This window comes from Bos grunniens, chromosome 6 (genome assembly GCF_055505025.1).
Source record: "Bos grunniens cultivar Pamir isolate PY7600 chromosome 6, Bosgru_T2T1.0, whole genome shotgun sequence".
Classification (NCBI taxonomy): Eukaryota; Metazoa; Chordata; class Mammalia; order Artiodactyla; family Bovidae; genus Bos; species Bos grunniens.
The window spans coordinates 34,269,000-34,413,178 of NC_141170.1; the positions used below are offsets into that span (position 1 = coordinate 34,269,000).

Below are 144,179 nucleotides of genomic sequence, written 5' to 3' on the forward strand. Positions count from 1 at the left end.
TCAGCAGTGGCCACAGGACTGGAAAAAGTCAGTTTTCATCCCAATCCCAAAGAAAGACAATGCCAAAGAACGCTCAAACTACTGCACAATTGCACTCATCTCACACACTAGCAAAGTAGTGCTCAAAATTCCCCAAGCCAGGCTTCAACAGTACGTGAACCATGAACTTCCAGTTGTTCAAGCTAGATTAGAAAAGGCAGAAGAACCAGAGATCAAATTTCCAACATCCATTTGATCATCAAAAAAGCAAGAGAGTTCCAGAATAACATTTACTTCTGCTTTATTGACTATGCCAAAGCCTTTGACTGTGTGGATCATAGCAAACTGGAAAATTCTGACAGAGATGGCAATACTAGACCACCTGACCTGCCTCCTGAGAAATCTGTATGCAAGTCAAGAAGCAACAGTAGAACTGGACATGGAACAACAGACTGGTTCCAAATCAGGAAAGGAGTACGTCAAGGCTGTATATTGTCACCCTGCTTATTTAACTTGTATACAGAGTACATCATGTGAAATGCCAGGCTGGATGAAGCACAAGCTGAAATCAAGATTGATGGGAGAAATATCAATAACCTCAGATATGCAGATGACACCACCCTTATGGCAGAAAGTGAGCAGGAACTAAAGAGCCTCTTGATGAAAATGAAAGAGAAGAGTGAAAAAGTTGGCTTAAAACTCAACATTCAGAAAACTAAGATTACGGCATCCAGTCCCATCACTTCATAGCAAATAGATGGGGAAATAATGGAAACAGTGACAGACTTTCTTTTCTTGGGCTCCAAAATCACTGCAGATGGTGACTGCAGCCATGAAATTAAAAGACGCTTGCTCCTTGGAATAAAAGCTATGACCAACCTAGACAGCATATCAAAAAGCAGAGACATTACTTTGCCAACAAAGGTCTGTCTAGTCAAAGCTATGTTTTTTCCAGTAGTCATGTATAGAGTGAGAACTGGACTATCAAGAAAGCTAAGCACTGATGTATTGATGCTTTTGAACTGTGGTGTTGAAGATGACTCTTGAGAGTCCCCTGGACTGCAAGGAGATCCACCCAGTCCATCCTAAAGCAAATCAGTCCTGAATATTCATTGGAAGGACTGATGCTGAAGCTGAAACTCCAATACTTTAGCCACCTGATGCGAAGAAATAACTCGTTGGAAAAAACCCTGATGCTGGGAAAAACTGAAGGCAGGAGAAGAAGGGGATGATAGAGGATGAGATGGTTGGATGGTATCACCAACTCGACGGACATGAGTTTGAGTAGGCTCTGGCAGCTGGTGATCGACAGGGAAGCCTGGCATGCTACAGTCCATGGGGTCACAAAAAGTCAGACACAGCTGAGCAACTGAACTGAACTGAACTGAATTTGGGTCACTCTGAAGCAGGATTTTTCAACTTTAGCACTCCTGACATTCTGGACTAGATAATTCTTTGTTTTGAGAGGCTACCCTGTGCATTGTAAAATTTTAGCAGCATCCCTGACCTCTGCCTTCTAGACATCTGAAACACACTTCTCTCCATCCAGTCCAAATTATGTTAACTGAAAATATCACCAGATGTTGGCAAATGTCTCATAAGGGGTGAACTTCTTCCTTGTTGAGAACTACTAATAATCAAAGGCATTTGATTATTTTCAAAAATTCCAGAGATAATCTGAAAATTTTCACAGAGTATTCAAAAACTATAGTCTGCTGGTCAAACTGTGTGTTCACTATAATGTTCCTAAAAGAAATGGCAGAGGAAGTGACAGATACTTTAGTCAGTGAGTATTTCAGATACAGAGTGATTGCCTCACACACAATGTGACTGAAGAGTTTCTCTTACTCCTGCTTACAGCAAATTCATAGAGCACTATCAGCTATTGCTATGAAGACAGGCTTTCTATGAATACACCCTCTAGTAAGAATTTCTCTACACTGACCACAATTCACAGTAAGAAATGTCTCATATCACAGCTCCATAAATATGTAACAAAATACATATATAGATTAAGAATTGAAACAGAAGATTCATAAAACAATGCCTCTCTTACTAAATACAATAAAATTTATTATTTCTATTCTATTCTGCTTTTAAAAAAATGCTTGACCCACAAATTAAACTGATTTCACAATCTATTAATCACAGGTTGTAACCTGTGTTTCCTATAACACATTCTGGGATAATAATTCACCATTATTAATGCCATAGTATTATTATCTCACCTGTTCCCACTACATTCCCTACCTTCAAACTATATTTTTAGCAAACTGTAGCTAGATTATGGGGCTTCCCAGGTGGTACTAGCGGTAAAGAACTGCTTGCCAATGCAGGAGACGAGACTCAGGTTCAGTCCTTGGGTTGGGTAGATGTCGTGTAGGAAGGCATGGCAACTCACTCCAGTATAATTGCCTGGAGAAGCCCATGGACAGAGGAGCCTGGCGGGCTAAGGTCCATAGGGTCACAGAGAGTTGGACATGATTGAAGCAACTTAGCACAGCACAGCACAGCTAGATTATGACACTGTTCAATACTGCTAGTCCCATGCACTCAAATCTTCACTGATTTCCCCTTTGCCTGATAAACAGAGTATAAATCCACATCACCATAGCTTGTAAGGCCCTTTACAATCTGCCAACAACCAAGTAAAATTTTGTTTCACTCGTTCTCAGTGTTCTTGTAACACTGAATGTTACTCTTTATTTCCTAACACATAGATAGTAGGTTATGCAAGATTCTCTTCACTCTACAAGATCTAGCTCAAATATCACCTCTATCAATAATACCTTTACTATCCAATAAAAATTACTCTTCATCCAAAGTTTTTTGAATGCTTTTTTTTTTCCCTAGAGCTTTTCTCATACTTTACTTTGTATGATAACTTTTATGTACATTTATTATCTCTAAAAACATACTAAGTTCCATTAGGCTAAAGACTGCTTTATTCATTTTTGTATTCCCCACAGCTTTTAGGAAAATAATCTGTATATATTATGGTTCATGAAAGAATAAATTAACAGGCTAATCATGATTTCTAGGAAGGAAAGACACCTCAGTTCTCAGTTACTAACTGCTTCCCTCAGCTCACTTTCTTTTACACTGCTTTCCAATCTGTGCTGGCCCCATCTAGCATATTCTTGAATGTTTCTAAGGAGGTCCAGCTCTCTGTCTACATTAGAAGCAATCAAAACACAGTAAGACAAGTCACTAACCTTTCAGGAGCCCCTCTAAATCAAAAACTTTGTCCCGTATTCCCTTAACTGAGCACATTCCAAACCTATAGGGATATTTGGAGATAAGATCAAAAAGCACATCTCCCATCTTCTTTTTTGTGTTTTTATTTGATCTACGAGGACTGTCCTTTCATCTTTTTTCTTTCATGGACCTCACAAATATGGGTACTTCCAAAAGGTCATCTTAGATCTCCATGATTGTATTTTTGCAGTTTAGGCTCTTCTTTGTTGAATTTGCCCAATGAGAGATAATAGAGATAAAACTAAAATTCATATACAATATCCACTTTTGAATACTCACAGAAATAAAAGGTTGGAATTTCAGGAAAAAAAAAAAAGATGACATTTGGTTCACCAACTTTAATTATCCATATGCCTGTCCTTTCTTTTCCATTAGTAATCAAGATTTAAATGATAAACTAACATTTTTAAACTGATTTTATTCTTTTCTAAGTTCAGGAGACTCCTCTCACACCAGAAGTCAATTAAAAAAAAATGAAAAGAAATCCCAAATGTCACTTAGAAAGTGAGGGAAAATCAAAGATAAAAATGTAGGCTTCAGGAGTCAGAAAAAGAACTGAAGAGCAGTTCTTTAGATCACCCTACACTGTGTTTAGCCTTGAAACAGGTGTTACGGGTTAAAGCATATAGATGACTCCCTGGGGAAGCTTAAATTTTTTCACTCAACCTTGATGATTCCCACATATTAAACTGTTGTCAGTCATCTTGCTGGGATCATGGGTGGGTAGAGACAGCATTCAGGATTCCTATCAGTGCTTTCTTGAAACTGTATTATGCTGCTGCTGCTGCTGCTAAGTTGCTTCAGTCATGTCCAACTCTATGCAACCCCATAGACGGCAGCCCACCAGGCTCCCCTGTCCCTGGGATTCTCCAGGCAAGAACACTGGAGTGGGTAACTGTACTATAAACAGTAACATAATCTGGCTCACGATACACTGCACAGTGGGGGTCAGCACAAGCCTTTAGCTGGGCCTCTAACACCCGAAGCTCCTCTTCCTTTCCCTGGAGGGACAACTGGGAAGTAGGATGGAGACCATTCTAGGTCAAAAGTCATGCCACGGCCGACCACTGTTCTGTTTCCTCTCTCTCCCTCTCGTGCAATGAACACTATTCCTGGTACAAAGGCACAATCTTTTCTGGCTTTTCATGAAAACCACTCCAAAAACAGCCTAGCCCTCACATTGCCTTTCATGGGGTCATTTTAAGAACCTAACCATCAAATAGGAGATGCTTACACCATCTCCTAATTCAGCTGCATTCCTTATTTCCTTCTCGTTTAGATGCCTCTGGAAAAAATCAGATCAACAGATTCTAGCACAAGACAAATAAACAAATTAAAAAAAAAAAAAAAAGACTAAATTCCAAGGTGATCTGGTAACTTTTCCCTGTTCCATGACTACAGACTATTCCTAATCCTCAAAATGATCATAGTATTAAATGTGCTTGTTCAAAAGCCTTGGAAAACAAATAAGGATGAATCAGTAGAAAATCACCAGTATTACTGATAAAAAAAAAAAAAAAAACAACTCAAGTACAAGCTATTTAAACAGTAAGTGAGAACTGTTATCTTTGTGTCAAAAGGATGTTACGACGCACTTTCATGGTTCCAAATGACCTCAAACTCTGTTTAAGTACCTCTCTACTATCACGTATTTCACACGCTGCTGAAAGAGTGCATTACTAATACAAAGCTAGTACACTGATGTTAATTTAAATCAACTGGATTATTAAATATAGGTTTAAATAATCTTGAACAAACAAAAGGCTATGTGGCAGTCTAACATAACATTATGCTATGTTAATGTTACATATATGTATATATTATATAGACATATATAATGTTTTATATATGCATGTGGAGGGGGAGCTGGGGGAGGAATTTGTACACGTATACGTATGGCTGGATCCAATGCTGTGCACCTGACACTATGACGACGCTGTTAATCAGCTATACTTCAGTACAAAATAAAAAGTCTTAAAATATTAAAAACTTTTAAAAACAAAATCCTGTCTAGACTTTAAAAGGAAACCAGAATTGAAAGAGACACGTGTACCCCAATGTTCATCGCAGCACTGTTTATAATAGCCAGGACATGGAAGCAACCGAGATGCCTATCAGCAGACGAATGGATAAGAAAGCTGTGGTACATATACACAATGGAGTATTACTCAGCCATTAAAAAGAATACATTTGAATCAGTTCTAATGAGGTGGATGAAACTGGAGCCGATTATACAGAGTGAAGTAAGCCAGAGAGAAAAATATCAATACAGTATACTAACGCATATATATGGAATTTAGAAAAATGGTAACGACAACCCTGTATGCGAGACAGCAAAAGAGACACAGATGTATAGAACAGTCTTTTGGACTCTGTGGGAGGTGGGGGGCATGATTTGGGAGAATGGCATTAAAACATGTATAATATCATATAAGAAACAAATTGCCAGTCCAGGTTCGATGCAGGATACAAGATGCTTGGGGCTGGTGCACTGGGATGACCCAGAGGGATGGTATAGGGAGGGAGGTGGGAGGGGGGTTCAGTATGGGGAACATGTGTACACCCGTGGCAGATGCATGTTGATGTATGGCAAAACCAATACAATATTGTAAACTAAAAAATAATAATAATAATAAAATGAAACACAAACCAAAAAAATAAAACCATCAGAGAACCTTTACTTTTTACTACATTTGTTGAAACTACTCATGTATACTGGCATAATTTTTACATTTGGTATAATGCCATCACCTTTCTATCATTTATCTCATATTTTTTAGCTAATTTCTTCATAATCTTTATTTTATTCCACAAACACGCACCCACTCTCAGCAATAAAGACCTTAATAAATATTTCTAGGTACTTTTTTCCCTTGGTAGGAGATTTTATATATCTTAATCATAATAGGCTAATCATTCTGTTTTAGACATGTATATACTATTTCTTTTAAAGCATCTAAAAACAAAAAATGAAAAAAAAAGTTTTTAGCTAATACTTAATGTAATTTTATCTCACAAAACACTCCTACTTGCCTCACCTCTCCAGAGAAATTTCCCCTACTGTGACTTAATCTTGGTAACCGGCCTGGCAGCCAGGAGAGGAGATGTCTGCTGTTCCTGGAGAGAATGGCTATCAGCTTATGAAGAAGAGGCCTGTGACAAGTCCCTGCACAACGTGAATGCATGCTAAGTTGCTTCAGTTGTGTCTGACTCTTTGTGACCCCATGGACTGTAGCCCACCAGGCTCCTCTGTCCATGGGATTCTTCAGGCAACAACACTGGAGTGGGTTGACATGCCCTCCTGCAGGGGATCTTTCCAGTCCAGTGATCGAACTTGTGTCTCTTACACCTCCTGCACTGGCAAGCGGATTCTTTACCACTAGCACCACCTGGGAAGCCCATCCCTGGACAATGCTAGCTCTCAAAGGAGAGAAAACTCACTTCTGCAGACTCAGAAGGCTCAAACAACAACAACAAAAAGTCTACAGAGTCAAAAACTTCAGGTTTTCTTGCCCAGTAGCCACATCCCATGTTCAGGTCCCAAGTTTTACCAACTAGGTCTCTGACTGGATCAACAGATCTGTCTATGTTGAGCATCCAACTATCACTGGAGTTCAGACACTCTATCCAATCCTGCGCTTTATATTCAGCTTTACCTGCTCACCCACTGCATTAGATGAGAGCTTCTCAGTCCACTGAGGATAATCCCTGGATCTCATACTCAGCTTTCAGTTATGTTAATTTCCCTCAACTTTTCATTATCCACCTCTTGCACACACATGCAAACTAGTAGCAACCATGCAATTCCACTGTCTTTATGTGTATCATCCTCACCCTCATTCCTTTCAGTGCATAAATTGGCACTGGTCCATGCACTCACCTCTACTGTCATGCTGGCCTGGCACCAGGGCTGAGAGTTGTAACAATCATACAATCATACCACCACCTTGTGCTGGAAGCTATTGGCATGCCACCTAGTATCCAGTTCTCACTACCAGCTGAGTGGCGATTGATCCAGTTCCCAAATCACATCTTAACTTCTGTTTCCTTGGAGCTCTTTCAGTACTACCTACTACAAATGGGCCTTTCTGGGTAGCAGAAACTTCGACAAAGTAAAAGAAAAAAGGTTTATTGAGAACTAAAACCTGTGAAAGGAAAAGAAAAGAAGAAGGATCTGCCAGGGAAAGTTATCAGATGGCAATACCAACCTGACAAAAATGTCTTTCAGATCATCTGGGAAACTCTGAAGTAAATATTCAGTTCAGTTCAGTCACTCATTCATGTCTAACTCTTTGCAACCCCATGGACTACAGCACGCCAGGTTTCCCTGTCCATCACCAACTCCCAGAATTTGTTCAAACTCATGCCCATCGAGTCAGTGATACCATCCAACCATCTCATCCTCTGTCTTCCCCTTCTCCTCCTGTGTTCAATATTTGCCAGCATCGGGGTCTTTTCTAATGAGTCAGTTATATGCAACAGATGGCCACAGTATCGGAGCTTCAGCTTCAGCATCAGTCCTTCCTATGAGTAAATATTACCTGTTGAGAAATGCACACTAGGTGGAAATGACAAGACCTTTATGCCACTACCTTGCTCAATCATTGGCTGAGTGCTACCCAGAAAAAAAAAAAAAATGCTTTGAAAACTGAGGCAAACCCTGACAAAGTTAACAGCTAGAATCAGGTTATTTTAAGCATATCTTCTTATTCTGATACTTCAATATGTGAGGGCTTGCCGACCCTTGGAGGGACTTCCTCTTCCAGGGCTAGCTAATTCCCAGAGACAGCAAATAACTACACAGTGAGTATGTACTCCAAATGCAAACCGACCGATCCAGAGCCTATCCCCCTCCTTTTTTGAGTTCTTACACTCTGGGCCATTATTCCTCTGCCAGGGAACAGTATTCACATAATTACAGTGTACCCATGCCAGAGTCAGATATGAGACAACTGGCCACAGCCCTTGTGTCACAGAGCCCACTGAAACTATTCAAACTAGCCAGTCTTAAGCCTGCTCCCCTGACTTGCCTGTTCTTTCGACGGAAATCACAATGAAGGCTCTCGTACACAGTTGTTCCTTTTTCCCTCTGTCTCTGAGTGACCCTGTGCTTCCCCATGTGACCCTGTGTGATGTGCATGTCCCCTTCTCGGGAGCAATACATAACAAACTATCTTTTCTATCAATGCAATCATCTACTGATCTGCTAGCCTCACTTTACTAAATAAAAATGGAATCTGTGCTGTAAAACACTCATACTCATACTCTTTGCAGCTGAGTAGGTTGTCTCGAAGGATGATCTGAAGGCTACTTCCATGTGTCTTACAGGAGTGATTTTTTAAGCGCATCAAAAATAGCTATAATACTTCAGAGAGAAGTAAATTTTTATTCATCATTTCATTCAATAATTTTTTTAATTAACCTAGTTACACATGTTAGTTACAGATGATTGACTCTCAAAGCATAGCATTCTTTTCCCCGTAGGCCATTATGGTCTACTATAGAATAATTTCAAAAATGTGCTGACAATGAAGGAAACTATAAGCAAGATGAAAAGACATCTCTCACAATGGGAGAAAATAATGGCAAATGAAACAACTGACAGAGGACTGATCTCCAAAATATACAAGCAAATCATGCAGTTCAATGCCAAATAAACAACCCATCAAAAAATGGGCAGAAGATCTAAACAGACATTTCTCCAAAGAAGACATACAGATGGCTAATAAACACATGAAAATTCTCAACATTGCACATTATTAGACAAATGCAAAGCAAAACTACAATGAGCTATCATCTCACACTGGTCAGACTTGTTGTTCAGTCGCTAAGTCATATCCACCCCTTGGCAACCCCATGGACTATTGCAAGCCAGGCTTCCCTCTCCTTCATTATCTCCCTGAATTTGCTCAAACTCATGTCCATTGAGTCAGTGATGCCATCCAATCATCTCATCCTCTGTTGCCCCTTCTTCCCTCAAGCTTTTCCAGCATCAGGGCCTTTTCAATGAGTTAGCTCTCTGCATCAGGTGGCCAAAGTATTGGAGCTTTAGCTTCAGCATCAGTCCTTCCCAAGAATATTCAGGGCAGATTTCCTTAAGGATTGACTGGTTTGGTCTCTTTGCTGTCCAAGGGACTCCCAAGCATCTTCTAGACTCCTGCTTCAAATCAAAATTTGAGAGCATCAGTTATTTGGCACTCATCCTTTATGATCCAACTGTTACATCCGTACATGACCACTGGAAAAACCACAGCTTTGACTATATGGATCTTTATCAGCAAAGGGATGTCTCTGCTTTTTAATACACTGTCTAGGTTTGTCATAGCTTTTCTTCCAAAGAGCAAGTGTCTTTTAATTTCATGGCTGCAGTCACCATCTGAGGTGATTTTGGAGCCCAAGAAAATAAAATCTGTCACTGTAGAATCTGTCACATTCTGTCACCAGTCAGAATGACCATCATCAAAATTTGTACAAGCAATAAATGCTGGAGAGCATATGGAAAAAATGGAACTCTCTTGTACTGTTTGTGGGAATGTAAATTGATAGCCATTATGGAGAACAGTAGGAATATTCCTTAAAAAGCTAGGAATAAAACCACCATATGACACAACAATCCCACTACTGGGCATATACCCTGAGAAAAATCATAACTGAAAAAGACACATGTACCCCAATGTTCATTGCAGCACTATTTACAATAGCAACCAAGATGTCCATTGGCAGTTGAATGGATAAAGAAGTTGTGGTACATATATACAATGGATTATTACTCAACTATAAAAATGAATGTATTTGAGTCCATTCTAATGAGATGGATGAACCTAGAGCCTATTATAGAATGAAGTAAGTCAAAAAGAGAAAGACAAATATCATATATTAACACATATTACAAAATCTAGAGTGATAGTACTGATGATTCTACTTGCAGGGCAGCAAAGGAGACACAAAAAAAATAGACTTTCAACACAGTAGGGGAAGGAGAGGGTAGGATAATTTGAGAGAAGAGCATTGAAACATATACATTACCATACATAAAATAGATAGCTAATGGGAATTTGCTGTATGATGTAGGGAACCCAAAGTTAGTGCTCTGTGACAACCTAGAGAAGTGGGATGGGGAGTTGGGGTGGGAGGCTGGTTCATGAGGGAGGGGACATATGTATACCTGTGGCTAATTCATGTTGATATATGGCAGAAATCATCACAATATTGTAAAATCAGTTCAGTTCAGTTCAGTTCATTCCAGTCACTCAATGTTGTAAAATAATTATCCTCTAACTAAAAATAAAAATAAAAGTGTGCTGTAATGAGCATGAGAGGAGAAGCAAACAAATATGGGATCACATTAGAGAGAAGCCAACATATCCTAGGGACTTCCCCAGTGGTCCAGTGGCTAAGACTCCACGCTCCCAATGTAGGGGGCCTGGGTTCAATCCCTAGCCAGGGAACTAGATCCCACATGCTGCAAACAAGACCCGGCACATCCAAGTAAATAAGTAAATAGTAAAACATTGGAAAAGACCCTGATGCTGGAAAAGATAGAAGGCAGGGGGAGAAGGGGATGACAGAAGATGAGATGACTGGCTGGCATCACTGACTCAATGGACATGAGTTTCAGCAAGCTCCAGGATACAGTAAGGACAGGGAAGCCTGGCGTGCTGCAGTCTGTGAGATCGCAAAGAGATGGACACGACTGAGTGACTGAACAACAAAAACAATAATAATAATAAATTATTTGTTGGGGCTTCCCAGTGGCGCTAGTGGTAAAGAACCTGTGTGCCAATGCAGGAGACGTTAAGAATTGCGGGTTCAATTCCTGGTTGGAAGACCCCCTGGAGAACGGAATGCCAATCCACTCCAATATTCTTGCCTGGAGAATCCCATAGACAGAGGAGCCTGGCATAGTCAGACATGACTGAAGTCCAAGCATGCAAGCTATCCTAAGGGTGAAGAAGCCCTCATAGAGGGAAAGCATACGAGCAGTCCTGACAGACTATTCAGAGTTGGAAACTAAGAAACGTATCAAAAGAGACATAAAACAATGGGGAGAGCTGAAGAAACAGAACTGAAGGAGACAGAGAGGGCAGTGTATTCAAGTAACAAAGGATATTCAGGGTATAGACTGTAGAGTTCAAGAAGCAGGGTGGGAAGGAGGGTGAGAAGGTAGGCAAGGTCCAGCTGCTTCAGGGCTCTGCCACCTGTGTTAAGGAGAATGAACTCTCTTACCTGCAAGGGAAGCTACTGAAGAGTTTTTAAGAGGGTAGCAACATAACTCAATCTGTAATAATCACTCTCATAGTGTCAAGAAGAGACTAGATTGGGAAAATATTATGGGCAGAAAAGCTAATCAGAAACTGTGGCAGTAATTCAGCTGAAAGATCAGAGTGGCTGGAGTCATGTACTGGCAGTGGATATAAGGACAAGGGGAAATGGGTTCAATAGCTATTTATGCACATAAGGCATTGAGAAATGAGATAGAGACAAGGATGACACCCAGATTTCTAGTTTGAGAAACTAGGTGAGTGGGAGGTGACTTACAGAGATTGAAAGTACTGGAGAAGCGGATTAGGAAGAAGGAGCACAAAGATGTGCATATTAAGAACAAGTGAAAAAAATGGCCTCCCAACAGAGGACAAAAACCTCTTCCACTATAAAAGGAAGGATACAGGCAGAGGCATAAAATTTACAGATTCAGTGACAAGTAGTTGAGGGAGTGTCCACCTAGAGGCTACCATCTTTTTCTCCAATGGTAGAACTGTTAAGTCATCCGTTGAAAGCAAAGGTAGAAACAAGAGATAGAAAATAAACACTTGGAGAAGAATAGATACAATATGAAATGGTTTTTGTGAACACTAAACCCTGAATATTCATTGGAAGGACCGATGCTGAAGCCAAAGCTCCAATACTTTGGCCACCTGATGTGAAGAGCCAAGTCATTGGAAAAGACCCTGATGCTGGGAAAGACTGAGGACAGGAATAGAAGGGGACAACAGAAGATGAGATGGTTGAATTGCATCACTGACTCGATGGACATGAGTTTGAGCAAGTTCTGGGAGCTAGTGAAGGACAGAGAAGCTTGGCATGCTGCAGCGCATGGGGTCACAAAGAGTCGGACACAACTTAGCAACTCAACAACAACAAAGCACTGATCAGGGAAACCTGGCTGTATTGCTGGGTAGTATTGAAAAGCCAACTAAGACTAAAAGTCATAAACTGATAATGGGATAAATTTTAAAATAGATACTTACAATGGTTATGTGTATTCATAGTGTTTCTGCTGCTGCTAATTCATTTTAGTCATGCCCAACTCTTTGAGACCATATGGACTGCAGCCTGCCAGGCTCCTCTGTCCATGGGATTTTCCAGGCAAGAATACTGGAGTGGGTTGCCATGTGCTCCCCCTGGGATCTTCCCAACCCAGCAATCGAACTCCAATCTCTTACATCGCCTACACTGGCAGGCAGGTTCTTTACCACTAGTGCCAACTGTTCCTATTATCAACAAAATAAAAGATCACTTAATTTGAGTTTACCAGCCAGGCCTTTGAATTGATGAGATGATTTACATTGTTTATTAATATGTATTATATTTATTTGCCTTGATTGTCTCTCTGAATGTGGGGGAAAAGGGAAAGAGTCAAATTTTCATATATATGTAGGATGATGGAAATTACTTTTTATAGGAGAAAACAAGTCTAGGCAGCCCAAGGGCAACTGATGTGGAGAACTTAGGCAAAGGGTAAAGAATACAAGTTTCTTGCTCTAACAAGATAAGGCTTATGACCAAGCTGCTTCTTTGACCGCTTACTATCAGAAACTGGCTTTAAAAAATTTACATGTGAAAAGCATAAGAAAATAGTTGGCTCTCAACATAAAAGCAATTACAGATTTTTAAAAAGCTTTGGATTTCTTAAACCATGTTTGAAGGAATGCTATAGAAATCAGATTATTTTGATGAATCACAGCCAAAAATGGGAAAGAGTGTATTTTAGAAACACTCAGGGCCATTTTCAAACTGTCTGTGCTTTCCACCTCTCAGTAATTGTGACTTCTACACATGTACAAAAATACTGTCTTGAGAATCAGTGCAGAAGGAATGACCACATAACTGTTGCATTGCCAGGTGGTTTATCTTGGTTAGTTCATTTGATTTGATTTCTTAGAATTCTCACTTCTCCATGAGAATGGTACTTTAACATCATTTTTAAATGTAAGAAACCTGAGGCAGACACAGATAAATAATTTTGCTGAACCCTGTTGGATGGTAAGTAGAAGAACCAAGATTTGATTCTGGGTATATTCTAACTCCAAAGAATGTACTCCATCTATCACATGCCTTTTGAATAGACAAAAGCCTTTGAAACATAATGCATGTGTGCAAGCTCAGTCCCTCAGTTGTGTCCAACTTGCAATGGACATGGGCTGTAGCCTGCTGGGCTCTGTAGCCCCCAGGCTCCTCTGTTCATGGATTTTCAAGACAAGAATGCTGAAGTGGGTTGCCATGTCCTTCTCCAGTTGAAACATAATAGAACACACTTATCTGCATATGTCCCCTTACCTCTCGCTGCCTACAGGTCATAATCCACAAAATTAAACTTGGCCACACTGAGAAAATCAAATTACTACCCAACTTTTAAATTTACACTTACAGTAAATATAAACATGCATATTTAAACAACATTTTACAATTTTTCAGCACATCCATTATCTTTTTTGTCTATCTATATAATAACTCTATGAAGGAGGTCATGACAAATTCATTACCAACTATAGCCATATGACTGTGCTGCCATGAACATGATGACTAAGAAAACTCCAAATTTAAAGAAAACACCCTGGCCCACACCTTCTTAGATCATCTGCCTTTTGGTTGCTTTCTTTGCTCTTATTACTATGACAGGTTCAATTGAATGACTCATACTTCTCTCAAAGCTAGAAGTTTTTTCAGACATTTGTGTACCTGAAGATACTGTCTTTACCATGGTCTCCCCTCTCAGCCTAGGCAGGCAAAAGAACCAACCTCAGCAGTGTGTACACTACATGATTTATCCTCCATCTAAATAAATGATATCATCTATTTCCTTGAAGCCTGTTCCTGTCAGTCCTAGGTCACACTATCTCAGTCTTATGAATGTACAGTTGTAAGAATAAAGTCAAGCCCATGGCAGACAAGAAGAGGATTCTGATATTTTTTGTACAATGTCATTCTATATACCTTATTCTTGCAATGGCCACCTTTTGTAGGATAGAAAAGGTCAAGCCCTATCCTGCCACTCCCTGAGGATCTGAAAATTAAGAGTCAACATCTTTTGAATTAGTCCCTGTTAAGAGCAATCCCTTTGCTTCACAAACCGTAATTTCATGCTCCACCTCCCCTTCCGTGTTGAGCTCATCACAGGAAAGCAGGAAGATGCTTTCAGACTGAATGCAGTTTTCCCCATGCCTTTCCCCTGACTCATTCCCAATTTCTGTGTGAATAGTGATGGGACACCAGAATCTGAATTAATTCATTTAGTTATTAGACAGTCAAACAATACGTACTGACTAAGCACCTTCTCATTAAAAAGGACTTTGCTGATTGTTCTAGGAAATACAGAGAAGGAAAAGAAAGAACACGTATAGTTGGAGGAAAGTGCTGTCAACAAAAACCAGAAGACAATATACTTCACATCCTTAAAAAAAGTACTGAAACAAAAGCAAATTTTAAAGGTCATTAAAATATTTAAATAATTTGCCCCAATAAACAATTTTTCTTTTCATTTATTTCAAGGAAATATTTAGCAATGGGGTTAAAAAAGCATGTTCATGAAGGTGGTCAAAATACTTCATATTAGGAGATGGTTTCAGTATTTTATGATGAATCTATTTGGTGTGATATGATTCTACATGGTTACATATGATTAAAATGCAGCCATTAAAATTCTTAACAATTGATGGATCTAGGTCCTATATTTGCAAGTTTTCTGTAAACTTGAAATTGTATTAAAATAAACTATAATACAGCTTCATATAATACATAGTATCATATATATAATTTAGTATAGTGTATAATGTTATATATCACTTATGTAATAAATCATAATACACCTGTACAGCTATTGGCTACATACGTAGCTACTAGAAATAATACAGAAGCCATTAGAAATAAAAATTAGTAACACAGAGATATACCTATGAAATAATATTGAGCATAAAAAGCACAATACAAAGTTATACACTATGATATAACTTGTGAAAAAGATCTGTACATTCAAGGTTAACATGTAAAATGAAAATGGCTTGTTTAGGTAACTTTGTTCAACTGTTTTGATATGTTGTTTTAGTCTTTTTACTAAAAAAAGAAAGGTCCAGATGTCAAGCGTGAGATATGAAAATGTATAAAGGAATGGTAGGGAGGAGCCCATGCATTCCTATTCCTGTTGTATGCAAAGCTTTGCACATTATATTTAAAAAATGCATAATTGAACACTTCTTGAGTTACAGTCCTGGAGGGAATTCATTAGCTATCCATGATTTACAAGATAATCATAGAAGACCATGTAATCAGCACCTAATTTTTTCAGCAAGTAAATGAGACTCATAAAGGCATAAGTAATTTTTTGCTTAAGCTTCACAATTAATTGGTGAAAAAGTTGAAATACAAATTCAAATTTCCTAATTCTGTTATACAATTCCAATAATTTAGTATTCATTATTTCTCACAAAGTAACTTCAGCATAACCTTCCAAACTTATCTCCTGTCCTTCCCAATACAATACACAGAAATAGCTTTTGTCACTTCCATGCTACTCTACATGGAATTCTCATTCTACACTCTGCTGCCCACTCATCTACTGCAATACTGAGTTAGAATATTTTTTAAAGACATACTCAGAGAAAGACTAAGTGAATTTTAGTATGAATTGTTCTTCTTGCTTATCTGACAAATTTGTGTACATACTCAATTACTTCTCTGAATATTTCAAATGCTGTGAGAAAAAGTGAATTTTATCAAAGAGAAGGGAGTATTACCAATTAATCTATGGAAAGCATTTTCTGATAGTCTTTGGCTTGCTGTGGCAAAAAATAAGGTGTGGTACAACATAATAACATGGGCAAGAGTGTCACATCCTTTTTAAATTAAAAACTATGATGCTTCAGCCTATGGAGTAGTTATAGCCTTTCACAAAATACATATCACCTGTTATATTTAATCATAAGTTACCAGTATAAATAAAATATTTACTGATTTGCAAGATTTCCTGTCCATTCCACAAGTCATATGATTGGTTTAAGTTGATTCCTTCAGACTTGTTTAACAAGTTAGGTTTTAATTGTGTGGAATTTCCTCCTTTGCTTGAGTTCTTTTATAGATCACATATAACATATGAGAGTCATTCATTTGAGTGGAAATCTCAGAGCAGTTGCATAGGCAGAAAAAAGGACTTCATTATTAAGGATTAAAATGTACAGGTAAGTTCTGTTTTTGTTTTGAAATTTTGACTTTATCATAAAGCATATGAAAAGTATACAGAAGCTTAAGAAATTTTGGTTGTTAGTTACTTCTAGTTACTATTCTCAAAACTTCATTGAAACTTACTAGTTAATGTTTTAGGTAATATGCTTGATATTGTTTAAATAAGGTGCTTCGCTGCTTGACTGAATTTTTAAACAAATTGAATAAACCTAAATAGATGACTTAGTATTATGAAAACATATATTTAAATCAGGAAGTGTTTTTGTTTTCTCATGTTTAACTTCTCAGAAAACTGATGTGTGGTTTTAAAATGTAATCAGTAAAAAATTCCTTTGCTGTTTTAAAGTTTTTAAGGGTTCTGTGTTTTTACTTCTGTCAAAATATCACTTTAGCTATTAAATATGAAGTGAATTCTGAAGCCCTTTTTAAGAAAGCAAAAACTGTATTTGTCTACCTTTTATATACTATGATATCATTACTTTCAAGCAAGTTTTTGTTGATTCTTAGTATTTGCCTAGTTTTCTTTTCAATAGTTGCTTATCTTCATATACTTCCACATTAAAAAGCAATAAATTATAGCACAATCTAGAGTCAGATGGTACAATCTCAAAATTATATAATTTGAGATGTTTGTGCTTGCATCTGTGAGTATATTGTTCATTTTGTTTTCCCATGAACACAAAAAAGTGTGATACAAATAAGTCATTTTAAAAGGGAAATAAATGAAATATGGATAGTTGGCCATGTCAAATGTAGTTGAGTTTATTTTAAATCTCTTGAACTTTAGGAAGGAAGAAATCCAATCAATATTCAAAAAAATTTTAGTAAAATATATGTACAATTATATGCATTTAAATATATATATATAACAATAAAAAATGGGTGGCAGGAACTTCCATGGTGATCCAGTGGTTAAGATTCCGTGCTCCCAATGGAGGAGTTACAGATTTGATCCCTAGTTGGGGAACTAAGATCCCACATGGTGCAGCCTTAAAAAAACAAACATGTGTAGCAGCCTAAGCTTTCCAAAATAAGTATTAATTAGTAAGTAATAATATAAGAAAATAATAAAAATAATTTCATATTCATACAAGGATAGTATAAAAACCTATTAAACTAGGATAAAATCTATGAAATAGCACATATTGTATGCTCTCATTTATGTGAAAATCAATCACAAAATTGTATTTACTCATTGACTTACCTCTGAAAAACTATACATATGAAAATGTCTAATGAGAAATATAAAATATTAATGTTTGTTGTGTTACAGTGGTGAGCTTATGAATTATGTTTTTCCCATTATTCCTAAACTTTTTATGACAATGTGGAATTGTTCTAATAATCACAATACAATCTGAAATGATTTTGCTAAAACATTTTTAATTTTGTGAAGAAATTCCTCTGATTAAAAAAAGTATCCTCATAAATAGCTAAACGTCTTTCAAAGAAAAATAAAAGGAAACTTGTAAACAATGTAAATAATGAAATTGTACAATTTCAGAAAGCCTTGAATCAATGTAATTTCTAAACTGATCCATCCTTACACTCAATAAGACCCAAACTTTACAGTTACAAAAATAAAAAACAACAAACAACAGCTCTTCTGTGGAACTTGGTTTCTATGCAGCATACTTTAAAATATTTTCTCTCTTAAAAATAAGCTGTATCTCCAAATAATCAGTTTTTCCTTTTTTATTAACCTAAAAGTACGTAACTAGAAATTAGTTTTGCTCATTGGTTGGTTGATTTTTATTGTAAGAAGATAATCAGAGTTACTACGCCAAATTGGTGAATTTTGAGAATAACAACCCTTGTTCATCAATTTGAGGACCCATGACTACGAAACAATGTCCCTGTCAACCTGAGTAAACAGAATTTTCAGTGGAAACAGGAAACCTGTTACTCAAATGGCATGGGTAATTTAAAAACAGCAAATTTTTATTTTGACAAGACATATGCCTGAGTTTAATGGTGGGAGGAATTAATTGAAATTTTCAGTTTCCTTTTACTGGAATATCCCCATCAGCATAAAGACACACCCTACTATCTTCAATTTAAAATAAATAAATAAATAACTCAAGCTTCACTATTTTCCAGTTCCTCCATATGCTCTGAGGGAGCAACTGGGTAGAGGAAGTGACATGAAAGTAATGTTTTTAGGTAATTCTAGGTCATTTTTAGGTAAAATAATCAGGTAATTTTGTGATACTTTTGGTTGACAATGGGATCTCTTAAATGGTTTGTGTGTGTGTGTGTTAGTTGCTTAGTTGTGTCTGACTCTCTGCAACCCCGTTGACTGTAGCCCACCAGGCCCCTCTGTCCACGGGATTCTCCAGGCAAGAACACTGGAATGGGTTGCCATTTCCTTCTCCAAAAGGAACTATAGAAAGAAAGAAAGTGAAGTCGTTCAGTCATGTCCGACTCTTGGCGACCCCACAGGCTGCAGCCTACCAGGCTCCTCCATCCATGGAATTTTCCAGGCAGGAGTACTGGAGTGGGTTGCCATTTCCTTCTCCTTAAATGGTTTGATTACTTGCATATAAACTCTAAGACCTCTTTTAGGTTGTCCTCTCCTAAAGTTTGCAAAGATGGTGTGTTTCTTTTTTTACCTACCTGTTCACCTCTCTCTGAAAAGGGAAATCCTATCAGGGGACCCAGGCAGTGGAGTTATTGTGACATAATTATTATTCTTTTCAAATCCTTAAGTACCCTAGATTTTCTCAGGTGCTCTAAGAGAGTGTGTTTTCCACTGGATTACATGAAAATTGTGAAATGAAGTTTGGAAAATAGGATGAAGATTCAAATTTGAAATTTAGCCTGTAGTTTAAGGAAAGATTAAGGTAAATGAGAATATCTCAGCTCAGGAACAGACATGTCTTAGAAGGACTCCTCGCACCATAACAAATCTTATTTCCATTTTCTTCCTTTTTGTTCACGCTCACGATATGATTAACTGACCACACAGATGTGTCAGTCAGTCAAAAGACATGGGGAAAAAAGCTATAACTGTCAGAAATACTTTCCAAATTCTGCCTGTTGATTCAATTCTGGTTTGTGAATTGCTATTTTAATTTTCAAAAACCATGCTTAAAATTGTAAACCATTGGCACCCCACTCCAGTACTCTTGCCTGGAAAATCCATGGATGGAGGAGCCTGGTAGGCTGCAGTCCATGAGGTCGCTAAGAGTCGGACATGACTGAGCGACTTCACTTTCACTTTTTACTTTCATGCATTGGAGAAGGAAACGGCAACCCACTCCAGTGTTCTTGCCTGGAGAATCCCAGGGACAGAGGAGCCTAATAGGCTGCTGTCTATGGGGTCGCACAGAGTCAGACACGACTGAAGCGACTTAGCAGCAGCAGCAGCAGCAGCAGCAGACAAAAGATATATTTCTCAATAGAAATTAGGCAAGTGAATACCAACTTATCTTTACAGTAACAGAGCCCAAAACGGTGCTTTTAGAGTACAAGTTACCATGCATAAGAACCAAGCCACAAGCTGAAAGAGCTACCCAATGGGCCAGCCCAGAATGTTTAAATAAAAAGGAATGGTCAAGGGTATGAAATGTTGCTAAAGGTCTATGAGACATGTGTACCCCAATGTTCATCACAGCACTGTTTACAACAACTAGGACATGGAAGCAACCTAGATGTCCATTGGCAGATGAATGGATAAGAAAGCTGTGGTAAATATACACAATGGAATATTACTCAGCAATTAAAAAGAATGCATTTGAATCAGTTCTAATGAGGTGGATGAAATTGGAGCCTATTATACAGAGTGAAGTAAGTCAGAAAGAAAAACACCAATACAGTATATTAATGCATGTATATGGAATTTAGAAAGATGGTAACGATGACCCTATATCAAGACAGGGAAAGAGACACAGATGTAAAGAACAGACTTTTGGACTCTGTGGGAGAAGGAAAGGGTGGGATGATTTGAGAGAATATCATTGAAACATGTATATTATCATATGTAAACTAGACAGCCAAACCAGGTTCAATGAATGAAACAGGGTGCTCAGGGCTGGTGCACTAGGATGACCATGAGGGATGGGGCAGGTAGGAGGGGGTTCAGGATGGGGAACACAGGTATACCCATGGCTGATTCATGTGAATGTATGGCAAAAACCATCACAGTAAAGTAATTAGCCTCCAATTAAAATAAATAAATAAACAAAAATCTAAAAAAAAAGTCTATACCTTATCTTCCCTTAGAAAGTCATGACTGCCTTAAAGCAAGGACAATTGGCCATTTTTTAAACGTCCCCACTGTCTTACAGAGTGACACAATAAGTACTCGATATCTATTGATTTTTTCCACTATGCATTCAATAAACATTCAATTTAATGTTTCCACCATTCATTCTGTGTAAGAGAGTGCCCACAATATCCTAGGTTGATTAATTAATTAATTTAAAAGAGCACAGACAAAAAAATTAAGAGACAACTCCATACCACCAATTAATCTCTCTTTAGATCAGTTTATTCATCTGGATAATGGATAAAGTGAAGTAGGAATTCCTGCAGTTCCCTTCTACTGCTAACATTCTGTGATACTGCAGAAGGTTATCACTCTTACAAGATGCCATTACAAAAAAAATAAATAAAATGTTACCTGCAGTTAAAGTTGGGTTTTACCTAAAAGAAGAATATAAAATTTGCCATTTATTGAAGGCAGGCCAGAGTTCTAGGTACCTTACAAACAGAAACACCTTTAATTTTCACAACCCTTTGAGGCATGTGATTGGCCCTATTCTATGAATGAGGAACTAAGGCTTGGAAAGATTTTTTTGTCACTAACCCATGGTCACATTGTGTCTGTCTGGATACAAAACTTGTAATTATCATTACTGTACTATATTATCTTTCTGTATTACTTGTAAAATAAAATAGAAAAAAAACTAAGTAAATAGATCCATTTATCCAGGAGACAGAGAGGGATCTCTTACGGCTCTTCACGCCCATGCTAGAAGCCTTAACAACGTTCACAGAGTAGACAGGACCTCACTTCCACCATCTAACCCACCTCTCACTGTACAGATACACTTAAACACAGACCATCAGAAACTTCAGGGGACACAGTGGAGAACTAACCACAATCAGTCCCTCCCTCGTGAATTTGATTGGCTGCACACTGACAAAGGGCCGAATGTCAGACAATAACTCTAGCTGTGTTAACACATTTTTAACTTCTTTATCCTCACAACAACCTGGAGGTACCATTATCTCCTCTATTTTGCAGATAAGGTAATAAGGAGAAGTAAGGCAACTTCCCAGGTTGGTGCAGCAAGTAGATAGCAGAAATAGAACTTGAACTCATGTAATCCAGCTTCAGAGTCTATGCTCTCAACTGTGGCTCCTCTCACAGAACTTAATCTACCAGGGAGGGGAGGGAGGTGATGTGGGAATGGGGAGATAAGAAAAATATAAGCAGACAGACATTCTTAAGGGAATAAAGTATTTGCAGAAATTTAATGTGTAGTAGATGTGAGAGAATCTACCAAATAGAATGGTCATGGAGTGAGAAGGAACCATCTATGTGAAGCAGGAGAAAGGAGAGAATACTGTGAAGGTGGTCAGGAACTCACTGATTTTTCATTCAATGACAAAGGAGAAAACTCAAGTTCATAGAAGTGATTTGCCTAATGTCAAGTAGCTTTGCTGATCTCTTCCAACAGTGTTTTCCTCCACACTATGTAAACTGCTTCCCAAGAAGAGAGATATATCTGCAGCATTTTTACTAAGTTCTGAGGAATATATTCTATTGTGTAGGTTTCAAAAAAGTTAGTACCAAGACCCTGGAACTCTGCTCATTTCATATGACACGGAATCCTCCTGGGAAAATGATACAGAGAATCTCAATTTTTTCCTCTGCCTCTTTAGAAATCCTGGGCAAGAAGCCACTAGGATTAAGTTCTGAAGGGTTGTTGTTTTAAAGATGTTGTTTTAAAAAATATACTGATGCAACTAAATATTACTCAAGAGCATTTGAAACAACTAATCTTGGGTTTGGTCCATGATTCATTAAAAGCTACTTCTTTTCCCTATGAGAACCATTATCATGTACTGGATATAGTTAAACAGAACTAACCATGAAGAATACATACAAGGTTCTGATTTCAGTCTCCATTCTTTCCAAGTTATGGGTAATAACACTTAACTAGTAGCTCTGAGAGAATAGTGCAGTCAATTTCCAGATTCTCTATTCTATCATGCCCACTAACTTATTCCATCAGCTTGTGCTGAAATGTCTTTCTTGCTTTAGAACCTACCCTAATACATTTTAACTTCCCTGGTGGCTCAGACGGTAAAGCGTCTGTCTACAATGCGGGAGACCCAGGTTCGATCCCTGGATTGGGAAGACCCCCTGGAGAAGGAAATAGCAATCCACTCCAGAACTATTGCCTGGAAAATCCCATAGACAGAGGAGCCTTGTAGGCTACAGTCCATGGGGTTGCAAAGAGTCAGACACAACTGAGCGACTTCACTATTCACTAATACATTTTTACTTAACTTGTACATTTCTTTATTCTTTCTTCCACCCCATCATTCACTGTACCTCTTCTGTCCCCCTACAAGTAAACAATGTTAAAAATCTAGTATATATGTTTCCACACAAATTAAACCAGATTGTCTCATTGGCAATTGTTAAAATTTTTAAAATTTGGGTTTATAAAGAATAATCAAATCAAACACTGTATGATAAACACATTTAGAGCACACACAAAAAAATGCTTCCTTGTGTTTCTCCAGAGTGTGATATACCAAATTTCTCACCTCACTGGGACATGCTTTTGAGAAACAATGAAACTGGAAATATCCTGATGCTCTCAATTTGGTATTACAAATCAGATCACGTTGAGTTAGGAGTAAGAGCCCCTAAATACTACACTCATTTATTTCCTATAGAAAACAAATACATATCTGGTTTTATATTAGGGTCAATATATTTGACAAAGCAGTAAGTTAAGGTTTTCAACATTTCATAATGATCTTATAGGAGGATTATCTCCATTGTACTTGGATTTCAGGAAACAGAGAAGAAACTAGGCTGCCTTTACTAAAGATCACTCTTCTCTGCCTTGGAGCTATTCTGATCTAACTGTATCCAAAAGCTTTGTTCCACAAAGTGTGGTCCTTGGACCAATAACATCAGCATCACCCTGGAACTTGTTAGAAATGCAGAATCTTGGGCCCAATCCCAAATTCACTATTTAAATTTGCATTTTAACAGGCAACTCATATACACATTGAAATATAAGTACTAAACAAACCAACTGAAACTAAACAGCTACAAGGTAGTTTCCCAAGTATTATTCAAAATGAAAGAGAGTTACAGCAAGGCGTTCTTCTGTGTATTTACATATGAATGAGCATGCCCTCTCAGCTGGGTGTGCAGTAGCTCTCCCATTCCTTTCCTGCAGAAACACTGAGTGATTTAAGCAAGTCAGAACTCACAGAGGAGCATTTTCTTAACTGAGCTCCAGGAACACTGTGCTCCTCAAAATGTTAGGTATTTCAGAAAGAAATGTTTGTGCACTCAAATAAGTCTGAGGGACACTGTTATTTAGTCAGTTCAGGCTGCATAAGAAAGGAAGAAATGGGAGAACTGGGGAATGTGTAGAAAATGAATGGGTTTTTTTGGTCATTTAGCAGCTGGAATTTCAATATAAGTTTTTCTCTAGGACTGCTTACCTTTTTTTTTTTTTCCTACCCTGACAAGTAACAGTAATATGTGTGACAGACTTCTGTAGATCTAACCAGGCTTATAAGCAATTCCCAATGCACTCCTTGTAACTCGACTCAAAAAATAAATAGATAAAAGGAAAACACAAATGAGTGAGAGCAATGTTATGGTGGAATTATGCTTTAAATTGTGTATAAATAATTTCAAAACTCTGATGCTTTAACTATGACTTGTAACAATTCGCTTGCTATTGTTGCTGTTGTCATTAACTGATAACACACCACTGCATTCTAACACCTAGCTGAGAACTGCTTTGGAGGAAACGGCACAGAAACTTGAATGGGTTATTGAGCCCTTTTTTGTCTCTGTGAGTTCAAGTCCACACTCACTGTCAATCATTCTTTGAAAGTTTGGTAATTTTGTTATTGCAGTAAGTTGAGAATCATAAGAGATAAACATTTTAACAGCTTTATTGAAATGTAACTACGTATAATAAAGTTCACCTAAAGTGTACAATTCAGTGGTTTCTAGTATACTTATAGGGTTGTACAAGCATCATCAAAATCAAATTTCAGAACATTTTCATCATCCTAATAGATTTAATTTTAAAAACTAATTTCAAACATACATTTTTAAAAGAGCATTTTGACAATAAAATATCACATCACATGCTTGACATATATACACTACTATGTGTAAAATAGCTAGCTAGTAGAAAGCTACTATATAACACAATTTGTTCAGCTCGGTGCTCTATGATGACCTAGAGAGGTAGGAAGGGGGAATGGGAGGGAGGTGCCAGAGGGAGGGAATATAAGTATACACATAGTTGAGTCACTTTGTTCTATAGCACAAATGAACACAATATTCTAAAGCAATTATACCCCAATAAAAAATAAAATAAAATATCACATGCATATAGTATCATGAATATTTCTTTGCAATTTGCAGAAAGATGGCAAAATAATGTTGGTGCCAATAAAGGTTAAATATTATCTTTAGGCTTCCTTTGTGGCTCAGCTGGTAAAGAATCTGCCTCCAATGCAGGAGACCTGGGTTCAATCTCTGGCTTCAGAAGATCCCCTGGAGAAGGGAAAGGCTACCCACTCCAGTATTCTGGCCCAGAGAATTCCATGGACTGTATAGTCCACCAGGTCACAAAGAGTCAGATGTGGCTGGGTGACTTTCACTTCAGTTTAAAAAAAAAAAAATTTAAAGGAAAGGAAATAAAAGGAAAGAAAAAATAAAAAAAAGTCTAGTCTTTAAAAACTAAACCTATATAGGAAAAATACTATTTGGAAGAATACAGACAAGCAAATCTTCAACTAAATAGTTATTTCTTGCTCTGAAACTACTCTGAGCTCAATGACTCAGTCAGTAGCTACCTATACTTTCTAGAGTTCAGATGGAGTACTAATACGGACAGCAGTGCCCTCTAGAGTACATGCTAATCTTTCTCTAACATTAATCAGGCAAGAAGACAGGGAACCTGTCTTCTTTCTCTGTTACAGTTGTCTGTACTGATACACCAGGTACATGTGTTTCAACAGTGGTAGAGTCAAGAGAGCATGACTCCATGACTGTGGGTTTGGTGATTTCTAGAGAAATATTCTTAAAATATCAGCATCTCAAGTTCCGGAAGTAGCTTACTGTTCCATTGTTTCAGATCACTGAGGCAGGCTCACTTTTGCTGACACTATCACTGTGTACCATAGCACCACTGTGCCTGTTTGCACACTGAAAAAGCTCCATCATCTCAATTATGAAAGCAGAACCTACCCTTTGGGCAGCTGTACAGTTTCAGCAAAGTTGACTTTCCTTATAGAAGCATATATATTAAGTTTAGCAGCACTGTGCTGAATCACTCAGTCATGTCCCTCTCTTTGTGACTCTACAGACTGTAGCCCACCAGGCTCCTTTGTCCATGGGATTCTCCAGGCAAGAATACTGGAGTGGGTTGTAATCCCTCCTCCAGGGTATCTTCTAGACCCAGGGATCGAACCCGCATCTCTTATGTCTCCTGCATTGGCAGATGGGTTCTTTACCACTAGTGCCACCTGGGAGGCCCGAGTTTAGCAGAGCAGTAACTTTTTAAAAAATGCCTTTAGGTCTTTACCAGACTCTGTCACTTAGGAGTCATCAAATACCTTCTGTTAATAATTATACAAGTCTAATTCTATTCCTGAATATGGAGATATATTCTGAGTAAGGAAAACCTGGCAAACTTTACTGATCTCAGTCCAGCAGCAGTCCTCAAACCCTCCTCAGCAGTCTACTCCATTCGATTAACCAGATTGTCTGCTTGAGAAAAATGAAGCATGAGTGGGACAATTCAGATAAACCATTTCCTTCCTTAGGCTAAAATAAGATAAATATCAAACAAAGATCAGAAACAAGCATCTAGAAATGCTTACTTTAAAATAGTGGGAGCAAGGCTGTATTAGAGTTCTGAGTTGAACAGGAAGAACTTTGATTTTCTTTGGATGAGTCTTCCACAGTCAAGAATTTATTTCCCTGAAAAAGTCTTTGAAACCAGCTTGACTTACGAACAAAGACTCTTGTTTTTGGTATATGTCACATTCTTTTATAGTCTTTTCAATATTAGAATCAGTTCCTGAGTCTAGTCAATGCCTTTCTTGAAAGATTTCTTGACTATGTTGAACACACAGAAACCAGAGTAATGGGGCCAGCCTTCTTAAAATAAAGACATTATTCAAGAGAAGGAAGGTAGAAGGAAAGGTGGGAAAGAAGGAAGGAAAAACCTAGGGAAGGAAGGAAGGAAAGAAGGGAAAATCCCCACCTTCATGAAGCTTCGAAACCAAAACAGCAAATAAGCAAATTTTCATAATAGCAAATAAGAACAAAGTCTCAGCCTATAGCTGTGAACTGGTTGGGAAAATCTATCTACAATGAAATTATTATGATCTTGGTCTCATTATATTATGCCATAAGTAATAAAATAATTAGCTACTGAAGGGCCACTCTTACTCCATTAAACCATCAATCAATTGTTTAAATCATCATACACCGAAGCACCCAGCATGAGTAGTCATTTATGTTGGTTCATTCATTTGACTATTAGTGCCTCTTTAAAGCATAGGCTAGTAAAAAAAAAGTACAGAAAACAATTTGTATTTCTTTTCTATTTGTCAGCCACAATAAAAGTTCATTTCTTCTGGGTCATGGTTCATTGCATTTTTAGCCTCATACATAAAAATTATTTCACTTAGGACAATGGTGTGATTACATGTATTTTGTTGTTGTTTTGTCACCAAGTCATGTCCAACTCTTTTGCAACGCCATGAACTATAGCCTGCCAGGCTCCTCTGTCCATGGGATTTCCCAGGCAAGAGCACTGAAGTAGGTTGCCATTTCCTTCCCAAGGAGATCTTCCTGACCAAGGAATGGAACCCATGTCTCCTACATTGGCAGGCAGATTCTTTACCACTTAGCCCGTTGGGTTACCCTTACAAGTGTTTAGTAAGTATTAATTGATGGCTGCCTAAATTATACATACACACTGATTTCATAATACCAGGTGCTCATACTTATTACTGGATACCTAAGGCTGTGATAACAGAAAGCTCTATATGACATCAAATTCATGTGTGTTTGCGTATCTTTCTGGACATTTACATTGTAGTTTTTTTTAATCCAAATTTAGTGAAATGAGTTGGTTTCACAGTCTATTTTTCAGAGCTTTAAATTGCTGTCTCTCAGAAAGTAGCTTCAAAAAGGATATCTCCAGTCCCAAGATCTTTTCCCAGGCTAGTTACCTTTCCTGCTAACTGCTGGGAATTATCATACAGATATTATTAGTTACTAAAATTAAATATTACTAAAATATCCAAAAAAAACCCTCAAATTGTCTGCTGATATAACTAGTATAACTAATTCCTAAGTTACTCAGGTTGAACTTTCAGTCTCATTTTGGGCTGCCACTCTTGCCTCTGGCACTGACTCCTCTATCAGGAAATGGCCCTAGTTTTCCATCTTCCATGTTTCCCTCAATCCCTCCTTTTCCATCCCACAGTCTCTACAGGGTCCAAGGCCCATCCTATCCCATTCATGGATTAATGGGTTAGTCTCCCCAGTAAGACCTCCTGCCTCCCAACTCCCTCCCATTCATCCCAATCAAACCACCAGATTGGCCTTTCTACAACATTGCTGTTTTGCTATAACTCAAGCCTGAGTGATGTCCTAAAGCAAAGACTCCAAATCTATTACACTTAGTCTCTTCCATAATCTCGACTGATCTCGTTTTTCTAGATTATTTTCCGTTTACTCCTCTATAAGTGCAATACATGCCAAGTACTCTTCCCCAAGCACACTTTGTACTTTCTATCTCTTTTGTCTTTGTTTATTTGTCTACTCAGATCTCCTGTCCATCCCATAAAGCAGAGCTCACATGCCACATGGTGTATGATGCGTGGAAACAATTCCTCCTTCCTCACCCAAAAGTTACTTCTCTGACCTCTCAATTTTCTATACCGTTTGGCATCCTTACATGCCACTATCACTCTCAAGTCATTTAAGGACTTTTTTTGCATGTCCAGAAAAATAATAGGTATGTAAAATCAACAAATATTTCTGAGTAAAGCAACTGATGACTATAGAAGAATAGAAAATTAATATTAAATTTCTTCTACTACAGAACTATGGACATGTCTATAGCTATGGACATATCCCTTTCCTTCAGTATAAAGTATATGTGTGATAACACCCAGGTGTCAGTTGGAAGATACTGGAGTTCATGAAAAGCATTATAACAGACATGTGGACACAGGAGGGAAGGGGAGGGTGGGATGAATTGAGAGATTGGAACTGACACATATATAGTGCTTGTGTGCATGCTAAGTCGCTTCAGTTGTGTCTGACTCTTTGCAACTCTATGGACTGTAGCCAGCCAGGCTCCTCTATCCATGGGGATTCTCCAGGCAAGAATACTGGAGTGGGTTGCCATGCCCTCCTCCAGGGAATCTTCCCAACCCAGGGATCAAACCCAGGGTTCCCATGGCTCCTACATGGCAGGCACATTCTTTGCCACTGAGCCAACTGGGGAAGCCCTGTGTAAATAGCTAGCTAGTGGAAACATGTTATAAAGCACAGGGAGCTCAGCTTGGTGCTCTGTAAGGAGCCTGAGTTCCAGGACACAGCCTGAGTCCTAGGAAAGGAAGAACTTGACTAGCCTATGAAGCGATTGAACCCACACTCTTGACTTCACGGGCAGTAGGTTCTCCTGAACCATCATCAAGCCCCCAGTTCAACTACTATATATGCGCCAACATACACACATGCTTACATACATACCTGTTAGCCATTTGTCTGTATCAATTTGCAAAGTTTATAAGAGAAAAATGAATCCTAGGTTGGCGTATCCCACAAGCAACAGATTCCAAAGTTTTGATACATCATTTCTGGTCTGTTGTATACAGCTATGCAGCTTGTCTAATGCACAAACATTCTGGTTCAGGGGGAGACTGGAAGCCAAGATTGTGCCTATGCTCCTTGCCAAGCTGTCTGGCTCAGACTAGAGCTGCACGTAGCCCAAGGAACACCTTATGTCTGTTGCCCAGAGAAGTTGCTTTTTTCCTAATTTTCACAAAAACATTGTACAGGCTTGCTCAGGTACCACTTGCCCAGTCTCTGTATACTCAACTGGTATTAGTTCAGTTGCTCAGTCTTGTCTGACTCTTTGAGACCCCATGGACTGCAGCATGCCAGGCCTCCCTGTCCATCATCAACTCCTAGAGCCTACTCAAACTCATGTCCATTGAGTCGGTGATGCCATCCAACCATCTCATCCTCTGTTGTCCCCTTCTCCTCCCACCTTCAATCTTTCCCAGCATCAGGGGCTTTTCCAATGAGTCAGTTCTTCACATCAGGTGGCCAAAGTATTGAAGTTTCAGCTTCAGCATCAGTCCTTCTAATAAATATTCAGGACTGATTTCCTTTAGGATGGACTGGTTGGATCTCCTTGCAGTCCAAGGGACTCTAAAGGGTCATCTCCAACACCACAGTTCAAAAGCATCAATTCTTCGGCGCTCAGCTTTCTTTATAGTCCAACTCTCACATCCACACATGACTACTGGAAAAACCGTAGCTTTGACTAGACAGACCTTTGATGGCAAAGTAATGTTTCTGCTTTTTAATATGCTGTCTAGGTTGGTCACAGCTTTTCTTCCAGGGAGCAAATGTCTTTTAATTTCATGGCTGCAGTCACCATCTGCAGTGATTTTGGAGCCCAAGAAAAGAAAGTCTGGCACTATTTCCATTGTTTTCCCATCTATTTTCCACAAAGTGATGGGACCAGATGCCATGATCTTAGTTTTCTGAATATTGAGTTTTAAGCCAACTTTTTCACTCTCTTCTTTCACTTTCATCAAGAAGCTCTTTAGTTCTTCTTCACTTTCTGCCATAAGTGTGGTGTCATCTGCATACATGAGGTTATTGATATTTCTCCTGGCAATCTTGATTCCATCTTGTGCTTCATCCAGCCTGGCATTTTGCATGATGTATTCTGCATATAAGTTAAATAAGCAGGGTAACAATATGTGATTTATATCCTCAATGAATATAAATGTATTTGTTACCCAAAATTAAGTTGGAAAATAAACCATTGAATTAAAAGAAAGTCACGCAGTACATTCCAAAGGTATATGCACATAAAGTCTCATGGATATGTGATTCAAGGATAGGAATCTTATCTTCCATATGAATCCAGTGTTTTAAGAATGCATCATGTTTTAATAAAACAAATATATCTAAGAAAACTTAAAACTAGAGCACCAACTCTACCATCATCCAGTTGTGCAATCTTAAATAATTCTGTGTCTCTCTTTTCTTTTGGAGCACACTAAAGCTAGCAAGAACAACAATAAAAAAAATTTTCTTAATAACACTTAAGAAATTAATAAAAGTGTTGGGCTAGATCAGTGATTTGTTAGAAATAGGAAAGGGCCTTTTTCCCACAACTCTAAATCAAACGGAGAAGCTATTCCATTTTCATCTGTTTTAATCATTAAGCTTTCAAATTTTTTAAGACCTTGTTTGAAAAAAGCATTCCTCAACTTAAAAAATTAAATCATTGAATTGGATAGTCTCTAACGCCTGCCTCATGACAACCATCAAGATTTAACGAAAGGGGCTAAAATAGAAAAAGTCCCTCTTCTTTGGAACTATTTCTCATATTCTGCATAACACCAACATATTAATACACACTGAAATAACTTTCTTTGCATATCCTGTAATATAAGGGCTATAGAAATATTTTGAACTTTCTGTTTCTTAGTACTAACAAGGTAGAAAATGTGATAGAAATTAATAACAACATAATAATTAACAGAAAATGTCTTCCCATCTGAAGTGGTCATTTTGTAGTTTGAGCTTGACAGATCTGGGTTTGCATTCCAGCCCTCTTACTAGCTGACTAATTAAGCTTCTATTTTATTATCTGTAAACTAGAGAACCTGGTGTGCTGCAGTGCATGGGGTTGCAAAGAGTCAGACATGGCTGAGCACCTGAACAAGGATTTTTAACAGGGATTAAATTAAATGATGTTGAAAAGATCAGCCAGTACATTGTAAGCACTCAATAGATATTATTGAGATTATTCTCTGATCTGTATTTTTTTAGTATTTAAAATAAGAATGCACAAACTACAGTGTTAAAGTCCTTCCAAACAATAGTAAAATTATTTTTTAAATCCCTCTTTGCAGTCATTCATCAATTTTTCTATTGCAATGCCCAATATGGACTCACTGTATAATAGGTATTGTATATAAATGAGGCATATCCTGGCAGACAAGATGCATCTCTACGATCTTCATGAGTTACGGCAAGGGTCACCAACCCCTAGGTCAAAGATTGATACTGGTATGTGGCCTGTTAGGAACTCGGCTGCACAGCAGAGGGTGAGCAGTGGGTGAGCAAGCGAGGCTTCATCTCTATTTACAGCCAGCCCCCATCACTCGCATTACTGCCTTAATTTTGCCACCAGTCAGATCAGTGGCAGCATTAGATCCTTATAAGAGTGTGAAAGAAAGTGAACCCTAACCCAGAAGTCAAGGCACAATATACTGAGATTGCCACAAAATAGAAATAAAGTACATAAAAACTGTGATGCACTTGAATCATCCCAAAACCTCCCCCCACCCCCTCCCCGTCATCTGTGGAGAAATTGCCTTTCAAAGAACTGTTTCCTGGGTAAAAGAAGCTTGGGCACTGCTGAGTTACAGCCTAGATGTGGATGCAGGCACATGAAGGGATAAGGATTGTAGTAGAGAAATTCATTGAGCATTATGAGATCAGATGAGGGGCAGCAAGAGGAGAAAAGAGTAACTACCTGGTGAGAAATGAAAATGCTTGAATTATTTTAGGATAAAATGAGAAGTATACAGATATGACATTCTCCAGGCAAAAGACATCACAAGCAGAACTGACTGTGACATTTGATCTGGATGAGGTCAGGTGGGCAGGTGAGGATGTGACAGAAGATAAAGTTGCAGAGGTTGGCCTTAAATGCCATGGACAGTTTGAATGCCATTTGAGGATTTTTGACGAACTGTAGATAAATTTAAAATGAGGTATTATTGGAAGGGAGGATATCGGACCCTAAGATTCACATTTTTCAAAGCACTTGAAGGATTTTAAAGGGTTGATTGGAGAGAGGAAAAAATCCTGAATTCAGTCTGGATTCCTCTTTTTCCCACATCTTGTAAGCAAATCCTCTAAGGCCTAAATTCAAAATATATATAGATTCTTACCACTTTTCATCATCTCCACTTCTACCACCCTTTTGTAAACTACCATCATCTCTCACTTTAGTTATTTAGTGACCTCCTGCAAGGAGATCCAACCAGTCCATTCTAAAGGAGACCAGTCCTGGGTGTTCTTTGGAAGGACTGATGCTAAAGCTGAAACTCTAGTACTTTGGCCACCTCATGCGAAGAGCTGACTCATCGGAAAAGACTCTGATGCTGGGAGGGATTGGGGGCAGGAGGAGAAGGGGTTGACAGAGGATGAGATGGCTGGACGGCATCACCGACTCGATGGACATGAGTCTGAGTGAACTCCGTGAGTTGGTGATGGACAGGGAAGCCTGGCGTGCTGCGATTCATAGGGTCGCAAAGAGTTGGACACAACTGAGCGACTGAACTGAACTGAACTGACTGAAGAGGTTTCCCTGGAGGAGGAAATGGCAACCCACTCCAGTATTCTTGCCTGGAGAATCCCATAGACAGAGGAGCCTGACAGGCTACAGTCCATAGAGTCACAAAGAGTCGGACACAATTGAAGCATCTTAGCATGCATGCAAGAGGTCTCCCTCTCCATCCCAGGCCAACTACTCCCCTTGAAGTACCCAGAGTGGGCACCTATTAAAGAAATAGATCTGATGTCATGCCTTTGCTCAAAACCCTCAAAGATCCTGTCTCAGAATAAACATCAAAGTCCTCAAGTGCAAAATCCTAAATGATTTTCCCCCAACCACTGACACCCTGCTCCTTATCTTTCTGACTTTATTTTCTTTCAATGTCCCCCACCCCTGTCTCACTCTATTCAGTTCAGGTGCCTCTCTTAATGGTCCTCAAATTTACTCTGTGAGTTCTTGGCTCACGGCCTTCAAACTGCTGGTCTTCCACCTAGATAATTCTCCCCCTGATATCTTCATGGCTTGCTCACTCACCTCCTTCTGGTCTTTACTCAAATGTCAACTCCTCAGCAAGGCCTTTCCTGGTCACCCTATTTAAATTTTCAGCATTCCATATATATTCCGTTTCTCATCTCTTTGCTTTTATTTTTCCTTTATTTTACTTACTTTTCTTACTCATTTCTCTCCTCTCACTATTAGGATTGCTATGATTGTTTCTTTTCATTGTATTTCCAGCAATTACATTTTGCCTAGACCACTGTAGGCACTCACCAAATGTCTCTTAATTAGGTAATGAAAGAAAGGAGACCAGTTAACAGGCATTTCACATAATACCAGATGATAACATCCAGAATTAAGAGAGAGAGGATGAACAGAAAGATTTAGGCTATAGGATAAACACCATTCACTGACCTCTAGAAAGTGGAAAATTATCAAAAGACAGCAGGTACAACTAAATCTTGGGTCTTTAATTTATGGTACCAGATAGATGGTAGGGACGTTCCCAATATTAGAAATAGCAGGGAGGAGAAAAAACCTGGAGAAAAAGATAGCAAATTCAGTTTTGAACTGAACTGTTATACTTAAGGAGGCTGTAAAACATTCATAAGATGTCCAATCCACAGCTGGAAATAATGGTGTGGAGCTCAGAGACTGAGATCTGAGGGGGAAGATCTATCTCAGAAAATATTACCTTATTAAATGCTACCTGAAACCAGGGTGTAGGATGGGATCAGCAAGGAAGAATACGTATCAGGAAAAAACAATCATGGACCAAATCTTTATATCATACCTGAAATCTTATTCAAAGAGACACAAAACTGTCTGAAAGTCCTCTTTAGACACACTGTGTATATCTAAATTTGTAATTATCTTTCCCTGTTTTCCTCTATTCTTACAAATAATGGAAAGCCATTGCCAAGACTCTATTAATCAACAACCATATATTGTTTCTAACTATGTATCGATGGACAAAATTAACTAGTATTCTTACATAAATCTGATATGTTAATCTAAGATGTATTCTCAAATTAAACCAACAATTATTTTATTGCACATATACTATGTGTAAGAACAAAATCCTAGCGCTCAATTTAATAAAAACTAAAAACTCAATAGATGTTGATTCTCTTTGCTTCATCCAAGAGATATCAGGAGAGATAAGAGTCCCAAAGCTTTTCTGTCTCTTGTAGTGTGAGGCAGGAAGTATACATCAGAGGAAGTCCATGTTCTTACATTCTAACCGCCCTTTCTATTTCCAGTTTCTGTTACTCCCGAGAAATTATGAGTTATTTATGTTTCTCTGAGCCTCAGTTTTCCTGTCTTCCAAACAGAGGTCATAATATCCACCTTATAAGACTTTTACGAAGATTGGCAATAAACATGTATAAAGTCTGCCGCTTAGGTTCTCATAAGAACATAGAATATGTTTTTCAACATTCTTGTAATTTTCCAAGTCAATGAGAGAAAGAAAGAGGCAGAAGCTCGTTAAACATGTCGCAACTATGTATTTGTTTTTCTGTTTAAACACAAGCACTAAAAACTTCACTGATTAAGATCCTGCTTTAAAAGCAAAGTATTTACTTGCAGATTTCCACTGCTTATGAGTCAAAATTCAGACAGTGTTAGCAAACTTATTTTCCCTAAGAATTTGCAAAGCAAACATTGGACACAATTTAGTGTGTGTTGTCATAAGCTTTATAATCAGCCACATACAGAGGTTCAATGACAAGTTGAACCTGTAACAACAGAGCAGATACCAACAAAAGAACAGATACTTTAGTTGTTTCTACAAAGTGGAACAACACATTGTTATGTAATTAAATACAGCTTGTGAGATTACACTAATTTGAGGTCCACACCCTTTGTTTATTGAGTCATGTCTCATGGTGTTTTTCAGCCACTGAGTTTTAAGATGTTTTCCATGAACTAAAGCAAAGTTGCCTCGAAAACCATTCCCATGAGAGGCTCATCCAAGCTAAAGCATATGCTGACTCTAGCCTTTGGTTTGGGGTTTTGTTTTTGGTTGGTTTTTTCGTTGTTGTTATTTTAGCTTTCAATTTAAGCCTAGTTCTTAGTAATTTCTTACTCTACACTAATAAATCTTGACACTTCTACTCATCTCTGGAAATACAGCTGGTTCCTGGTAGTTGAGGTGATACTTTGGGATGGCTTGCTTCCAGCTCTTCTTTTGGCTCTACCCTGCTGAGCACCCCCTGACATTCGCCGAACTTGCAAATGTCAAACAGTGTGCAACTGTGACCACGTATCACCAGCCACAGCAAGACCACAAAGAAACAGAAGAGTAAACCGAGGCTTAAAAAGTCAGCAAGTATCAATGTACCAATTTTATCCTACTTAGAAAATGACTACAGTTCAGTTCAGTTCAGCTGTTCAGTCGTGTCTGACTCTTTGTGACCCCACGGACTGCAGCACGCCAGGCCTCCCTGTCCATCACCAACTCCCAGAGTTTACTCAAACTCATGTCCATTGAGTCAGTGATGCCATCCAACCATCTCATCCTCTGTCGTCCCATTCTCCTCCCGCCTTCTATCTTTCCCAGCATACAGTTAGTTATTCCCAAATGTTGGACTCTGGACCAGTGTTAGTGAAAGTCAGTTTTCACTAGCATAGCAAAATTAATAAGAGCAATGTGGTAAAAAGACATCATTAAGCTAAGGCTAAATTATTCATCTTTTTTATTATTCTGAGATTATGTTATTCCTATTTTCATGAATTTAAATGCCCTTTTATTAAACAATAATATTTGAGCTGGTCAATTTTTATAATGTTTAATGTGTTTATTCAACAAAAAAGTCAGCAAGTCTATGCCCACCTCCAATAATCTTCTGAAATGATGTGCTTAGCCATTCAGTCATGTTCGACTTTTTGCAACTCCATGGACTGCAGCCTGCCAGGCTCCTCTGTCCATGGGGATTCTCCATGCAAGAATACTGGAGTGGGTTGCCCTGCCCTCCTCCAGGGGAATTTCCCAACCCAGGGATCGAACCCAGGTCTTTCACATTGTGGGTGGATTCTTTACCATCTGAGCCACCAGGGAAGCCCAGAATACTGGAATGGGTAGCCTATCCCTTCTCCAGAGGAACTTCCCAACCCAGAAATCAAACCAGGGTCTCCTGCATTGCAGGCAGATTCTTTACCAGCAGAGCTACCAAGGAATTCCTCTGAAATGATACTGGTCCCATATCCAAGGCCTTCAAAGTACAAGTGATACAAAGTAAAACACCAGGAGACGCCTTCATCAGTGTGAGCTGCATAAAGCCCAAACACCAGGCAACCCTGCTGTGAAACCTACACTCTGAGAGTCACTGAGTCTCAGATCATCCCCTTCCCATATACACTAGAATGTAAGCAAAACAAATAGAAAGAAATGGAAGTCTGACTGTGTTATGGCAAAATGTAACTGCTTCTCAGTTCTGTTAAGGCTTTTAAAACTGAAACACACCCAGGAGTTAACATATACAACAAATATTTATAAATATCATAAATCCTAGGTGGTCCTAGTAGTAAAGAACCTGCCTGCCAAAGCAGGTAGACATAAGAGATGTGGGTTTGCTTCCTGGTCACTCCCTGGGTCAGGAAGATCTCCTGGAGGAGAGCATGGCAACCCATTCCAGTATCCTTGCCTGGAGAATCCCATGGACAGAGAAACGAAAAGTTAGACATGACTGAAATGACTTAGCATGCTTTCATGCACCACCTATATATACCAAGTAGCCTACAAAGTGTTAGAAACATATGCATGAATACCAACTTTATTTTCAAAGTTCTCACAGCCTAGTGAATAACATATTTAGTAGAAATATCTACTCTATACACTTTACATAGCCTACATAACATAACCTCATTGATCTTCAAAACAGCCTTAAGAAGCAAGTATTAGTCCCATTTTTCAGATGAAGAAAATCTCAAATAAATGACAATATCATCTTCAAGCAAACAGGATAAAATAGGAATTCATACAGAGTACTTCTGGTGACCATCCCAGTGTGAGTGTTTGTGGTGGGAAAGGAGACAGTGAGGAAGTACTTGGATTATATGCCTAATATAATCCAAGGAATCAGATACTACAATCTAGAAACCAGATACTGTGTTAGTACAAATCTATTGGCTTACACAAGCTGGAATCAAGTTTGCTGGGAGAAATATCAATAACCTCGATATGCAGGTGACACTACTCTTATGGCAAAAGTGAAGAGGAACTCAAAAGCCTCTTGATGAAAGTGAAAGTGGAGAGTGAAAAAGTTGGCTTAAAGCTCAACATTCAGAAAACGAAGATCATGGCATCTAGTCCCATCACTTCATGGGAAATAGATGGGGAAACAGTGGAAACAGTGTCAGACTTTATTTTTCTGGGCTCCAAAATCACTACAGATGGTGACTGCAGCCATGAAATTAAAAGACGCTTACTCCTTGGAAGCAAAGTTATGACCAACCTAGATAGCATATTCAAAAGCAGAGACATTACTTTGTCAACAAAGGTCCATCTAGTCAAGGCTATGGTTTTTCCTGTGGTCATGTATGGATGTGAGAGTTGGACTGTGAAGAAAGCTGAGCGCCGAAGAATTGATGCTTTTGAACTGTGGTGTTGGACAAGACTCTTGAGAGTCCCTTGGACTGCAAGGAGATCCAACCAGTCCATTCTGAAGGAGATCAGCCCTGGGAGTTCTTTGGAAGGAATGATGCTGAAGCTGAAACTCCAGTACTTTGGCCAACTCATGCGAAGAGTGACTCATTGGAAAAGATTCTGATGCTGGGAGGGATTGGGGGCAAGAGGAGAAGGGGACGACAGAGGATGAGATGGCTGGATGGTATCACTGACTCAATGGACGTGAGTCTCAGTGAACTCTGGGAGTTAGTGATGGACAGGGAGGCCTGGCGTGCTGCGATTCATGGGGTCGCAAAGAGTCGGACACGACTGAGCGACAGGTCTGATCTGATCTGATCTGATTGGCTTACACTGCTATTGATAAATTCACGGGTGAACAAAATCACACAAATCCACTGCTGCTAGTGCAGTTCTAATTAATTATAAGTGCTTGTTACTCTCCTGGATCTCAGCTCTCAGCCTTTGCTGCTGCTGCTAAGTCGCTTCAGTCCTGTCCGATTCTGTGCGACCCCATAGATGGCAGCCCACCAGGCTCTCCCGTCCCTGGGATTCTCCAGGCAAGAACACTGGAGTGGGTTGCCATTTCCTTCTCCACAGCCTCTAGCCATATCCTCATTTTAATAATATAGAGGCTATTACTGTGAGAAATGCTACTATTCTGACTCCCTCTGCCCCTCTTCCCACAAAAAAAGATCTCTCTTCAGCACATCCCTGGGGATGGTGCCCATGTAAGGGAGCTTACTACAGTAATGTCCAACAAGGGTCTTAGAAGTTGTAGTAAAACAAAAAAGAGTTGTTATTCTTGAGAAACTTATCAACTGTCAGAAGAAGGAAAAGCAGTTGCAAACCATAAATCATATTTCCTTATTCTTCTATCAAGCTACCTAAATGTCAACATTTTAGTGCTTAATTAATGGTAAGAAATACCATTAAAGAGAGTGTTGTTCAGTTTGATTTCATTTCAGAGTCACATTCCTATTTGTATGGTGAAAGCCAACATGATATTGTAAAGCAATTATCCTCCAAATAAACAAATAAATTTTAAAAAAAGAACCAATCAATTTTCTATGATAGAGCCACATGCAACCTAAGAGACTTCAGAAGTGCTGAAATGATGGCTTCTCTGAGTGAAATATATGGGCTTTGATCTTTTCCCCTTGTTCTAAGGCCAGCACGAGTGACATCAGCCTCAAGATCCCTGAATCCATATCTAGTATTTTTTGTTGTCGTCGCAGTGGTGGTGATCCTGGCAGTGATCATAGGTCTACTTGTCTACTTTTTAGCTTTTGGTAAGTACCAAAATATTGGAAATACCACTTCTCAGATGAATTAACTGAATATACTTTCAAAGTTTGGCCTTCTTTCTTTTATTGCCACTTTTATTTTTTAATACAATATAATTATATATTTTATTTATATACCTCTAAATATATTCTCATGTTTATATTTTCTATAATTCAGTATTTTTTTTCTTCTGTTTTATTTATTTATTTTTGGTCCTTTTTAGTATACCAAACAACATTATTACCCAGGTAAGGATTATTCTAGCTGACAAAAAAGACAATATTTATCTGATGCTAAAGTTCACTTGTTTTGTTTTTCATTAATCCTATAATTTGCTTCTTTATTTAAAATATTGGGGAGGGAGGAGGGTAGAAGGTTCAGGATGGGGAACACGTGTATACCTGTGGCGGATTCATTTTGATGTATGGCAAAACCAATACAATAAAATTAGAAGAAAAAAAAAAAAAATATTGCAAAGCACCCTAAGTTTCAAAATCTAAAAGTTGGATGTACCTAAATATTCATTAATTCATGACCTGTGTCCTGAAAACAATCTTAGGAGCAGGACATATGATAGGAGATGAATTTTCAGTTAAAAAGTAGAAAGAGGTTAAAAACAAACTTTAAAAATGATTCTGTTCTTTTTTGTTTCTCTTATTTTCTTTAACTTTTTATTAAAAATAGGAAACAGAAAGAAACAACATTAAGAATGCATATACACTCTTCATTAACACACAACTTAATATCCCAGTGAATATTCTCTCAGAGGTTTTAATGTAGATAAAATGTGTCAAATTTCACTAGATAATATATGCTATAACCTGTTTTTTTTCATTTCAGCTATAATCCCATTGCATTATTTAAATAACTGGGGCTGGGGTAGGAGGAGAATGAAGGTGTATGGGTATACGTAAGGTTAGAGACTAAGTGAGAACAAATTTATTCCAGTAACGAGTAATAGTTTTTTCACTCAACTGAATTATAAAATTGTAGCTAAATTTTACTTGGGACTATATTTTGCTATCAAATCACCTAGAGACTATTACGTGCAAGATGAATTACAGAAGTAGGAAAAACCAACATCAAGTTTCAGATTTAATGGATTCCCTCCTAACAACACTGTATTGTCACACTTAAACACAAACACAGGAGCCTAAGTCCTCTTCAGAGTGTATTCAGTGACCATTCATGACCCTAGAAAGACTTGTCCTTCTGCCACAAAGGACCATACTACCCTGTTCCCGGGATCTCAAATGCTTTCCCTGATTGAGATATTTCTCTGTATAAATTATGTATATGCATGATCAGATGGAAGCAGGGATTTTCTTCCTGAGACAAATTAGGTTATGTCCATGTTCATAATGTTTCTAAGATATGTACAAGTGTGTTAGGAATTTTCATTTCCTTTATAAAACTTAACATATCCTTTGGAAGACCATTTTTGATAGAAAGAGTTTACAATGAACAACCAGATTAGCTATCTTGTCAGAATAGTTATTTTCTGGACTAGCTTAGTCCAGAAAACTGACAGGTCACTAATTCCTCTAAAAAGAATGATATTTGAAATAATTTTTAAAACTATTCAGAATCATTTTGGATTATTCCTTAATAATAAATGAATAACAGCATATTATAGACATCAATAATTCTTGAGTGAATATATCTGCAATCACAAATATCCCTAAAATATATAGTAGGAGTGAAAATTATGATACTACTGAACAATTTAATTTCTCAAATAATGCTGCTCTGATTTTCATGCATTTTTAATGTTTCAGCTTTGCCAATCTTTTTAAAGACTGAAGGAGAAAATAATTTTATTATAGTTACATTTTTACTGTTTAGAATTTTTTTATTTTAAAGGAATTAATTTTTTTAATTGTACAACATAGCCTAAATAATTCTGTATGAAATAAAAATTAAAGTACTTAGTAATGTGAGACTGATTCTGCCTTTTCCTTGTTTTTCAGATCAAAAATCTTACTTTTACCAAAGCAGCATTCAAATCTTGGGTAAACAATATAGTGATGAGTTAAGTTCACCAGCTACAGAGAAATATAGGACTTTGAGTGGAAGAATTGAATCTATGGTAAGTTAATATTTGTCTTTGTTCTTTATTTTATCATAAAACAAATATGATAATAAATCTAATATTTTGTGATATATTTACAACTGCTAGATGCATATTTTCCTTCCCTGAATGGTGAAGGATGTGTTTCATTGTACTTCTTCCAAGTCAATTTGCTTGTACATTGGTTCTTATTCACATTTTCTTACATCATGAGTGAAGAGCTTTAGGTCATGAGTAAGTATATTTTTTATGATTATGGCTTCAAAAACTGGAAGTCTATTGTTTGTGCAATTTGAGCATTTCTCTATCCTTGAGTTTGTTTTTTTTTTTAATCATTTTCATTTTGCCTTCTTTCCTTTTTTCTTATGCAACTAAACACACAGGTAGTAAGTGTTAAAATACACGTTAATGTAGTTTGGACAAATAATACTTTGCTTCAATGATGAACATAGAAAATAAACAAAGCAAGTCTGGTTTCTCAAATGAAGAGGTCCCGAGGCTGCCTGCCAAGAAATCTCACAAGCAGACACTTAGTTTATCATCATAGACCAGGGTTTGGCCTTCAGCCCTGCAGAGTCAGAGCTGACCAATCTCAGCTCACTTACATTACCTTTTCTGAAACTCTTAAGAATATAAATTAATCCAATGGTTCTAAAACTTCGGCATGTAACAAAATCACCTGGAAGGCTTATTAAAAAAACAGATCTCTGGGCCCCAATGTCAGAATTTCTGATTCAGTAGTTAGAACTTGCATTTCAGCAAGTTCCCAGGTTATGCTGATGCTAATTGTCCAGGGACCTCACTTTGGAATCATTGAGTTAAGTTATAATGAGGCTTATGATGGATGGGGCATTGAGTCATCTGCTTGTCTGACAACCTTTACCCTTAGAGACAAATTAGACTGGGAGCCAAGTTATGAGAAAAGTGCTTCATGAGCATAAAATTAGAGCAAAGGAAGTTAGGTATATTGTTTAAGTGTTTAATGAGATCAGAATGAACAACTGAACCAGAATAATTTGGGAACAGAATCTAGGCCAGGAGGCAGAGGTAGGGCTAATACTGGGGAACATCAGTTGGTTATGTCAGAAGTGGGAGCCTCCTGTTCCTTCAATAAACATTAAACATTAATCCTGCCAAATGCAGTGGACATACAGAAAGTGGAATAGATATTAGATATTGGATGTAAGTTTGTGCTAAGAGGATAAATTATATCCAATCATGGAGATGAGAGATGGTCTCTTATAAAAGAAGATTTTCAGGTTGACTTTTAGAACGAGTAAGGCATACCACAGCTAAAACATAAGCCAAGACATAGAGAAGAGAATGTCCTTAGCTAATAACAAATTGGGGTTTTATTTTGTAGACAAAAAGTCTTGAGCTACAGGCAGAATGATGCAAACAGGATCTGATAGATTCACATTCACAATGTAAAAATTAGATAATAAAGAGAAGAGCCCACACACAGTAAGACTAGTTAGAAGCTCATTACCCTGGTCCAGAAGAAAACCAAGAGGTTGAAAGCTTGAATTAGGGCATATTCCAGAAAATGTGGAAATGCATTTTAGGCTTACCTCCCGAACTTCACTTCATGGCAAGTAGATGGGGAAACAGTGGGAAAAGTGGCTGACTTTAATTTTCTGGGCTCCAAAATCACTGCGGTTGGTGATTGCAGCCATGAAATTAAAAGACGCTTGCTCCTTGGAAGGAAAGTTATGACCAACCTAAACAGCATATTAAAAAGCAGAGACATTACTTTGTCACCAAAGGTCCGTCTAGTCAAGGCTATGGTTTTTCCAGTGGTCATGCATGGATGTGAGAGTTGAACTATAAAGAAAGCTGAGTGCAGAAGAATTGATGCTTTTGAACTGTGGTGTTGGAGAAGACTCGTGAGAGTCCCTTGGACTGCAAGGAGATCCAACCAGTCCATCCTAAAGGAGATCAGTCCTGAATAGTCATTGGAAGGACTGATGCTGAAGCTGAAACTCCAAAACTTTGGCCACCTGATGCGGAGAGCTGACTCATTTGTAAAGACCCTGATGCTGGGAAAGATTGAGGGCAGGAGAAGAAGGGGATGACAGAGGATGAGAGGGTTGGATGGCATCACCGACAATGGACATGGGTTTGGGTGGACTTCAGGAGTTGGTGATGGACAGGGAGGCCTGGCGTGCTGTGGTTCATGGGGTTGCAAAGAGTTGGACACGGCTAAGCGACTGAACTGAACTGAACCTCAAATTCCTACTATCACTTCCCAACCTGTTGTTAAAAAATCATTAACAATATTTAGTCATATCATTTGCGTCATAAGAGCCCATTGTTTAGGCTTCAAACCAATGGCCATTCTTAAATTTCTTGAAGAAGCTGCTAGAGATAAACATCTCAGGAAGCCAGTCTGAAGACCATTATTAATAATGAAGCCCTCATACCCACACAAAAACATCTTGTAATGTTTCAGCTGTACACCTAGTTTAATAAAAGGGAGTAAACTGAAAGTGCGTATTTTGAAAATCCCAGCTTCATTCTAGGGAATTAGAACCCGGCTACCAGTCATTAGAGCAAGATGACAGAGATGTCCTCAGCCCTAAAGAAGTCGTTCAGTTTCTGTCAGAGAGACTAGATATGTTAGGTGAGTTCATCTTTCATACAGCACATGTAAAATTGCAAAACACTATTTTGGAGAGAAATGGCATAAGGCATAAAGCACAACATATAGCACATTCAGCAATGTGAAAACATAAACTAAATAAGTTTCTTTGAAAAGTACTACCAGCACCTTTGGAAGATATTCAGTAAGTCTTTAAAATACAACCTCCAATGCCAAAAAAATTGTACAATCTAACTTGTTATTTTTAATTTATTCCCAAAAATGGTCTAAAAGCAAATGATAATGTATGTACAAATTTTGTCATCAAAATGAAAATAATTTTAGTAATCTCTTTTGTTGTAAAGATAAAACACAAATGTAGAAAATTCAGGGCATTCAAGAAATATAAAAAAAAAACCAGAAACATGCACGGAATCTCAATACTCATATATCCACAATTAATATTTTTATATTCCAAGTATCTTTCATGTACACTTCATAATCATACATGCACAAACACATATAACTTTCTGTCAATGGAATAAGACTATACATGCTTGCTTTTTCCTACTTTTTTCTCAAAACTCTCATAGAAGTATTTAAATATCAATGAAGAAATCTACCATTTTAAATAACTAAACAGTATTATAGTGTAAAAAGATACAATATTTTATTTAACCACTCTTTTGTTGACAGATGTTTAAACTGTTTCCAGTTTTTCACTATTATATTCAATATCTGATGACCATTCTTGCTGATACTTGCACACCTGAATGATTATACTATTGGGACATATCCCAGAACTAGAATTATCAGAATATAGGTTTATGCATTTATTTCTCTCTAAAGATTTTCAAATTTTTCTTCAGCTTTAACAAGTATTTTATTTTGGAAGCATTTAAGATTTATAGAAAAGCTGCAAAGATAATATAGAATTCTCATACACATCACACCCAGTTTCCTCTGTATTTAACACCCTGTTGTTCAGTTGCTAAGTCATGTCCTACTCTTTGTGACCCCAAGGACTGCAGTATGCCAGGTTTCCCTGTCCTTCATCATCTCCCAGAGTTTGCTCAAATTTATGTCCCTTGAGTCAAAAATGCTATCTAACACCTTACACTAGTACATTTATTGCAATTAATGATTAAGTGTTAATAAGTTCAGTTCAGTCACTCAGTCATGTTTGACTCTCTGACACCCCATGGACTGCAGCTCACCAGGCTTCCCTGTCCATCACCAACTCCCACAGTCTACTCAAACTCATGTCCATCTAGTCGCTGATGGCATCCAACCATCTCATCCTCTGTCATTCCCTTATCCTCCTGCCTTCAACGCTTGCCAAAATCAGGGTCTTTTCCAATGAGTCAGTTCTTTGTATCAGGTGGCCAAAGTACTGAAGTTTCAGCTTCAGCATCAGTCCTTACAATGAATATTCAGGACTGATTTCCTTTAGGATGGACTGGTTGTATCTCCTTGCAGTCCAAGGGACTCTCAAGAGTCTTCCTCAACACCACAGTTCACAGCATCAATTCTTCAGCACTCAGCTTTTAGTTCAACTCTCACATCCATACATGACTACTGGAAAAACCATAGCCTTGACTAGATGGACTTTTGTTGGCAAAGTAATGTCTCTGCTTTTGAATATGCTATCTAGGTTGGTCATAGCTTTTCTTTCAAGGAGCAACTGTCTTTTAATTTCATGGCTACAGTCACCATCTGCAATGATTTTGGAGCCCAAAAAATAAAGTCTGTCACTGTTTCCATTGTTTCCCCATCTATTTGCCATGAAGTGATGGGACCAGATGCCAAGATCTTAGTTTTCTGAATGTTGAGTTTTTAGCCAACATTTTCACTCTCCTCTTTCACTTTCATCAAAAGGCTCTTTAGTTCTTGCTCACTTTCTTCCATAAGGGTGGTGTCATCTGCATATCTGAGGTTATTGATATTTCTCCAAACAATCTTCTGCTTCATCCAGCCTGCCATCTTGCATGATGTACTCTGCATATTAGTTAAATAAGCAGGGTGACAATATACAGCCTTGATGTACTCCTTTCCTGATTTTGAACCAGGCTGTTTTCCATGTGCAGTTCTAACTGTTGCTTCTTGACCTGCATACAGATTTCTCAGGAGGCAGGTCAGGAGGTCTAGTACTCCCATCTCTTGAAGAATTTTTCACTGTTGTGATCCACACAGTCAAAGGCTTGGCATAATAAACAAAGCAGACATAGATGTTTTTCTGGAATCCTCTTGCTTTTAATGTATTAACTCTAACATTAACACATTGTTATTAACAAAATTTCATATTTTATTCAGATTTCCTCTTCTTTTACTTAATGTTCTTTTCTGTTTCCTGATCCCATCCACGATAGCAAATTATATAATTGTCATGCCTTTTTAGGCTCTGAAAGTTCCTCAGATTTTCCTTGTTGGTGATAATCTTGACAGTTGAGGCATACTAGTCAGGTATTTTATAGAAATGTCCCACAACTAGGGGTTTTCTGATGTTTTTGCTTATGGCTAGACTGGGGTATGGGGATTTAGGGAGGAAGACTATAGAGGAAAAATTTCATTTTCTTTACATTGTATGAAGTGAGGGTACATAGTATCAATATGATTTATCACTGTTGATGATCACCTGGCTTAAGTAGTGTTTGTCAGATTTCTATTAATACACTAAAGTTCCTCCCTTTTCCATATTATACTCTTTGAAAGAAAGACACTATGTACAGGCCACACCTAAGAAGTGGAGTGAAAAGTCATGCTTTGAATATTTAAAGTATATTTAAAATTCTTCTATTTGTCTAGTCTCTCCACGTATTTGTGCACCCATTTGTTTAGATCAATCTAGTGGTCTAAGCATTTTTAACAATTATTTTAATTTCTAGATTGCACTCAAGTGCCCCACCTTACAGTCTTACCACCAGTATATGAGTATGCATTCACTTCAGTTCAGTTCAGTCACTCAGTCATGTACGACTCTTTATGATCCCATGGACTGCAGCACGCCAGGCCTCCCTGTCCATCACCAACTCCCGTAGTTTACTCAAACTCATGCCCATTGAGTCAGTGATGCCATCCAATCATCTCATTCTCTGTCATCCCCTTCTCACATGCTTTCAATCTTTCCCAGCATCAGGGTCTTTTCCAATGAGTCAATTCTTCACATCAGGTGGCCAGAATATAGAGTTTCAGCTTCAACATCAGTCCTTCCAATGAATTTTCAGGACTGATGTCCTTTAGGATGGACTGGTTGGATCTCCTTGCAGTCCAAGGGACTCTCAAGAGTCTTCTCCAACACCACAGTTCAAAGCATCAATTCTTCAGTGCTCAGCTTTCTTTATAGTTTAACTCTCACATCCATACATGACTACTGGAACCACTGCTTTGAGTAGTTGGACATTTGTTGGCAAAGTAATCTCTCTGCTTTTTAATATGCTGTCTTGGGTTGTCATAACTTTTCTTCCAAGAAGTAAGCGTCTTTTAATTTCATAGCTGCAATCACCATCTACAGTTATTTTGGAGCCTCCAAAAATAAAGTCAGCCACTGTTTCCCCATCTATCTGCCATGAAGTGATGGGACAGATGCCATGATCTTAGTTTTCTGAATGTTGAGCTTTAAACCAACTTCTTCACTCTCCTCTTTCACTTTCATCAAAAGGCTCTTTAGTTGTTCTTCACTTTCTGCCATAAGGGTGGTTTTCCAAATTTGCTGGTATATTGAGTGCAGCACTTTTACAGTGTCATCTTTTAGGATTTGAAATATCTCAACTGGAATTCCATCACCTCCACTAGTTTTGTTTATAGTGATGCTTTCTAAGGCCCACTTGACTTCACATTCCAGGATGTCTGGCTCTAGGTGAGTGATCACACCTAGTCATCTGCATATCTGAGGTTATTGATATTTCTCCCAGCAATCTTGATTCCAGCTTGTGCTTCATTCAGCCTGGCATTTTGTATGATGTACTCTGCATATAACTTATATAAGCAGGGTGACAATATACAGCCTTGATGTACTCCTTTTCCTATTTGGAACCAGTCTGTTGCTCCATGTCCAGTTCTAACTGTTGCTTTCTGACCTGCACACAGATTTCTCACGAGGCAGGTAAGGAGGTCTGGTATTCCCATCTCTTTCAGAATTTTCCACAGTTTATTGTGATCCACACAGTCAAGGGCTTTGGCATAGTCAATAAGGCAGAAATAGATGTTTTTCTGGAACTCTCTTGCTTTTTCTATGATCCAGCGGATGTTGGCAATTTGATCTCTGGTTCTGCTGCCTTTTTTAAAACCGGCTTGAACATCTGGAAGTTCATGGTTCACATATTGCTGAAGCTTGGCTTGGAGAATTTTGAGCATTTCTTTACTAGCGTGTGAGATGAGAGCAATTGTGCGGTAGTTTGAGCATTCTTTGGCATTGCCTTTCTTTGGGATTGGAATGAAAACCAACCTTTTCCAGTCCTGTGGCCACTGCTGAGTTTTCCAAATTTGCTGGTATACTGAGTGCAGCACTTTCACAGAGTCATCTTTTAGGATTTGAAATAGCTCAACTGGAATTCCATCACCTCCACTAGTTTTGTTTATAGTGATGCTTCCTAAGACCCACTTGACTTCACATTCCAGGATGTCTGGCTCTAGGTCAGTGATCACATCATTGTGATTATCTGGGTCATGAAGATCTTTTTTGTACAGTTCCTCTGTGTATTCTTGCGTCCTCTTTTTAATATCGTCTTCTTCTGTCTGGTCCATATCATTTCTGTCCTTTATTGAACCCATCTTTACATGAAATATTCCCTTGGTATCTCTAATTTTCTTGAGACATCTCTAGTCATTCCCATTCTGTTGCTTTCCTCTATTTCTTTGTACCGATCACTGAGGAAGGCTTTCTTATATCTCCTTGCTATTCTTTGGAACTCTGCATTCAGATGCTTATATCTTTCCTTTTCTCCTTTGCTTTTGGCTTCTCTTCTTTTTACAGCCATTTGTAAGGCCTCCTCAGACAACCATTTTGCTTTTTTGCACTTCTTTTTCTTGGGGATCGTCTTGATCACTGTCTCCCATACAATGTCACGAACCTCAGTCCACAGTTCATCAGGCACTCTGTCTATCAGATCTAGTCCCTTAAACCTATTTCTCCCTTCTACTGTATAATTGTAAGGGATTTGATTTAGGTAATATCTGAAACGTCTAGTGGTTTTCCCTACTTTCTTCAATTTAAGTCTGAATTTGGCAATATGGCATTCATGATATGAGCCATAGTCAGCTCCCAGTCTTGTTTCTGCTGACTGTATAGAGCTTCTCCATCTTTGGCTGCAAAGAATATAATCAATCTGATTTTGATGTTGACCATCTGGTGATGTCCATGTGTAGAGTCTTCTCTTGTGTTGTTGGAAGAGGGTGTTTGCTATGACCAGTGCATTCTCTTGGCAAAACTCTACGAGCCTTTGCCCTGCTTCATTCTGTACTCCAAGGCCAAATTTGCCTGTTACTCCAGGTGTTTCTTGACTTCATACTTTTGCATTCCAGTCCCCTATAATGAAAAGGACATCTTTTGGGGGTGTTACATTCAACTTCAGCTTCTTCAGCATTACTGGTCAGGGCATTGACTTGTATTACTGTAATACTGAATGGTTTGCCTTGGAAATGAACAGAGATCGTTCTGTCATTTTTGAGATTGCATCCAAGTACTACATTTCGGACTCTCTTGTTGACCATGATGGCTACTCCATTTCTTCTAAGGGATTCTCACTCACAGTAGTAGATATAATGGTCATCTGAGTTAAATTCACCCATTCCAGTCCATTTTAGTTAGCTGAATCCTAAAATGTTGACGTTGAATCTTGCCATCTCCTTTTTGACAACTTCCAATTTGCCTTGATATGGACCCAACATTCCAGGTTCCTATGCAATATTGCTCTTTACAGCATCAGACCTTGCTTCTATCACCAGTCACATCCACAACTGGGTGTTGTTTTTGCTTTGGATCCGTCTCTTCATTCTTTCTGGAGTTATTTCTCCACTGATCTCCAGCAGCATACTGGGCTCCTACTGACCTGAGTTCATCTTTCAGTGTCGTATCTTTTTGCCTTTTCATATTGTTCATGGGGTTCTCAAGGCAAGAATACTGAAGTGGTTTGCCATTCCCTTCTCCAGTAGACCACATTCTGTCAGAACTCTCCACCATGACCCATCTGTCTTGGGTGGCCCTACACAGCATGGCTCATAGTTTCATTGAGTTAGAGAGGACTGTGGTCCTTGTGATTAGACTGGTTAGTTTTCTGGGACTGTAATAGATATGCTTATTTTCCTACAGCATTAACACTATACATTGTAAATGTTATTCATTGCTGCTAATCAAACAGATAAGAAGTGATGTCTCACTATTATTTTGGTTTGCATCTCTTTGAGTACTAGTAAGATTTAATCTGTCTCCATATATTAATAGGTTATTTTTATAATTTCATTTGTGAATTTCCTGGTCATGACCTTCCCCACTTTCTTACTGGAGCATTTGTGTTTTCATGTAAATCTGGAAAAAGATTATTTCCTTATTAGAACATCAGAATTTGCCTGTTTTACATCTGCATATATTTCTCTAACTTGTTATTTGACTTTCAACCTCATGTATAATCTAGGATTTTTTAATGCCAAATAGATTTAATTTTTTATGAAGCCAAAATTATCAATCCATCTGTGATTTATTTGTAATAAGATACAAATTCAGCTTTTTCCCCAAAAAATAACTAGGTGGTGGTACCAAAGCAGTATATTAAACAGCATAATGGATTTATTTGTTGTACCACTTTTATCATACACTAAATTCTCCCTTTATTTTTCTGTATTCCCCTCTCTTTCACTGACTCATCTTTTCCTGTACCAGTACCAAACTATTTACTGTGGCTTTATAATTGAACATCTGGCAGAGAAAAATTCCCCTTGAAATTCTTTTGACATGTGATTTCCATAGTTAATCTCATTTATTCATACTTCTGTAGAAACACTTTGAATAATACTCTAATATAGTGCTTTATAGTTTATAAAGTACTTTTACATATATCATCTAACCTTCAGTTCATAATAGGTATATTATTTTTATAGATGGGTAAGTAAAGATAGTGAGCTTAAGAAACATGTCAAAGGCCATTCAACTAGAAAGTACTAGAAAAAAAATTCAAACCAAGGTCTCCTGATTTCAAATATAAGAATCATACCATTCACCAGTGGTAATATGAGTCACATCATTATTCTTGTTTCATAGTCAGTAGTGTTATACTTAATGAGCAGTGGAATAACCCCAGAACTTTCTATTATATTAAATAATTCACTTATCTTTCCTGGTTCTCAGTTTATTCATTAGTAAAATAAAATCATTTGACTAGATGATTCTTATAATATATTCTAACTCAAAAAGCCCATGATTATGTGATTTTTGCCCAAGATACCATGCTGCCCATTCACCTGTTTTTCTCATCCTGCTTCTCTGGCCATTACTCCTCTGTACCTTTTATAGTCTCATCCTCCTCTACACTGACATTAAATGTTAAAATTCCCCAACTCTTTGACCTATGCCCTCCTCTTCTCTCACTATTTTCTGTCTCTAGATGATCTCAACCCTGACCAACTTCTACCAACACTTACATACTAATGTCTCATTCTGTCTGCAGCCCAAACTTTTCTTCTGTACTTCAGACCTTTTCACCCAACTGCCAGCCTAATAGCTCTACTTGGCTCATGTAAAAACACCTCAAATATGTTTGTCCCCAAATCAAACTCATGATCACCCCGTGCCATACTAGCCTTCTTCCAATAATTCTATCCCCATTGATTAAAATGTTATTTATTGTTTTCCAAACCAAAACCCTAAAACTCATCTTTGATATACTGCTCTCATTCATTCCAAATATCCAGTCTATAGGTTTTAGCCCCTATTCTTCCCCTCAAATCCATTCATTTCCCTCCATATCTACTACCACCAGATCTATCCAAGCCATCACCTCTACAATGAAGTACCAAAATACCACCATAACTAATCTGTCTTATTTTGTACCTCGAATTGTTTATCCAGATGCAGCCAGAGAAATTGTTCTCAAATTGCAAATCTGATTTTATTACTCACTTGTTTAAAACACTTCCCATTATTTAAGATAAAGACTAAATGCTTCACAGACTATCAAGACTTTCATGATCTGGTCTTTCTATCACTCTAGCCTCCTTGCTTCCTATGCTACAATCGCCTTGCCCTTTCATTCCTTAAACACAGAGTGTTTGTTCCCAACCTAAGGGCTTTTTATGTACCATTCACTCTACCTGCGTAGCTGTTTCCTTCCTCTTCAACCAGCTAACTCTGCTTTTTCTTTAAGATCTCAATTAATACACATGCACAATAATGAACATGTAAATGAACAGTTAGTTAGGTAATAAAAACTGACACTCTTCTATTCCTGGCTATAGCCACACTGCCAGGTAAAGCAATGTCTTAAGTAAATCAATATACTTCTTAGAAGATTAAAAGAGAAAAGAAAACAAAAGCTTCATCAAATAAGAAGGTATTGAAAATAAGATAGTGATTTACCTTCTTGGAATAGCTAACAAGATCTTTTAGCCCTTAAGATGAAAAACATGTAACAGCTGTAGGTATAATATGTATAATGTTTTATCCTTCATATGACTTCATCTGTTAACAGGTTGATGATGGTACTTTGTAAGAATTTATCTCAATAATCCATATCTCACTTCAATTCTTATCAATTATGAATATGACTGAGGTTTAAGGATCCAAGGCTATTCTATATTTCAAAGGTAGTATTGTCAACCAGGAGAGAAACACAATCAGAATGGCTGCGATCCAAAAGTCTACAAGCAATAAATGCTGGAGAGGGTGTGGAGAAAAGGGAACCCTCTTACACTGTTGGTGGGAATGCAAACTAGTACAGCCACTATGGAGAACAGTGTGGAGATTCCTTAAAAAACTGGAAATAGAACTGCCTTATGATCCAGCAATCCCACTGCTGGGCATACACACTGAGGAAACCAGACTTGAAAGAGACACGTGTACCCCAATGTTCATCGCAGCACTGTTTACAATAGCCAGGACATGGAAGCAACCTAGATGTCCATCAGCAGATGAATGGATAAGAAAGCTGTGGTACATATACACAATGGAGTATTACTCAGCCATTAAAAAGAAAACATTTGAATCAGTTCTAATGAGGTGGATGAAACTGGAGCCTATTATACAGAGTGAAGTAAGCCAGAAAGAAAAACACCAATACAGTATACTAACACATATATATGGAATTTAGAAAGATGCTAACAATAACCCTGTGTACGAGACAGCAAAAGAGACACTGATGTATAGAAAAGTCTTATGGACTCTGTGGGAGAGGGAGAGGGTGGGATGATTTTGGAGAATGGCATTGAAACATGTATAATATCACATATGAAACGAGTTGCCAGTCCAGGTTCGATGCACGATACTGGATGCTTGGGGCTGGTGCACTGGGATGACCCAGAGGGATGGTATGGGGAGGGAGGAGGGATGAGGGTTTAGGATGGGGAACACATGTATACCTGTGGCGGATCCATTTCGATATTTGGCAAAACTAATACAATATTGTAAAGTTTAAAAATAAAATTTTAAAAAATACTTTTTTCATTGTTTACTTAATTTTTGCCCATTGTAATAAAAGGGTCAATAATACATGTTCCAAAATCAAAGAAGTGTGAAAACAAACTCACCTGACTCATTAAACAAATAATTTTGAAGGGAAGGGAAAAGGACAAAAGGTTGTATATAAACTTCACTGAAAGTAGATGCATAGCCTCTAGGAGTTGCAGCAGCCAATTGTGCACAGATCGATTTTTTAAACATACTTTGGACTGTTCTCCTCTTACAGATGAAGATAACGAGAGGAAGCAAGGTTACAAGATTCATTCACGTTCCCAGAGCAAGCTAACTTCTCTCCGTATACCCTGTGTATATACTTCCCACCTAGCCCATTTTCTTCCTATTCAAGCATCTGTTCACTGATTTTCTACCAAGAATTTGATAAGTTCTAATGGAAAATTCTGAAAGAGATGGGAATACCAGACCACCTGACCTGCCTCTTGAGAAACCTATATGCAGGTCAGGAAGCAACAGTTAGAACTGGACATGGACCAACAGACTGGTTCCAAATAGGGAAAGGAGTACGTCAAGGCTGTGTATTGTCACCCTGCTTATTTAACTTCTATGCAGAGTACATAATGAGAAACGCTGGGCTGGAAGAAGCACAAGCTGGAATCAAGATTGCCGGGAGAAATATCAATAACCTCAGATATGCAGATGACACCACCCTTATGGCAGAAAGTGAAGAAGAACTAAAGAGCCTCTTGGTGAAAGTGAAAGAGAGTGAAAAAGTTGGCTTAAAGCTCAACATTCAGAAAACTAAGATCATGGCATCTGATCCCATCACTTCATGGCAAATAGATGGGGAAACAGTGGAAACAGTGTCAGACTTAATTTTGGGGGGCTCCAAAATCACTGCAGATGGTGACTGCAGCCATGAAATTAAAAGACACTTACTCCTTGGAAGGAAAGTTATGACCAACCTAGATAGCATATTAAAAAGCAGAGACATTACTTTGTCAACAAAGGTCCATCTAGTCAAGGCTATGGTTTTTTCCAGTGGTCATGTGTGGATGTGAGAGTTGGACTGTGAAGAAAGCTGAGCACCAAAGAATTGATGCTTTTGAACTGCGGTGTTGGATAAGACTCTTGAGAGTCCCTTGGACTGCAAGGAGATCCAACCAGTCCATCCTAAAGGAAATCAGCCCTGGGTGTTCATTGGAAGGACTGATGCTAAAATTGAAACTCCAATATTTTGACACCTAATGCGAAGAGCTGACTCAGTGGAAAAGACTCTGATGCTGGGAGGGATTGGGGTCAGGAGGAGAAGGGGATGACAGAGGATGAGATGGCTGGATGGTATCACTGACTCAATGGACGTGAGTCTGAGTGAACTCCGGGAGTTGGTGATAGACAGGGAGGCCTGGCGTGCTGCGATTCATTGGGTCACCAAGAGTCGGACACAACTGAGTGGCTGAACTGAACTGAAATGAATGAAAGAGTCCACAAAATTTTCATGTTCTCTATGAAATACAGAATCTTAGCCATAGGCTTCTTCTTTTATCCTTGTATATGGATATCAGCCAATTAATCAACTTTCTTTATGTTGCTTATTATCTTCACCAAATTACCTCAATATTTTCTACATAGCAAAAATGTAATAATTAAATTTAACACTTTGGTCAAGTCTAGCCTGTGCTGGTACAATACTAAATCATGAAATATAATTACAAGAAACATTTAGTTAAATTTTAGCAATTCCTTCAGTTTTAGGTCAGATCTTTCTACTTCTGTTAAAGTCAAGTAATATTAAACTTACCTACTGCCTACAATATACCATATAAACAAACACATTAAAACCCATCCTTCTACAAAGTTAACTAGAATATGGCTGACCAAATGGTAGCATCCTATAATTCTAGATCATAGAATTTTGAGTGACTTTTTGCTTTCTTCTTAACACTTACTAGTACTTCTTGAATTTTTAAAAAAGGAAATTATTATTATAAAATCAAAAGCCTCATAATTCTTAAAAATATTTAAGACTTCTAGAAGGAAAAAAAGTTATCATATTTTCTAACAACTGGTTGGTTCAATATCAGCCAAAAAAATGGATAATGAAAAAGTAAGATATAATATGGTGTGACAGAGATTATGTAAACTTTACAGTCTCAAGAATTGACTTCAAATCCTGGCTTAATGTAAGATTCAGCATGCTACTTAATTTCCCCATTTGAACTTCTTCACGTTCACCTCAACCTTGGTCCAACCTCACAGTACTAGCCAACAGAATCCACTCCACAATATGATGGCTTAGTACATCTCACCCTGCATCTTGGTAGAACTATTCCAGTTACAGAATCACTACTAGTTCTCTGTGAAGCTAAACCTTATACCTCAAGAGAATCATCCTTGCGGCACTGAGCAATGATTCAGGGGGAAGATTAAAGTTAGGTCAGGAAATAACAACTGATGTTAAAAATAACTTAAGATGTTTAGGCATTAATCAGAAACAATAAGGAAAAGACTATTCTTTATTTCTCTTCCTCCTTCTTATCAGGCTCTCCATTGCTACTCATTTTAATCTGATTTTAACCTATTTAAAAACAGTTGCTGCAGGATCACAGTGTAAGTTGTATAGTGTTGGGCTGGCTCATGCCCCAACCTCTTCAGGAACAGCCACAAAATCAAATAACATGAACTCTCATTGAGCAAAATGTCTGCTGTGTTTAGAATGGCTTCTAGTGAAAATGCATCCTATCCATTATTATCTTTGTGTAATAGATGAAGAACAGACCCTGCTTCAGAAGGTTTTTAGCCTGTCTAAATCGATCCCAGGTGTTCTAAAGTGGAACTGAACTAAAAAAACTCCAGTCTATATTCCTCATTAGCATAGTCCCATGTTTCAGTGTTGGAAAGAGGAAGGAGAGAAAGAACTGTAATTACAGAAAGGTTTTTTTTTTTTTCCTTTCTACAGATTACTAAAACATTCAAAGAGTCAGATTTAAAAAATGAGTTCATCAAAGCTCATGTTGTCAAACTGAGGTAAGTGGAACTACAATATATATATAAGCCTAGATACAATTTGCTTCATTTGGCTTTGTTCATAGCATAGATAATGAAAGAGACATTCATACAAGGTGTTGCAATATCATGAAAATAGTATCATGGGCAGCTTAAAAAACAATGTCAAATTATCACATATGGTCTATATATCTAGTAACATGAATGACTGTTACTTCAATTCTTCATGGGAAAAGGAAGAGAGTTGGGTGATGGTACAGTAACAAGGCTATTTATAAATTCAGGGGATACTATTCACAATGCATTCTGTGCAAACAATGCCCTGTGGAGATGTGCAATGCTGTGATCCTGGGCATATTCATCCAAGATTGGAACGCTAAACCAACATCAAAAGTGGCTTTTCAGTTTTTGTCTCCCTGGAATGTTTTAAAGGATGCTATGGCCAGATACAGACACGTCTGAGATGAATCAGTAATAGGGGAAGCAGCAGCATGCATGTTCATTATTTTTCATGTCTACCTGAATGGAATACAGACCTATTCTTGTGATGTGATGAGATGTGATGTGATATCTCTCCCAACTAAAATAGTTACCTTTACTGAAGTGAAAGTAAAAGTGACTGGCCCTACCACTAATGTCTCAAATGTCCACACTGCTCAGTCCTTCAAATAATGTAAAAAAATTCTTCAGAAGAAAGAGAAATTATACTAATTCTTTCTCAAATACCAATACCACAAAAAGATTAATTTTTCTTATTCTTGGTAGAGTTACCTAGGTAAGTACAAGCATGGCGCTCTGGTCAGTTAAGTTTTGCTGAGGAGCTCGAGAAGTAAAAAGAATTCAGGGGAAGAGTTTGTTTCAAAATGTATTTCAGTCAGTTCAGTGCACATTCACCTTAGTACTTTCTTGAGCAAGTCTCTGTACTAGCCACTAGCTGGCAATACTTGTAGAACTGAATCTGTATTTCTTTTCCTTTTGTTCACTTCCCACTTACTGCTTAATCTACTGCCCTCTGGCTTCTGATCTCACCACAAAATACTAGTTGTCCTTCCCAAGTTCAACAATGACATTTGAATCACAAATTCCAAAAAAACTGTATCAGTCCTCTTCTTGAACCTCTCAACAGAATTTAGCACTGTTGAGCTTTTATTCTTTTTTGAAATAGTGCCATCCCTTGGTTTCCATGACCCTCTACACTCTGATTTTCTTTTTACTTCTCAGTTATTTCTTCTCAGTTTTCTTTGTTAGCTCTTATTCTTTCTTTTCACATTCCTCAAATGTCTGACTGTGCAGTGAGCCTCTCATCACACTGAAGCTCCTTTTAGGGGCTTCCCTGCCTCTTATGCTGGGAAAGACTTGAGGGCAGGAGGAGAAGGGGACGACAGAGGATGAGATGGCTGGATGGAATCACCGACTCAATGGAATGAGTTTGAGTGAACTCCAGGAGTCGGTGATGGACAGGGAGGCCTGGTGTGCTGCACTCTATGGGGTCGCAAAGAGTTGGACACAACTGAGCGACTGAACTTCCCCCTATATGCTAATTATTATCAAAGTTGTATCTCTGGGGCCAGACCTCTTTTCTCATCTCTAGATGTGAACCTATACAGCCATCTACTTGATATCATAATATGGCTATCTTGCAGATAACACAACTTTAATACATCCTGACCTGAACCTATCCTCTGTCCCCAATAAAATACGTTACTCATTTAGTGTTGCCTACCTCTGTCAGTGGTTTACCTTCAACCTAGTTGCTCAAGAAAGAAATATGAGAGCTATTCTCTAATTCCTGTCTCTCCCTCAACCCATACATACAATCATCTAACCTTCAAAGTTCTGTTACTTAAAATGTTTAAGATCCATAACTTCACACACACTGTCCTCAGTCATCTCTCTTCTGGACTTACACCACCTCCTAATGCACCTCCTCTCCTCTAGTCTTGCTCCATTCCACATTTTACATAGCAGCCAGTAAGATTTTTTTTGAAATGATAAAGCTAAACATAGTACTTGCTTAATGTTCTTCTAACTGCCACTCCTTACCCCTACGATATATAAACATATATTATGTCTGTATGTATAACATTATATGTGCACATACATACATGTGTAACACAGTATATTTTAAAACAGAAGAGGAAGAGGAAAAAGTGGTGTGAGTGTGTTTATGTGTATTTCAGGCAGAAAGAATAGCTTATGTATGAAGTTTTTGAGGTTAAAAAGAGTGAAAAACTGAAAGCAGTCTAGTGGGACTGGTGAGTGAAGAACAACATCAGTTCAGTTCAGTTCAGTCACTCAGTCGTGTACGACTCTTTGCGACCCCATGAACCGCAGCACACCAGGCCTCCCTGTCCGTCACCAACTCCTGGAATTTACCCAAACTTACATCCATTGAGTCGATGATGCCATCCAACCATCTCATCCTGTCGTCCGCTTCTCCTCGTGCCTTCAACCTTTCCCAGCATCAGCATCTTTTCCAATGAATCAGCTCTTCACATCAGGTGGCCAAAGTATTAGAGTTTCAGCTTCAATGTCAGTCCTTCCAATGAACACCCAGGACTGATCTCCTTTAGGATAGACTGGTTGGATCTCCTTGCAGTCCAAGGGCGTCTCAAGAGTCTTCTCCAATATCACAGTTCAAAAGCATCAATTCTTCTGCACTCAGCTTTCTTTATAGTCCAACGCTCACATTCATACATGACTACTGGAAAAACCATAGCCTTGACTAGATGGACCTTTGTTGGCAAAGTAATGTCTCTACTTTTTAATATGCTGTCTAGGTTGGTCAGAACTTTCCTTCCAAGGAGTAAGCCTCTTTTAATTTCATGGCTGCAGTCACCATCTGCAGTGATTTTGGACCCCCAAAAAATTAAGTCTGACACTATTTCCACTGTTTCCCCATCTATTTCCCATGAAGTGATGGGACCAGATGCCATGATCTTCGTTTCCTGAATGTTGAGCTTTAAGCCAATTTTTTCACTCTCCTCTTTCACTTTCATCAAGAGGCTCTTATTTGTTCTTCACTTTCTGCCATAAGAGTGGTATCATCTGCATATCTGGGGTTATTGATATTTCTCCCGGCAATCTTGATTCCAGCTTGTGCTCATCCAGCCCAGCGTTTAGAGTAGTAAAAGACTAGCCCAGAAATATGGTAGGAGCAAACTTGATATGGAAAGTTTAGTAAACCTTATAAACACACACTACTTATTCTCATTCCTCTTCTTTTTTAAAATACACTGTATTACAGGGAACCATACTGAATATCCTGTAATAAACTATAATGAAAAAGAATATGAAAAAACAAATGTATTTATATAACTGAGTCACTTTGCTGTACAGCAGAGATTGGCACAACATTGTAACCCAGCTATACTTAAATATTAATTTAATTAAAAAAATACTGTGTTATCAGAAAATTTGAGGTACAATAAGGCCAAAAAATCAGATGATGACTTCTGAAAAAACAGCTTGTTACTCACAGTTTCCAAGAGGAAGGGATATGACTCTTAGAGTTGTTATTAAGATCAAATAAATGATGTATAAACAGAATCCTGTTTCATCTATTTACACGTTTCTCTTTCACCAAAGGTCCCTCTTCTTTGAATTGTTTTTCTATTGTTTGTCTTTTCCTTATTAATTTGTAAGCATTCTGTGTTTATAGGAGGCACCAAGCATTTCTTATTTTGAGTTCCGAATATATTCTCCCTGTCTATAGCTTATCTTTACAGTTTGTTTATGGAATCTTTTGTTGTAGAATATCAATTGCAAAATGTCTTATTTAAGAATCCCTTCCTTCTCCTATATATAAAGACATTCTCTCATACCTGCTTGTAAGTTTTAAATTTGCGCTGTTCACATTCAAATGCTTTGTGTGTGGTATAAGCAGAGATTTCTTGCACAACTTATTTTCCCTCAGATTTGTGATACTACTTCTATAATATGTTGTTATACATGTCTATGAGTCTGCTTCTGGACTCCTACTGTATGCTATGTACTCTTACCAAAGTTTTATATATATTAACTCATATAACCTTCTTGATAACCCATTTTAATGTGAGGAGACTGACATAGGTTAAGAAGAAGAAAAAAAAAGCCACAAAGTCCAACAGTAAATGGTAGAGCTGGTACGCAAACTCTGGCATTCTGACTTCAAAAACAAGCTATCCTGAATGGTGCGTACAGTGTCCTATGCATTGAAATCAAGTGTTTGTAGGATACCATTGTGATATATCATTACATATACAAACACTGTGTGTGAATCTGTTCTAATGTTAAATTTCTTAAGTAATTTTTTAAATGCCTAATCAAGAAGAAGATGTAAAAAGAACAGAAAATTATCATAATTGTACACTTAAAAATATTTTTATGGCTATTCAGGCAAAGTGGCAATAATGTGATAGCAGATATTATCATGAAATTTAAATTCACCAGAAGAATCAATGAAGCATCAATGAAAAGCAGAATTGAGTCTATTTTACGCCAAATGCCGAATAACTCTGAAGACTTGAACATGCATCCAACTCAGTTAATACGTAAGTATTTTTTTATATACCATTTCATTTCAGTGTATCCCTCTACAAGTTCTATTTCATGTTTTTATTTAATGAGGGACTCTTTTTTCCTGAATTAAATTTTGTGAAAACAACTTACTATGAAGTTAAATGTAATATATAGTTCTCTAATATAAAATATTCTGATGTTTTAAAGAATCATATTCATATCATAACTTTTATTTGCTAAAAATTCTTTATTGTTTTTCCCCTCTCAATATTCTTTATGAGGGACATTGCTGTCAGATGTTCAATGTGTAGTTATGTTATAAGAATGATAAATAGCTGTTCAAGGTCAGAGAACAGTTTAATTTATGATCCACCTCATTGAGAAAAAAGTATGTAATTGGAAGGTGTCTGGTAAATACTTGTAGAATAAAGAAGGAAATTAGATTTAACAATATCTCTATCTCCTCTCTGAAAATCCACACTACTTCTGCCTGGAATGGAATTCTAGTTCCATTGTTTTCCATCCCTATTGCGATCACTGTGGTCCAAGCCAACATCATTTCTTACTTGAACAACTGCACTAGCCTCCAAGCTACACTCTTTCTTTACTTTCACAGCCCTTCCAATGTACTGTCCACATACTGATCAAGGAAATATTTTAAAATATAAATACAATCTTGCTTAAAAGTCTCCCATGTATTCCCACAAAATGAAACAAAAACACCACCTGTAAGCAGAATACCATATTTCCTGGTTTACTCAGGACAGTAATGGGGACCATGTCAATTGTCTAAGAACCATTATTAATATTACCCTTTACATGCTCTGATTTGGACAATAAATGATATGGTGATTTCATCTAAAGCACTGTATGATCTCATTCATGCTTACCCCTGCAGCCATTTATTATGCTATTCTCTTCCTCATTTACTACAATCTGGCCACACCTTTACCTTCTCCATCTGCAAAGATTCTCTCCTTCCTACCCCAAGCCTTTGCATACATTGGTCCAGTTTCTTATAACACTTCCTAGATCACTCCCTTGCATCTGGTCAAGTATCATCTGGATCATTTCTTTCTAATGTAAGCCTTTTCTGACTTCCACTACTAAATTGTTTATCTCTGTCACAGACATCTTCATTTTCCTTCACAGCATTTATCATAATTGAAACTATAAACTTGTTTCCATGAGTTTGTATTGTCTTCATACTACTCTAAGTTTTCTGAAGGCAAGAACCAGTCTGCCTTGTTAATCCTCCTTACTTCTCTTACTCAGTATCTAGTATATAATAAGTACTCTATTAATATTTGTCACATAACTTTTAAAAAAGAAATTACTCAATTCATGTATAAACACTCCTCCAACTTTGTCATGTACTACTCTCTTAAGAAACCATGATTCACCTCATAATAAGCTCCAGATTAAAGGGTTTTGGTGACTCCTATATTGGACTAGTAGTTAACCAGCATACACTTGTTATAATTTTACCAGCGGTTAAAACAATGAAATTCTTTCCTATCTGTTGGCAAAAAACCACTACACCAGGCCCAAAAAGTTGCCCCTCTAACACCTCCAAATTCTCCTATCCCTATCCTGGACTCCCAGCTCTTGACCCTGAAACTACAGAGTTCATGCTTAGCACAGCAAGGACCTCCAAGACACTGCTCCAGCTCTGTGGGTGGTTGTGTCCTGCCTGAATTGCTGATGTTTATTCAAGTTTGTCTAATTCCCACAACAACCACATACTATAGATCCTTTTATTGTCCCCACTCAGAAAATATAGATAATTGTCCAGGGCATATAGGCAGGATGAAGGCTATTGTTAAAAGTAAAGGTGTCAAAAAAAAAAAAAAGAATATAGGTGTCGAATGATGAAAGCATGTACTCAAGTAGTAGCTAAAGGGATGGGAAAGATGGGGCTAATTCAAAGGATAGTTAGATGCTGGAAGGTACAAAATTCGGAAGCCACTAAGATGTGGGAAATAATGAGAAAGGAGTTAGAGACCGTTTCAGATTTCTAGCTATTGGTGGAAGTGATGTCATTTACTAAGTGTGTGTGTGTGTGTTAGTGGCTCAGTCGTGTGCAACTCTTTGAGACCTCATGGACCGTAGCCCACTGGGATCCTCTGTCCATGGGATTTTCCAGGCAAGGATATCAGAGTGGGTTGTCAGTCTCTTCTCCAAAGGATCTTTCCAATCCAGGGATCAAACCTGCAGTTTGATCCTGCAGTGCAGGCAAATTCTTTATCATCTGAGCCACCAGGGAAGTAGTAAATTGGGGCTAAAATTTGGTGACATTGAGTTTGCAATGGCTCTAGGACATTCAGAGGAAACAGCTCTGTAAGCAAATATTGAACTGGAATAGATAGGCCTTCAGTGTCTGGTACCAACATAGTTTCTTTCTGTGCTCCCCCATCACTTTCCTACATGCAACATTTGTATTATCTCTACTGACTTCATTGCTCTACAAACATCTTATACCTTCACGCATTTGTGCCACTATACCTTTCACGTGGAATGCCTTTCATCTCTTGGCTGCCTGAAAAATTGCTTTTAGGTATTCAAAATACAATTCAAGTATTATTTCACCACGATAACATCCGTGAATCAGACAGAATTACTAATGCTCTCCTTTCTCCTCTCTACTTTGCATTTAAATTTATTTGAATGATTCCTTAATTAATTTCTTTCTATAAATTATGTGAGAGCAAACCCCCTGTATTTTGTTATACCTGCAGTACTACAAATAATATCAGTCGAGGAATACAGATATAGTTATATATATACATATATATTAGAATAATTGAAAAATTAATTTCTCTTAGAGATTTATTGCTTTGTATCTCAATGACTATGTTTCTGTTTTCCCAAGTAAACTGAGTGACTTGAGAACAGAAATATCTTTTAAATATCTTTTAACTGTTTGATGAGAAGTTAATGCACAAACTTTAGTGTGATTAATGACAAATTGGGGCAAGATAATAAAGGCAGGTTTTTGGGACTCAGATTCTCTCAGCAGGTCTGGAGTGGAGCCTAGGAATCTAAATTTAGCAGTCCTACAAATGATTCTGATTATGGTTGTCTTAGGACTACACTTTAAGAGATTAATGTGAAATGATATACAGTCTTTTTTGTATTGATCTGACTCCCCCTCTTTTTTAACACTAGCAATAACTGACCAGGATACAGTACAACTGTTCACTCGAGGTAAGATTTTAAATTACTTTGTAAATGTGGTTTACCAAAATAACAAGGGTAAATGTTCAAGTGATTTGTACTCTTTGCCAAGGAAGTATCTATTGAGATGGTATCAGTATTCTTAGTTTACTCATGTAGGTTGTTGTTGAAATTAGACACTGCTGACCTCATTGGGCTATGAAGTGACATTTAGGTTTTCTCCTATTTTTAGAAGGAGGAAGAAGTATTAGTGCCATTCCACCCACTCTGTATCAAGTTTGGTCTCATTAAAGTTTTCTTGGCAGCTTTGGAAAGTTTCTCCAGCCCTGATTCTATGGTCGCATTTTAGCAGACTTGCAAATTACGTTTGGCTGCACCATTTATATAGCTTTTCCTAATTACCAGAATAGTTTGCTTTGTGATAGATTTAAGTTAATCATAGAGTATAATAAAAAAATTACAAAAAGCATTGTGAGTTTTATGTCTATAACATAACAGAAAAGTCAGGGTTTTCCAATGTCATTATATATACTCTCAGGCTAGGATAGCAGACATATGCTGCTGCTGCTAAGTCGCTTCAGTCGTGTCCGACTCTGTGCAACCCCATGGACTGCAGCCTACCAGGCTCCTCCATCCATGGGATTTTCCAGGCAACAGTACTGGAGTGGGGTGCCATTGCCTTCTCCTAATATATCTTGATAGCTGGCCTATCTCAGATACTTAAGTAATATAAGTTAATACTTCCTCTAAGGGTGTTTTTCAACTTCACATATATTTATTTTAATAATTAATGCTTCTTTTTTATCAGAATGTGCTTAAATAATTTACTAGGGGCTTCCCTGGTGGCCCGGATGATAAAGAATCCACTTGCAACTGGGAGACCCAGGTTCGATCTCTGGGTCGAGAAGATCTCCTGGAGAAGGGGATGGCAACCCACTCTAGTATTCTTGCCTGCAGAATCCCATGGACAAAATAATTTACTAGAGAACTTCCTTGGAGTATGCAGCAAAGGAACCTATATGCCATTTATATTCTTAATAGAAGTCTATTCCTCCTTTATCTGGGAGATCTGTTGGAAAATAAATGCCTTTGGATGGCATCCTATTGAAGTCATATCACTTACCTTAAAGCTGGTCAGCAAAAGAAATTTTTCATGGTGATTTACCTCTACATTTCTTAGTAACATACTAACCAAGAGGAAATAAACCATGAAAGTAGGAGTTGAGTGATCAAGCCCACTCCAGCGCATTTCAGCTTTGGCCACTGGAGTGTCATGGGCTTTCTTAAGATGTTTAAATAAACCTAATCTAGATACTTAAAAACCCTCAATCACCCTCGAGAATATTCTGTGGACCTAAAGTAATTCCTTTTCTGGGGCCCATTTGGTAAGATAGAGTCAGTTATGGATGTGGACTGGGTCGTCCGTGATGAACTGCATTACCACCACAGCCTTCATGATAAGAGTAGTTTCCCTCTAATGTCACTATGCACATGAATCACTTGTTAAATACAGCTGCTAAGAAGTTCTGGGAACCTAATGTATGGCTTGGTGACTCTAGTTAGTAATATGGTATTATACATTTGAAAGCTGCTGAGAGTAGGTCATAAGTATTCCTACCAAACATACACACAAAAATGAGTTAACTGTGTTAGGTATTGTGGGCTTCCCAAGTGACTCAGTGGTAAAGACTCCACCTGCCAGTGCAAAGATGCAGGAGACCGGGGTTCAATCCCTGGGTCAGGAAGTTCCCCTGGAGGAGGAATGACAACCTACACCAGTATTCTTGCTTGGAGAATCCCATGGGCAGAGGAGTCTGGTGGGCTACAGTCCATAGGGTCTCAGAGTTGGACACAACTAAGTGACATGCCCATGCATGCATGTGTGAGGTGTTGCTGCTGCTAAGTCGCTTCAGCCGTGTCCGACTCTGTTCGACACCATAGACAGCAGCCCATCGGGCTCCCCCATCCCTGGGACTCTCCAGGCAAGAACACTGGAGTGGGTTGCCATTTCCTTCTCCAGTGCATGAAAGTGAAAAGTGAAAGTGAATTTGCTCAGTCGTGTCCGACTCTTAGCGACCCCATGGACTGCAGCTTACCAGGCTCCTCCATCCACGGGATTTTCCAGGCAAGAGTACTGGAGTGGGATGCCATTGCCTTCTCCGTGAGGTGTTAGATGTGTTAATTATATTGAACTTGGTAATCATTCTGCAGTGTATTTGTATGTAATATCATCACATTGTACACTTAAAATATATACAATTTTATTTGTCAATTCTTTAGTAAAGTTCGAGGAAAAATGCAATTTTTGATTTGTTCCCTAAGGTGGGTCTGAGAGTCAACATTTCTTTTTGTTGTTGTTCATCTTTATTGTGGTATTATAATATATTTAAAGTGTACAATGTCATGATTTGATATATATATATATACATATATATATTATGAAAAGGGTTCCCTCATATAGCTAATTAACACACTCATCACCTCATGTATTTATTACCTCCCTCCCTTTTTTTTGGCAAGAACATTTAAGTTCTACTCTCCAGTAAATTTCAATTATATGATACAGTGCTGTCAGACATAGTCATAATGTTATACATTTGATTCTCAGACCTTATTCAGCTTATATCTGAAAGTTTATATCCTTTAACCAAACTCTTCCTATTTCCCCTACACCCTGGCAACCACTTTCTACTGTTTCTGGGTGTTTGGCTTTTTTTTAAATTTCCACACAGAAGTGATACCATGCAGTATTTGCCTTTGTCTGGCTTATTTTCTTAGGACAATACCCTACAGTTTCATCCATGTTGTTGCAAGAGACCGGATTTCCTTCCTTTTTAAGGCTGAAAAACATTTCAATGTGTGTGCATGTTTCTATGTGCATATATACCACACTGTTTCTTAATCCACGCATCTACTGATAATCACTTAGATTGTTTCCACTCAGAGCCAACATTTCTATCAAGCTCTTTGGGGACACTTATGTTGCAGGTCCACAGAACACACTTTGAATAGCAAGGCTATTGAGAAGATGGATATTCCCCAGGGAACATGTGGCCTCAGCTAGTTCCTCTAGCACTGACCTACCTTAACCCCCACTCATGACAAATTCCAAAGAACTCTGAATCTGCTCCACAATTTGAAGCCTCCATGACAATCAAGTTCAGAAATGTTTTCTAAAATGAAATCTATAGGTAACAGTCAGATAAGTATTCTAAAAGTATAACATATTGATCATGCTTTTGGAAAGCCTAGCATGTCCTAAGAAAGAATACATAAAAGACATAAAAGTCATAAATTATGGTGAAATTCTTACAGCATCTCCCAGATGTAAGCGTCATGATCTTCCTTGCACATTACTTCCCTTTCCCATTAGAATGTGGGGTCCGCTCAGACCTGATAACCTTGTCTGAGGAGAGAATCATAGGAGGCAGTAAAGCTGAGGAAGGAGACTGGCCATGGCAAGTCAGTCTACAGTGGAGCAGTTCTCACCGCTGCGGAGGAGCCTTGATCAGTAATAGGTGGATCCTGTCAGCAGCTCACTGCTTCAGAAGGTAAGACTGCAGTTCCCTATCCATCTTAGCATGCCCTAGTTGTTTCAACAAATACTTACGTCTGTGTTAGAGGGTATCAATCAATCACATAGTACTAGAGATACTAACTTGCCCAGAATAACACTGCTAATGTGCAACACAGGTAAGGTTCATAAATTCAACTGGTTCCAAACCTTGCTGAAATAAAGGAAAAGAAGGGTGGGAGAGAGGCAGACAGAGAAGAAGAAGAGTACCTTTTAGCATCTTTACTAAAATGACCTGAGTAAAAGAAGTTTAGTGTAAAAAAAACATCCATGTACTTGTTTGTTGTCAAATATTTTTTCTTTAGAATTTCTAACTAGCACTTACTCTTCTGCAAATTGCTATACCTCACAAAAGTATCTCCTGGACAATATATATAATTTCTATTTTTTCATATAACTCCACTATCAAAACTCCACAAAACTCTCAAATTATTTGGTTACATTTTGTTTTTATTCAACCTTAAGAGCATGTTGAATTATCAGCTTCCAATTCACAGAATCTTATTTTCATCAGTTTGTATAAGACTTTTCTCTCATTTTATTTTTCTCCTGTCATACCTGAATTCCAATTCTAGTGCCTTCCCTGCCCCCATAGGCCTCACCCAAATACTTGACATGTGTCTTTAAATATGCAATTACCTGTAAAACCTTTAGTTTGTGTATGTGCTTCTTTAATTTATATAAGTAAAACTGTGTATCAGTCTCATATTGTTCCTTAATGTTTTTGCTCAACACTTGCAATTTTAATCTGGTCCACAACTACATCCACCATATCCCTTCATCCAGCTAGGCTGCGCCAACTTCCTACAGCCACAGATTGCAGCACATACAACTTTTTCTCATGCCTGCATATGAGCCTCTCTACAAACCTTCATCACATCACTGCAGATGGTGACTGCAGCAATGAAATTAAAAGATACTTGCTCCTTGGAAGGAAAGCTATGACAAACCTAGACAGCATATTCAAAAGCAGAGATATCACTTTGCCAACAAAGGTCCATATAGTCAAAGCTATGGTTTTTCCAGTAGTCATGTATGGATGTGAGAGTTGGACCATAAAGAAGACTGAGTGCCAAAGAATTGATGCTTTTGAGCTGTGGTGTTGAAGAGGACTCTTGAGAGTCCCTTGGACTGCAAAGAGATCACACCAGTCAATTCTTAAGGAAATCAACCCTGAATTTTCACTGAAAGGACTGACGCTGAAGCTGAAGCTCCCCAATACTTTGGCCCCCTGATGCAGAGAGCCAACTCACTGGAAAAGACTCTGATGCTGGGAAAGACTGAATGCAGAAGGAGAGGGAGACGACAGAGGATGAGATGGTTGGATGGCATCACCAACTCAATGGATATGAGTTTAAGCAAACTCCAAGAGATGGCGTAGGACAGGGAAGCCTGGCATGCTGCAGTTCATGGAGTCACAAAGAGTCAGACATGACTGAGAGACTGAACATCAACAAATAAACCTTCAAGAATTTCTTTGACACATGCACCCAGAAGTGTATATACAGTGTGCTAAATACACTGCAGTGCTTTCCAGAATTTTGTATCTTCACATTTAATGCAAAAGAGTTTGAACTTCTTTCTCACCAACACAATATTATCCTTTTTTAATTTTTTCTATTATTGTGAATATACATTAGATGCTCATTACTGTTATAATTTTCACTTCTCCACTTACTAGTGAGTTTGAGTATTTTTCATGTCTACTGGCTGTTTGGCCTTCTCCTCCCATAAACGCCTATTAATATTTTTGTTCATTTTATAATGGTTCTCTTTCCATTTATTGTTGGCTTATAGAATTCTGTTTATTCTACAAAAATTTTAGATGTTAAACATTGCAAGTATTTTCTCATGGTTTTTCATTCATCTGATAAATATATCTATGGTGCAGTTAATTTTGTTTTTAGTTTTATATATCTTTTAATTGATTTGCTTTTTTAATGTTCAGTTCAGTTCAGTCGCTCGGTCGTGTCCAACTCTTTGCGACCCCATGAATCGCAACACGCCAGGCCTCCCTGTCCATCACCAACTCCCCTGTCCATCACCAACTCCCAGTTCATGCAGACTCACGTCCATCAAGTCAGTGATGCCATCCAGCCATCTCATCCTCTGTCATCCCCTTTTCCTCCTGCCCCCAATCCCTCCCAGCATCAGAGTCTTTTCCAATGAGTCAACTCTTCTCATGAGGTGGCCAAAGTACTGGATTTTCAGCTTTAGCATCATTCCTTGCAAAGAAATCCCAGGGCTGATCTCCTTCAGAATGGACTGGTTGGATCTCCTTGCAATCCAAGGGACTCTCAAGAGTCTTCTCCAATACCACAGTTCAAAAGCATGTTACAGACCTTTTTACTGAAGTATAGATGATGCACAATATTATATGTTATAGGTGCACAACATAGTAATTCACAGTTTTTAAAGGTTATACTCCATTCATTATAAAATATTGGCTACATTCCCTGTATTGTACAATATATCCTTATAGTTTATTTATTTTATACACAACAGTTTATAGTTCTTAATCCCTGCTCTATCTTGTGACTCCCCCTCTTTCTCCCCCTAGTAACCATTAGTTTGCGCTCTATGTACGGCACACTTAATACTGATTTCATGAAATTCATTCTTCTTAACTGTTCAGTTTGTATTTTGGGAGTTTGGCAAAAAGTCCCTATTCCTAGATCATAAAGATAATGCCTTACATTTTGTATATATTAGTGCTCTCTCTCTCTCTCTGTATTCATACACACAAACATATGCACCAAAATCTTCAACAAGCAACATATTTAGTACAGAAAAATCATTTATCCACTGATAAGACAGGGAGCTCATTCATCACTACTATTTAAATGGAGCTTCTACCTAAAGGAAAGGAAAAAAAATAACAGAAGGAATCAGTTAAAACTAAAGTGAACATTGTTTCAGACTTCTTAGTTGCTTAAATGGAAGGATGTAGAAAAGGGAGAAATAAAAGAAAAGTTTTGCTAAACTAGTGTTCATCGAAGTACCAGGATATCCTCATTGGAATAACAGAATACCAGGATGTTCATCACCCCACAATATGTTTGCTAAAGCATTTCTATGTTTCTTTAGACCAATGATCATTGTGCCAGTAAAGAGTTACAGAAATAGATCCCAAAGAAATGTCGATTAAATAGTTCCTAGATTGGGAGGGGGTGGGGGGCAGGGCTGGATGACAAACGCAAAATCCAAACATTTGAAATTCTCACAAGTTCTCTATTCAAATAGCATGTTTTCATATTTTTTAGCTACTCTGATCCTCGCCAATGGATTGCCACCTTTGGTACTTCCACAATATCTCCTCAAGAGAGAGTAGGAGTAACGAATATTTTAATCCATGACAATTATAAACCTGAAACTCATGAAAACGATATTGCACTCGTACAACTTGACAGAGAAGTCACCTTTAACAGATATATTCATACAGTGTGTCTCCCAGAGGCTAACCAGGCCATTTCACCTGGTTCCACTGCTTATGTAACAGGATGGGGATCTCAGAGTTATAGCGGTAAGTATCTCAGGAAAAATCAAAACAAAGACAACAGCTGTATCTCCTGGTACTTGCCACTATGCATTTTTTCTAATGAAGGGACACCTTAAAGGCAGGTTTCTACAGAGAGAACTATCCTACAGTTTGATCATCCTAAGCTCTAACAAGAGTTCCCTCAGCAAAGAAAGTGCTGTCCCTAGAAACTATAGGGAATTCTCAAATATAGTAATAGGGAAATGTGAAAGGAAGCGACAAAAAAATATGAGTTCTCCAATGATCCAGAGACTCTATAAGGACTCAAGTGGCTCCCCTAAAAGGAAAATTTTAAAAATTTAAGATAGAATTTGGATAGGTATCCTTTAAGGGTTTTAACAACTTTTAAGGTATTACCAGCCATTTAAGTTATTCTGAAATGAAATAAAATTCTGCCTTTACAGCAAGAAATTCTATGTGTCCACAAGTGTTTTTCACACTTGTTTTTGAAGTGAATAAAATCAGATAAAAAATAAGGATGACATGAAAGAGCAAATATGACCAAAGGGAAAACAAGAGTATCAGCTAGGGACTGGAAGGGTAGAATTAACAATATGTGCATGTTTCTACCCATGTTGTAGACCATCTCTCCAAGGAATAAAACAAAAGCCTCATTGTCCTAAAAAAAAAGTTCATTGTATTTCCATGGCCCAAAGTAATTTGGTATAATAGATAAAATTTGTGCCAATAAGAAAAAATGGCAATGCCATTGTGAAGAAACATCAATATGCAATAAATTCATTCTTTAGCCTTGAAACCAGATTGGTTACTCTTTTGTTACTAGATTAAAGGTTACTCAACATGTAATTTTCTAATTCAGAATCACTCAGTGGACATTTCAGAGTCTACTAATCTATTTTAAGGAAGCAGATGCTTTTCCCTAAGGGGCACTATATGACAAAGCTAAAATAAAACAAACAAAACAAAGATACTGATGTATGTAAAGGGGTTATCCGTCTCTAATGCAGAAATCATTGCTAAGGAAAAGACTCCTAGGACATCTTCAGTAGCCTTCTTTGCTGAATAAGAGATATATTTGGAGTACAAATATTCTTTCCTATATTCACCATAGTTTCATTAATTCATCTACCCTGAAGTCCATTTTATTTCTCCCTTTATACTTAATAGGCAGCACAGTTTCAGATCTAAACCAAGGACGGGTCAATATAATAAGTAATACTGTATGTAACGCACCAGCTGGTTATAATGGAGCCGTCCTGTCTGGAATGCTATGTGCTGGACTACCTGAAGGTGGAGTGGACGCGTGCCAGGTAAGTTCAAGACAACCTTATCCATGTCATTGTTCAAGTTTATAAGCACTTACTAGCATGTCTTACCATGACAGACATAGTAGTAGTAGTAGTGTTAGTTGCACAGTTGTGTGCAATTCTTTGTGACCCCATGGACTGTAGCCTGCCAGGCTCCTTTTGTCCATGGGATTCTCCAGGCAAGAATGCTGGAGTGGATTGCCATTCCCTTCTCCAGGGGATCTTCTCAACCCAGGGATCGAACCCAGGTCTCCTGCATTGAAGGCAGATTCTTTACCATCTGAGATACAACATAATTTCACCCTAAATGTCTAGATTTTACAGATTCTTATATGAAATTTTCCTGCATGTTCCATTCTGGGCCTCACTGATTTTCAGCTAAAATACTATAATGCCTAGAGTTTATGTCTCAAAGTAGCACTTTACGTAAGAATTTATGAGATCTTATTTGTTTTTGTTCATTCATTCATTTTTTTAATTGCATCACTTAATTTCTATGTGCCAGTCTTTGTACTTATACAACATCACTTGAGCTCAGCAGGTGTATGGTTTAGAAGAGAGAACACAGGCATAAATGTCTGTTCAGTGAGGCGGTAGAGCTGGCCAAATATAGGAAACATTGCATCTATTAAACTAAGTCCCTCTTAGTTTAATATTTGCTTGCCCTCTCTTGGTAACATGTTTTGTAGAGAAATCTCTTACTATAGAAGAAACAGCAGAAAAACACAGTGATGGGAAAGTGCTGAGAACTGGCAAACTGGAGCCAGGAGCTAATCGGCTCCACACAGGGACTGTCATGCAAGCTGGTGATTCAGACACTAAATTTCTCCCCATATAAACCAGTAATAAAGCACTCATGGAAGAACTAACTACTAAGAGCAGTCAAATGAATACCAAACTATTCTATAAGCATAGCTGGTGATAATAGCTGACTTTTATTAGTACTGACCATTTAGCAGGATGTACTCAGAGTGCTAGGTGTGTTAAACTCTATTAAACACATAAAATTATTATTTACAGAGGAAGAAGCTGAAATACAGAGGGCTGTTATGTGGCTTACTGGAAATCATATAGTTATTAAGTAGAGGATTAAAACCTAGACCAATTCAAGAACCTCAGACTTAACTCATCATGCAACATGGAAGATATACCAATTTTTCTCTCCATATGGACTAATACATGTAAAAATATTTAGTTGGTTGATTTATTATCAATATTATAAGTGGCTCATAAACATTTCATAAGGAATGCTTTACTCATTGCCATATAAATTTCTTTTCTATTATTCACCAAAAGGGTATTTTTGATATATCAATACTATACATGAAACACTATGCATTATGCTATGAATAGGAAGATAAATGAGATTTCTAAAAACATGTTCATTCAATAAATATTTTCCTAGCCTTCCCTTTGGGCTAGAAGCTTAGAGAATAGCAGTGTCCAGAACATGTATGCCTCCCTTCCCTGATAAACCTTACAGTATAGCCTGAAAAATAGACACTGAACAATATCATAAATGCAGTGAGCGTTGCAGAGATGTGCAACTGCTACAATGAGGGGAGCTGACTCGGTGGGAGTAAATTCAAAAGGCATGCAAATGTGCTTGTATAAAATAAAGAAGTAGCAATGAAGGAGATATACACAGGGTGTGAGAACACTGGCAGTGAAAAATAATCTAGCCCAAAGCTAGAAGGGGTGACACTGGGGAAGAAAGGTGGAAGTCAGGGGTAACCCCCTGGAGGAGGGGAGCCTGGTCAGGGTAGCAGGCTGGTGAAGTCTAGGAGATGTGCTTCTCATCTTCTTACACTTGCTGAAGGAACAACATGTGTACTTGGAGGATTTTTTTAATTTTTGCATGACTTAGTATATAGCATTTCAACAAGAAATGTAAGACTAACTTTTCTGTCATTGTGTATGTGATTTCTACTATCATAGGAATAAACTTCTTCATACTTTGGGGTTGTCTTCAAGTTTAAATAATCTTTCATCCTATTTCCTTCAGGGTGACTCTGGTGGCCCTCTAGTACAAGAAGACTCACGGCAACACTGGTTCATCGTGGGGATAGTAAGCTGGGGGTATCAGTGTGGTCTGCCAGATAAACCAGGAGTATACACTAGAGTGACAGCCTACCGTGACTGGATAACCCAACAAACTGGGATCTAGTGCAATAAATACAACTTGGTCCAAGAGTCTGAATGCAGACATGCCTGTCTAAAATTCTAAAACTTTCCAGCTGCAAAAGAAACTAAGTGTTCTATTTTAAGTTTCACACTATTTAATCTTTCTCTGTTACTATGGGTTTATATTTTCTCAAGAAAATTACATGAATGTTGCATAGTACTGGGGCTATATGCCAGGGGAAACAAAATAAACTAGTCACAGAGGTAACAATTATGCTATACTTGTGATAACCTAAGTACTACTAGTGAGAAAAGCAGGTACCCAGAGAGTGAAAACTAGAGGCAACTGCACAAGTCTCCAGGGCCAGAGGAGTTTCCTCTAAGGAAACCTCATCGAAGCTGAGAAAGGGGCAAAGTATAGAAACTTGCAAAGGAAAAACTTGTAGATAACATTCAGGACAGAATACCGTGAGGCAAGAAAAATACTAGTTTTTAAAATTTCTGGTTACTTAATATTTTATATGAGGTGTGAGTCCTAAAAGTTATGTATGAAGTCACTGTAGTCACACAGCAATCTTAATTATCCTGTAGCAACATGCTCCCATGAGAACTAACCAATGAATTTCAGGCACTTAACAATCCAAACTAGAATATTCACTCCTCATCAGAGAACCAAAAATTATAATTTTCATAACTATTATTTAAAATACCTTCATCTATGTGAATGAGAGAATTTGTCCCCTCCATAGAGAAACTGAGTAAATATACCTAACACAACATTCTCAGGTAACTTACAATTGTGTACATACACGTTGCTTTTTAACAACTAAATATGAGTAACTTTAAGATCTAAAGATCACCAGTGGCAGTTATTTTTGAAAGTTTAGGGATCCTCTGTAGCTAAACTCAAGTAATGAAAGTCATGAGGGAAAAAATAGGAAGGATTGCTTTGCAAAAAAGTAAAAATAAAAAGGGTAAATAGCTTTATTTCAATACAATTATCTTAGTGAAGAAACTTTTCTCTATCTCCTTTTTCCTCCCTCTTTCTCCCCCCTCCCTCCATCCCTCCCTCTCCCCATCTCCTTCCTTCCCTCTTTTAATAGATGCACATCCAAAGAACATGCATAAAATGTATTAACATTTAATGGCACAGCAATTTATGTAATATGAATTATGAATGTTACTGAATTTTAATGGGATTCTAGCATGATCATCTATGTGTCAGAGCGTCCACCTTTTAAAAGCCAATTCATGACACCTGGATGTCAGAACAACTACATGCATTATGATGAAAATGTCTTGTATTTACTCATGTAAAATTGTGAGATCATTTACTTTATAGAAGCTGAAAATTTAACTGACTCTCAGTGAAATGTACAAATAAGTACTGGTACACATTATTCCAAATAAACTATTTTAAAATCACTTCTATGCCTAAGTATTTATTGAAAGTTATGGTTTATGAAAGACAATCCAAAACAATTTACTTAATTGGTTCTTCAACAAGAGAATTGACAGTTAGACTCTACAGTCTTGGCACTTTCAACTGCCTTATAATCAAGCTCTATAACTAAGCAAGCATCTAGTTTGACACTTCCTGGCTGCTCCCAATGAGGACAATATTAAACTGGTCATTTAGAGTAAGTCTCAAGGGAATGTGTTTGTGCAAGAGTGTTGGTGTGTTTTCATGTTTGTGTGTGTGCCTTCACATAATCATAAACATACTAGTTTCTATTTATTGAAACCTATAAAGGAAAGTACTTCTTTAGCAGATTTGATTATTTCTTCAAAATATTTAGCAAATATTCATATCTTTATGAAGAGACATTTGAAGAAATCCACCTGTCACATATCACTTCATCTCCAAATTCTCTCATGATGAAGCAAAAACTTTAAATTCACCGGATCAAAACAAATTATCCAGAGCAAAGAAATCACACTGATCAGAATTCAAATTAAGTAGAAAGCCATTCTGGTGAAAAAGAGAACTGAACTAAATGAGAAATTAATTTAAAAAGCAAACAAAGCTCAGGATTTTCCTACCTCCAATCACACAAGTTAGACTGGAATTACTTATGCAATAAAATCTGTTGATACAGTATTAATAAATGATTTTTTCCTTGCAAAATTCATCCATCTAATGAGTCATTCATTTTTTTACTCATCGATTTGTTTGCCAATAGATTTTGAGCACTTCCAATTTGCCAGGAAAATTGTTGGCCAGCTGAGTCAACTTCAAGGAAAGAATAAGGTAAGCAGAAGAAGATGCAAAAGTCCTGAGGTGATTTCAAGTTTACGGGTTTGAGGAACACTAAGGGGTTTCCCAGGTGGCACTAGTGGTAAAGAACCCACCTGTCAATGCAGGAGACCTAAGACACATGGGTTTGATCCCTAGGTTGGGAAGATCCCCTGGAGGAGGTTCGACAACCCACTCCAGTATTCTTGCCTGGAAAATCCCACGGACAAAGAAGCTTTGCCAGTTACAGTCCATGGGATCGCAAAGAGTCAGACATGACTAAGTGACTAACACACAAAAAGTCAGCATGACTGGAGTGAAACTAATAAAAGACTGGTGTTAGGGGAGGTTGAAGAAATAAATGCAAAGGTAAAATTCTGAAAGGAAATTAGATGATTTTTTTTTTTTTTTACTTTCTAGACTTCCCTGGCAGTCCAGTGGTTACGACTTCACCTTTCAATGAGGGGGGCATGGGTTTGATCCCTGGTCAAGGAGCTAAATCCCATATGCCTTGAGGCCAGAAAATATAAAACAAAAGCAACATTAAAACAAATTCAATAAAGACTTTAAAATGGTCCACATCAAAAAAAGTCTTTAAAATTTTTCTATTTTCTGAAGTCTACACTGGTGAAACTGAGGTTAATCATCAGTTGGATCTATTAAACCTGGAACCTACCTTCACTGATTGAATTCGTTTTAATTGCTACTACAAAACTTGTATGTCCTCCAAGTGGCATGTAATCCAAACAATATAATGTTTTCCCAAGTTGTGTCCAGTTCAAGCTCCAGTTGCTTAAGAGTGGTGGAGACGGCAGACCCTCCAACCTGGAATGCCTGAATGACCACTTAGTGACATTTTGATGTCAGAGGGCCAGATGCTCCATCCTCAGAAGATGCCAACACCACCATTTTATGACCATGAGTTCTATGATGAAGGCTGTAGCTTAGTTATATCTGTGCAGAAACACAATTACCTTATCTCTTTCTTATTTCCAATCATCTTTCTCCATTCTCCCTGCACTTCAGACCACCCTGTTTGCTTATCCCAAGTCCTTCCCTTTGGGAAGTCCAATTTAATATTTTGTTCTCCCATCTTCTCACTTGGCCATCTCATGAATATGAAACAAAGACCCCCTGAAGCTGAGTTCCTCTGCCAAATTTATGATTAACCTCTCTATCCAAAACTATTTTCCCTTTCTTGTCCCATACCTATTAAGGAAAGAGGAGATTCAAAGAAAAGAGGAGATTGATATTGAGCAAGACCCTATGGGGTCCTCCTGGGAACAAAAGTACTTCCTTGTCCCCTCTGTTTCTTGTTCAAAGACTTTCCCTGAGTTCCAAAGAGCACATTTAAACTGCTAATAATTAGGAATGTGAGTGAAAGCAAAAACAAAGGAAAAGCAGCCAAGAAACCATAGTGTAATGATAAATAAGAAAATTAGTTCCTCTTTAAATTATATACATAACAATTTGATACTTTTCTTTGAGTTCTTTGACAGGAAGTAAGGCGCTGACCCAGATGAAGAATGGTAACTTCAGGCTAAGCACAAGCATGTAGACCTCAGATTGGTTGGAACCAGAAGGCTGCTGATTAAGATTCCCGGACCACCACCCTATAACCTCACTACTAACCAATCAGAAGAAACTCATGCATCCTGCAGCCCTCCCCTTAAGTTTGCCTTTAAAGATTCTTCCCTGAAGACTATTGGGGAGTTTAAGTGTTTTGAGCATGAGCCTCCCATACCCCTTGCATGGCCCCTGCAATTAGCCTTTCTCTGCCCCAAATTCCAATGTTTCAGTTTGTTTGGTTCCATTGTGCATCAAGCACAGGAACTTGGGTTCAACAACAAATAAACACTTTCTCTGTTGCAACACTCCATGGTCTCAGCATTTGGCTTGCTATGCATCAGGCAAATGAACCTCGTTTGGTTACACTGGCTACTCTGTAGAGAAAGGTAAAGAGGACAAGAGAAGAAGGGATACAGTCAGAAGACTAATGAAGACTAATGCAGTAATCGAAGGAAAAGATGGGACTGATTGGATTAAACAGCTAACAGTGAAGATGATGAAAAATAATGCCATTCAGAAAATATATGTGGGGAGAAACAACAAGAGTTTCTGATAGACTAGATTTAGAGGCTGAGGAAAAGGAAAAAATCAAGGTTGACTCAAATTAGGAGTCTGAATCACTGAGATGAAATTTGAGAGGAGTAAGTTTTGCTCAGAGTTGGAGAAGTGACAATTTCTTTCTGAATCTGTTACATTTTAAATATACAAATAATAAGGTCAGGTAAACAACTGTAAATGTAAATACATATCTGTAGCTCTGGGGAGAGATTGAGACCTGAAATATCTATTTGATGACATTTACAGTTTCAGGGAAGTGGGGGACAAAAACCATGCTGGATGACTAGAAGAGGGAGTGGGAAATATAGCTTTTGGAAAATGGAAGGAAATACCTTGAGGATCAAGGAATATTTTGATAGCTAAAGAAGATGGAATGATTTTAGCATCACAACAGAAAGGGATTTAAATGAAAGAAGTTAAATTTGATTTTCTTAAAATTAAGAACTCTCTATCCAAAATACACTATTAGGGAATAAAAAAGTCAAAATGACAGAGTGAGAAGATATTTGCCATATACATAACAGATACCGTATATCTAGAATGCATGGGGAATGACTACAGATCAAAAGGAAAAAGATAACTCAAAAGAAAAATGGAAAAAGATTGAAAAGGCATATCAGAAAAAAAAGAAGTTTAAGTGGATGATAATGCAAGATGAGGGTTTAACCTTATTAGAAATAAAGAAATGTAAAATAAAGCTACTGTAATTTATCACAGCCACACATGTACCAATGGATAAAACTGGACAGTCTGACGATATCAAGAATTGGTAAGGATGTTGTTGTTTAGCCACTAAGCCATATTCTGACTCATTTGTGGCTCCATGGACTGTAGTCCACCAGGCTCCTCTGTCCATGAGATTTCCCAGGCAAGAATACTGGAGTAGGTTGTCCTTTCCTTCTCCAGGGGATCTTTCCAAGAAAGGGATCAAACCCACCTCTCCTGCATTGAGAGTGGATTCCTTACAACTGAGCTACCAGGGGCTCATTGGTAAGGATGGGAGAGTGTAAATTTCTTTAACGTGAAAAAAAAAAAATGACATTATCAAACAAAGAATATCATATGCATATCCTACAATACAGCAATTTTATTCCAAAGTGAACACTCTAGAAATGGTTGCACATGTGCAGGAATATTCAAAGCAGTATTATTCTTCGCCAAACAGTGGAAACAACCAAATGTCCTTCAACAGTAAAATGGACAAATAAATCTTATTTTTCACACAATGGAATACAGTGCAGCAATAAAAATGAACAGACTAGAGTCACACCTAATAACATGGCTGAACCTTAATATGCCAGCAAATATGGAAAATTCAGCAGTGGCCACAGGACTGGAAAAGTTTTCATTCCAGTCCCAAAGAAAGGCAATGCCAAAGAATGCTCAAACTACCACACAATTGCACTCATCTCACACACTAGTAAAGTAATGCTTAAAATTCTCCAAGCTAGGCTTCACCAATACGTGAACCGTGAACTTCCAGATGTTCAAGCTGGTTTTAGAAAAAGCAGAGGAACCAGAGATCAAATTGCCAACATCCGTTGGATCATGGGAAAAAGCAAGAGAGTTCCAGAAAAACATCTATTTCTGCTTTATTGACTATGCCAAAGCCTTTGACTGTGTGGATCACAATAAACTGTGGAAAATTCTGAAAGAGATGGGTATCCCAGACCACCTGACCTGCCTCTCGAGAAACATATATGCAGGTCAGGAAGCAACAGTTAGAACAAGACATGGAACAACAGACTGGTTCCAAAGAGGAAAAGGAGTACATCAAGGCTGTATATTGTCACCCTGCTTATTTAACTTATATGCAGAGTACATCATGAGAAACGCTAAGCTGGAAGAAGCACAAGCTGGAATTAAGATTGCCGGGAGAAATATCAATAACCTCAGACATGCAGATGACACCACCCTTATGGCAAAAAGTGAAGAGGAACTAAAAGCTTCTTGATGAAAGTGAAAGAGGAGAGTGAAAAAGTTGGCTTAAAGCTCAACCTTCAGAAAACGAAGATCACAGTATCTGGTCCCATCACTTCATGGGAAATAGATGGGGAAACAGCGGAAACAGTGTCAGACTTTATTTTGGGGGGCTCCAAAATCACTGCAGATGGTGATTGCAGCCATGAAATTAAAAGACACTTACTCCTTGGAAGAAAAGATATGACCAACCTAGATAGCAAATTGAAAAGCAGAGACATTACTTTGCCAGCAAAGGTCCGTCTAGTCAAGGCTATGGGATTTCCAGTGGTCATGTATGGATGTGAGAGTTGGACTGTGAAGAAAGCTGAGCGCCTAAGAATTGATGCTTTTGAACTGTGGTGTTGGAGAAGACTCTTGAGAGTCCCTTGGACTGCAAGAAGATCCAACCAGTCCATTCTAAAAGAGATTAGTCCTGGGTGTTCTTTGGAAGGACTGATGCTAAAGCTGAAACTCCAATACTTTGGCCACCTCATGTGAAGAGTTGACTCATTGGAAAAGACCCTGATGCTGAGAGGGACTGGGGCAGGAGGAGAAGGGGACGACAGAGGATGAGATGGCTGGATGGTATCACCGACTCGATAGACATGAGTTTCGGTAAACTCCAGGAGTTAATGATGCACAGGGAGGCCTGGCGTGCTGCAATTCATGGGGGTCGCAAAGAGTTGGACACGACTGATTGATCGAACTGAACTGAGAAGGCTTCTTGAACACTTCATTCTGCTTTACTAACTGCCTCTGCCTTAAAATCTAAACAAACTTCTCATTATAATAAAAAATGTTCTGTTTTTGGCCTTGACTCCTTTAAGTATAGACAGTGCCAGGGACTTGACACATACCCTGAACTCCATTTAGCCACTGCCTCCAACAAAACTCCCTCCATGCAAGAAAAGAAAACTAAAGCTTCCATAAGTGTCAGTGCAATCAAACAGGGAATCTGAAAGTACAGAGTGAAGTCGCTCAGTCAGGTCTGACTTTTTGCAACCCTGTGGACTGTAGCCTACCGGGCTTCTCCGTCCATGGGATTTTCCAGGCAACAGTACCGGAGTGGATTGCCATTTCCTTTTCCAGGGGATCTTCCCTACCCAGGGATTGAACCCCCATCTCCTGCATTGCAGGCAGACAGTTTACCCTCTGAGCCACCAGGGACAAAAGGTATTGGTAAACTGGGTTTCAAGTGAGTTGGCCAGAAGTGTTTTACTATAACTTTTAAACTACCGTACTTTTTTCTACAATGTGTGCCTTTCAGTTCTAATGCTGTCCTAACTCAGTACCTCTCATACTTATTATGGGCCACCTGAAAAAAAAACACAACTGCATTTTGATCCTTTCATGATGATATATCCATCCTTATAAGGTAATTTCACTAACATTTTTTTGTCCTGAACAGGCTTAGGATGCAACCCTGTTTCTTTTCAACCGTAAATGTACCACTTTCTACTTTTGACAGTAAGAGCAATTTCATGAACTCATCAACATTGGCTCATAAGATATGTGTTTATCATCCACTTAGACTAATTAAAAGAAAAAAAAAAAAACCTTTAAAATTATCCCACAGATGTTGAAGTCTGTATAATTATATTATTCTGGTTTAAAAAGGAAATCTCCATTTGGTTTATAGCATTTATCAGAAAAGAAAATATTTTTTTCCTCTGAAACGCTGAAGCTTTTTATAATCCTTTCTCTAAAACTTTTCTCTATAGAAGACTCAGCAAGCAGTAGTAGTCGTCGTTAGTCGCACAATTATGTCTGACTCTTTGTGACCCCATGGACTGTAGCCTGCCAGGCTCCTCTGCCCATGGGATTCTCCAGGCAAAAATACTCGAGTGGATTGCCATGGCATTGTTATTAAAATTGACGGTGACTTCATTCTTTTTCCCAAACCTGACTCAGGAAACATCAGTTGCAAAATGAAACGCCTTTAAATTTAGGGTAACGCTTACCTCTGGTACTTCCGGCAACGCCCACAGGAAAAATAAGATGGAATCTAGGCGGTAAGGTCGACCTTCCTTTGTGCTTAGTCTAGTTTCATTTGCTCATAGAGGCCCCACACAGAGGCCTTACACCTAACACGCTGGATTAGCATTCCCAGCACAGAACCACCAAGCCGACCACTTGGCACGTGTGCAGAATCTGCGCACAGCGCTGGAATCCAAGATGATGGGAGGGGGCCGGGTGAAGAAAGGCTGTGCCTAGCACTCCTAATCTAGAGTGTGAGCCCTGTCAGAATAGCACCCACCTTGCAAGAACTGTGCGCACCCAGCAGGATCTCCTCCAGCTGAGGAGAATTCTGTAAATCTACCCTGCTGCCAGCTTGTCAGGGAGAATATACAGACTAGAGCAAGAGCTCACAAATCTCCATTCTTGTTTAGTTGCCAAGTCATGTCTGACTATTTTGCAACCCCATGGACAGTGGCAGGGTCTATGTGGAACAATATTTCCACTTGATCCTATAAGTTTGAGTTTCTTTAACAAAGACTGTTGTCCAAGGAAGCCTTTGCTCCCAGAGCAACTGGATTCTCCCTTCCTGCTGGTCCCTGGCCTCTGGCAAATTCTTTTTCTTCCAAGTGGCTAAACATCAGAATGTTTCCTATCTAGTCTCCACAACATTATCTAAATTGGCTGCTAAGAACCAGAATGATGTCTAAAAATCAGAAAACTTACTGGTTATTCCATATATACTTTTATTTTTTTTAATTTTATTTTATTTTTAAACTTTACAAATTGTATTAGTTTTGCCAAATATGAAAATGAATCCGCCACAGGTATACATGTGTTCCCCATCCTGAACCCTCCTCCCTCCTCCCTCCCCATACCATCCCTCTGGGTCGTCCCAGTACACTAGCCCCAAGCATCCAGTATCGTGCGTCAAACCTGGACTGGCAACTCGTTTCATACATGATATTATACATGTTTCAATGCCATTCTCCCAAATCATCCCACCCTCTCCCTCTGCAACAGAGTCCATAAGACTGTTCTATACATCAGTGTCTCTTTTGCTGTCTCGTACACCGGGTTATTGTTACCATCTTTCTAAATTCCATATATATGTGTTAGTATACTGTATTGGTGTTTTTCTTTCTGGCTTACTTCACTCTGTATAATAGACTCCAGTTGTGGTACATATACACAATGGAGTATTACTCAGCCATTAAAAAGAATACATTTGAATCAGTTCTAATGAGGTGGATGAAACTGGAGCCATATATACTTTTAATAAAAAAAAAATCAGCACCTTTTGGACTTCAGGGAATGGAAAACTCTTTAATGAATACTAATGTTAGGTTAGCAGTAAAAATGTCAGGGAGGAAGTCATGAGAGGGTGATATGAGTCTAAGGAGACAAGAGTTATGAGTTGTAGAACATTAAGATTCTAGTGGAGGGTTAGAACTTGGAGAGCCATTGGTCTTCCACCCAAAAGCAATAAAGAAATTGATGCAATCTAGGTACAGGTTTCCCCAACCTCCAGGATCTACACCTGATGATATGAGGTGGGGCTAATGTAATAATAATAGAAAAAAAGTGCACAGTAAATATAATGCCCTTGAATCATCCCAAAATCATCACCCCTTCCCAGCTGTTGAAAAATTGTCTTCCACAAAACCAGTCCCTGGTGCCAGAAAGGTTGGGGACCACTGAAGGGAATAAGGGCAGCTGCTGTCTTCAGATTCACAAATACAGAACTGGGTAAAGACTATCCTTCTCAAACCAGGTGACCTTATTGCTTCCTCAATCACAGTGACTGAGAGTTTTAAATTTTGCCTCTACTTGTGTTGAGTATTTATGATTTATGAAATAGTTTTACTAATGTACAATTAGGAAATGCTCAGAAAGTGCTTTGAAGATGCAAAGTTGTATGAGCACTAAGTATTATCATTACATCATTATCATAAAACACATAGTAGCCAGAATCTCATAAGCTAAATAGGTGGAGAATGACTGAGCTGCACAGCACTCAGGGAGAAGATGGCAAAAGGACAGCCTCCACAGAGAGAGCAGGCATGGACACCACTGCAGAACAGGTGGGCTTGGGGGCTGGGCAACAGGGGGGCTTGCCCTCACTTCTCAGGGAAACTTTCTAAAGGGACCAAATTCATTAAAGTAGCTTCATTCATATTTTAAACTCTCAAAAACAAACTTTTTATGGAAATAGGAACAAAGTATATTCCAAATCAAAGAAAAACAAGAATGATTAAGATTGATAAATTCTAATCATCAGAGTCTGGTTTTTTTTCTGTGTGAGAAATTTTTTCATCACAGTTAAAACATGCATGACAAGTGTATGTATAAATTGCTGAAGCAAAATTGGGACATTTTACTTTTTAAGATAACTTCACTTTGAAAACTGAAAGATCACAAGATAGTTATATATATATATATTTAATGGTGTGTGTTGATACAGAGACATTAATGTTATATTTATAATATGCTATTTTACCTATAGGAAGTGATAGATAAAAGTTTAAGTCTTAATTTTTGATCACTGAAATATAAAGTGCTTCATTGCTATACATTTTTACTGGTATGATTTAATATTTTAGATAGAAACAAGAACAGAAGGAGATTTTATTTTTTTTGATTAGCAACACCATATGCTTAGATAGCAATTGGCCCAAAAGTCAAAAAAATGTGCTCACTGGTTCCATGGCACACACAGATGGACAGATAAGTTTTGATTAGCACACAAAGATAAATGTTCTCACACATATTATAGTCATTTCTGTTACTCCAAAATGCATGCCTTAACAAGTCCATTAGGCCTGATCCAGATTTTTAAACAAGTTTTTTGGTTTTCACATCTTGACAACATCTAGATTCTAGGTGAACAGTTTAATAGAGGTCGGAATGTAACTTAATTAATAATTGTTCACTTTATGCATTCACATTAATATTTAATGTAACTGTAAGAGAACTCCCAAAATCTTTTCCATTAAATTGTGACTGTTAATCCCTATGATTTAATTAACAAAAAGTCTACTAAAAATGTTTGGTCTTGGCTCCAAGTAATATATTTTATGTTCATGTTAACTTGCTCAGTTCCTTATGCTCCATTAACAATATATGAGAAATAATGTACAGACACACCCTGATTTCATCCCTTCAAGGAAACAATTTCTAAGTAAAACTCACCAGTTAAGTCACACTTTATGAAATTGATAAATCATCTTCAATACCATTATTACACCTGAGTGGCTTAAAAATTGTTGTAGTTGTTGAGTTGCTAAGTCATGTCCAACTCTTTGCCATCCCATGGAATGCAGCATACCAGGCATCCCTATCTTTCACTATCTCCTGGAGTTTGCTCAATCTCATGTCCATTGAGTCAGTGATGCCATCCAACCATCTCATCTTCTGTCACCCCTTCTCCTTCTTCCCTCAATCTTTCCTATCATCAGGGTCTTTTCCAATGCGGATTCAAGATACAGTTGGTGAATAAATAAAACTCAGGAAAAATAGGCATGTTGTTGAAATCTAAATGTTTTTCTATTCCTCATGCCACCTCCCACCTAAGACCCAACAGACTCTATTTTGCAACAGACACTTCATATAATAACACTTTAAGAAAGTGGAATTTAATATGTCTCACATTGTTTCTAGAGAATACTTTAAAGAATCTGAATGGTGACAAGATTTAATTTGTCTTTTGAATTTAGGAATACCCACACACACACACACAAACAAAACACTCAAACAGAAGATAACTACTTTCCAAGTCAATAAAACCCATCTTCATCTTTGAAAACTCAGATAATAACAGAAATGAAGTTCATTTGCCTTTAAATTTTTATTAACTAACCATAATTTTACATTTGTGAATCAAGATAGTTGTCTTGATCACTACAGTGATCTCAGATTTTGGCTGGAAGATAAGTGAGAGTTCCAAGTTGGAGAGTCCTATATAATTTAATTTTCTTTCTGGAGATCAGGAAAGAATCTTAATCCAAATTCTAACCTTACACTAAATATACTGCTAATAATCAAAGAAGAAATCTCTACCTACTTAGAATGCTTATCTTTCCTAGATTCAGAAGGTTCTAAAAGAAAATATTGTCCTACAATTTCCACATTTTTAATAATGAAACAGCAACAGATGATTTGCAAATTCCCTGCCAACTTCAAAAGGCCATGCATCTCTCATTCTAGGAACTGTACATTGAAGAGAAGTTTGAAGTCAAACCATCTTCCTAGTAAACAAGTTCTTGTTTACAAGCATCAATTTTTTGTCACCTTATAGAAAAGAAAGAGAAAAAAATTAATGAAATGTACATGTAATAGGTTGAATTATTATAAAATTGGCAATATTCAAATTTTTTGATTCACAAAAGCAGTGTCTTTATATAGTTCAATATAGTTTTAAGAACACAGCTGAGATAAATAGAAAATATATTCCAAGTATTTGTCACATCAAATTTCACACTCCATTTATCACATTTTCATTGAGGCTTATTCCATGGTAACCTGTATTAAGGAAAACATACAGACATATACCTTTCAGTATGGAAGAGGATACTTTATGATAACATACTCATCTACAGAATTTAAATTACCAAGGTTTTACCAAGTCCTTTAGTCTTTTCCTTTTCCAAAAACTGTGTCATATACTCTTCTAAACTCAGTAAGTGAATTGGTCCAACTGAAAAGTGTTTTCCTCTAAACTTTTACATAGTCAGGTATCCTTATGGTTTTTTATTTTATTATGGACCAAAAGAGTTCATGATTATCACATTTCTTTAGAAATATTGAGATATTAATTTTATGTGCAGGAAGCAAACATGATTTTGACAAACACTATTTAAATAGTCAAAGTGAGTTTTCTCTTTAAGTAAAAGGAAATATCTAAAAGATGTAAAATTTGGACATTTATCTATACCAGGGATCTAGTAAATATTTCTCCAAGGAATATTACCTTTCAGAGAATGACTGTTAACTAACTAAAAAATAAATTTCTGATAGATACTTGACTCTATTTACAAATTAAAAATCAAATTAATATGAATGCTTTTAAACTAATGAAAATTTAGTAGTCATTTTAATGTATATATTTCAATGACATATATCAGCAATGTCTTTCACACATACAAGCATACCTGGAATATTTTACATGTGGGTATATATAAAATATGAAATATATAATATAAATTCAAATGTATATTATATTATCAATATAAATATGAAGTGTTTTATTTTCTTAGGTAGAACATTCTACAACACAACTGACCCAGTACCTTCAATAAGTCAATGTCACAAAAAATTTAAAAAGGAAAGCAGGATATGAAAGTTATTCTAGGTTAAAAGAGACGTAAGCAAAATAATAAACAAATGCAATGTGAGGGTTTTCATCTGATTTTTGTTCAACAACAAAAAAATGTAAAATATATCTTGAGGAATATGACCTTGATATTACAGTATTTTTAAAAATTATTACTAATTTTATTAGAAATGATGATCGTTTTTAAATGCCCTTATTTTTTATATAGAAAAAATGTTAAATTACTTTTCCATTGTTAATGTCATGATGCAATTATTTTCTATAATTATTGCTTTCTGTAACTACTAATACTTCAGAAAAATAGATGAAAACTTACAAAATATTTTTAAATATATGTGATTGATAAATTGAGTTTTATTAAACTATTTTCTATACTTTTATGTATATATTTAAATTTTCCATAACAAAATAAAACTTTTCTTGATCCTGTTTTCTTCGCCATGTATATATTCCCATTTCTTTACTCCCTTTTTCAGCAAAATCTTTGAAAGTGTGATCAGTGCTTATTGTCTCTAGTTCCTCTACTTCCATTCTCTCTCAAATCATCTCTAGCTACTATCATACCCCTTCTATTCCTAAAATTTCTTGCATCAAGGTCACCAATAACCTCATAATGGTAAACCAATGATGAATTTTCAGTGCTCATCAATTTTATGAGCCATTGGCAATCATCTGACACAGTTGATCCCCTACATAATCCTTGATAAACTTCTATTGCCTCCCAGGACATCAATTTTCTTGGTTTTCCTCCTACTGGCATTGGTGGCTTCCTCTCAGTCTCCTTTGCTTGGTCTTCCTCTTCTCCCTGCTCTCTTAAAATAGGAGTGTCCCAGTGATCATCTCTTGACCTTTTTCTCTAGTTACACTAGCTCCTTTGGTAATGCCATCTGGCCCCAGAGCCTAATCTCTATGTTGAGGAGTGCCAAATGTATACCACAAGCCCAGACCTCTATTCAAATCTCCAGATTTGTATAGGGATATACAAATCTTCATCTTCACCTTCATCTTCACCTGCATCTTCACTTGGATGACTAGTGAACATCTAAAACATAAAACTGAAATAATAATCATCTCCTCAAAAACCTGCTATAGCAATAGCCTTCCCGTCTCAGATGTAGACAACTCCTCCCCTCAAGCCCTCAAGCTAAAGAACTGGAAACAGTCTTTCACATGTCTTTTCCATCCACTCCACCAGTTCATCGGGAACTTCTATCAACTCTGTATTCAGAATATATCCAGCTCAAATCCTTTTCACTTTCTCCACCTCCAGCACTCTGGTCCAAGTCAACATCATATTGTGCCCCAATTATTATCATTTCTTATCTTGTCACTCTGCTTCCACACTTGCCATGTATAATTTACTTTTCACAAAGCAGTCAGAGGGATCTCATTAAGAAATTAGGCCAAATCATCATAGTCTTCCATTCAAAGACTTCCAAAGTTCACACTTAACTCAGAGGGAAAAAAAATTTATTACAATGACCCACAGTCTCTATATGACCTGGACCCTGGTACTAATAAGAATTACTCTTACCACTTTCTGCCTCATTCACATTCCTGACGTAGCTCTACTTTTCCTATAGTACTTATTACCTTTTTACTGCATTTTATTTATTAAATATACTCATTTATTGTCTATATCCCCTTAGTAAAATGTAATCTTCATAAGGAAAGAGATTTTTATTCCTACAACTATGCTTAGTAGGCTATCTATAAATATTAGCTGAATGAAGTAAGTTTAATTTTAGTAATACATTATTGATATGTGCTGAAAAATAAGCAGGTCAATATTAATTCACTAGTTTTACATATTGTTCCCCAAGCTCAGCTTCCCTGGTGGCTCAGAGGATAAAGCGTCTGCCTGCAATGCAGGAAACCTGGGTTCGATCCTTGGGTTGGGAAGATCCCCTGGAGAAGGAAATGGCAACCCACTCCAGTATTCTTGCCTGGAGAATCCCATGGACAGAGGAGCCTGGCAGGCTACAGTCCATGGGGTCGCAAAGAGTTGGACACGACTGAGGGACTTCACACACACACAAACACACACACACACACACGCACACACAAGCTCAGCAGTCCACTGAGTCCATAATTAACGTAAAACAGTGCACTTTTACATTTTACATCAAAGTCCATGTTTATTTCTGAGAGTATCCTATATTTTGCTCATATTAACACTTGCTTCCCTATCCTTACTGCTCGAAAGAATGGATTCAAACACAAAAATGAAAATCACAAGGTGTGGAAAAATTACCCTGTGTATCTTAACGATGGTCATCGCCATACTAGTCATCGGACTCATTGTTTGTTTTGTCACTTATGGTGAGTACTCAATATGCCTGATTTTCTGATCACACAGAATTATTATTGTTGGGAAAATTAGGAATTTTGAGAATGAGAGAAGGAAAGCAGTCCTATAAGATTACTAGACAGAGAGAATTTCTCGTGGTTAATAACATTTAATGAGATTGTTCTTTAGCAAACTTTGGCTTAGGGCATTCTGCATCCAAAGATTTGATGTGGTGGTTTCTGGGTAAAGATTTATGTTCTCAATTCAATGTATTATTGAATCAAGTAGTCATAGCCCCTACCTTTGCTGAACATAGAACTTTCTGAAGAGAAAGTCAGTGAGTTAACAAATAAACATAAGTCTATAACATGGGATTCTAAGGTTTCTTATCCCAAGGCCTGTAATTTTTTCTCTATACTAAGTTTTCTTCTCATAAAATTCTTACTAAAAAGTAGAATTTTCCCTATTATTGAGGAATAAAATTTAAACTGTCAGAACAGTATTTTCCTATATTTTGCATACTATAGAAAAAAATATGGAGTCATCCTGGGGGCTTTCCCTGTGGCTCAGATGGTGAAGAATCTGCGTGCAAAGCAGGAGACACAAGTTCGATCCCTGGGTTAGGAAGATCCCCTGGAGGAGGGCATGGCAAGCCACTCCAGTATTCTTGCCTGGAGAATCTCATGGACAGAAGAGCCTGGAGGGCTACAATCCATGGGGTCACAAAGAGTAGGACACAGCTCAGTTACTAATGCTTTACTTCCAGGTTGTTTTTCTTAAAAATAGCTTTTTGTGCCAAGTTTTCTGTTCTATTCTCATTACTGCCTTTAACTCCCTCTTTCCTAACCTTTTTAAGAATGAGGACTTTTTATAGGGGAAATTTTTCCCTACATTCCCTCAAGAGAATAAATACTTCTTGAATTAAAAAAGGCATAAACAATATAAACTTAGTAATGCTTTTAGTTAACCTGCTTAATTACATCTATATATGTTTGAAAATGACATATGTATAAGAATTGTTTTTAAGTATAGAAAAAATGCCTGGTGTATATACATATATATATATATATTTTTCCCCAGAATCATCTCTATTGCCAACTTACCCCTACCCTATATAATTCATGGCTTACAGGATGGGAACAACTGCTGTAAATCATCGTAGTATTTAAAAAAAATAAAATACATTTAGAAAGAGGCTTTCTGGCTAAATAAACATTCATTTCCATTTATAAGAGGACAAGAACTTGGATAAAGAGAAATCGAGTTGTGTGTAATGGAATAAAGAGGCCATCTCCTCAGTAACTGTGTGTTTTACTACCATCTGTTTCATCTTCCAGAGACAGACACAATTGTGTGAACACTATCATTAGGTAGGTCATAATGCCAGCTGCTACCACAGCCAAAACAAGAGTCATAGTCATAGTATATGCCCATAAACCTTTGAGTAAGAGGTGCCCACTCGAGACAGATGTTGCCTTTCATCAAGTGTGTAAAAGTGCCAGAAACTGGAGATAGGCAAGGATATTTGAATAGGTTATCTTTAGAGACAGGTGCGCTGTAATTTCCCATACAGCTACAACCACCCTGATATGTGAAGAATAGGTGATGTATTTCCCTTTAAATCAAGCTGAGAGAAGGACTTTGAAAGAGACCAATGCAACCCTAAGAAGACTTGCGGATCCAAGAAGAGAGTGGACTGGACTCTGACTCACATGTGGACATTCTAAAAGGCAAGAGATGTGGTGCTTGTTTAAGCAGAGTGAAGAGAAGACAGTACCCTTGGGCCATTTGAACAACTAGTCTTTGAGACAAATAATGCATAAAATGTTCCCTGTGAAACAGATATAGACCACCCTAGAAAAAAGCCCATCACCTAAGGTCCTTTTCAAGAGGCCACCTGGAGGGGTAATCAGATCTTCAGTTAAAGAATAGGAAGTATCTCCAGCTACTTAAATGCTAATGAATGAGTAAAATTAAGCTGGAATTACTACATTTGTTCGTGTAAAGGAACTGTAGTTGAAACATCACCAGTAATGAGTAGAAAAATGAATATCAAAATCCAGGAAAAAAAAGAAAAACTAGAAAGAAGTTAATTGTAAATACAAACTAAGTTCCTAGAGCACAAGAGCTAGATGCCAAATTCTCAACCATTCAAGTAGGCACCTACGGGGGTCCAAATCCTGTATATTAAGTGGAAAAGGAGGAATAGCCAGACTTAGTGGGTAAAGAGGTTGGGAAGGAAACTATCTCAAATTTAAGTTCAAATTTTGATTATTAAATGGACCTGGATATCTCACTTTCTGAATTGAGATCCTGTTTTGGGTTTATAGTGATGGTAAGACTTTTTAATACTAAAGAATTAAATCAAATTTTTATGGTTCACCCTATAAAATATTCTTGTTTGAAATACCAGTCTATATACATGTGTATATAGTACAAATATATGCATTGTGTTGCATATAATGGATATATGAAAGTGGAAGTGTTAGTTGCTCAGTCATGTCTGACTTTTTGTGACTCCATGGACTGTAGCTCACCAGGCTACTCTGTCCATGGAATTCTCCAGGCAAGAACATTGCCATGGTTAGCCATTTCCTGCTCCAGGGAATTTTCCTGATCCAGGGATTGAACCCAGGTCTCTGCACTGCAGGCAGATTCTTTACCATCTGAGCTATCAGGAGTAGCCCAATGTATATATAATACACATATTTGGCCTTGGAATATGGAATGAAGCAGGGCAAAGACTAATAGAGTTTTGCCAAGAGAACGCACTGGTCATAGAAAACACCTTCTTCCAACAACACAAGAGAAGACTCTACACATGGACATCACCAGATGGTCAACACCGAAATCAGATTGATTATATTCTTGGCAGCCAAAGATGGAGAAACTCTATACAGTGAGCAAAAACAAGACCGGGAGCTGACTGTGGCTCAGATCATGAGCTCCTTATTGCCAAATTCAGACTTAAACTGAAGAAAGTAGGGAAAACCACTAGACCATTCAGGTATGACCTAAATCAAATCACTTATGATTATACAGTGAAAGTGAGAAATAGATTTAAGGGACTAGATCTGATACATAGACTGCCTGATGAACTATGGACTGAGGTTCATGACATTGTACAGGAGACAGGGATCAAGACCATCCCCATGGAAAAGAAATGCAAAAAAGCAAAATGGCTGTCTGGGGAGGCCTTACAAATAGCTGTGAAAAGAAGAGAAGCGAAAAGCAAAGGAGAAAAGGAAAGATATAAGCATCTGAATGCAGAGTTCCAAAGAATAGCAAGAAGAGATAAAAAAGCCTTTCTCAGCGATCAATGCAAAGAAATAGAGGAAAACAACAGAATGGGAAAGAATAGAGATCGCTTCAAGAAACTTAGAGATACCAAGGGAACATTTCATGCAAAGATGGGCTCGATAAAGGACAGAAATGGTATGGATCTAACAGAAGCAGAAGATAGTAAGAATAGGTGGCAAGAATACACAGAAGAACTGTACAAAAAAGATCTTCACGACCCAGATAATCATGATGGTATGATCACTCACCTAGAGCTAGACATCCTGGAATGTGAAGTCAAATGGGCCTTAGAAAGCATCACTACGAACAAAGCTAGTGGAGGTGATGGAATTCCAGTTGAGCTATTTCAAATCCTGAAAGATGATGCTGTGAAAGTGCTGCACTCAATATGCCAGCAAATTTGGAAAACTCAGCAGTGCCCACAGGACTTGAAAAGGTCAGTTTTCATTCCAATCCCAAAGAAAGGCAATGCCAAAGAATGACCACACTACCGCACAATTGTACTCATCTCACACGCTAGTAAAGTAATGCTCAAAATTCTCCAAGCCAGGCTTCAGCAATATGTGAACCATGAATTTCCAGATGTTCAAGCTGGTTTTAGAAAAAGCAGAGGAACCAGAGATCAAATTGCCAACATCCTCTGGATCATGGGAAAAAGCAAGAGAGTTCCAGGAAAACATCTATTTCTGCTTTATTGACTATGCCAAAGCCTTTGACTGTGTGGATCACAATAAACTGTGGAAAATTCTGAAAGAGATGGGCATACCAGACCACCTGCCCTGCCTCTTGAGAAACCTGTATGTAGATCAGGAAGCAACAGTTAGAACTGGACATGGAACAACAGACTGGTTCCAAATAGGAAAAGGAGTACGTCAAGGCCGTATATTGTCACCATGCCTATTTAACTTATATGCAGAGTACATCATGAGAAACGCTGGGCTGGAAGAAGCACAAGCTGGAATCAAGATTGCTGGGAGAAATATCAATAACCTCAGATATGCAGATGACACCACCCTTATGGCAGAAAGTGAAGAGGAACTAAAAAGCCTCTTGATGAAAGTGAAAGAGGTGAGTGCAAAAGTTGGCTTAAAGCTCAACCTTCAGACAACGAAGATCATGGCATCTGGTCCCATCACTTCATGGGAAATAGATGGGGAAACAGTGGAAATAGTGTCAGACTTTATTTCTGGGGGCTCCAAAATCACTGCAGACGGTGACTGCAGCCATGAAATTAAAAGACGCTTACTCCTTGGAAGGAAAGTTATGACCAACCTAGATAGCATATTCAAAATCAGAGACGTTACTTTGGCAACAAAGGTCTGTCTAGTCAAGGCTATGGTTTTTCCTGTGGTCATGTATGGATGTGAGAGTTGGACTGTGAAGAAGGCTGAGCGCCAAAGAATTGATGCTTTTGAACTGTGGTGTTGGACAAGACTCTTGAGAGTCCCTTGGACTGCAAGGAGATCCAACCAGTCCATTCTAAAGAGATCAGCCCTGGGATTTCTTTGGAAGGACTGATGCTAAAGCTGAAACTCCAGTACTTTGGCCACCTCATGCGAAGAGTTGACTCATTGGAAAAGACTCTGATGCTGGGAGGGATTAGGGGCAGGAGGAGAAGGGGATGACAGAGGATGAGATGGCTGGATGGCATCACCGACTCAGTAGACGTGAGTTTGAGTGAACTCCGGGAAATGGTGATGGACAGGGAGGCCTGGCGTGCTGAGATTCATGGGGTCGCAGAGAGCGACTGAACTGATACTAATACCTTATATGCATATGATATGCATATGATATACATAATCACCACTTGCAGTTTATTCTAAAACAATTAAATTCAGATCATTTCATTGGGCCCAGAAGAAACTACTCATGGGAGAAATGAGTATGAATTCTAATATATTTAAGATACACTCTTGGAGTTAGTCATAGTAATACCTATTTCCCAGAAATTATAAAAGTTAATGTCTTATAAAAACTTCCACAAAGGAGAAGATCCAAAATTAAATACCTTTGTATGAAAATAATAAATAATTTTGTTAATAATGTAAGTTTTCTCAAATCATAGTACACCTGTAAAAACAGGAATAGAGTATCCTAATACTGTGTAAAGTACTTTGATAGAGTTTCCGAAGTCCTAGATTTTATTTCTTTGTCTTTTTACAGACCATTTGTTTTTGCTTTTAGGCCACCTACATGATTCACAATATCCTGAATGAACTAAAAATTAAATCAAAAGACCCTTTTAAGAATATACCTGTTTGTCACTAAATAAACAAAATCTCAATCTGATTAAACAATTTTTTACTTTTTATCCAGATGTTTTGGTATCATTTAAAGGCAGTCTCTTAAATAAGGCTTCCATCACCATTTTAAGATTTTCTAGTTCACTATTCCAGACACCAAACATGGAAGTAACTGCCCATCTCCTCTCAATAAGGACTCATTCCCTTGGGCCAATGACCAATTAAACAAGTACAGCTGGACAAACCAAAGCACAGCACAAATATTCACTCCAAAAACCTACCTTTTTCTACTTCACGACTCTATAGAATGATAATGTTGTGTTGTCTATTTGGTTAACTTTTTAAGAGATGATAGAAAGAGTGCCCTCTTCTTTCTCCCATTATATCTGAAGTCTGAGTCACTCAGTCGTATCTGACTCTTTGTGACCCCATGGACTATAGCCCACCAGGCTCCTCTGTCCATGGGGATTCTCCAGGTAAGAATACTGGAGTGGGTAGCCAATTCCTTCTCCGGGAATCTTCCCAACCCAAAGATTGAACTCAGGTCTCCTGCATTGCAGGCAGATTTTTTTACTATCTGAGATACCAGGGAAGCCCATATATCTGAAATTGGACACAAATTCAATCCAACAAGCCATTCACTGGGTGACTGGTGGTGATGGTTTAGTCACTAAGTTGTGTCCAACTCTTACAACCCCATGGACGTAGCCCACCAGGCTCCTCTGTCCCTAGGAATTCCCAGGCACGAATATTGGAGTGGGTTGCCATTTCCTTCTCTAAGGAATCTTCCCAACCCAGGTCTCCAGTGTTGCAGGCAATCTGCATTGCAGGCACTTTCTTTACCAACTGAGCCACCAGAGAAGCCCCACTGGGTGACTACTATGTACTTAATGAAAAGAGTAGGGTAGGTGCTATCAAGGGAGTATACCACTAGTGGAGGAGAGTTTCTAGAATATCACATTAGTCCTTTTCCTAAAGTGCTCAGCTTCTAGTACAGGGTCAGCACACTTTTCCTGTAAAGCGTCAGACAGTATACAATTTCCACTCTGTGGGTGATAATAGTCTATCACAACTCGAGTCTAATGTTGTAGTGCTACTGTAGCCAATATGTAAATAAGTGGACATAACTAATTTCCAATAAAGCTTTACTCATGGACATTGAAATTTGAATTTCAGGTAATTTTCACAGGACATAAAATATTATTTTTACTTTTTTCAACTTTTAAAAAATGTGAAAACCTTCTTAGCTCGTTTGCTGTGTTCAGTTGCTCAACCATGTCTGACTCTTTGTGACCCCATGGACTGCAGCACACTAGGCTTCCCTGTCCTTCACCATCCCCCAGAGTTTACTCAAACTCATGTCCATTGAGTCATGATGCCATCCAACCATCTCATCCTCTGTCATCCACTTCTCTACCTGCCTTCAATCCTTCCCAGCATCAATATCTTTTCTAATGAGTCAGCTCATAGCATCAGGTGGCCGAAGTATTAAAGCTTCAGCTTCACCATCAGCCCTTCCAATGAATATTCAGGGTTGATTTCCTTTCTGGTTGACTGCTTTGATTTTCTTGCTGTCCAAGGGACTCTCAGTCTTCTCAGCACCACGGTTCGAAAGCATCAGTTCTTTAGCACTCAGCCTTTTTTACTGTGCAGCTCTCACATCCATACATAACTACTGTAAAAACCATGTCTTTGACTATAGGGACTTTTGTAGGCAAAGTAATGTCTCTGCTTTTTAATACGCTGTATAGATTTGCCATTGCTTCTCTTCCAAGGAGCAAGTGCCTTTTAATTTCATGGCTGCAGTCACCATCTGCAGTGATTTTGGAGCCCAAGAAAATAGTCTATGAGTCTTAGCTCATAGGCCATACAAAACTCAGCAGCAGGCTAAATTTCATAGTTTGCTCATCCCTGATCTAGAGTAATAAATTTTAGCCCTGACTGCACCTTAGAATCACCTGGAAACCTTTTTAAAAGAATACTAATACAAAAGCCCCACTCAAAAATGATGTATGGCAAAACCAATACAATATTGTAAAGTAAAAATAATAATAATAATAAAAGTGTAATTGTAAGCAAAAATAAAAATAAAATGAACTACAAAAAAAAAATGCTATCTGGAATGAAAATTTTAACTTTAAAAGCTCCCCAGATGGTTCTAATGTTCAGCCAAAGTCAGAACTACTGATCTGGAAGGAGACAGATATAATATAAGATTCAGAGGTACAAATAGGTACAAATAAGTTTAGAGGTCAGTGACTCAGGTTCAGTTTGTCACTTCAAGATTTCAGGGACCCAGTCTCCTTCAATCTTGCTATGCTACTGCCATTGTCTAGATCTTAATGTTCAAAGTGATGGTGTCAGTTCTGACCATTAAGTTCTCATTCCAGCCAGACAGAAGGCAGAGTAGGAAGGAGATGAGTTTGTTTTCTATCAATAAGAAAAACATCTCAGGCGCTGCACATACCCTTTTCTCTTTCATTCCATTTGTCAGAACCTAAGTGCACTCCATCACTCCCAGATGGAATAAACAGGGGCAGAAAAACATAGATTTTTATTTCTGGATAGAATTTCCTCAGTTAAAAATCACAAACTACATTGCTATAGGAAAAGAGAAGGTAGAATATCAAGAAGTAGCACATAATGTCTTCCTCAGGAAGTTAAAATTCTATCTAGGTTAGGCTGTGAGTAATTGATGAGGAAATGAGCAGATGAGACTTCCAGGGAAGTTTCGGAATATGCATGGAGAATGTTAATCTGTCTGGATGGTTTTCTCACTACTGGTAATTCAGGAAATTTCAAGTATTCCTGTGCCAACTGTAAATGGAAACTGTTAATCCCAAAATAGCAATCTCACTTTCAAGGAACAGGAAAAGAAAGGGAAAACAGAGTCAAGGCAAAAATTATTCCTTCTTGAATTGAAATTTATATTCTTTTTTTTGTTTTTGCTTCTTAGCAAAGAACAAAATGATATTAATAAATATGTGAGGTACTTTTCCTAGACTTTTTCTTCAGGGCTAAGTTTAATATTAACTAGTAGTCTTTGGAAAAAAGCATTTCTTTGACTCTCCAGATCCTAGTTTAGAGAACTACTTTTAACAAGTCCTAAACATTGAGAACAGAAACCAAGGACCAAGCTGGTAGTATTTCAGGTGATTCATTTTTTAAGGTAATAGCAGCCAAAAATGGGAGCAATTGGTGGCCACTGGGATCCAGTTTTGAGCAAATAAGTCACCATGTGTGAGAAAGAGCTGGGGTGGAAAATTCGAGGACAAGTACACAAATGCTGTTATCAGTTAAATTATAAGCCCACAATATATGTATGGTCCTGACCACAGAAAGAATTCTATTTATCATAAGACAGGTAGAAAATTCAACATAAAAAGCAGCATTTTTTTATTACTTCTCAGTAGTTTTGGAATGATACAAAGAGTAGGGGAGAAATCTGGCACGTGGACCAAGTGAATAACATCAGCTCTGATGAGACAAACTGATATCAGGAGCCTAATATTTGCTGAAGGACATATAACTGTTGTGATATTTATTGGCAGAAAAATAAGCAAATCATAATCTAAATCTAGTCATAAAAAACTTCAGTCTTATTCAAATGTCAAGCCACATAGAACTCCCATATTCTTTCTTTAGAATTCTAGAGAGGTTGTGTCTCATAATTATTCTTCTTTTCTAGAAAAGTCTATGTTATTCTGGACCGTTAATGCCATCCTCTCTCGATGTGCATTTTCTTAATCTTGGTGTACAGAGAACTGATGGAGCATCCATACAGGAACTAAACACTACATTTCCCTTCACTGATAATCCCAGGCCCCCACTTCATCCCACATAGGAATCTTAGCTACCACTAACTTCCCAAGTGATCTAGCACAAAGGGAAAATTTTCTGTAGTTGCAAGTCATTAATTTGTGATGGGAATTGCTAAAGGCCCATCAGAAATCTGAACAGAAAAAGAAAAGAAGAATTTGGGATATAGGAGAGAAGTAGTATAAAGACTTAACCTTTGACTATCACAGGAAATAAAATAAATTGAAAAACACTTGTTAGGCAGGAACACCAAAGGTACAAAAGTAAAATTTTTCAGTTGCAAAACCATGGCATTTCAAGAAGTAAGGAGGACATAGCCCATAATAGGACATTTACCTGAGAGCCTGCTATGTCTTCCTCTTCTGCTTCCTCCTCTAGGTTTCTTCCTCAAGGGAAATAATGTGCAGAAATCACAGTAGCATCTTCAGAATATGCCTTTAAAGGCTTCAGCACAGACCCTTACCTGCTACCACCATGGCCACAGGCAGAAGGGCCTGGAAATTCAGGAACGTCTACCCTTCCCTGTCTCAGGAGAGATTCAGGAAAGATGACTCCTACATGAAGAACAAACTTTGAGCTTCTCCTTCTCTGTCTTTGAGGACCCTCCCTTCCCACAGATATCCCAGATTTTGCCACACAATGACTAATGTGGGCTGCACCACTCTGCCTCTACCAAACCCATGCAGAACAGACCCTGTTATCTACCCTAGGACCAAAGGCTGAACCCGACCCTCATGAATATGCTCGGGAGCGCAGGTACTTAACCCTGGCCTCAGAAGCATCTAGAGCTCTTAATTAAAACAACATTCATGTTCCCACCGAGTCCAATAAACAAATCTGTGGGAGAGAACACAAAGAATGATAGTTCTTCAAAGTCCACATATGATCTTAATTGAAAGTGCGGGCTTAGAGCCACTTATCTAAACCCTGCTTTTCAAGCTTTAATGTGCACAAAAATCACTTGGAAGGATGTTACCTAGACTTATTATGGTGATCATTTTTCAATATGTACATATATTGAATTATTATATTGTACACATGAAACTCTGGTAGCTCAATTGGTAAAGAATCTGCCTGCAGTGCAGGAGATCTGGGTTCGAGCCCTGAGTTGGGAAGATTCCCTGGAGAAGGAAATGGCAACCCACTCCAGTATTCTTGCCTGGAAAATCCCATGGACAGAGGAGCCTGGTGAGCTATAGTCTATGGGGTCATGAGTCGGACATGACTTAGCGACTAAACTACCATCACCACACGTGAAACTAATATAATGGTGTGTGTCAATTATATCTCAGTTTTAAAAACCACTTGGAAATCAAACAAAAGTAAATAAAGGCACAAAGAGAAAAACTGGTCAGGATAATAGTCCTGGGCTAGGTCAGGATAATAGTCTGGGCTAGGAGTAGCCCAGAATGTGACCTGGAACCTTTGAAAAATGTGACTCTTCTAGGAAGGAAAAACCAATCAAAATAATACTTAGATCATAGTCCATAATTTTTCTTGCTTAAGGTCTAGGTTACATTTGAAGGACAGAAGCTAATCCTTTAATATAATAGTCTGATAGTTCCTTTAAATGCCAACAGTGGCACTCAATTTACCGCTTTACCTTCTAATTCAGGACTCAGAGCTCTAACAGGATAACAGACCTAGGGAATGGCTTTCCTTTCTAGTGTTTAAAATTCTTTTAGTAGTTCAACACATTAATAAAGCCTAATACTGTCTTAATGGCCTAGATTTTCAACCCTGATATTCTAATGGAAAATTAAGAAGTCATACAGTATTTATGAATAAAAATATATAATGACAAAATACTATGTTCCTTTGAAACTTTCTTTTGACAGCTTTACTTAAATATAGTTGACATATGACATTAATGTCACTGGAAGGTATATAACAAGTTGATTTGATATATATTGCAAAATGGTTACTACTATACACTCATATATTATAAAATGATTATCACAATACACTTATACATTATTTCAGATGTTTCATTGTTAGGGTATAGAAACACAACTGATTTTGTATCCAACAACTTTACTGACTCAATTAGTTCTAACAGTTTTTTGGTAGAGTCTATAGGACTTTCTGTATATAAGATCATCCATGTACAAATCACAAGTTTCCTTCTTCCTTTCTAATTTGGATGCCTTTTATTTCTTTCTCTTCCCTGATTGCTCTGGCTAGGATTTCTAGAACTATGTCAAATAGGAGTAGTGAGAGTGGGTACCCTTATCTTGTTCCTGACCTTTCAACCTTACATCTTTGATTATCATGCTGACCATGGATTTGTCATGTATCACCTTCATTATGTTGAGGCTTGCTCCCTTAGGTTTTTACAATGTGAAAGGCTATATTTTATCAAATGCTTTTTCTGCCTCAATTGAGATGATCAGTGATTTTTGTCTGTCATTCTATTAATATGGTATATCAAATTTATTGATTTGTGTATATTGAACTACTTCAATTCCAGGGATACATCTCGATTATGGTGTATGATCCTTTTAACATGTATTAATAGTTACATTCAGTCTGCTATCATTTTGCTGAGGATTTTTGTACCATATTCCTTACGGATTTTATTGCAGTGTCCTAATCTGGTTTTGATATTAGGGTAATACTGGCCTTGTAAAATGAGTTTGAGCTTCCCTGGTGGCTCAGTGGTAAAGAATCCACCTGCCAATGCAGAAGACTTCAGCTCGATTCCTGGGTCGAAATATCTACTGGAGAAGGAAATGACAACCAACTCCAGTATTCTTACTTGGGAGAACACAAAACAGAGGCACCTGGCAGGCTACAATCCATGGGGTTGCAGAGTCAGACATGACTTAGCAACTAAACAACAACAAAATGAATTTAGAAGTGTTCCTTTCTCTTCTATTTTCTAGATGATTTCGAGAAGGATTAACATTAATTCCTTAAATGTTTGGTAGAATTCATTGGAGAAACAATCTAGCCCTGGGTTTTTCTCTTTGGGGAGGTTTCTGATTATTGGTTGAAACTCCTAACTCGTTGTTGGTCCATTCAGATTTTCTGTTTCTTCATGATTAAGTCTTGGAAGGTTGTATGTTTCTAAAAATTTATCTATCTCTTCTAGTTTAGTCAACTTTTTGGTGCATAATCGTTCATAACAGTCTCATGATCCTTTGTATTTCTGTAGTATCAGTTGCAAAGTTTTCTCTTTAATTTCTGGTTTTGACTCTTCTCTCTGTTTTTCTCAGTCTAGCTAAATTTTCTTGATCTTGTTTAAAGTTTCAAGAAACCTTGATCTTTGCTTCACATTATTTCTGCTCTGATTTTGTTGTTTTCTTGCTTCTGGTAACTTTGGGGCTTTCCCAATGGCTCAGTGGGTAAAGAATCCGACTGCAATGCAAGGTGAAGGAGAGGAAGGTTTGATCCCTGGGTCATGAAGATCCCCTGGAGAAGGGCATGGCAACCCACTCCAGTATTCTTGCCTGGAGAATCCCATGGACAGAGGAACCTGGGGGGCTCTAGTCCACAGGGTCGCAAACAGTTGGATGCAACTGAAGTGACTAAACACACACACACACACACACTATTATTATATCATTGTCTATTTCTCCCTTCAGATCTATCAGTATTTACTTAATGTATTTAGATGCTCTGATGTTGGGTACATATGTATTTAAAATTTTTATGTCTTCTTAATGAATTGACCCCTTTTATCATTACATATATTATTATGTTATGATCTTCTTTGTCTCTTATTATTCAATACTATTTTTAGCTTAAAATCTTTTTATTTAAGTATAGGCACTCCAGTTTGAGTATTATTATTTTTGTCACATTTGCCAATACAATTCAAGAAAAATGATATCTCATTTTACTTTGCTTTTTTTTTTTTACTATTAGTGAGTATATAAGAAAGATCTTTTAAATAATTAACTGCAGTCACTCATATGAAGAATTTTATTAGAACGCTAAAATATGACTTACATTCTTTGACAAGGTTATAATTTAATATGCATGCCAAAGTTATTTCAACAGTCACTAGGAACTAATACTATTTAAATGCCAAGTTACCTGAAATTTCATAGGAGTATTCTGTTTCACAAGATTTTTCTTAGGAATGAAAGTAGTTACACAATGAACAAAATGAAAACTGTTTTTTCTTTTTTCTCCTTCTCAGGAAAGACATATTTCTACCATCATATCAGCTTTAAAGTCAATAATATTGACTATGACAGCAAGTTTGCAAAACCATATTCACAAGAATATACGGACCTAAATAATAAGATAATATCTTTGGTAAGTTGAAATTCTTTTCTTAGCATTGTTTTTTTTTAAATGCTATTCTCCTTTAAATGCCTGAATCCTAGCAGTCACCTTCCAAGTTGAAAATGATTTATAATTTTATATTATTTCTTGCCACTACCTCATTTCTAGATGAAGATAGTCAGCCCTTTCAGAAAATCAGTTAGAAAACATGCATGGGAGGAAAAATGTAAGAGAGACATATTTTGAGAACACCTAATAAACACCTACCTTGTGATAGACACTCAAAGAAGGTTTTTAATGTATTAAAAATTAAATGAATGAAACTTATTCTATATCCAAGATACCTGATGAAGGCCATGTTGTTTCTGCTTCTAATTTAAACAGTTATTCAAGGAAGAGAAATGGTCAGTGCAGAAAAGAACATACAACCCCAAATAAAGATCTTCTTGTTAAACCTCAGTGTATGTAAACATTAATGTCTATTTAAGAGTATGTTTTGTTTTGTGTGCTGTGCTGTGCTTAGTCTCTCAGTCGTGTCCGACTCTTGCGACCCCATAGACTGTAGCCTGCCAGGCTCCTCTGTCCTTGTGATTCTCAAGGCAAGAATACTGGAGTGGGTTGCCATTTCCTTCTCCAATATTTTGTTATAAGTTAAACCCAATGAAGAGTCTTGACTGCCCCTTTAATATTAGCTTCCTTTATCATAGATGGCACTTTAACTCAAATAATTTTATAAACCAAACCAAATTCTGCAAGAGTAGTGGTGGCATCATTCATCTCCCATTTTCCTGAGCAGATTCTTGACAACACATTTTCAGACCTAACTCTCTCTGACAAAAGCTTGTAGCTTTTCTAAGGAATTTCAGTACCTCCCAGTTTCTAATAAATCCAAAGACTTTAAGAGTCTTGGTATACTTTTACCATTATACTAAGAGTTAGTATATTAAAAAATGAAAGAAAATCCCTGCTTTTAGTTTAGCTTTATGATAAAGAAGGAAATGACATGGAAGTAATCAATATAACTCACTGATTAATAAATAGGCTTTGGACTCCGAGTCCTTGTTCAATTCTAAGTTTAACCATTTACTAGCTGTATGACTTAAGACAAGTTATTTCATCTCCCTACACCTCAGTTTCTTCAACTAACAATGAGGTGGCAAACATAGATACAATACCATGGGAATGTTCTTGGCATGATATAAGGTTAAATAGGTCATAATCTTAGCAGAAGTTCTATTAATCTGTAAGCCCTTAGAATTAGAATAAGGGCTAAAGTGAGTACCATTAATAGATAATAAGTTATAAGTATATAACAAAGCTAATATATAACTTTAAAATAACTCCAAATAGGCCTATACTAAGAAATTCACCTTTTATGCTATAAATTCAAATCAAGATATTCAAATAAACTAACCTATGTTTACTTCACAAATGAATATTCCAAAACTATCAGTCTGATCTATTATTATATCATCTTGGTTAATCAAACGTTAAGATGTCCTGACATCTTGTTTCAGGCTTCTTTTGCAGCCCTCATTCCCGGTTTCTTACTACCTGGATTAAGACAATCACCAAATATTTCTCATACTTTTTTCATTTACATGGGTCAGGATGCCTGCTTTTACATGCCTTTCTATTTTCATTTAGTCCAATGTTCTTTGTATAAGTATTACCATATACACAACATCCACAAGTACAACACTAGTGATAACCAAATGGAGATAGAATGTACCAAATGGAATTCTGAACATTCGTCAAACTTAGCTATTAGTCACAATTACAACGTACACAGCCTGTTTTTATTCTGATTTCCATTAAATAATTCTTATGATGACTCACTCTAAGAGAAGAAAAGGAATAAAGAGAGATGTTGCTTTACTATGAATGACAGTCTTTAATTTTTTACTACTGGGAATAATGTTCCTTCATACAGAACATTTTCATGTTTTAGATATATGGTTTTCCAGTGGGAAACATAAGAAATATCTGTAATTTCTTATTTTTTGTAGCTCCCCAGCAGATATGATGCCCAACTATAGTGAAAATAAATTCTAAAATTTAGGAGTGAGGCAGTACCTTAACAACAAAAATTAGCTTACTAATTGTCAGTACTGGTCTAAGCACTTTACATATTAACTTATTTGATTCTCCTGGCATTCTCATTTTCTGTATGAAGAAACTGAGGCACAAAGAGGTTAATTTACCTAAAGTTATACTGCAATACCTGCATCTTCTTTATGATGTATTGCCCTATAATTAATGAGCATGTGAACATTATAAAATTTCAAGCACACTTCAGATTACATCACCTTTCATATGACCAGTCATATATTCCAAAATGTTTAAGCAACTCCCATGTAGTTTTCACATATAAATGCAGTGGATTATAGATGACCAAAATGATACCTGGTATGTATAAGGTATCTAAGAGGATCCATAAGAAACAGATCAGCCAAACTTATACATCAAACCACTTACCAGAGTATCCAAGAACAGAAAGCATCTTTGATCATTATATAACGATAGCATTTGTCAAATAACAAATATTCGGCTGAGCTAACCTAAACCTGGAATGAGCATATACACCTTTATGCTTATGACTCTTCTTGCAATCTACCAAATGATAGATTATCTATGGAATTCATCAGACTTAGAAGTATGTGATCTTTAAAAGGTAACAAAGTGAAGGATAATATTCAAGATTCCTGTTCCGTCTAATACAGATTAGAAATGTCTCAGGTTGAGTAAAAATTAGGTTAGTGTTCATTCAGTTTCATGCCCCTCAAAACTTATTAGAAAACTAAGGTCATGGCATCTGTCCCACCACTTCATGGCAGATAGATGGGGAAACAGTGGCTGACTTTATTTTTGGAGGCTCCAAAATCACTGTAGATGGTGACTGCAGTATAAGCTATTGAGAAAAGTGCTAATCTGATACATTAAATGAAAATCATTGTGCGTTAAGTTGCTAACATGAAGGAACTGAGAAGATCCAAGGTTTATCAAAAATGCAACCAGTATTTCAGAGACATTATTCATATTTCAAATGGTATGAAGAAAACTTACAAAACTTACTGATGGACTAGCTTTCTTTTGTATGATTGGAACATAAGGAAAGAAGAAATAAATACTAGATGCTCAGGGCAGGGTGTCTGCAGACATGGTTGCAGGGGCAGGGGGTGATAATGCCCACTAACATAAGTTAGTGAGAAACTAAGTGAGTTTCTGAAACTTGGCATTTGGTTTCAGGTCAAATACCTAACAACCCTTTTCCTACAGGGTGTGCCAAGAGTCTGAGCCTCTTAAAAATAGGATTTGTATGACTGTTACTGGGGAAGCTCTCATAAATCCACCTTACAGCTTCTTGGAACACCCCAAGCCTAAAGTTACTATTCACTCGAAGGATGCTTCTACATCATCCATCTATACACACCTTATTAAACAAATATTATACGCTAAGGCTGGGTGTCTGAGTTCATTCTGAAGCAATTTTTTAAAGGATCCTTTCAGTTCAGTTCAGTTCAGTTCAGTCGCTTGGTCGTGTCCGACTCTTTGCGACCCCATGAATTGCAGCACGCCAGGCCTCCCTGTTCATCACCAACTCCCAGAGTTCACTCAAACTCACGTCCATCGAGTCAGTGATGCCATCCAGACATCTCATCCTCTGTCGTCCCCTCTCCTCCTGCCCCCAATCCCTCCCAGCATCAGAGTCTTTTCCAATGAGTCAACTCTTCGCATGAGGTGGCCAAAGTACTGGAGTTTCAGCTTTAGCATCAGTCCTTCCAAAGAACACCCAGGACTGATCTCCTTTAGGATGGACTGGTTGGATCTTCTTGCAGTCCAAGGGACTCTCAAGAGTCTTCTCCAACACCACAGTTCAAAAGCATCAATTTTTTGGCGCTCAGCTTTCTTCACAGTCCAACTCTCACATCCATACATGACTACTGGAAAAATTAGTAGGCATCATTTCTGATCTTGAGTCTAGTCTCTTTCCATGGTTTTAATTCATGGTATTCCCATTCTCAGACTCACCTAGCCACCATATCTTAAGGTCAATTTTGACCCCTCCTTCTCCATTATCTAACCATTCACCAAATTTTATTACTTATTCCTTCAAAGTGTTTCTAGCCTAACTTCCAAAGCAAAATTGCTGAATAATAGTGAGAATTTATCCCTTTCTCTCCTCAAATTTCACTAAAATGACAGAAAACAAATAAAAACAATGTGTCTTATAATGACAGACATGTTGCCACCGAAAGAGTGAGGAGTTTTTGGAAGATAAAAACTAGATATTTGCAAAGAGCAAAATCTCAGCATCACAGTTGCTGACAAATAACTCCCTGGAGATAAAAATACTGGCCTCCAAGAAAGTGAGTTTTCCAACAAAAACTTGGAATAACCTTGAGATCAGAGAAATCAAAGGTTATGAAAGAAAGTCACAGTGAATAACTAATTAATTAATCAATTTAAGGTATTATGTATTTCTACAGGAAATAATATATTGTAAATTAATTAAAGGACTGAACCAAATATTCTACCAAAAGTCTATTCCAATGCAAATAGAAAAAGGAAAGGAAGTAATACATGTACATCAAAAAGAATGAAGGAAACAGTCATTATTTACTGATGATGTTGTTGTTAAAACACTAAGTCGTGTCCAACTCTTCTGAGACGCCATGGAATATAGCCCACCAGCCTCCTCTATCCATGAATTTTCCTAGGCAAGAATACTGGAGTGGGTTGCCATTTCTTTCTCCAGGGGATCTTCCTGACCTAAGGATTGAATCCGTGTTTCCTGCCTAAGCAAGCAGATCCTTTACCATTAAGCCACCAGGGAAGCCTACTGACAGTATTCTGTATACTTAAAATACTCAAAAGACTTAGTTGAAAAATTATTAGAATCAACTGTAGAGTTTTGTAAGGTGGCCAATTACCAGACCAACATATAAAAAGTAATATTTTTCTTAATTACCAAAAGTAACAAAATATAAACATTATTTTTAAACTCCACTTAATAGCAACAAAATCTATATGATATACATGAATGAAACTAACACAAATTATAAACAATCTATATGAATAAAAATATGAAATGTTGCTAAACAATATAAAAGAATAAATAAGGGGAAAAAACATGTAACTTTATTTTAATTATGTTCAGTACAATCCTTTAGTTTATGATAAAGATGTTATTTCAAATTCAGTATTGTTAGGACAATCAGCTAGCCATCTGGAAAATATAGGAAGTAATATTGCTTGCATTTCTGGCATAATCAATCTATTATATAAGTAGTTAGCTTGGGCAAGATTCTGTTTACTTATTTGAAGAACAGGACTAATTAAGATTAAGGTGGTTTATAGATTTAAATTCCATGAATCTGTAGATTTATTGCTATCAATTCTAGGATGCTATTATCTAACCACTCCAACTCAAAATGTTGTCTCCCATCTCTGAATATCTACAGAAATCACAATCTGTGGTACGAATTCTGTCACTGTCTTTACTTTGCAGCTACAAGTATGCACCCTGTACAATTGCCCCAAGTTTTCCCTCATATTCAAATAATATTTGGGGAAATAGGAGAATAAAAAGTCAGGGGGAAGGGGGTTAGGGAGGAGCGAGAGAAGAAAAGTGATGAAATAGCTCAGGTAGATCAGCAGAAATATTTCTGCAGCCTAGGAGAGCTAACAACAGGTGCATTATTCTGAGCGTATAAGTAGTTGCATTATTCCCTCTTTTCATAGGATTTTCTTTTGTGCCTCATTTGGTAAAGAATCCGCCGGCAATGCAGGAGACCTAGGTTCCATCCTTGGGTTGGGAAGATCCCCTGGAGAAAGGAAAGGCTACCCACTCCAGTATTCTGGCCTGGAGAATTCCATGGACTGTATAGTCCATGGGGTAGCAAAGAGTCAGACACAACTGAGCGACTTTCACTTTCTTTTCTACAGGAAACAAGATACTGCTCTTCCAGAGTGCAGTATAGTATTTCATGGTCTGTTCTTCAGTGATATCAGTAGCTAGCTCACACACTCTCATCTAAAAAGGTTGCTCTTGACTCTGTTCTCCTCCAGCAACAGTTTCCTGCTCCCCTTCTCAGTAATATTTTGTTGAAAAAATTAGATTTCTGTGCTGGTTCCACCTCCTTGTCACCTGTTCTCAATTTAACCCTGTCCAGTTAGAATTTCTTTCTCTCTACCCCATTCAATTATTCTTATAGAGGTCACCAAAGACCTCACTGTTGCCAAATCTGATGATCACTTCTTACTTGAGCTTAACCCCATTATTATCTTCTTCCTTCTTCCTTTTCTCTTTTTTGGTGTCTAAGACACTTCCGTCTTCATTTTTCCTTCTTCCTTCTGCCTTTCCCAGCTGCCTTGGGTGGTTCCTTATCATCTGTAGGGCTTCCCAGGTGGCGCTAGTTGTAAAGAGTAAAAGTGGGTATCTGCCAATGTAGGAGATCTAAGAGATGTGGGTTCAATCCCTGGGTTGGGAAGATCCCCTGGAGGAGGGCTTGGCAACCCATTACAGTATTCTTGCCTGGAGAATCTCATGGACAGAGGAGTCTGGTGGGCTACAGTCCAGGGTGGCAAAGAACTGGACATAACTGAAGGGACTCTCCATGCATGCACACTATCATCTGTAGATCTCTAAATATAGGTGATCCCTCTGCATTTTCCAGACAATCCTCACCTCCTCCCTTCTCTTTCTTACCTCTTCCTTTCATCTTCTCCTTTCTTCTCTATCTGTACTCCCTCTAACTTCCTCATCCAAATTTTAAAAGCCAACAACATTGATGACTCCAAAAAGGGAACTCTAGATCTTTACCCCAAGACCTGTTTCTCCTCCTGCCTTACACTTCTCAGTAAATAACACCAAAATTAACCCACCTGCTCAACCTAAACACTTAACAAAAAAACACTTCTCTCAATCAACAAATTAGTACATTCTATTGACTCCATCACCAAAATATAACTTTATCTATTTTTCTCCTTAATCGCAGCCCCTATTATTTTTCTTGCCTAAACCCCTACACTTGCCTCCTAACTGGCTTCTTTGCTTTCACCTAATCTCCCTACAATCTATTGTTCACACAGGAGCTAAAGGGATCCTTTAAAAATGAAAATCAAATCACATCACTTACCAGCTTTAAAACCCTCCAAAGATGTCCAATTTCATTCATATTTATATAAAGATGTAAACATAAAAAATAAACTTAAAATTAAAACTTATGTAAGTGAAAGGATAGGGTAAAACACATAAATGGATTTTTTTTTTAAAGTTTAATCCTCCTTTTGCTTTTTTCCCGATTTTTTCCCACTCCTTCCTCTCCCTCTACATACATCCCCAAACTCTACCTTCAAGTAATTCATATCAACAGAATGGTATATAGCCTTTCTTATTCTCCTCCTTGATTAATTAGCCTACATAGAAAAGAAAATCCATAGGAGTGTTTATCAGTATTTTACTGAAGAGGGTTTATATTATACACAATCTTCTGAAATTTGTTTGCTTTTCTCAGCAATATCTCACAGATACTCTCCAAGGCAATGTAAAGGTTTAACCTATTCTTTTCTATGACTGCATAATATTCCTCAGTATGGATGTAGCACAATATATTCAATTTCTTCTGTGTTTTTAGGTATTTACTTTGTTTCCAGGTTTGACTACTATAACCAACATTGCAAAAATGTCCTTGTATATACATCCTTATATTTATATACATTTGATAGGTTTCTAGATTGAGATTTCTTAATCAGATGAGAATTTCTAATTTTAAGAAACATTGCCAGATTGTTTTCCAAAGGGTGGAAATAATTCACACTTCCACTAGTTGTGTATTTGAGTACTCTTCCCCTACCACCCCCTGCCCCCCAGCAACAGGTACACAGTTTTAACTTTGTGCTAATTTGATAAGTATATGCTATTGTTAACTTAATTTGCATTTTCTCTAGCTAGTAATGAGGTTGAGAATTTTTTTCTCTACATAGTGACCATTTGGGCTTGCTCATGTGTGAATTTCCTGTTACTTTCTTTGCCCAGTTTTTCTATCATGTCGTTTGCTTATCCTTGTTAATGTGTAAATATCTCTGTAAATTATAGATGTTAAAACTTTCTTTACTATTCACATGCAAATATCTTCCCAAATGTACTTTTTACCATCTGACTATTTATGTGGTCTTAGGTTGACTTTATTTTAATTTTTTGAATTTTTGGTCTTGATTCAAATGAACTTCACAGCCCATGAAAATAAGTGTATCCAATTTCCTTGGGAGTTTTTCCCCCTACTTTTAAGTCTTTATCCACACAGAAATAATTTAGTACAAGGTGATTCTCAGTCACTTCAGTCGTGTCCGACTCTTTGTGACCCCATGGACTGTAGCCCACCAGGCTCCTCTGTCCATGGTATTCTCCAGACATAATACTGGAGTGGGTTGCCATTTCCTCTTCCAGAATTAGTACAAGGTAGGAGCCCAAAAGTATTTTTTTTCCAAGTATAGAGAGCCAGTTGAGTTTGCAGTACTTATTCAGTAATTCAACCTATCCCTGTGATTTAAAATGCTACCATTTCATAAGGAGAAGTACAACATTCTTCCTTCACTAAAACAACTAATGTTTCCACTGCTTCATTAAAAAAAAAAAAATTCTACAGAACAAAGTGTAAGAAAGAGGCAGGAGAGATTTATTTGCCAGGCTCTATACCTAATCCTGGGTTTCTCCAATGGCTCAGTGGTAAAGAACCCACTGCAATGCAGAAGATAAAGGAGACAGGTTCTATCCCTGGGTCGAAAGATTCCCTGGAGGAGGGCATGGCAACACACTGCAGTATTCTTGCCTGGAGAATCCCATGGACAGAGGAGACTGGCAGGCTATAGTTCATAGGGTCACAAAGAGTTGGACATGACTGAAGGGACTGAGCAGGCACACATACCTAATCCTACTTCTCTATAGGATTCTCCAGAACCCAACAAGATGGTCTTCTAGCACTTTTGTTTCAACTGGGATCTGTGTGCTGAACCAAATCAAATTTCCTTCTACTTCACATTTTGTATGTATCTCTGTGTGTTTATTTCTTTATTGCTCCAGATCTTTGCCTTTTGACCCTTTGGTATTTGCTCTTAACTCTGTCATCCCATATCTGATGTTTGATACGTGTTTTCAAGTTTTAAACTCTGGCTTTCCAGTTCTCAACCCTTAGTTTTATTTAACAAGCCCTTATACAGCTTTTTTTTTGTTTTTTTGAACAGTGTCTGTCACTGTTCTAAGCATAATCATCATAACAACTCATAAGGCACATATAATTACTAGGCCTGTTCACAAAATGCTTGAAGTATGAAATATTGCCAACACCTGCAGTGAATCTCATCCAAGTCTTAGGGCATCCAGTGTAATTACTGGGAGACAGTCACCAACCACATAAGCATGGAGTGGCCACATGACTGACCTTAACTGTTTAATCTGTAGCCCCTCCAGAGGTGAAACTGATATACCCTGACCAAAGCCCCAGACAAACAAAAGCAAGCATCCCTCACAGATCACTGTGTTAACTTGAAGTCTGCTGTTGCTGCTGCTAAGTCGCTCCAGTCGTGTCCGACTCTGTGCGACCCCATAGACGGCAGCCCACCAGCCTCCACCATCCCTGGGATTCTCCAGGCAAGAACGCTGGAGTGGGTTGCCATTTCCTTCTCCAATGCATTAAAGTGAAAAGTGAAAATGAAGTCGCTCAGTCATGTCCGAACCTTAGCGACCCCATGGACTGCAGCCTACCAGGCTCCTCCGTCCATGGGAGTTTCCAGGCAAGAGTACTGGAGTGGGTTGCCATTGCCTTCTCCCAAAGCCTCAGGTTTACAAGACACTTCTCAGGCAGGATAATCCAAGGTCAAAGGTTACCTCTCAGAAGCCGCTCAAGGATCTCTCTTTTCCTTTGGAATGAATGTACAAAGTTCCTACGCCTACTGAGTTAACTCTTTACTGCACAGATAGCTTCTAGAACTTATGCATCTCACAGGAAAATTAACACTGTTATATGAGGAAGAGGGTCAGGGCCCTAAAATGATGATGAATGCATCATGAACATCAACACTGGAGGTATGTGGCAGAGGAGGATAAATTAGTCTTGGTATTATGGAATCAGAATCCAGTGTGTAGAAAATTTTTCCAGTCATTGGACATGCAAAATATTTTAAAGGTTTCAGTTCTTTCTTTTTTTTAGATGTAACTGACATTTAACACTTTCAACATTTTGTTGGTTCCAGGTGCCTGACATGATTCCATGTATATACATATTGTGAAATGATCACCACAATAGGTCTGTTTAAGATCCATCAGTATTTACACATATTTCATTTACACATATTTCAATAAATGGTCAAATGGAAGTTCCTTTGTACTGGGAACATATTTTATAAGGCAGTATATAAAATCATAAATATACATCACATTTTTTCTCTTATAACGGAAATCATACAAAATAAACTATATAAGAATCTCTGTGTTTAGAACTCAAACCTGTGGTCCTTAAACAGTGAGTACATAGGTGCAAACATGAAATAAACCTAGATCTTCCCTAATTTAAACTACATTTTTCAAAGTAAAATTTTAATGTTAATTTGAAAAATAAATAAAATAAAATGCCATCCTTGTTGTATCCTAAGTCCCTATATAACCTGGGATCTATTTTAGGATTCTATATTGAGTTCCACATTAATTGTATACCATCTCTTTCTCATAGCTTCTTTTCAACAGTCTTTTATCCCTTCATTTACAAGTATGATTCTTTTTAAATAATAGATAACTAGGTTTTAATTTTGAATGCAATTTGATAGATTCTTTAATAACAAAGCTTTATCTATTCTCATTAATTGTAGCCGGTAGTATACCTGATTTCATTTCTTCAGTTGGCTTTAAGTAAATAATGTATTTTTTTAGTTTCTTTTCCTTATTCTTGCTGATTTTCATTGTTTTTCATTCTGTGTTTTTCTTCTTGAAAATTTCAGTGTACTTAGTTAATACTTAAGTTATCTTTCCTGAAACTCAGTTAGATGAATATTTGTCTATTATTAAAAAAATTATTATCCCTATCAAGATATTATTCTCCTTACCTAAACCCTAATCCAAGAATAGGAGGCCTTCTACATACTTTCACGTTTCTTCTGTCTTCACATTCCTATTCCCCACTGATAGGGCTTTGAAGTATTGTTTCCTCTCCTCTTCTGCCCTCCTTTCCCATTCCTAATAAGTAGGTTTGCCAAGATAGCCCTGCAACTGCTGAAGTATTGTTAGCCTGTTTCTTAAAGTACACTGTCTCTGCTGCAAGCATTTCAATTTTACATTCATTGTATTTCACACACACCCCTCAGGTTTCATTGCTCAATTTGTTCCCTCTCCTCTTCATCTCCCCCTCTATAAAGACTCCAATTCTTGTTTAGATTTTGCTTTCCTAGAAACCTTAGTCATATATTTTTCTCTACTGAGATATGTGAATGCTATGCTACTGAATTTTCAAGTATCCATAGCTATCTTTCTTTTACTCTAAAGTGCGATTATGTCCTGATTGGGAATAGGATTGTTGAATTGTCAGTTTTTTCTCTCAGATATGAGGCTATTATTCCACCAGCTTCCATCTTCAAATGTTACAGATGAAATTGATTCTATTTCTTCTATTAATATATTTTAACTGTCGCAATGACAAGGAAGAAAAGAGGAATGAGTTGTTTTCTTTCCTTTTCCTGATATCAAAGAAAATAAAGAGAACAGTGAGCAGGCCTGAACATTCCTAGTTTATTTATTTATTTATTTTTTTACTCTAACTTCTCCTAACTTTGCATGTCTGTAACTAAGTTTGCTTTTCTGCCTCCTAACTTTGCAGGAGCTATACTTCACACCTATTTTCCTTTGACTCTGCTAAATACAGCCTGTATCTGCTGTTTACTCTTACAACACCCATTGCAGGTACATATCAGAAAGTAGGCCACAGAGCCACTGAACTGCCAGACTCAATTACTGGGTTACTGACACCAGCCTATGACTGTTTTTGACAAGATCCTAACACCTTTGTTCCTCATCACTGACTCCTGACTGTGAGCCTCAACTGATATAAGCCCCTAGACTCCTCATGGAGGGGGCACAGTTGTTGAGGCATGAGCTTACTGTATTCCCCTCTCGGCCAGCTGAGAATTAAAGCCAATTTTCTATTTCCTACAAACCCTGTCTCCATATTTTTTTATTTAGCTTCAGTGGGCAGAGAAGCCAAGATTTTGCCCAACAATATAACTTCAATATGGAAGTTGGTAGAAGTGTTTCTTAGTATCTAAAATTTGAAAATAGTCCTCTGATATATCAAATCTGCCTGAAACACAATCTATCTCTTTGAATATGCAGATTTTGATCTTTCTTTAATTCAGAACCTCTTTGTCCTACTACTTACATTACTATAATTTTTTCTGTCTTCAAGATTCTATCATTCATAACCACTTTTGGAATCATGATCGAAGTGTTTTGTTTTGTTTTTCTTTGTTTTCTTCTTTTTAAATTTTACTATTTAGAGTATATATTGTTTCTGGCCTTTTAGGCCACGAATTTGTATCTCAAGAATGACACTCATCTTTTTAAATTGACTCACTAAATATTTTAACTTGAAAAGTATGCTTCTTAATACTGTATCATCTTTTTTTAACCTACCTGAATGTTGGCATGAGTGCTTTTTTTATCATTGTTGTTTAGGTTGCTGTTTCCTCCAGAAGTTCTGTTTTGATGAGACCTAATCTGTTATTTCCTTTCTTTGGCTGTTGGGTTTCCTTATTTGTGTTATCATTTTTCCTTGTTGGTGTATTCAGGTCACTGCCTTGTTATTGGAGACAATCCTACAAGATAGAAGATGAGATGTTCTTAAATCCTGTAGGCTGAAGTTGGGGCAGCAGGCCTCCTGCCTTACCAAGGACCCAGGAGGAAGTCTTCCAGCTTCCCACTTTCTACCCAGTACTCTCCCAGCATCAGAAGCAAAAAAGCTTCAGCCCCCTTTGCAGTTCCTTCATGACTTCTGTTGGTCCATGGGAACACAGTCTCATGGTCCAGTGTCAAACTTATCCCTGGATATTCACAAACCTCTGTCAGCCAAGATCTTCCCAGGGCCTGTTATGATTCTGTCCTTGCATAGGACTCTCAGATTATTCTCTAGGTTCTTCCCTGACCCATGGAAAATAGTTTCTCATCACCTTCCTGTTTGTATGACTTCTATAAAACCCAATCCCACCTGCCCCCCAGGAGTGGCAGATTGGAATAGAGAATTGAAGAAAAATACAGGATATTTTAGTTACCATGTTGTCAGGATTCCTCCATTCATTATATTTAGGAATAACATCCAAATTTATTACTAAATCCAAATTTATTACCAAATCCAAATTTATCCAAATAGGCTCTCTGTAATGGCATTGCTATTTACCAGGGCAACCTCAACTTACACACTCTCCCTTACTCACTGTACTTGAGTCACAACTTTACTGCTCTCTCTCAAATACGAATCTCATTTTTATCTGGGATTATATCACCTGCTGTTCACTCCATCTAGAATATCCTTCTCCCCTTGATTATCAACTTTGCATCTTTCAAGTCTCAATCAAATGTCTTAAAAAGGATCTTATTTTATCATTCAAACAGTATCCCCTAAATCACTACATTATGTTATTTTGCATTTTCAATATCACCTAACACTATCTCGTTATCATATTTATATATTTATTTCTTTGTATGCTTATTATCAATAACCTCAGATATGCAGATGACACCACCCTTATGGCAGAAAGTGAAGAGGAACTAAAAAGCCTCTTGATGAAAGTGAAAGTGGAGAGTGAAAAAGTTGGCTTAAAGCTCAACATTCAGAAAACGAAGATCATGGCATCCAGTCCCATCACTTCATGGGAAATAGATGGGGAAACAGTGGAAACACTGTCAGACTTTATTTTTGGGGGCTCCAAAATCACTACAGATGGTGACTGAAGCCATGAAATTAAAAGACGCTTACTCCTTGGAAGGAAAGTTATGATCAACCTAGATAGCATATTCAAAAGCAGAGACATTACTTTGCCAACAAAGGTTTGTCTAGTCAAGGCTATAGTTTTTCCTGTGGTCATGTATGGATGTGAGAGTTGGACTGTGGAGAAGGCTGAGGGCCGAAGAATTGATGCTTTTGAACTGTGGTGTTGGAGAAGACTCTTGAGAGTCCCTTGGACTGCAAGGAGATCCAACCAGTCCATTCTGAAGGAGATCAGCCCTGGGATTTCTTTGGAAGGACTGATGCTAAAGCTGAAACTCCAGTACTTTGGCCACCTCATGCGAAGAGTTGACTCATTGGAAAAGACTCTGATGCTGGGAGGGATTGGGGGCACGAGGAGAAGGGGATGACAGAGGATGAGATGGCTGGATGGCATCACTGACTCGATGGACGTGAGTCTGAGTGAACTCAGGGAGTTGGTGATGGACAGGGAGGCCTGGTGTGCTGCGATTCATGGGGTTGCAAGGAGTCAGACACGACTGAGCAACTGATCTGATGCTTATTATCTCTCTCCTTCGTTGAATCTCCTAGAAAGTATGGATCTATCTAGTTAATTTGTATTTTTATTTCAGTAGATATTATTGAATAAATGAATACTTCCAACTGCTTTGGAGCCAGAGAAAAAAGATATATTAAATCTCTGCAATTCCAATAATAAGTGACTGTTTTTGAAGCATTATCTTTGCCAAAATAAAAACTATGGACAGTGCAAATTTTGTCCTGTACTCTGTGAAGATCCTGTTGCAATAAATTATCCATTAGGTTAAATCTAGAACAGCTGAGAAAATGACTCTTACATAAACTTTCTCTCAGTGATTTCCATGTATACTGCTTTGAACCTACCAGTAGCACATAACTGAAAGATCAGGGAAAATGGTTTGCAGTCCAGATATGAAGAAAGAGCTTCCATAGTACAAAAATAAATTAGAAACATTTCCTCCTTCTGGGGACACTTCTGTTTAGTGGCATTGATGTTCACAAGAAGTCTGAACATGGAAGATAAACTCTATCAGGTGAACCTTTGAATTTACTTCTCCAAAATAAGAGAAAAATATTCTTTCCTTTCATACTGTTGGGAAGGAAGCAAATATTTTCGCCTCACTTTGTCACACAATTTATTGATTCAAGAATATTTGTGAATTAGTTGAGCCAGTATAAAGGTAATTTTTAAAAAAATACATATTTAACACACATTCCATCTCTTTTTAAATGAGATCCAGAGAAATTTGAACAGTATGTATTTGATGATATTAAGTAATTATTTAATTCCTAGGATGTGAGTAGTAGTAAAATTAAACTGATTTGGTCATTTATTGATATTTGGTGAAGCTGACTGATGGGTACGTGAGGTTCATTTTTCTTTCTATACTTTCACATATATTTGAAGTTCTCCACAATGAAAATTAAAAAATAAGTCATTGTTCATATTACTTTTAACAGATAAATGAAACATTTCATGGATCCAGACTGAGAAGACAGTATGTCACATCCCAGGTTGTCCAAGTAAGGTATGTAAAACAGCCTGACATGCACAAAAAATAAAAATTTCCTTTGCTTTCATATCTTATATTTAACAGAATGTCTTTGTATAGTATATAATCAAAAGGTTAAATCTAGGGCTTCAAAACCACTAGCAGTTTCAAATGTAAAAAATATATTCAAGGTCTGCTGGGAAATTATTAAACCAGAACCAAGAGTTCTAGCTCATGGAGAGTATCAGGTAAGGGTTAAATGGATTTGTTTTTCATTGGAAGGCACAAAGCCAAAGAGCAAATTTAAACGAGATGATGATTTCAATATAAGAAAGAACGGATAAGATAAGAGAACCAGGTACAGAATGTCTGACACAGGAGTAGCTAATATCTCAAAAATATATATCATCTTACCTGATATGATCTGGCTGCTCTCTGACTTCATCTCATACCCTCATCCTCATATAACACTTGACATCCACACAGATCTGTTATTCCTCCAATAAACATGCCAACATTGTTCCCATCACAGGGCTGTCAAAGCACAAATTACACTGGACAAAACTGAACAGACAAGGGAGACAATGTTCAAGTCTTTTGCAACAGAGAAGAGAAGCCAGAACTGTTTTATCTTCCCTGAAACAAAGCACCATAGGGTTTTTTTAAGGCTGGGGTGAGAAAGAGACCTTAGGCCATCTGTATTTGTGATTGGCTTTGCCCAAAGAAAAGTCAACTTTGCACACATTCACAGTAAGAGAACTTGACCCAGTCTTGCAATTGTGCCTCCACCAATAAAGAAGAAAAAAAAACTATAAATGATTCTGTCATCTTTACCTGTTACATTTCATTTCATTATTTGCTATTGGCTCTTCCTACAAGGTCCATAGTGCATTTATGAAACATAGATACCTTTATGTTAGTAAATAATTGTCCCATAACATTCTGAGATTTTTTCAAAACACCTCCATATACATTATCTTATGTGGTGTTTACAATAACCCAGTAAATGGCATTATCATCCCCATTATAGAGATGGAGAAGGAAACGGCTACCCACTCCAGTATTCTTGACTGGAAAAGGCTACAGTCCATGGGGTCACAAAGAGTCGGACACAACTGAACGACTGATCATGCACACGTTATAGAGGTGAACAGTATGGAGTACAGTGCTCCTTGCTATAGTCAATGAACTGGCAAATGGTAGATCTAGAATACAAAGTCAATTCCCATGAGTCTAAATCAGTCTCTCTTTACTGTTCACCATGCCAACAAAGTGCCATTTTCACTCCCTTTAAAGGAACTGGAAAACTGCCAGGAACTCTGACAACCAAAGGATAGAATGACTCCACTAAAAATGATAGAGACTCCATAATAAAGTATAATTTCTTTGTCTTTTTCTGTTTTGCAGCCGAGCTAAAGGAAAGGTGATAATACACATCGTGCTTAAGTTTAAATCTTATTATACAAATACTTCTGCAAAATTTCGAGATAAGATCGAAACCATTTTACGTCAGAAGCTAAATGGCAAAACTGGGTCATTATGTATAGATTCTTCTTCATTTAGATTTTCAGGTAAGTCTTTTTATGTATGGGGCAGAATAATTTTCATCTTTTAACTTGAGTGTGGTGCTTTGTTGTGCAATTGAAAACAATACTGCTCTCTTTATCATTTAATAGATAATGGTAATTACTTTTAACCACTGTTAAAGTAATTAAGGTCTGTGTTAATCAATTTTTAATATAATATCATTCCTTTGTTCTTGAAATCAAACTTTACTTAATTATAGATTAAAAAAAAAAAGCTATCATGGTCCCAAATATAAGTCCCAAGTTTTCTTTGCGTGAACTCAAATATCAGGGTGCCAAATAGTGCTGTTTCTTTACTATGTGAGCTCATGTTTTTAGCAGATGAGTTTCCAAAAATATATTCTTGGTGGTGAATTTTCTATAAGCTGGAGAGCTGTTTTATTTCTCCGTGGTTTTGTTTTTGAAATCATCAAAGGTTGGATAAGCTATGTGAGAAGAAAGGCTCTATGACAGAGTATCTAATAGTACCCAAGAAGAGTCACATTGGATTCCAAGTTTTCTTTGCAAAACAAGACAATCTTAAACTCAAACTCTTCTGTGGGTCATGATTTCTCCCTAAGTTCTTTTGGATGTCTCAAGAATCTAGACTCCCAAATTCCAGAAATTTAGTTTAAATCTCCTTAACAGCAAATTTATTTCTTGATAAGCCTTTAATGGACTTCATTTGTTTCACTCCTGTATATACTCTAATTCTTGTTCTTGGTCATGTGACAATATTGTGGAAGATGGCTTCTAAAAGACAGGGACACACATTCTCCCTTCCCAGGATAATCAGTGTTTCTCTGGTCTTGATGAAAGTACAGCCAATGCCTGGCACATCTAAGCTAGGCTATCAGTTCTCTGCTACAACAAATATGATCAAGGGAAAAAAAGTATCCCCAGCCTACAGGAAGGACTAAATGTTTGTGGAAAAAAATCCACTCCAAGTGTTCATTTGTCTGGAATAGCAAAAGGATCAAAAAGTAAAACCTGAATATGCTTCTCCTGGATAAAAAGACATCATGTTGTTGAAATGTGACTCCCCTCAGGTTATATTAGATGCTCTGTTGTACAGCCTTCCTTCTCACATAGCTTATCCAAACTCTGATGACCTCAAAAAAAATCACAGAGAAATAAAGCAGTTCTCCAATTTATAGAGAATTCACCAATAAGGACATATTTTTGGAAACTCATCCGCTAAAAACATGAGCTCATGTAGTTAAGAAACAGCATTATATTCCTGGTATTCCTCCAGACTTTAAGAACATTAAATAGGATCCCAGGAAAATGAACTTTCTGAAGGCATTTTCTAGGTTTATGGCTTTTCTCTGTAGTTTTATTTATTACAGTGCATCCTACAAGTTTATGAAGAGTAGTGACTGGTAAGTGCAATACACTTAAGTACACACAGTGCTTTGGTACTGTCTTAGCCTCCACCTGTTGCCTAGAAACTCCCTCTCTCTCCTCTCATCACCTCTTATCAGAAGCTAGATGTCTCATGAAACTGACTGGATGTTCACAGGTGCAGGATCAAACTCAGAAGTCAACCGGGCTAGGCCTCCAAAATCACAATGAAGTGACTTAACACAAAGCTCACATTCAAGACAGTTCTTACTTAAAGAGATTATGAATATTCACTGGTCACCACATAAATGGATCTCTGGCTTAGGGATTTACGAAAGCTTATTTAGGTAGCCAAGGTTGCTGTCAAAGCATCTTATTGAATAACCTGACCTTATTGCTGCCTGGTTAGTTGTGTTGCCTAGTACCTGATAAGTATGTCAAGGTTGTGGGTTTCATTTTCATACAAGCTGCTAACACAGAGGAAAAAGACATCACTGATCAGTGCTCTAAGCTACAATGAATTGCTGAATACAATATCCAGTGTTCCTATATTATTATGCTTAGAAGAGTGCATGTAGAATAATGATATGCATAAACTCTGAATCATCTGGATGATATTTTAGGTGCATAAAAGTTTCATCAAAACAAAAGCCACCTGGGATTTTTGAGCTTAATCCCCTTCCAGAACCCCAATTGAGAAAGACTGATGGCAAGTTTGGCACATATATGTTCTAGCAAACATTGTTATCCCCAGATTTAAGAGGTAAAGAATGCCTTAATTACTAAGAACTGTGAACATAATATGTAATTTAATTTCCCACTTACTCATGAATTCCAAGAAAATGACACTTGCAACTACTGTCCTAGGTACTAACAGTCAGTATTGATGGTGTATTCTTCCATGAGAGATCAACATTTTCTCCATCAGTTATAAACTTACTAGATCAGAGGATTTTCAAATTGACCAATGAGCATAAAACCTAGAGAACAACATATTGTTTTCCCCTGCCCATGATAGAATAGTTTTCTGAAAAAAACTCTCAGGTGGCTTTAGTGGTAAAAGACTTTATGCATTCCCAAACCCCTAAATTTATATTCACTTATGCTTTATGCTTAAACAATATTATATTCTTTTAAAAATAGAGATGATAACCTCAATAGTTGTAATTAGTTAACACAATTTTTCTTTTATAATGTCCTTTGTAAATTATAAGGTCACGCTTACATGATCTTGTTGTTTCACAGCTTAAAAATCAGAACAGAACATACATATGATACTTATGTTCATGTAATTAAAATTTTAATGCAAAGAAAGAAAAAACAAGTAAAGCATTGCAAGTGATATATCACCCAGCAAGTCGATCTCACAATATGATGCACTTGACTATCACTTCCATAAACTATTAAGCTCAGAGCTAAGAAGAAAATGTAATGCTAGATGTACCAAGTACACAGCTGCAAGGATGACCATATTGTGTTTCTCTCCTGGAAGCTCTGGAAGGAAAAATCAGAATCATTTTTTGTAAAAACAGAAAAATAGCCTCATAAACTGAAGTGAGGTTTTTAATAAAATGCCTTATAAAGTTGAATGTTCATGACTTTAATGGGCATACTTAAGAATATGACTGTAACTTGTTTTAAAAAGTAATTATTATTTCCTGCAGACAAATGCCTTGTACATACTGCTATACTTAACCATCTACTGATTAAGCATGAAAAATATTTTAAATACTTATCCTAAATCATAATTGGTTAAAGTAAAAACTAAATTATGTAGAACTAATAGAAATTCATACACAAGGATGATCATCCTGACCCACTATTAAGGGTTTTACAAGAAGAATGAAACTCTGGTCTTGCACTCATTTGTGAGCAACTGGCTAATGCTTAGATATAAATCATGTTAGTAGAACACACCGTTTTCATGTGGCTTGATCCTGAGATGCTGCATATGTTCATTTGTAACACATTTTAAGCAACTTTATCCAATAATTCTTAAGTAAATTCTAGAGGACATTTTTTCAAAGTATGTTGTCTCCCACAGTGTCCTTTCTCAACCAAGAACCAATCTTCAGCTCCACAAACATGTTTTATCTGCAAAGTATATCTTGCAATAGTCTCAGTAGTATAAGACCTTGACCAGAGACAGTTCTTTGAAATAAGTCTTTCTAAATAAGCAAATTTCCTACTGTTGCTGCTAAGTCGCTTCAGTTGTGTCCAACTCTGTGAGACCCCATGGATGGCAGCCCACCAGGCTCCCCAATCCCTGGGATCCTGAAGAGTTTATATTTCATCTTTTTAACAAAACAGAAAAGTTCTCTTTAAAGTTATATTTTTACAAAAATATTTCTCAAACCTACCACCTCCTCTTTGACATTACTATGGACATCCACTAATTTAGAGTGGATATTGTAGTGCCCTCAGAGCATTTAGGGAATGAAGAGATATTAATGCTTTCACCAAATAAACCCCAATATTGGAGTTTTGAGCTCTCATATCTGTTCATTTTCATACTTCAATGTCAAGTCAAATTCTTGCTGTCACTTTTATTCTCTCTGTTCTTTCTCCTACCTTCTTCAAATTCATCTTAAAATGTTAAATTTTAAAATTTAAAATTATTTTAAAATGTTTTATAGTAATTTCTATATTAAAATTGGAAAAATGAAATAGCCTTTCAATTAAGGTGTATTGAGCCTCCTTATTTAGTTAAATAAGCTTTAGTGAGCTGATATTTTTGATATATCTTTTGATATAGCTTTTGACTTCTCAGATACCCTTGTTTCCTGATTGTTGACTTTATTGCAGAGAATGTTTCCAGGTTTACCAAGAGATATGGAGCACTATTCCTGTTGGCAATTCAAAATGTCTTTCAATAAAGCCAGGAATTTGTTTCAAACAATATTTAAGTTATTTTTCAAATGCAAGTTTGAAATATATGTTATTGAATGATACAGCTATTAGACATTGTCCAGATATTTTAAAGAATTTAAAACTTATTAATAGTCATTTCATTAAAAGACTCACTATCAATAGGGCCCACAAGAGACACTGCCACAAAATTATCCATGAACTAAGAATGATCCTGCAAATGAGTCATCCTTATTTTTTAATCTCTAAAAAGGAAAAAACATAATTTACAATAGTTATTTTTGATAGTTAACACTAAGTTTAAATGATTAATGCTAAAACACTGCCTCTAGTGAGCCAACTCAGTTACTTGCCTGAACTACCTGTTAGATTATCTAGAATGACTGACACTCTAGATCAAAAGAGGCATCCTATTAGCTGACCAGACCCCACAGATTTTTTTAGTGAAGTTCTAAATTCATCTTGCCAATTTAGATCCAGTATACCTGAGATGAATCCTGAATTTCTGCCCTATGCTATCTGTATCATATCTTTTCCTTGATACTTCTTGTGACTGAATTCCCAATCTGCTTCTCTATTCTGTATTGTACAACAATTTCTATTTTAGTAATTTGTGGTTTCTACATTTTCATTCTCAAGCTGAAGTTTCTCTTAGAAACAGCCATTTGGACTGGTGTCCTAATAGCTATGATAGCTCTTGTCACCTACCCATAAAATTACTGGAATCTTGTACTCATGGCTTCCAAGGTGACACAGTAGTAAAAAAAATCTACATGCTAATGCAGGAGACACAAAAGTCATGGGTTTGATCCCTAGGTTGGGAAGACCCCTGGAGAAGGAAATGGCAACCCACTCCAGTATTCTTGCCTGGAAAGTTTCATGAACAGAGCAACCTGGCAAGCTATAATCCATGGGATCACAAAGAGTCAGGCACAACTGAGCACACAATCCTTGTACCCGTGGCTTTTAACACCTGCACACCAGACACTACTGTCCTGACTAAAGTCTGGTATTATTCATCTGAGTTTATATGATGGTAAATTTTGTGCCAACTTGACTGTGCCATTCCACGTGCCCAGATATCTGTTTAAACATATTCCTGGCTTCTGTGAGGATGTTTTCAGAAGACATTAGCATTTGAATGGGTGGACTGACTCATTGCCCTCTCCAATATGGGTGAGCATAATCCAATCCATTGAGGGCCTAAACAGAGCAGAAGGATAGAGGAAGAGTGAATTCTCTCTCTCTGCATGGCTGATTAAATTGGAGCATTGGTTTTCTCCTGCCCTCAGACTGGCATTGCATTTCTCAGGCCTTTGACTAGAATGACAGCACTCTCTTGGTCTCCAGCTAACAAATGGTATATTGTGGGATTTCTCAGCCTCCATAATTGCCTGTGAGCCAATTCCTCATAATATATATGTTTCTCTAGAGAACTCTGACTAATACAGACTGCCATAGAGCACTGTAAGCTACCATCAAGCCCAAATAAACTCAAATTTATTATGGGCTTTTGGAAATCCCACTTGCCTTACATACTCCTAAGAGTCCAACTGTGCATATAGCTAGAGCAACTCTCCTATCTCTTTTCAAGTCTGACCTGGCTGCCTTTCATTTCCCAGGAACTTAACCCTTTGAAGCCACAGAATTCCATACGCTCAGCTTGAGTGTCTTATGATATAATATATATTAAAAGTGATTCGTTTTAGGTTAAAGAGTTTGGCTTTGGTAGTTATAAAGGGTCCATTAAAATCCATTAAATCATGAAAGACCTGTAATGAAAGGTCTCTTTTCTAAAATTTTTATCTGATACTATTGTGTAAGATGAACTAGTGGGGAGAGTCTTTAAGCAAAGAGATCAGTTAGGAAAGAATTGCAACTGTCCAAGTGTGAAGAATTAAAAACCTGAAATATAATAGTGAAAATAATATTAGAAATAATAAACATGTTAAAGAGATTATACTTATAGAATTTACAGAACCTAAGACTGGATATGAGACACAACAGTAAAAGGAACAGAATACAACGTCCAAGTTTTAAGTCTGAGTAATCAGTGAGATGATAACTTCACCGAAAACAGATGAAAAGGTAGGAGAAAAAAAGGTTTCTAAATATTCAATCAGGGATACATAATGTTACCTTCTAAGATGGACTGGATACACTTTTCCATATTTCTCTCACTAAATACAGCTTAGACCCCTAAGTATTACAAATAAAACAGATATAAGAAAAGCCCAGACTGGCTAGTGACCTCAGGGCCCAACAACATGGTGAGACTCACGGGTTTGTTTTATATATCCTGGAATTGGAACTGAAGAGGCCGGCGGTCCCAAAACTTCCAAGGATGCAGGAGAAATCATCTTTACATATTAAAAGACTCAGTTAGATGGCAATTGTCTCCAAATTGATATACAAGATCATAATTTTAGGAAAAAATATGGGAGGAAATCTTTGGCATCTAGGGCTAGGTAGAGTTCTTTAGACTTGACACCGAAAGCATGTTTCATAAGAAGAAAAAATAATGAATTGGACTTCATCAATGTTCAAATTTTTCTCTGTGTAATATAACTTGCTGTTGCTGCTGCTGCTGCTGCTAAGTCACTTCAGTCATGTCCGACTCTGTGCGACCCCATAGATGCCAGCCTACCAGGCTCCCCCGTCCCTGGAATTCTGCAGGCAAGAACACTGGAGTGGATTGCCATTTCCTTCTCCAGTGCATGAAAGGGAAGTTGCTCAGTCGTGTCCAACTCTTAGTGACCCCAAGGACTGCAGCCTACCAGGCTCCTCTGTCCATGGGATTTTCCCGGGAAGAATACTAGAGTGGGGTGCCTTCTCCTGTTAAGAGGAGGAAAAGACAAACTACACACTTGGAAAAAATATTTGCACCTACACATCAAATGACTAGAGTCTAGAATATAAAAAGAACTATCAAGACTCAGTGAGAAAACAAACAATCCATTCAGAAAATGGAGAAAAAACGTGAAGATACATTTGACCAAAAGGAATATATAGATGGCAAATAAGCACATGCTCAATATCATTAGCAATTAAGGAAATACAACTTAAAACTGCAATGAGATATTGCTACACACTTAAGAGATGGCTAACAAATTCTAGCAAGAATGAGGAGAAGCTGAATCACTCATAAGATGCCTGTGGGAATGTACAATGGTACATCCACTCTGGAAAACTCTTTGGTAATTTCTCAAAAGAAGCAAGCATGCAACTACCATATAACCCAGCAGTGGCACTCCTTGTCATTATCTCAGACAAATAGTGAGTTGTGTTCAAACAAAAATTTATGCATGAATGTTTATAGCTTTATTCCTAATAGTCAAAAGCTGAAACAACCTAGGTAACCTTCAACAAGTGATGGTTAAATAAACTCAGGTACATCATGACATGGAATACCTCTCAACAAAAAAAAAGAAATTGAATACTTAAAGAAGCCAGTCCAAAAAGTTACATCTTGTATGTGTCTATTTATATGAATATATGACATTCTTGAAGTGACAAAATTACAGAAAGGGAAACAAATTAGTGTTTGCCAGGGACTAAGAATCATGGAAAAAGCAAGAGAGCTCCAGAAAAACATCTATTTCTGCTTTATTGACTATGCCAAAGCCTTTGACTGTGTGGATCACAATAAACTGTGGAAAATTCTGAAAGAGATGGGAATACCAGACCACCTGATCTGCCTCTTGAGAAATTTGTATGCAAGTCAGAAAGCAACAGTTAGAACTGGGCATGGAACAACAGACTGGTTCCAAATAGGAAAAAGAGTTCGTCAAGGCTGTATATTGTCACCCTGTTTATTTAACTTCTATGCAGAGTACATCATGAGAAACGCTGGGCTGGAAGAAACACAAGCTGGAATCAAGATTGCCAGGAGAAATATCAATAACCTCAGATATGCAGATGACACCACCTTATGGAAGAAAGTGAAGAGGAACTAAAAAGCCTCTTGATGAAAGTGAAAGTAGAGAGTGAAAAAGTTGGCTTAAAGCTCAACATTCAGAAAACGAAGATCATGGCATCCGGTCCCACCACTTCATGGGAAATAGATGGGGAAACAGTGTCAGACTTTATTTTTTTGGGCTCCAAAATCACTGCAAATGGTGACTGCAGCCATGAAATTAAGACGCTTACTCCTTGGAAGGAAAGTTATGACCAACCTAGATAGCATATTCAAAAGCAGAGACATTACTTTGCCAACAAAGGTCCGTCTAGTCAAGGCTATGGCTTTTCCAATGGTCATGTATGAATGTGAGAGTTGGACTGTGAAGAAGGCTGAGCGCCGAAGAATTGATGCCTTTAATTGATGCGCCAAATGTGCTGTTGGAGAAGACTCTTGAGAGTCCCTTGGACTGCAAGGAGATCCAACCAGTCCATTCTGAAGGAGATCAGCCCTGGGATTTCTTTAGAAGGAATGAGGCTAAAGCTGAAACTCCAGTACTTTGGCCACCTCATGCGAAGAGTTGACTCATTGGAAAAGACTCTGATGCTGGGAGGGATTGGGGGCAGGAGGAGAAGGGGACAACAGAGGATGAGATGGCTGGATGGCATCACTGACTCGATGGGCGTGAGTCTGGGTGAACTCTGGGAGTTGGTGATGGACAGGGAGGCCTGGCGTGCTGCAATTCATGGAGTCACAAAGAGTCGGACACGACTGAGCGACTGAACTGAACTGAACTGAAGAAGGCAATAGAGTGGGAGAAAACAGGTGTGGCTATAAAAGAGCAATGTGACAAATTCTTGTGGTGATGGAAATGCTCTGTAATTTAGCACCATCAATGTCAATATCCTGGCTATGATATTGTAGTATAGTTTTGAAGATTTTAACCTTTACATCATCTTTGCAAGATATTACCTTTGGTAGAAATTGGGTACCAGAGTACATAAGCGGGGTTTATTGCACTACATCTGAATGCACTATTATAACAAAATGATCATTTTTTAATTGCACTGATGAGTTTGGTTCCTATCTCTCATGTTCCTAGATCTCTGAGTTGCTGCATAACAAATATTATTTAAATGAGTCATAGTATGAGTTTTGTTTCATAAAAAGACATAAAAAGTCTTATGAATAAAAAGTCTTTTATGAAAAAACATTCATAAAAAGTCTTGATAAAAAAAGACATTTTTAAAATGTCTTTGAAAATTTTGGACATCTTTTCAAACTAGCATAATGGATTACTCCTACTAAAACATAATAATATTTTATCTTCCGTTCCAGAAGCCTGAAACCTTTTGACATTCATAAACACTTTATATAAGATTGTGAAGGTACTAAAATTATGTGCAAAGCCAGTTTGATTTTTTTCTTTTTTATTACTGATAAGTTGCATATGATTCTTTAATTCCTACATTAAATAGCTGAAAGTACCATATACTAAATGCCAGTTTTAATGTTTTATTCTCCTTCAATTGATTTCTGTTTCTGATAAAATATGCAGAGCCTTTTATTAAAGCTCTGTACATTTTGAAGAGCCTTTATTAAAGCTCATAATGTGAGATAAAATCAATAAGGACAAGACAAGGCATTAAAAATATTAAAAGCTCTTTTTTAAAAAAAGAAAAATCTTTCTCAAGTCTGTCAATTCAGGCCACAAAGAAACTTAAAAATTTCAGAAATTTCTCCCAAACCAATTTTTCTATTCTTTTAAAATAGCATATCTTTATACTCTCTGCATTTTTTGTCTCCTATGTAGAATTTCCAAAGAAACACATGAATCCTACATGTTCTGAGTTAAGAAAAAAATAGTTGTGGTTTGTCTATAATGACAGCTCATTTGTTCAACTTCAAAAACCATGTAATTGTCATGGATTTACTCATAAGTAATTCATAAAATAAGTCTATAAATTCTGTCATAGTTGTAACTGAATCTATTAATCACTGCCTGAATATTATTTCTCTGTGTTTTTTTTTAATATATACAGTTCTCAGAAGAATTTTTACTTTAGGAAAGATATATTTAAAACAAGAAACTTGAAATAAGTTTCAGAGAAAAAATTTAGTTTGTTCAGAATGAACAAGTGAATACTACCAGATGATGATTATTTTGAATCAAAAACTACTATATCCAAATTGGCAAGGCAATATGAAGCTAAGGAATTATTTGAGAAGAGGGAGATAAGAAGGAAGGCTTCATGGAGAAGCTACATCTCAAGATGAGTCTTAAAGAAATAAATGGGCATGAAATGAAAGAAATCCACAAAGTCATTCTCTGTGGGATGCAACATGAGAGCTGTAGCATCAAAATGCAAACTCCACAAAGTGTCTAGGTATGTGGGATAGCCAGACTAGAAACTCTCCAAACTGAAAATGCTAATCTTAAATATTAGCTTCCTGTCCAACATTATCAACTGAGCCCTATATCAACACAATTGTCTAAAGATACTTCTCAGTACATGTACTGTCCTCTCTTCATTATGGCAATCTTTTATACTGCTTCCAAAACAAAGCCAACAAAGTCATTGGAGAAGCATTTGTAATATCCAAATAAAAATAGATGCTTCTTATCTTTCATATTTCCTTCAGTGAATAGTTCTACCTTTCAAGCTACCGCCTGTGTATACATCTGGTTATTTAATTGATTTTTTAATAAGTATTTAAATATAAATAAAATATTTTAAAATTTTATCTTCAGAGTCAGAATGCCAAACATATTAAAGATCTGTACTGTGAATAACTAATCTACATCACTTTGATAGTATTACAAATGATATATAATATCAAACCACAGAGATAATTTTCAGTCTATTAGAAACATAAAGAAAAGGATTTATTGAGGCTAAATATGCAGCCAAATGACTATTCAAAACCTGCAGTGAGTGAATGGGGGATTCAGATTTTGTTCAACCGCAATCCAGGTCCATGCTCTGTTCCTTTGCCTGTCAATGTAGATCAGTCATATAATGCTCCAGAGTAGCTTTTTTGGTGAATACGTTGTGAATAAACTTACCTGGTAGGAGATGATCATTTCTCTGTCAGAAAACAATTTTATTTGTAACAGTATCTTGCTCAATAAGTCCCTGTATGTTTAAAGGTTTTCAGAAATTTACTACATGAATATTTTAAAATAGCTCATAAAACACACTTTGTAAGATAATTCAGCTGATCTCCTGAATTATCAGGAATTTGTAAGATAATTCAGCTGATATTTTTACTGCTGTAACCCTAGGAAAACTATCTGAAAAGTAGGGTTAATCCATTAATTTAACATTGGATTCATGTAAAGTAATAACTTTACCTGCATTCCTGCTTAGTCACTCAGTCATGTATGACTCTTTGCAACTCCATGGACTGCAGCCCACAGGCTCCTCTGTCCATGGGGATTCTCTCCCGGGCAAAAATGGTGGGTTGCCATGCCCTCCTCCAGGGGATCTTCCCAACCCAGGGATCAAACCCAGGTCTCCCGCATTGCAGGTGGATTCTTCACTGTCTGAGCCACCAGGAAAGCCCAATAAATTCACCTCAGTGGAGTTAAAGCCCATGGTATATGTAAAATTTATATTATAAATGTATCCACTGCTACTGTAAAATTCTTCCTTATTGGAACCATATAGCTCAGTTTTCATTATTATTATGCTTCAGACTTCTTTCTTAAGAAATAAACTATCCACTGGATAGCAGACTTTTAGAGTCCTCATTCTTACCAGTGCATCCAAAGTTGCATTTCTTACTTCCTAATCTCAAAAAGACACCAAATATGAAATAATAGTCATGGATTTGCAACACTACAGATCCAAAAGTCCATTTAGAGAGCACTTATGAGAGTGAAAAAGTAAAAGTGTTAGTTGTTCAGTCATGTCTGACTCTTTGTGATCCATGGACTGTAGCCCACCGGGCTCCTCTGTCCATGGAATTCTCCAGGCAAGAATACTGGAGTGGGTAGCCATTCCCTTCTCCAGGAGATCCTAATCTAATTTTCAGTAGTAAGTGAATTATGCCTATTTTGCTCCAGTAAAATTAATTCTTTGACTCCTCCCCAAAAGAATGGTATCAACTGTTCCCATTCTCCCCATCATCCCTCTATGCTAGATGTATCCAATTTTCTATGCACACATCTAACATAGTACTTATCACATAATGTTATCTATTTAATTGTACATCTCTTCCACAGCACTCCAAGTTCATCGAGGACAGGGTCCATGTCTCTCCTTTAATTCCCAGCCCACTGGAGAAGACCAATGCTAAAATTAGCTAAGCTGCTTTTTAAAACTGCTTTTTCATATTATTCTTTGCTGGAATCTCCTCCTTAGCAAGGGCAATGCCATTGTTTTTGTCACTTCCTTTATGTGGTACATTGTAAACAGATTATCTTAGGTTACAGCACTGACTCCCTGATTCAGAGGTAAATCCATAAGAGTCCCAGCCCTCAAGTGTGAGCCAGGGGCTCACGGGGTTAGGATAGAAACACAAACAGCCATAGCAATGACTCAGTCAAAAACAGTGATGACTTCAGTCATTTCCCCATTCATCATCCTGTCTTCCACCTTCCCAAGATACACTTGTTATTTTAAGCTGTAAAATAATACAGCTATTAAAAGTAAGTTCTAATTTAAAGACATTTCTTCTTTTTAGAAAGTCATACATCAATAAAGAAAACTTCAAAGAAAGAAGAAAGTCTGCCAGTAAATTAGGATTTCTAAACAATTAATTCTTAAGATATAGGAATTAACATTTTTCCAATTGAATTGGAAAATTATTTCCCAAAATATTAATACAGTTTGATATATTTTACCAATCACATAAAGCTCAAAATCAAACTGCACAAGTATAATGTTGAGTAAAAATTAGTTTCTGGAAAGCAGTCATAAAGGATTAGATGGAAATATGCCATCTGTTTAAGTAGGTGCGGCTCATACTTACTCATAGTCCATCTAACTGCTGAATTGCTCCTGCCTTTTTGTTCAGGCAGGTTGACTATCTGGTGAAGAATGCTTTTGTCTCCCTGATTCGTTGTGCAACCTAATATAAGAGTGTAATTGTCATTGGCATATATAACTGGATACTCCCTCTGGGTTTATAGAAATCAAGAGCACAATAAAAAATAAACCTACATTGGCACTTATACTATTTAACTCATAGAACACCTGGTGATTTTTTTTTGAAGAGCAACTCCTAAGAAGAAATGCCTTATAGGTTTACAGTTCTCTGATCTGAAACTTGGGACATAATTGTCATTCATTTACTCACCCTCTCCTCACACAGTTTGCACATGAATTAAACAGGTTTGCAATTCTGCAGGAATTGGAGAGGCATAGCAAAATTATCTGGAGTAAATCTTACTCTAGAATATTCCCTAGATATCTAGGAATGAGTAAGAAATGATTATTAAAATATATTTTTATCCAAAATGAATGAGAAGTGGAATGGCACACTTAACTGATTGTTCTGAATAATGGAAACTTACTATACAAAATATATTGATTTCTAAATGAGCAAAATACAGCAAAATGCATGTAACACCAAAAAATTCATTAAATGTAACAACATATCACTCTTTCCTGGTTACAAGCATTATTTTTTCTGTTATATAGTTGTTTTAGTGTCATAGCCTGCTTTCTCAAAAAGCAGAGCCTGAGACAGAGACTTATATGCAGTAATTGATCTGAGAAAGAATAAAGGATAGGAAGAGTAAAATGGGGAGAAGAAGTTGACCATTACTAGCAGAAACCCTGGCTTCATCTCACTGGATGTTTTGAATTTTATTTCCCCTGTGACTAACAGGGGAAACATTTTTGCATCAGCTTTCATCCTATCCTGGCTCTAACAGAGTTACTGCCGCTATCTCTTATTGTCCATCTGGGAATGTCCAGTGGTTTCCTTCTAGCAGAAACTGAAAAGTCCTAGGTACTGACTTGAGAAAGTCATCTGTTACTCCTGAGATGAGCAGATCCAAATCTGCGTGCAACTGGTAACCATACTGTGGCCAGGATAATTGGGCCAAGAGCATTCAAAGTGGCACCCAAAAAAAAGGGGGTTAAATGCATTTAGTATTTAATGATTCATATTCAAGATGTGGTGAAAAATCACCATTTTTCACATATTTTAGTATTTTTGAGGACCCAGACTTCTTTCTCAAATAACTTGTAATGGGGAACTTGAGAATCTTTTTAGAAACAGAATAATAAATACTAAGATTTTATTACTCTCTATGCTAACCTATGAACATAGAAATTACATAGTCAAGACTGACTAAAATTATTATGCCTATAGAATGTGTTCTCTAAAACAAAATAGTTAATATTAATATTTTTTAAATGTGTTCATAAATCTAACTGTGTCCATTTTCTTCTCCCTTGACATTTAGATATTGCAATGCCAATGGCAGAAAATTTTCTCCATACATGTAAGTTCATTAATAGTTATTTTCTAGTAAAAAATTTCTTAGCTGTGGAAAAAAAAAAAGAAGTTTTACTTGAGAGTTAATGTGGTATGCACAAAGGGGCAATGGGAAGCCTTCTTTTAAAAACTGTATGAAGGTGATTGTAGATGGTCTTACATTGACTGATACCATGGACTTAAAATGAGGAACACATTATCTCATGCCATAATGGCAGAGGGGATCTAAGCAGTGATAATTAAAAACTCAGAATCTAAACGTAGCTACACATTAGTTTTGAGCCCCAGGTCTGCCAGTTACTAACTGGATAAATTTACACGGGTTACTTAACTTCTCAGACCTTCAGTTCCACGGTATTGTGATGATAAATGGAGGTACAAGTAAGGACTTGAAAAGAGTACACGCTCCTAGTGAGCACTCAAAAGATGTCAGCTATTTGCATTTTCTATTCTGCCAATGAAAACTTCAGGCCTAAGAGCTCTCTGTGGAATTCTGATCCTAGAAGCCAAGCCCATTAGTGTGCTGAGAAGTCAGCTGCCTTACACACAGGCAGCTCCTTGCTGGCCAAGGCCTTCTGCTAGATGCTTTAAGAAATGTGATCCCCAAGGTTACTAGAACCTGGAGCACACTGTCAGAGAGAAGCACTCCTCTTACCTGAGGTTGACTGGAACAGCTGGATTAGAGGAATTGCCCTCCAGAGCGAGGTGACACCAACCCCAGTGGCTATCCTTCAGTCACAGCTTGGTTATTCCTGAGCAACCTGGGTAATATTTAACACAAATCTGTATTAGATTGCTTTCCTCTGTGATATATTTTGATAAAACAATCATTTAGCAACTAATAAGACATTTTAAGCTCATTTATTCCTATAAAAAACGTCAGTACTGATATGACCAAAATCCAAAATTAAGACTCTGTCAGGTTGGTAGAGAGAAGTAATCAACATAGGAATAAAAGCAGTGATAAGAAAGAGATCAGGCAATTTGTGCATCCCCCCAACTAGAACATTAAACAACCATCTATATCAATATCCGAATTTGACTTGGTTTGTCTGAGATTTTAACTCTACTTTAAGTAAAAGGGGAGAAGGGAGAAGCAAGAAAAATCAAACGGGATTGAAAAGAGAATACAGCGGCATGTGACATAAAGTGACATATTAAAGTGCAGTAATAGGATAAACACCAGTATCTTACTGTATAGCACAGGGAACTATATTCAATATCATATGATCAACCATAATGGAAAAAGAATATATATATATGTATAACTGAGTCACTGTGCTGTATAGCAAAAATTAACACAGCATTGCAAATCAACTATACTTCAATAAAAAAAAAAACTTAAGTGTAGTAAAAAAGTGATGATAGAGAGGCTGTTAGAGCTTGGTAGATTATTTGATGTTTCTGAAACTATCACACAGAGAGCCTTTATTGTATTCCTTAAATCCTTGAAATTTGTCATAAGACTTCTTTTGACAGAACAAAAGCTCTAAGGTGCCAAGTAAGATTTTGCAAAGACAATAACAAGGTAATACTGCAGCGGTGGCATCCAAAAGCTTAACAGAAGCAATTATCATGAATAAGTAAAATCTTGGAATGAAAATTGGTGCATGGATGTAAATTAGATTAAAATCCTGAGTAAGAGCAGAAACAGCGAAGTAGAGTCACCGAGGGGAGGTTCTAGTAGCCCAGAGAGCATCTTTGTTTTTACATTCCTCTGAAAGAAGTTGAGTAAAAGCCAACTTCCTTTAGGAGTTGTTCAAACAGAAGGGAGGATCTGGAGGAACCCTTGTAGTTTTAGGTTCTGTGTTATTTGCTTTATCCTCAGTAGCGTCCATGGTAAGGGAGTGGAAAGAAAGAGGGAAAGAAAAAGGAGTCATACTCAGTGAATCAATATGAGGGTTCTCTCATTCAAAAATAACAACCACAAAGGCCCTGCTTCAACTCAGTGATGCTTGTGAAGAGGATGCCTTCACAACCTGAAGTTTGCGTCTCATCAAAGAGAACAATCTAGAATCAGAAGCAATATATAAACTTAAAGATTTCAAGAGGCTAGTGAAGGCCTTTTAAAAGTCTACATGTGCCTCTTGTGTGTTTCTAATCCTTTCCACACTCAGGAAAGAATATCTCAAGATACATCTTGTCACATATAATGCATAACATCTCTATGAAGCAGTTGACCATCTAACCTTTCCAATAAATTTAAATATTCCCACTCTTGATACAAATACCTTTATCTAATTCAGAGTTTTTCAATCTTAACTACTAACATTTTGGGCTAGAAAATCTTTTGTTTCAAGGACAGTCCCATGCATTACAGGATTTTTAGCAGCATTCCTGGCCTCTACCCACTACATAGCAGTAGCCAAACACTGGCCTCCTTCCAGTTATAACAACCAAAAATGTTTCCAGATATTACAAATTACTTCTGGGAATGGGAGGTGGCATGTAAAACTGACACCAATTGAAACCACTACTTTACTCTAAGACCACTGCATTGATTTTAGCAAGTTTTATTTACTCTCCAAATTCTTATGAACAAACCTTATACATAAAAGAGTTTTGTAGTCAAATATTTTTATCTTAAGATGTCTCATGAATTACACTATATAGACTTCATTTCCACAAACATTTGAGAAATTGTTTCAGCTTCTTTTATGTGATGAGTTCTCTCCATTAGGTTCTGGAGATATATATATATATCTCACTTTCATATATATATATATATATTTCATTTTCACTTTCATATATAGATATTATTTTTAAAGATATGGTTCTTACACTCTAGAAATATTTGTTAATGAGACTGAGAATCTCTAGCAAAAGGTACCATAAATTGTTAAGGGACAAGCTCAGTGCTTTAGTAAGACAAGATAAGAGAATCAGAGAGAGGGTCAGACGGGTAGGATAATAGTGAAGTTGTACTATTACTGCAGATTTGCTTTAAAGACTTAAGAGTCTAGCAGTTTCTCTGGACCTAAACTGATACTAAATCATAGTCTTGTTACTGAAAAGTACTGAAAACTTTGGGGCAAGGGTTAGTTCTCTTCATGTATTATTCCTTTTATCCAAGTAAAACACATTTCTCTCTACTCTGGCTCTCATCAGTATCTCATTCACATTCACATTCATTCACATTTTCTTATAAATGCTTCCTAGCAATCATTGCTTTAAACAACTGTTCACAATTTTAAAAGCACACATTTTTCCATGCAACTTTGTAATTTGTTTTACAATTATTCCAAATTTAAACATTTAATTCCACCTACCTCTTTCAGGAGGTCATAGCAAGGACAAACACACACGCAAAGGGGATGAGGATGGGGGAGAAGGATGTCCATCTATTTTGAATGAATTTTCAGGAAATCTCATGACATCAGTAAATTAGTATTAACGTCTCCAAGACTGTGTTTTTTCTCAATTAAAAGTTAATAGTGACTTATTTATAGAAAGGTAGATTGTTTAAGAATGCATGCATAAGTGGTCTCAATATCGTTATGTGCTAATGACTCCATTTTGGAGCAGGTTGTGGACATCGCAAAATTACTCGCTCTGGCAACAAGATAGCCGGGGGCATGGATGCTGAGGAAGGAGAATGGCCCTGGCAAGCTAGTCTTCAACAGAAAAATGTCCACCGATGTGGAGCCACTCTGATTAGTAACAGCTGGCTTATCACTGCTGCTCACTGTTTCCTAAAGTAAGCTCTGGACCACATAAAGTTCTCAAATTCACTCAAGTACCTAAAAGTCTGATAGGTATCTTTCAAGAATACAGCCATATGACTATGCTTCCAACTGTCCAGTATTGTGAGGTATAGCTCAAAATTACTCAATGAACTATCAGTTTTTAAAAAAAAAGATATATTCAGACTGAGAGATTTTATCAACAGTGGCACATTTTGGACCAAATAATTCTTTGTTGGGGGGGGCTATCCTGTGCATTACAGAATGTTTAGGAGCATCCCTGACCTCTAGACACCAAATGTCAGTAGCATCCCCTCAAGACTGACAACCAAAAACCTCTCCAGACATTAGCAAATGTCTCTTGGAAGACAAAATAGCTCTCAGCTGAAAGTCACTAAGATGAATCTACTTAATTCAATTTCATAAGGAAACTATAAAGCCCAAATCGAATGCAGATCTGTTTCTTTCTCATCTATTACATTAGGTCTAATTTACTTAATTATAAGTATTTTAGTCCCTCCTGCAACCTTCCATATATATCTCTGTTTGAAATGATTATTTCTTTAAAGGATATATTATTATACCAAGAGTTTGCTCTTTTATACCTAAAAGTTTTTTACCCTTTTGTTTGATGGTTCGTTTCACCAATTTCTGTTGACTTTATATAACACTTACTGGTTTTATATACAAACAAAAATTCCTCTCAAACTTGAGAGTTTTAAAGTGTTCCAGCAGCACTATTCAGTGCTTAATGTGTTGAATACAACCCTTGATTAACAAGTAATAGTAAAAATCAGAAATATCTTTCTATTTATAGTTTTTAATGATTATAAAACAGAATTTTGACTATATCCTTAATTTCCATAAGTTTACTCTGTCTCATATCCTTGCACACTATTTATAAAATCTTATTTATCTTGTGTTGTTATATTTATCTTTCTAAATCCTCTTGAGTCTTTTCTGTACAAAAAATAATAATAATAAAATATAGTTTCTATGAGTTACCTTTTAAAATAGAGCTTATTGACTTATTCAAAATTTATTCATGCTATCATTATTTTAACTTTTTTTCTTACGTACAGCTTTGCTTTTGTATACTTATATGCACTATGGAATTCAAAATTTATCTATTTCTTTTGCACGTATAAGATATTAATTCCTACAACTCCAATATATAGGACTTTTAATAAATAAATCTATTTTCTTTAGGGCCAGGGATCCCAAACAATGGAATGTTAGTTTTGGGCTCCTTTTAAGTGATCCACAAATACAGCGAAGTGTCAAGGATATTATAATTCATGAAAACTACCACTACCCCTCACACAAGAATGACATCGCTGTAGTGCGTCTGTCCTCACCAGTACTGTATACAAGCAATATCCGAAGAGCATGTCTTCCAGAAACTTCTTATGCATTCCCATCCAATTCTGATGTGGTGGTCACTGGATGGGGAACATTAAAGACTGATGGTGAGTTCCTAAACTTCTATCATTATATGGTTCAGGTTTTAGGAGTTTAAAAAGATACTCAGAATCACAGCTAAACCTGAGAAGTACTCTCTCTAGGTCATTTTAAAGGAGATGAAAACCAACTTCAATGACATTCATATAGAAACTATAATTTCATAGCATTTTTTTATGTAACTTCACTTCCCTTAACAATGGCAGTTTTTACAGAAATGTAATATTTGAATGAATTGCTTATTACTTGAATAAGCAATTCATTCACCTCCATTTCATTTATTGATTTACTCATTCAATAAATGTTTATTTTGATCACAACCTTTATTCCAAGTACTGTCCTAGGTCGTTTAGATATATTAGTAACTAAAATATGCAAATATTTTCTGCCCTTACAAAGCTCACATTCTTGGCAAAGGAAGACAGACAGTAATCATGAGATATAATAAATAAGATTACACAGCACATTTTCTGTAGGTAAGTACCATAGAAAAAGTAAGCACCACAGAAGATTGGACATTTTTGATGGGGTAAAATGAATGAACTTCTGTGACAAAGCAATACTTGAACGAAGACCATTTAAACGTGTGCATTTACATGACCCTAATAATGTAAGCATGTTGTGTTTGTGTTCATAAATGCATTTAAAAGCAGAAAAAATAAACCCCAAATTCCAAGATAGGATTATAGTAACAAACAGCAGAAAATCTAAAAATGATCATAAAATGTATATTTCCGGAATATGAGTTTTTCATTTTGTTTTCTAAAGTATATGTGTAATAAATATAAACTCCCAAAACAATTCAAAAGTAAAAAAATTCCATCAACATGGATGGACACACTTAGTATTTCTAAATATGGTCATTTTTAACAGTAGCTGGGTGTGTTCATAACATTATTTCCTTGTAAATAAGAAAGTACACAAATACAAGTTTAAATAAAACATATGTTTTACATTGATTTTGAAATTATACACAGTGTTAGATACTAATAACCTACTACTACTACTACTAAGTTGCTTCAGTCGTGTCCGACTTTGTGCGACCCCATAGACGGCAGCCCACCAGGCTCCGCCGTCCCTGGGATTCTCCAGGCAAGAACACTGGAGTGGGTTGCCATGTCCTTCTCCAATGCATGAAAGTGAAAAGTGAAAGTGAAGTCGCTCAGTCGTGTCCGACTCTTCAGACCCCATAGACTGCAGCCTACCAGGCTCCTCCGTCCATGGCATTTTCCAGGCAAGAGTACAGGAGTGGGTTGCCATTGCCTTCTCCACTAATAACCTAGCCAAGGAGATTAATATTGACTTTAGAAAAAGTTATATAATTTTTTCCCTAGGAACAAGTCCTAATATACTCCAAAAGGGATTAGTGAAGATTATAGATAACAAGATCTGCAACAGGAAAGTGGTATATGACGGTGCAATCACACCTGGGATGTTGTGCGCTGGGTTTCTGGAAGGAAGTGTTGATGCCTGCCAGGTAAATCTGCTTATTCTATTTTCAAACGGATTTTTTTGTATGATTTTTAATTTCCAATTAATCTGTTCAATGATCTCAAAAGACTGATAATCTTTAAAGACTGAAGTACGTATTATAGCCAAAGTAGCTGATTAAAATTATATTTCTTATATATAATGATAAGTCTCAAAAAAGTGTTAATGGGCTAAATCACCCTTACTGAAAGGGGATGAGAATCAATTTCAAATAAGCAATGAAGAGATGCAACTGAATATTGGTAACTTTAGTTCAACTTGTCCTCTTTCACTAGGAAACACAACTGGGTCTGACAACAGGACTAAGGACTGTGGAGCTTTTTTGATTTAGGGTGGCTCCAACACCTTAAATATTTGATTTATTTAACATTTACATTTATATAGCATCTTCATGAGCTAGCCACTGTTTTAAGCTCTTTAAAAATAATTTAGTTGGGTTATAACAATCTTGTGATGTATGCTTATACTATTATAAACCCGACTTCTCAAATGAAGAGACTGGGACAAGTAGTTCAAGTAATGTCTAAACTAACACAGGTATTCAATGATAAAACTGAGATTAAGTTCAGGAAATTAGACTCCACCAACTCTAATTTGAATGCCACACCAAGTTTCCTTTCCATATGCTTCGCTTCAGTTCAGTTCAGTCGCTCAGTCATGTCTGACTCTTTGCGATCCCCTGAATCACAACACACCAGGCCTCCCTGTCCATCACCATCTCCCAGAGTTCACTCAAACTCACGTCCATCAAGTCAGTGATCCCATCAAGCCATCTCATCCTCTGTCCTGCCCTTTTCCTCCTGCCCCCAAATCCTCCCAGCATCAGAGTCTTTTCCAATGAGTCAACTCTTCGCATGAGGTGGCCAAAGTACTGGAGTTTCAGCTTTAGCATCATTCCTTCCAAAGAACACCCAGGGCTGATCTCCTTTAGAATAGACTGGTTGGATCTCCTTGCAGTCCAAGGGACTCTCAAGAGTCTTCTCCAA

At 37.4% G+C, this 144,179-nt stretch overlaps 2 protein-coding genes and 1 long non-coding RNA gene across 3 annotated transcripts in view; all 3 read left to right on the top strand.

Annotated features, from left to right (window-relative positions):
* Positions 1 to 16,611: 16,611 nt before the first annotated feature.
* Positions 16,612 to 76,834, top strand: TMPRSS11D (transmembrane serine protease 11D). Its single transcript, XM_086405578.1, has 10 exons — positions 16,612 to 16,688; positions 39,835 to 39,956; positions 41,922 to 42,040; positions 57,182 to 57,249; positions 61,606 to 61,760; positions 64,897 to 64,935; positions 68,279 to 68,456; positions 71,743 to 72,002; positions 73,146 to 73,288; positions 75,291 to 76,834. Exons 1-10 carry the CDS (start codon positions 16,681 to 16,683, stop codon positions 75,450 to 75,452), a joined length of 1,254 nt encoding a protein of 417 aa, XP_086261704.1. The 5' UTR covers positions 16,612 to 16,680; the 3' UTR covers positions 75,453 to 76,834.
* Positions 76,835 to 77,592: 758 nt separating this feature from the next.
* LOC147370580 (uncharacterized) lies at positions 77,593 to 79,519 on the top strand. Its single transcript, XR_015165352.1, has 2 exons — positions 77,593 to 77,660; positions 79,134 to 79,519. It is a non-coding gene; the product is annotated as an uncharacterized LOC147370580 (long non-coding RNA).
* Positions 79,520 to 91,229: 11,710 nt separating this feature from the next.
* The window catches only part of LOC147370581 (transmembrane protease serine 11C-like), a 62,143-nt gene continuing 9,193 nt past the window's right edge, over positions 91,230 to 144,179 (top strand). The window contains exons 1-8 of the mRNA XM_086407329.1: positions 91,230 to 91,344; positions 104,822 to 104,940; positions 120,399 to 120,466; positions 121,838 to 122,001; positions 136,527 to 136,565; positions 140,084 to 140,255; positions 141,451 to 141,710; positions 143,037 to 143,179. Of these exons, the coding sequence (XP_086263455.1) occupies positions 91,230 to 91,344; positions 104,822 to 104,940; positions 120,399 to 120,466; positions 121,838 to 122,001; positions 136,527 to 136,565; positions 140,084 to 140,255; positions 141,451 to 141,710; positions 143,037 to 143,179 (1,080 nt within the window). The remainder of the gene's footprint in view (positions 91,345 to 104,821; positions 104,941 to 120,398; positions 120,467 to 121,837; positions 122,002 to 136,526; positions 136,566 to 140,083; positions 140,256 to 141,450; positions 141,711 to 143,036; positions 143,180 to 144,179) is intronic.

What these genes read in the sequence shown, in the direction of transcription:
- TMPRSS11D (XM_086405578.1), top strand. An exon ending in GTGGAAGAATTGAATCTATG is followed by an intron (nt 42,041 to 57,181) that starts GTAAGTTAATAT and finishes TCCTTTCTACAG; the next exon opens with ATTACTAAAACATTCAAAGA. An exon ending in GCTCATGTTGTCAAACTGAG is followed by an intron (nt 57,250 to 61,605) that starts GTAAGTGGAACT and finishes ATGGCTATTCAG; the next exon opens with GCAAAGTGGCAATAATGTGA.